Genomic DNA, 121896 nt, shown 5'->3' with positions numbered 1-121896 from the left:
TGACCAAGGAAACTTTGTGGGTTAAGGAATAATCATGAGCAGCAGTTTAATTGTTTTTCAACTTGTCTCCATCAAGGTGGGTCTTCACAGTTCTTTAACTCTTCAACTAATATCAGTTGTCTTAGGCTATTGTTGTCTTGACAAACTTTCTTGGCTGAGCACCACCTATAAAATAACTCATAACCTTTCAAGATACATTCCTTAACCAGATAATAATCAGCCCATTGCTGTACTGACGGTAGTGTAGATATCTCTGGCTTTGTCAACAAGTGCACTTTGCAATAACAGAGTCCAGTGCTCTCTTGCTTATTACAAATATTTTTCAGCATCTTTTTCAAAATGTACTTCTTTTTTCCTTAAAAAGGGGTACAAACCTAATATTTTTGGAAATATCAAAACCTGACTTTTTTGTGTGCAAAGTGTGTGAGTGCTTTTCAGTTGCTAGCTAGAATTCTTTTAATCTTAATTGAAATTACCTTTCATCATTTTCTCTTTCACTCTGTATTTATCTCCTTTTTCTCTATGCACTTGCAATAACATTTCTTTCTCTCTTTCCTCTATGTGTAACTGCATTTGTCTTTCTTCTTTCTGTCACTGCATTTTCTTCTGTTTTTATTTCTCCAACTGCATTAGTTTTATCTTCTTTCTATAGCTATATTTGTCTCACTCACTCCTTTTTCTCTAACTGAATTTGTCTGTCTTCTTTCTCTTTCTCCAATTACATTTGTCTCTCTCTTTCTGAAGCTCAAGCTTTCTTAACTCAAATTCAACCCTGTATTTAATTTAAATTCTATAACTTACAAGTTCGAGCCAGAGAGAGACTTATTCATTAAACCCAAAACATTTTATGCACAAAATTCTTTTCTACCACATACTGAACCAAAGTATTTTTTATTTCTTACTTTGATAAAGAAGCTGTTGCCTCAGAAAGATCATAATGTCTGGCAAGATGGAGTAATTTATCATTTTTCAAGGAATCCAACCATTTCTGGGTAGGATTTAAAATGAAGTTCTCAACTGCAGATGACATTGTGAAAGCTTGTTGGCTTCACTATTGATTTCTCAAATATGTATGGGACTTCTAGTTCTTTTAATCTAAATTTAAATTCTCCTTCTTCCCTTTCTCATGCTCTCTTCATTACTCTTTCTTCCCATTCTCTTTGCTTCTGCATCTGCAATTGCATTTTCCTCTCTCTTTCCACTTTAACTGCGTTTACTTCTTTTATTTCAAAAGCTCTAGCTTTTTTAACTCTTTCATTTTTGTATTATAATTTCAATTCCATAACTTGCAAGTTAGAGTCATATGGATACTTACTAATCAAACCCAAAGCACTTTTATCCAAAGCATTCTTTTTCACCAAATAGTGGACCAAAATATTTTCTGATTTTTGGCTTCACATCAGAGAGATCATAGTTTCTGGCAAGCTTGGGCAATATTTTCTGAGTAGGATTTAAAATAAAGTTCTCCACTTGAGATGACATTGTAAAAGATTTGTGGTCTCACTAACAATTTCTAAAACGTGAAATAATACATGGGACTTATAAGGTTCCAAAATTAGGTGAATTTAAATTAAAAAAATAAAGTTGTCTGAAATATGTTAAAGAAATTCATAGCCAAGACAAACAAGCAATTTTCTATTATGACTCTATGGTTCTAAAGTAAATAATATAATGTATACCAATTAGTTTGGTAAAATTTAACAAATAATTAATTTCCTCAGAAAACAAACTGAAAATTTTAAAAGAACTTCCAGTTATGCAAATAAAATCCCAAATAGACCAAAAAGTTTTATCACCAAACCTAATGAATAAATTTCTAATTAAATTTCAGTAGTATTCTAAATGAGATCCAATTCTAAAAGTGTTGACATGCCAGTAATCTCGAATGTGCTAATGTAATAATGGCCTGAAGTGTGATGATGTGCCAACAGTCTTTTGATGAATCACAGTAATATAATCCATGATATCCTTGCTTGAATTCACTTTAATTCCATAATTAATGTTTCTGTCCAAGAAAAGTATTGAGCACTTTGTAACTACAGAGAATAATACTTAAAATAAATAACTGCAGCCCAAAAAAGTACTGAACAGAACAATAAGACCAATTTCTGTTTCAGATGTTATTGCTGGAATGAGTAATTTCTCAGGAAAGTAGATTATTAAGCTCTCTTCTTGACCTAGGTTACAATTAGCATTTTCTAAAACAATTTCATGTAATGGAATCTTCCATTCTAGAAGATTCTCTTACTAAAATTGTAATACAGAACATAGTAAACATCAGGGAGGCAATATATTTTTGGGAAGGGGGGCAGACTCCAATAACTATGACTCAGACCTTAATAAATATGTTTACTTCTCTTGATCGTAATATGTAACCTACACTCATAGAGAAAATATTAGATATGTATTAAATATTAAACATGTATCATTTGTTTACAAAAATAAAAAATATCAGTCTCTAGTCAAGAACAACATGAACTTGACTTTGACCAAGGTTAAGTCCAAAATAACATTTAACCATAGCATAAAATGAATTTGAAAATAACTATTAAATAATGCAATATATATATATATATAAATTTGTAGCACCAACATGTTTTATGTTTAATATGCATGATATATTTGTATATTCCATAGATGTTTTTTTATAAAACATGGGAATAAAGAAGCAGATGTAAAGAGGAAATGAGTGCCCAGATTTGACATGTACAGTTGTTGCCTTCTTTTTATAACTCATGTTCTGAAAGTATTCTGAAGTTAAGAGAAAGTATCATGACATAAAGAGACATAATTATCAGCTGAGATTAGCAGTGATATTTGCTGAATGAAGAGTGGGATGAAAGAAGTCACACTAAAAATGGTAACAGTACAATACTTTGCTGAAACTCATTTTCCGCACAGAGCAGTCAATCACTATTGAAAATCATAATTCAAGTACTTGAGTTTACTGTTGATATACCAAGTCACCAACTGGATGTCATTAACATGATAGTTTTAATGGTACTTTATTGTAAACCTTACTTCCTACAATTTGAAAAGCCGAAACTTTATTACCCCGATATTGCTGCATCTTTAATTTGATCATCCATTTTAAAGTCTGATTTTCCCATTTCTTCTCAATTAACTATCATCAAGTGTGATTTGATGATGAGCAGTTTGCTTACCTACATAGTGCTTATTCACTTTTTCCTTCCTTCCTTCCATCATTATTTTGTCTTAGTGGTTGATCATTATTGTCACATTTTTTAACCAAATGAAATTAGTATGAGTATTTATGTTTATATAATTATTACTATAAGCTTTTAAAGAAATATCTACCAATATCCTACTTAATTTGATTACTAATAATAGTGTACTTTAATCTACTGCAATTTAATTGAATATAATTTTTGTGACATAGCTGAATATATTTTTGACATAATTCCAAAAAAAATTTCATCACTAATTCTTTCTTACATTATATAATTTAAGAAAATATTTCCTAGGTAGTTTTGCTGAGAAGCAACTGATTGTTGTTGTAATGACTGTACACCTGATATTCCCAAAAAGATAACATCCTTTAAGTTTAATACCCTTCTTATATTAATCTTTGATGTCTGGAGGAATAAATATGTAAAACCGTCATTCTTTTCAACATTGCTCTAGTCAGAGCTTGTGCAAGCTTACACACGTAGCCATTTTCAAAGAGGTGCAAAATTGAGAATAATTAAACAAGGGAGCTAAACTGAAACAAAACCTTTGTTTTTTATTCATAGGAAAATCTTTGTATTTGTTCACAACTTGCACCAATTTTTTACAAGCTTTTTTTCAGCATATGTTTTAATGATTATGGATTTGTCAAAAGTCTGTTTCACACACATACTGTTTGCCTCACAATGGCTCTGCTTTGGTAGAAACTTTACTAAATTTTCAGCTTTCATCTTCGACTCAATATTTGGTAGTAACTTCTGAAGTGTTATTTAACTTACTTTTACCACATTAACACTGAGTTTCAATTCAAAATTTTAAAATTCTTTTAAATAATCCGTATATGTCTACTCAAGATGCATGTTTAAGACCTATCAACATCCAATCAAGACAGAACAAAACATAAATATTCTTTTGGTACAGAACATTAAGACAATGCCAGAGAAATCAAATAATAGCATGGCATTGTAAAAACTTTTATATAATAGATAAAAAATGAAATAGCAAAGAGAAAACAATGGTAAATAGAGGGAAATAGCATCATGAAAGTACAAATCTGAACTATCTATCTGATTTGTAACATATCCCATTTGTATTGTTTGTTGCTCTTTTCTCAATGAGTACCATATATACTCTGGTATAAGCCGCATAATTTAGGAACGAGGTTACCAGGGAGACCAGCTGTACTATAATGTACAGTACTTACACACTGCAAATCTTGCCTAGCATCACTTTAGTCCTTGTTTATTCCAAACAGAGATGTAGATTTTGCTTTATTCATTTTTTTTACCAATTGCATTTTTCTATATAAGACTTCAGCTAGTCAGTAATAGCTGTTTCATTTATGTTGATCCACACACTCATGAGTAATTCTTTTTCAGTGCTATAAGCAATGCTACAACCTGAGGTAATATTTATGAAAAGGTACACACCTTCATTTGTGCAAGGAACAACCAGCATAACTGTTACATGTTCATGAAAGAATGGCAAAATTAAATGTTAAATTCTGAAAACAGATCAACTAAGATCATCATCAATCTATTTTACTTTTGTGTTTTTGGCTGAGCAAAATCATCGTTTTTCACACAATGGAAAGCTGGAAGTTTCGGCATCTCCTTTGTTTGTTTATAATTGGCAGATTCGTCTTTTGTTTTACAACAGCAATACAGGCCAGCTAATCATTAAAATCCTGAAACTGGCTTGGGTTAAGAGGTAATTCTGACTGGCAACTATACTAGTATATTGATGTGTAATTGCCTTTCACTCTAATATTAGCATGATTACCATAGTTTTGTAAAAATCGGGATCAAGGTTGCTTACAACGATGCAAGCTACAACTCAGTTTTTACGGTATTAGCGTACTTTTTGAAGCATTATTTCTGAAACTTCATTGTTGTATTTTGGATTTATCATTAAAGTTTAGTGCAGTGGTGCCCATGAATCTAATCCAAGGGATGTACTTCAATCAGTGCTTGTTCAAACCTACAATGTACATGTGGTGGTGCCATTATGTAAATATGATCACTAGCCTAATTGCGACCGTTCAATCAAACCTTGATGTTGTTCATTGTTGTCATAATGGCTTAATATTTTAATAAAATAGGTATCTGCAATTTCAAGGTAAAATAAAAATGTAATTACTGGTGCACTGATATAAACAGTCTAATAAAATAATGCATAAACAAACAATAATCAAGTTGAAATGGAGAGGTAGTGTTAAAGCAACCCGTCAAGTTTTGTCATCATTAATTCAAGTAATACACAAATTTGAATTAGGCCAAACAAATAGGAACACTGAAAATTAAATAAATTTCTTGACTTTTCAAACAAATTTATACTATTCCTATGTAATAATCATACATGCCAAACCTGAGAGAATTAAATGGGCAGTTTTTGCTAAGGTAAGTTTCCCTAAATAAATGCATTTAAAACTTGCCTCATGCATCTTATGATGTTCTCTCTGACTTTTGGGTCAGCTTATATGAGGGTCATGCATTATTTACTGTTCATACCTATTCAGTATGGGGTGTCGGCTTATATGCAAACTGGTTTATACTCAAATATATATGGCATGTTATCTATATCTGTATTTTCTACTTGACCTTTCTCCAAAATCAAGTTAATAGTGTACCTGACCAGAGACATTCATTTTGTAAATAATAGAATAGATCGCTAATATTTCTCTGTGAGTATAGATTCAATATCCAGAGCAGTATGAATCAAAGAAAAACATAATAAATTCTTTATACATGTAAGATATTAGTTTTTCACCTGGAAATTCCTAAACCTGTTGACAAGTTTTAATGTTTTAGGAAGAAAACTGACCTACACCTTGGCTCTATTATTATGTCTCAGCTTTTCATATAATGTTGCTTACTTAAATTATTACTCATTCTTGCCTTACTATCCAAAGCAGAATCATTCTTATTGTTGTGTTCAGTTTTTAATTTGGTTGGATTTATTTCTTTATTCAATTATTATTTATTGGAATTGCAAAGTGCTCAATAATATTTTTGGACTAAAACTTTAATTTATAGTGAATTCAGACAAGGAGAGTTTGGACGATATTGTTGTGATACATTAAAAGCCTCTTAACACATCACCACATTCCAGGCCATTAGTACATTAGCACATTCAAGACTACAAGTAAATCAACGCATTAAATATTGGAATTTATTTGGGTCACCTCCGGAATTCAATTGGAACTTTATAATTTTGAACTTGTGATAAAACTTTTAGGACTATTTGGGATTTAATTCACAATTCTGTAAGCACTTTTACAATTTTCACTTTGTACTGTAGGGAAATTAATTATTTATCATATTTTACAAAACTTGTTGGTTTCTGCTCTTTTCTGTTACTTAGTTTAAGACCAGAAATCGAACAATATTTAGAATTGCTTGTGTCCAGATGTGTATAATCAGTACCCATTGCATCAATATCATCGTCATTTAATATGTTGATTTATAAGTGTTCCAAAGAAACTGATATCTCACCTATAAACAGTGCTGATATAGATTCACAGGTATGAAATAGAAAAGATCATATGTACAAATTATTAGAAACCAATCATATAACTTCTCTGGTTACCATATATACTCATATATAAGTCATGTCCAACTACAAAATAACACAGACACTGTTCTGGTACTGCATAAAATGCTGGCATATCAGGGTCTATGTTGTTTGTACTACTGATTCATCCCAACAAACTGCATAGACACACATCTGCTGGACAGTATGTTATACAACTGCAGATTTGGGTTTATGCAACATACAGTTGGATCTGAACAATAGAAGTAAAAATTCATAAGAAATTATCATTAAAGAAACAATATGACAAATTAAAAATGTATTGATTACTTCTGGAATAGTTAAATTAATACATAGATATGTGGAAAATGACTTTATTACAATAAATTAAAATGAACGTATCATTTCATTTCATTGTTTGAAAAGGATTTTTTCTATCACACTGATTAAATAAACAAAAATGTGATTGCAACAAGTATATATTTACAAGTAATGGAGGAAAAGACAGGAATTTGTTTTAAAAACAATTAACATTTATATATTAATAACAATCAAACTGACTGCAAAATACACATATCAACTTAAAGATAATTAATAAATATAAAACATTTCTTTCCAAAATAAGGTATTATCAAAAAAAAGAAAGAAACAAAAGTATAAGGATTAGGTTTTGATAAAAAAACATAAAAACAACAATAAAACCTATGAAGAGAAATAGGAAATTGATAACATATATTAAACAACTGTATGAACTTGTGACGCTAGAATGACTTGATTTCTGAGGTACTTTACTATTTATAGAAGCATAACAAAATTATCAGCATCTCTTTGGATGTATGTGTTACTAATTATCTGACTGTCACTATTTTACAATTTGCAAAAAAGGGAAACTATTTTAAATGTTTAATTATTTTCTAGAAAATTTCACAAAAGGTTAACATTATTCTCATAAGAATGTTAAAATCTCTATCATTGCCAATTATAACTTCAACCAACAATGTCAAGTGGCTAGAAATGTTATTACTGTATGCATTCGCTTATAAGTTGGTCCAACTGGAAACAACATAAACCCTGATCTGCCATTGTATAGAGAGCAGGATCTAAACTGTTTGTTCATATGATTACTCCCAGCAAACTGCATAGACCCAGATCAGATACTGCATTATGTGACAATAGATCTGTGCAGTTTCCAGATGGGATCAACTTATAAGCAGGTATGGATGGTACTTAAATTAAGTGCTGTTAACTACTTTAAATTCAAGGGCATCGCATTTCATAGTTTAGTTAGAAAAAGCATATTTGTGAATACATGATTTCATGGATTTGTCTTTTATAAAAAAACAATGAAACATGCAATATAATGAGCAATGATGTATATATCTCTATCAAAGACAATAGTCTGACATTCACTGCTGTGAAGTTTCAAATGAACAGGCCTAATGCCTACTGAAGTGATTAGGTTGATTGGGTAAATTATTCAGTGCTAATACTTAGAATGCATTCTGAATCAAATTAGATTCTTAAACCTTGTTTGCCTGCAAAAACTGCAATCAGAACATTAACTCTTGACAATTAGGAAATAGGTTGTAAGAGAAAGAAAATAACGGCAAACCCTGTCTGTTGGACACAAAGCTTCTGTCTTTCCCATGTATAAAATGTTCCACTTAAGTTGAGTTTTAGTTTCTTAACTTTGTGGTCAGAAAATGTGAAACCTGAATGGCAGCAGTGTGTTTTGATGTTTCAAAGCGCACAACTTGAATGAAACCGTAGTCTCATTAAAGGGAAAATGGCATCATGCCTCTATTTGTGCCAGAATTATATAAACCATGGATGTATGTGTCACAACCCCAGTTATGACTAAGCTGAATAAATAAGAGGGCAGAGGAGATGTCATGGCTCCAATTATAACTAAGATGAATGAATGGGAGGGCTGAGGAGACATACTGTCAAAAAAAGTTCTCTGTCAACCTGAAGACATATACCATCAGGGCAGTTAACACAAAGTTTATTATATCCACATATTATGAAGTGTTACCTCCAACGGACATTAATAAAATGAGCTTTGAACTGATTTGCTGATTATTTTTTTCTGCTATGTGCATCAACCAAGACAAAGATAATTCCTGAACACATGCACTTAAAAATGGCAAAAACTCATATATTTCATTTTCTTGAACTTTAAAATTATCACATTCCTTGGATGTTTGCTAATTTTACTGAACTGAAATGAAGTTTTAGTCAGCATTATTTAACACAAATGATATAATATGTTCACTGGTATATAAATAATGTCACACACTTTAATGTATTACTATAGCATCCAATTAGTAAACATCTGTAAAGTTGACACAAATTTGCATGTAATAAAAAAATTTCAGTTTATCATCTTTCAGCAATGTGTCATGGTACATATTCATCAGCATTATTACCATAATGTAGTTAGTATTAAAACAAGCATATAAACTAGTGATGGCATACCATCAAATACAGCTAGGGTGGGTAGGGTGTTTTAGATACCAATTTAGAAAATATTTTGCCATTGACTTTAAATTAGTGGTCTAAAGTGACTCACTGTACTCTCAAAGCATCAGTTTTTTCATCTTATGTATGCATTCTTCCACACAAGATTTGGGTTATTTCATTTTATGTAACTATGCAGTCTTCCAACTGACATCTGGGCTATTTGACTTTATGTATACATCTTCCAGATAGCAGCTGGGCTATTTCAATTAAAATATGCACTTTTTCAGATAACATTGGGCTATTTCATTTTTAACATGCAGTCTTCCAGATAATATTGAGATATTTCATTTTAAATATGCAGTCTTCCAGGGCTATTTCATTTTAAAGATGTAGTCGTCCATATCACACTGGGATATTTCATTTTTAACATGCAGTCTTCCAGATAACATTGGGATATTTCATTTTAAATATGCAGTCTTCCAGATAACATTGGGCTATTTCATTTTAAATATGCACTCTTCCAGATAACATTCTGGGCTATTTCATTTAAACATGCAGTCTTCAAGAACATTAAAAAAAAAACTACGATTGAATTTTTGCACAGTCTTAAATGTCTGCATTCCATACAACTTCAGATATGTACAATGATATATTTTTGTTTTCCAGAAACAAAGAAAAGATAAATGACCAATTACATGACCTGGACAAAATACATAAGTAATAAATGCATACACAAACTTCAGCTTAAATTTGGAACTTGTACACTTTAACAATAATTGAATGCATGATGTAAACATCAGCAATTTTGAGCGGGTTTTCATAGTGCCACCTTCAGGGAAACTCCCTATTAGATACTACATTCATTGGTGTGAATGACCATTACATCAGATCACGTGGTGATCTGTTTATGCTCTAGTCGAAATCTGCTATTTACAGTAACTGGGTTGCATTCTCCACTCTCCAAAATGGAGGCCATGGATTTCATTCAGTACATTCTTACGTTTTCATGATTAGAATCATAACTATGAAAGTTTCAATAACTTAAGTAAAGGCTCTGATATTAATGTAGGCAGTGATTAGTTTTTATAAATTATCAAACTGAAATGATTCAGTGATGTAGGTGCAGACAAAGAACTTGTAAATTTTGAGTATGAGAAATGGCAGTTATGGTTGGTCATGCGGCTTCACTAGCTTGATGGTGAATGAGTTCTCTCAGGATTTTAAACCACATAAAAAAGTCTTCCATGAAAAATAATTATACAGCTATATCGACTGGATTTTATTCTTAAATCTTTCCACACATAATATATCTGTTCCAACAATGTAAAACGGTTAAAATTGCTTTTAAATGTAACATACACTACACTGTTTAACAGTTAACAGGCAGGCCTATGTGTATTTAGTAAAATAGGTAACAATTGTTCTATTTATAGTGCACTACACTCATTAACTTTGCTACATGTATATCAAAGGGCTAAAAAGCCATACACTCTATGAAGTAAAGGATTGAGAGCCTATTGTTTTAAAAGAATGGAACTTGAGATAACAAAGTCATATAAAAATTAATTTCTCCACCTAAAATTTACTTTGCTGGATGCCAAATTATTCCTTATTCATTCTGGTTTAAAGAAATAGTGAACACTTCCTAACTGTTCTGGACCCGCTTTTAACTTTTCTTTCACATCTTGTCATGGTACTTTTTTAGCATTAAAGTTCATTAGCTGGTAGATCATAACTTAATTATTCTCAAATGAAACCTCTGTCCCAACACTATCATATGTCACAACTATATCATCCCCAACCAACCTAGACTTTTTTTTCTTATACCATCTGGCAACAAAAATGAAAATCAGCAAATTCAATATCATCAATCCTCCAACGAAGAACAACAAGTATTCCATATGGCCATCATTTGGCTCCTTGGGGAACCAGTCTGAAATAGAACACAAAAAAAATATTTGCTGATAAGGATATCTCCAATATCAAAATATTATAAAGAAAATATATATCAAATTTCCTTCTTCGATTTGGACAGTATTATAGGGACACTGTGATGTCATCATCAGAGCTGAGATGAAATTTAAGAAAATGATAATTCAAAATACAGGCTTTTTTATTAATAATGATTTGAAGGTTTTATGACCATTAGAAAGACCTGACAGCATGAAATTTAATAAGATCCTGTACCATTCAAAATATCAGAAGGTGATGATATTAAAAAGTTCCCAATTAACACTGGAGAAATGTGTATCTTGTATGCCACCACATAAAAAGTACCGAGATGATAATCATTGTAGCAGTAGAGAGAAATGATAGTAATACATGTACTAATTATGCATGCACTAATTAATTACAAGATGCTGCTACTGCATGTATGTGCTAATTAGATACTAGACATTGCTACTACATGTATATACTAATTAGGTACAAGACCTTGCTACTACATGTATATACTAATTAAGTACAAGACCTTGCTACTACATGTATATACTAATTATGTACAAGACCTTGCTACAACATGTATATACTAATTTAGGTACCAGACCTTGCTACTGTAAGTATGTATTAATTAAGTATGAGACCTTGCCAGTACATTAATATACTTATCAGGTACAATACCTTGCTAATACATTAATATACTAATGAGGTGACAGAGTTTGCAATTACATGTGTGTACTAATTAGGTACAAGGCCTTGCAACTAAAGGTACATTCATGAAATAAGTTGAGGAACAGTTTGACTATTTACAGAATCATTGCAATTAAATAATATAAGTCTCTTTTATTTAAGGGTACTAATTTTCAGATGCTTTGTTTGTTACTAAAAAAAAGAGACTGTAATGACTTTTTCCAATTATGGTGTTACTCACTTATAAGTTGAGGCCAACAACTAAACTAGTAAACCCTGTTCTAATGTCACATAAAACACCAGCAGTTCAGTATCTATGTTGATTACTCTACTGATTACTCTGAAGAAACCACAGAGACCCAGATCTGCCAGCAGATTATACAATGGCAGATCTGGGACTATTCAGATTGCAGTTGGACATGTCTTATCAGCAAGTATATAAAGTATTTATATAGTTTCTATCAGAGACAGATACACAAAATGAAGTACCAACAAAGTATAACTAATGTAAAATTGTCAAAATAAACAAATATACTTATTTTTGAATCTACTGAACAGCTGATGGGTATGTGTGCTTACTTTTATGATTGTTGGTGAATGTATTTGGCTGGAAATATTGGGACAGTCTTTGTATATAAATTTAATAGAATATTATTAAAGGATGGCTGATTTAAAAAAAAATGACTGACAGCATGTAGGCAGAATCAGACAAATCAATTTTGTACAAATTGTTATATATTTCTATAGTTTTGTAACTCCTGGTACATGACTTTATCTAATTTTGTAATTTTTATTCATGGTTAGAAATTGTAGTTATTGTCTACAGCTGGATCTTGTACTTCTAAGAAAATAAATAATGTAAAATTGAATAGGATCTATAAATTAATGCTTACATACATGTTGACATTTACCAATAATAAAATTATTATTAAACATGTTTATGAGATTTGGCTTTTTTTCAATTGGACAGATTGGTCAGGTGGTATCATAGAAGAATAAAGTAAATTCCTATTGGATGAGTTAGGTCACATGAATAGGTAATTTGTTATATTAGATTGAGTAGTATGATCTGTCACATAGGGGTTATTGCAACAAATAGTCGTAATAGCCTGTTGAAGGTGTATACAAGGAGAAAACTGAGTTATCAGATTTCATTTTGGAGTTAATCTTGATTCTTGTGTTCCAGTTATAACATCAAGTCTGTAGACACATTTTATGTTGTACTTAGATATTATTTGCAAGGAAAAACATTATTTAGGATTATTTAATGGAAAGTGCTCACTGACCACGATATTATTCTGTAACTAGTGTAAATTATTCAAAGGAGTTCTGGACAACACCATGTTGACCTCATCATGATTTTGTCAGACCAGTGCACTTCCTGTTCTGAAATTTGTGTGGTACTTTTCAATCCTTTGGACTTTAACTGAATGCTTTCAGGATTACTTTAGATTTACTTCATAATACTCAAAGTTCCTATCACATTTTCATGTATAACACTAATAATTAAATTATTTATTAAGATTTACATTACTTCTTTCTGTTACTTAGTTTATAACCAAAGATTTTTAACAATATGCCAGGCATCTTAAATGTTTTGTATTAGAAAGTTAGAACATTTTAACATATCCCAAGTGCACTGTCTGCAATGAAAATATATGTAAACAGAAACACAAATTATTATTATTTTAGATAAAGGGCTTGATTTAAATTTCATTTCAATGTCCATAAAGGACATATTCTTCATTATTGTTTGTACACTATAACAAACTGTTATAATTGATGAAATTATATTCAAAAGATCTTTATACCGGCTTGTATTTCCATGTTTTGTTTGTCACTCAAAATCAAGTATGCATGACAGTGTACTTCAAACAAATTATATGACTTGTTTACTAATAAATTTTTTGCCATTGTATTTTACAGCCACATTTTTTCCTCATGTCAACCTGTACTTAGTACGAAAGTAGTTTAAGTTTAAGCTTTGCAACAATTATCTGACTCTGTTTTTACAAAATCTGATTCAATTTCAATTAAAGCAATGTTTTTATATTTACTTTGGTAATCAGTGTGATTTTCAAGTTTAGAAAGCAAAACTTTACATTTAGTAATTATTTATGTCAAACGTTTTACCATAACATCTCATTGGTAGTTTTACAAAATGGCTTTATTTGAGAATTTTTCAAAATTTCCATAGGTCATTGACAGGGTTGATCCAATATTCCCATATCTGTTTTTATTATGTGCAGAAATATTGTCAATACTATTAAAGAATAATAAGAATATAAAAGCTAAAGGTAACATAAATATTTTACTGTCACATTTTGCAGTTGACACTACTTTAAGTTGTGATGGCTTAAAGTTTCGATGATGATTGAATAAACATCATTGGCCATAAATGTTTTCAATGGATTTGGATAAAATGATAAAGTGAATTTCGAAAAGAAAACAGAAATGATTAAAACTTGTTTAAAACATAGGGAAAATCCATCCTTAACACCAATTGATTAAAAAAGCAGTTTTGAAACCCTATTTAATACAAAGCTTAATCACTTTTTCATCTCATTGCCAAATCCTCTGCAAAATTTTCTCAGGAAAATGAACAAATTATTTTTCACCTTTATATGGAAATCAAAAGTGGATAATGTTAAAAGAGAAGTTATGATTCAAACTTTTTCTAAAAGTGGCTTGGTGATGATATATATCAATACAGTTATATTAGATTTGAAAATAACTTTGATTCATTGAGTTTTTCTGCCATTACAGAAAATACGTCAATTTATTTAATATGAAATATGTGAGATTAAGTACTTATTCTTACTAGGAGATGGAAATATGATAACCTTATCTAAAAAGACAAAAATGCTTTTAGGTGTTATGTTTTTACGGCTTAGAAACTGTTAATAAAGAAAAATATTAAAATATTTATTTATGAAAACAAATTTATGGATGAACAAGGTGCCCATTTTCTATAAGAAATGGTATAAAGATATCAGTATTGGTGATATGATCAGGGAACTATTATTGACTTTGATAGCTTTGAAGCTAGATAATTGGTCTCAATATGAATTTCCTTGCCTTTCAAGGTATGACTCAATGTCTAAAGTCATAATGTAAAATTTTACAGTTAGATATAAGGACACTGGTCAGACCATTTCAATTTAGATATTGTATTTTATAACAGTAAAGGGTGTAAAGACTATTACAACACACTTTTAAGAAAGGATGTTAAACTAACTAGTTAAAATAAATGGAATTAAATTTTCAATCTGAATATGGATATATGGCCTGACTAAACTTTCTAAAATAACAAAATACTAAAATAAAAAGGTTTCTATTTTGTGTTACTCTTAAAATTCTACCAATAAATTCATTTCATGAAACAAAATTGTACTAAATTGATAAATTTACATTTTATAAAAATGCATCAGAAACAATACTGCATTTGTTTTGGGAATGTAATGTGATTGTCAGGCTTTGGAATGATGCGTCCCACTGGATTCAGAATAAAGTCAATATAGATACTGTGCCCAGCACAAAAACTGTTATATTGAGAGATACAAGTAGAGATGGAATATATAAACAACCTTTTTTTTCCCTTCTAGCCAAACACTACATATATACATGCAAACTGAAAGGGCATATGCCTAGATTAGATGGGTTGAAAGTTTTTCTTAAAGACAACTATAATCTGGAAATATATACAGCAATCAAATCTGAAATGACCCAATGGTCAACATATTAAAGAGACAATAAAATAATTAAAAAACAATTATTTATGTAACAGTACACTGAATGCATACCAATTAAGAATATAACCTTGCCATATTTCAGTAGAATCAATTACTGTGAACTAATGGATTAAATCAAATGTAACATTGAGATGGTTGCCTTGATACATCACTGATCCCTCTCCTTAGCTTAATTGCCAATAAACTGCTTCGATACTGGTTAATAATATTACCCATGATGCAGTGCTCTGTAAGCAATAACAAGGGACATAAAACTCCAGTGCAGCTATTCAGTATTTATTTAGTCAGATAATTATATCTAACCAATGAAATGTGGAGAATATAAATACACTGTTGCCTGTCCTTGTAATGTCCTTCAATTTTAACACAAAGTTTATACCTTTAAATATAAATAAGATGATCTTCTAAGGAGTGATAGACATATGAATCAACTCCAACAGGAAGCTGAATAATTATCATGTACCAGTCTTTTAATAAGTCCATAAAAGACATTGTACATTTTGTTGTTCTGAAGGGCAAATTTAATCAACGTGGTAGTGTTTTTATTTGTTTTGTTCTGACAAGCCCAAAAGACAGCTCTCTCAGAAAATGGGAGAGGACAAATCTAAAACTGGAGAGGCCCTGGGCATTGGGCTAACTGATTTCTTGAACACTCTCAATAGCTGTACTATTGGTATTCACCTAATTAGGAACAAAATCAGAAAACCAAGTTTAGGGTCTTAAAATCTTAAAGCCTGTTTTTCTTGTGCTCACATATGTGTAATTGTTTGGTACATATTTAGGGGAAGGCCTATGTGTTTTTTTTCCCCTGCATATGCTTTTTTATGTGTGTGTGCACTTATTATCAAGCTTTTGTAGCATTTACAAAACCAAAGAAGCCATATTCAGACAACTGTGACACATTCATTGTAGTGAATGTATGGAATATCTGTACATCTTCCCATGATACATCAAGCCAATGGGAAACTCAAACCAAACATTGCAGTTAAGGGTGAAGTTTCTAAACTTTTGGGAATGACAGAACTACTGCACAAATGATATTAATGACTAATTAATTAGATGACACAGATTTTTCTTAGTCTAGTTAGCAGTATATGATATTGGCTTGCCAATTTAGGCCTGGTAAAAGCAAACATAACTGATGCCCACCAAAAATGAGGAAAATGTGCAGTACCTTACACATAAATTTAACCAAGCTGGGTACTAATGCTGAATCCAATGTCTCAATAATTCCTACTGTAACTGTGAATTGACTGATTTTTCTAAAATGTGATTGGATATAAATGTCCATGTGCTAATGATTTGGAATTTTTTACATGTCAGTAAATTCTATTGACTACTTTCAGTTTCCAATCAATTCCAAGTCATTTTAGATAGAGCTTTGTCTGTCTGAAATCCTAGCATCATAAAAACAAGCTCCTGACCACCATGACTTCTAATCAAAATTTGTAGCCCCAGATTAAAATTGCTGATTATAAGCTCAAATAATGTAACTGCACAGTACTGTTTTCCAAAATTCACTTATTTAGCCAAACAAAGCACAAGGCATTGCATTCCTTATGAGCCGCTCTATATTCATATATTATGCCATTTTTGCTTCAAGAGTGTTCCACCAGATGTTATTAAAAATCACAGTCGTACGACAAGCATGGGCTCTCACTAAAAATGGATACAGTTTTAGTTTTCAAAGATCAAAATAGTGTGCAGCCAGAAAGCTAACACAATGGCAGCAATACCGGTACTGATTTTATTTAGATCCTTTCAACTCTTTGTAATTTTAATTTACTTGACTCATATCATTCACATTTTGAAGTTGAAGTTCAATAACACAAAACTCAGTAATATTTATTTCTTCACATTTGGATAACTATTTTTTTCCATTTGGACAAATACATTTTGACATTTTTTTCTGGGAACAAGTGATAATTTTTGGGACTAGGGTATGGTTAAAAGACTTATGTGGTCAAGGAATTATAGAGCTTTACTTTCTTACTGTAAAGTTATATTATATACTAACAAATTCATATAAGTATAAACCTCTATACAAATATTGTAAATTTTACTAACTTAAAATTGCAGTAACACAGTATTGCAACTTGATGTGACCCCAAACTGCATCAAGAAATGTTAACTTTATAAAAGTGACTACTTTCGTCATTATAAATGAACTTGTTTCAAGTAATATTTCGCAAATGAAGCACAAGGTTAAAAGTCTACATACCAACATACATTAAAATAAGATCTGAACAGCCAATGGTTGCCTTTATGGTGAAACAATAAAAAGGAAACGTGTAACCTAATGATGTTAGAATCAACACCATCACAATGAACATATGTCCATTTAGTTGAATTTCAATTTTGAAACCTTAAAGACCATATGGTGACACAAATATTTTTCACTGTGAAAATGATACAGAAATATGACAGTTACATACCATCATGTGTTGCTTGTTGGATGATAAACACAATAAGAGAGGTTAAATAGCTTCCAAGTCCTGAAGTCATCAGAAACAACCCCATCATCAGTCCCTGCATAAATGTTGGAGCCTGGGAATATGCAAACTCTAGTCCTGTAAAAATGATAATGAGTTCCCATAACTTGAAAAGGTTTCAAATGGTTAACAGAACACATTATGCATGTAATAATCAGAAGACAAATTGACCCTTAACATTTCAAATTGTTGTGAACCTAAGTAACATGCAAAATACTATTCACTTTTACTTGAGAAAGCACAGCTGATGGTGTTTAGTGGCAAATCGACACCTGAGAATTTATGTCATGCCTAGCTAATCAGAGTAAATCATCATGCCCCAAAATATAGCCAGCCTGGTTTAGACAGGTCTTGAACCCACACCATTTCAACAAAAAGTAAATACCAGGCCTATGTAATTCTTATACTGCCACACTGTAATGCAATTCATGAAAATGGAATTATTTGTTTCTCAAATGAAAGATGTATTTATAAACATGGCTACATGGAAAAAATGTCTGCAAAGGATAATTTTGAAGAGTACAACATTCAGCAAGAAGTTATAAAAAATGGACATCATGTCAATGAAAGCAAAAATACTGATTTGACACTGATGCAAAAGGATTCATAAGAGTACTGTTAATAACATAAAGATTACTGTAAACAGCACATGCATGGAGTACTGTAAATAGCACATGCATGGGGTACTGTAAACAGCACATACATGGAGTACTGTAAATAGCACAATGCATGGAGTACTGTAAATAACATAACATATGGAGGGCTGTAAAAAGCACAATGTAATGAGTACTGTAAATTACATAATGTATGGAGTATTGTAAATATCACAATGTATGGCATATTGTAAATTACACAATGCATGGAGTACTGTAAACAGCAGAATGTATGGAGGACTGTAAATATCATAATGTGGGGAGTACTGTAAATTGCACACTGTATGGAGTAATGCAAATAGCACAATGTATGGCATACTGTAAACAGCACAATGTATGGAGTGCTATATATAGCAAATGCATGGATTACTATAAATAGCACAATGCATGGAATACGGTTAAATGAACAATGTATGGAGTACTTTAAATATCACTACTTACAGAGTACTGTAAATATCACAATATATGGAATATTGTAAATAGCACAATGCATGGAGTACTGTGAATAACACAATGTATGGAATACTGTGAACAGTGCAATGTATGGAGTACTGTAAATATCACAATGTATGGATGACTGTAAATAGCATAATATATGGAGCAATGGAAATAGCACCATGTATGAAGTACAGTAAATAGCAAAATGTATGGAGTACTATAAATTGCACAATTTATTGAGGACTGTAAATAGCACAATGTATGGTGTTTTGTAAAACAGATAATGTTGGAGTACTGTAAATTGCACAATGTATGGAGAACTGTAAATATCACAATGTATGGAGTACTGTAAATTGTACAGTGTATGGAGTACTGTAAATAGCACAATGAATGCAGTACTGTAAATAACACAATGTATGGCATACTGTAAATAGTGCAATGTATGGAGTAATGGAAATAACACAATGTATGCCCACCCATGAGTACTGGCCTTCCTCTATGTAGGCACCAGTAGGGCATGAATGTCTCTGGAGATTAATCACCTGTGTTTCTCAATCACCTCAAACTCTCATTAAGGTTTGCAGTCACCAACAAAACTTACTGTGTAGAAACCAGAATTTTCCGACTGGACTTACAATGACTAAGACTAAAGACATTTTGATTCCAGAATATATAGGTTTCTTTATTATTCTTAGTATAAGACATACAAATGGTTCTGGCAAGGAAGTAACTCTAGAATAAAGTTTACTCTGTAAAATAATTTTTCAATTAAAATGACCTCAGCCTTGGACCTATTTACCCCCAAATCATTTGTTCTCTCCCTTAACTATTTATGGGGCATACACTTATGTGCAAGCCCCTCCACAAACTTTGGTCAAAATATCAAGTTCAAATCAAATGTTATTATGCAAAAACCATTTTTCATTTGCAGTGACCTTAACATTTGGGCTTTTTATACCAAAAATCATCAGGCTTCTTTTCATACCCAACACATCATCCAGAAACTTTCCACATGTTTTGTGCGGAAACAGTGATCAATTTACAATTTCATACCTAAGAGTCCCAGGACTCATATGTTCAAACAATGAGTCCCGCTCAAATGTAATGAGTACAATGATTCTGCTAATAAATGGCACACATTGAGATACATCAATTTTCTTTATTTACAATACAGAATTATTGCAACAAGGTCATTATTAACTACAAGATCAACTCCTTCTTCACTTTACTTTAGTTCATAAATTTGCCTGTGTTTCTTAGATCTCCAGGCCTGTAATACTGACTTGTAATCATGTGGCACAGTACACAGTTTTGCAGCCATCAGTTTATGCCGAGGCTCAATATTCAGCCTGTTTCTAGCTTTAACCAGGATTCTGTTCTGGGCAGAAAACCCACACTCACATCTAGCAGTATGTACTGCTGAAGTTAGTGCAAGTGCTGTTAGCTTGAGCAAGTTTGGAAAATCCTCCGTGGTGGTAGTCAGTTAAATGATACAGTTAACACATCACGTCTTGTGAGTACTTCTCAGCCAGAACTACTTTCTTAAGGAAAGTCCACTCTATTTTTACCTTAACGGAGTCAATGACATGTTCTGATGTTTTTTTCTCTCAATACTTCTGGTAGTATCCCACTGTACAGTTTTTGCTTCTCCATATGTACATAGTCTGTCAATTTCTTCATCTCTGTATGTATCCACTTCTATTTTTGACATCATGCTGACCAGTCACATAACAAGAATACCAAAGCTTGTAAGTAGGTCATGTGCTGGAAATCTAGACTGAATGTTCTCATCTAATGAGTTAATGAGTCAATGAAGAGTTTAGTGATTTTCTCCAGGCTGAAGTTGTTCTTTGTGATCTAATGATGCTCCTTAAATGTAATGCCCTTCAGATCTTCCATGTATGGAGTTTCAAAGCTATATACCTTCTGCAAATCAGCAATACACAATACACTCATCAGTTTTCACCTTCACAAGGGCCATGTTTACATTTTCTTCTTTCTGGAAGAACTGACTGAGAATGGTTACAGGTGCCATTGCATCCATCATCATGTATGTTGCAGAAAAAAAACTTTCAGTAGCTATTTTTTTCTTTATCCCTCCAGCTTTGTGATGCTTGTGACTGGCTTGAGCCAGGTAGGTAAGGAAGCTATCAAGAGTTCTCCATATAGCAGTCAGGGAACTAAAGCAAGACAACCACCTCACTGAATGGAGCTCCTTATATATGAGACATGGAGACATCTAAAACCTCCCCTATGACATGCAGTAGAGCCTCTTGTTGACTACTTCCCTTAAAATAGTAGAAAAGATCAGTCAATATTTGCTGATGCTTTTTTAACAGTTCTATTTTCTCTGCTGCCTGGGAGGTACACAGTGCCAACATGTGGGCAACACAGTGAACATTATGCATATGAGGATTTTCCCTTCTCAATATTGCAGCTGGTCCTTTTTCCTTACCCAAAATAGCAGATGCTCCATCTGACCCCAAACTCAATATTTATGCTATTGGAGCACCCTTTTCTGACATTTTTTCACAATGGATAAAGCGATTCCTTTCCCAGTGGCATCTAAGCATTCAATATTGCACACATAATGACTATCTGGAGTAAAGTCTTCATTCAATGTCTGAGCATACATGACCAGCCTTTTCCTGTTGGAAATGTCATTGCTCTCATATGCAAGTAATGTTACCACAGGAGATTTCTTAATTTTACCAGTTACAGCATTGTTAGCAAACTCTGCTAATGACTCCAGCAGCTCACTGGCAGTCATTGAAGATTCATAATTGATATTACTCTTTCTGAGAATGTCAAGCTCTTGAATTCCCAATTCATGTAAAAGATTCATAAAAGACTTTAATTTGTTCAATGGGATGTCTTCATCTGCCATCCATTTAATAACCTTCAGTAAGGCAGTTATAGTTTTATCTTGATTTGATATGAGCTTTGAACTACATTTTTCAAAATTATTTCATAACTCTGGGGCTATTAGGCATAATTTGTAGTCAGCAAGATCTGTATGTCTGGTTAATGTTGAATTTTGAAAATTTCTGTTCTTTGCAATTTTGTTCATACCATTTACCTTTTTATTGTCTTTGCATATCTCACAATACATAAAGTCCTCATTCTTATTTGCACAGCCATTGTCATATCACAGCCACGAGTGCGTTTTTAGCCAATAAGGCTGAAACTGTCGAACATTTGTGCATTATGCTGGAAGCTGAGCATACGTTTGCATCCTGAACATCAGATGAGAAACCAAATACTGCTGATCAGTGGAATTTCAATCATGAAACAAAATATCCAATGTCCTTTGCTCAGGGTCAATTTTCATCATCTTTTTTGGCAGAATTTTAACCGGAAACATGAGGAGAACTGATGACATCTCATAATAGTTTACTGTTAAGGAGTGGTACCACATGACAGGTGCAAAGATAATATTTGCCAAGTGAAAACAAAGTCTTGTTAAACAAAAATCACAGTAAGTACGTTGCTGTTCCTTTAAGATTTCTTATATCCAAAGGAATGCACATATGAACAACTAACGAGTCCCTGTCATTTTTTGTGTTATGCAGGACGCAGGACACAGGGGTAGATTAATTATTGTGGAAACCATTTTTCTTCTTTCAGTCAGTAACCTTGACCTTTGAAGTTTTGTTTAACCCAAAAATAAATAGGTTTCTTCCCTATCCCAATCACAAAATGTCAGTCCAGACCTGTGATGTAAAACTAATGCTACCGTGCAGAAACCATTCTTTTCCTTTCAGTCATTTACCTTGACCTTTGACTTTTAAACTCCAGAATTTAAAAACTATTTTCCTACCCCAAAATACAAGTCAGGAATAAAGATTGGTCCAATTAACTGAAACAGAATCATGTTACTATGTAAAACCATTTCTTTTCCTTTAGTGACCTACATTTTGACCCTTTGACCTCAAAATTGATACATTTATGTCTTACCCCATGTGCATGCTAACCACAAAGTTTGTAACTGCAGGTGATGAAGAACTCAAGATGTTGTTCAGAAACTATATTGGTAAATAGGACAGATGAAATGACTTTTGGACAATATCACATTAATTTGCTCTGTCTAACATTCTGTGTATAAAACAATGCTTGGTCTTTCTAAATGTCCAAGATGAGGGAAAAATTACTAGTAAAGATGCCAACAGGTACCCAGTTACTTAGGTACCTGTCCATTGATAAAAACCCAGGTAATACATTGGAGAACTAGGTGCCCCTTACCATATATGTATCAGACCAGTCTAAATTGAAAATAAAGGGCACCGGTTATCATAATAAATGGACTTTATCAAATGTGACTGATGGATGTTATATGACTGAAAATGTTAGATTCGAGTGATTTGGTTATACTAAGAATATGTTGCCAGCAGAAAAGGATAAATCAATAGCACTTTAAAAATTTTGAAATAAGAATGTAACAGTAACTGTCATCATCTGTGGACTTTATGACTATTTGCAAAAGTTACTGTAGACATGTAGACTAGTTAAAGTGAGTGCTATGCCTAAATAATTTATCATATCATTTGTGTCTATACTCTTGTATTAACCATTAATCCACATGGATTTAGCCAATTTGTGAGAAAAAAAATTAACTGCAGATCCAGGTAAGTAGCACAATAAACTGTACACTTTTCATACAGTTTTCGATAATTATGGCATGGAATATATAGATTGTTTTTTTTTACCATTTATATTAAATTAATACACTTATACCTATCTTGGGGGCTTGGCATGTGTAAACCCACAAAGCAGTTCAGGTTGACATTTAAAACAATTTCCCCTTGATCAGGTACCTGGATAAATTATTGTTAGGATCAACAGGTAACTGGTAGAAGTTTCCTAAAATTGTGGCATCTCTAATTACTAGTAGCATTATCCACATCAGATTTCGCTAATTCAAGACCACTTAAATTAAATCTTGTAGAAACATCATTTGTAAGAACAAAATAAAAAGCACACACCAGGAATATATGTAACTTTAGCAAAATGAATCATGTGAAACAATATATTCAAAGTTTTTGTAAATATAACACACATGTATTTAACTTGGAACGTAAAATATGAGTTACCTGATATACTTGTAAAGACTTCACTGGATCCAATCAATACAAATTCTGGAATCTGGGCAAACATGGAAATGTGGGAAGCATTGAATTTATCATCTGCTATTGTCTGTAGAAAGTAGCCATCTTTTTTGCGGATGATCTCTATGACCGCTGCATACACCATGGCTAGGGCTGCCAAAATCATTCCAATTCCTATGATAAAAAAGATTAACAAATTCATATGCCAAAGAAAATCAGTTTGTCGCATATCACATCTCCCTAAAATGAAATTGTTAAAGGGCTTTACCTGACTTGACAGCTTTAGATGTGAATTCTGTCTTGTACTGAATAGGAGGATGCCCAGCAAGTATTTATTAAGCAATACAATTTATCACATAAAATAATCAAGTCTTAAGATATTTGTATCAAATAAACATAATATCATGAAAGCTTTGTCTTGGTGTTGATCTTGTTTTACAAGTTCAAATTTTTGCATCCAAAAATATATTTATATAGCTCAAATATTTATGGAAAATAAATTTAATACTAAGTCAGCTAACTTTATCAAGAATGTTCTTAATGGTCAACCTTGTCTACAAGTCAGTCTCATATGCATCTTTGTCCTGATGACAAAGTAGTATGGCTAGATAAGTCTTGCAATATAAATAACTAAATTTGGTTAACTGCAACACTTAATAATTAGCTGGTACCTTAAATTGTCATTTATCTGGTCCAAGCAAGGATGACGGATGAATGTGTGGAGTAAAGATTGAATATAAAAAAAGGAACGTTGCTGCTTGGAGTCGAGGTATTTCCATGAATGACACTTTCCTAGCATCACTGTAACATATGCTCTTTCATCCAAAGTAAAGATATGTGTCATAAAACACTGTTCTAATATTTATTTAGTACCAAGTTTTGAAAAAGAAATAAGATTCAAATGTATAGATTATTTTATCCATATGGTTAGTACCTACACACAAATTCTCCCATGGTTTAAACAAAGAATTCCATGGAATGATGTCTAACATGCTGGCCTACCGAATACAGATATCTTTTCGTTTATTTTGAAATGACCCATAATTTGCCTGATAGGCAGAATGAAAACAGCAGTGTATGAAACTCCAAGGACAAAGCTTTCAGATTCATAAAGGCAACATATAATAGCTATCCTAGGACATAGCTTATAGATTCAAACAAGCCACATAAAACAGCTATCCAAGGACAGAGTGTACAGATTCATAAAGGCCACATATAACAGCTATAATCCAAGGACATGGATTACAGATTCATAAAGGCCATACATAAAAGCTATCCGAGGACAGAGCTTAAAGAAACATAAAGGCCACATATAACAGCTATCCAAGAAAAGAGTGTACAGATTCATAAAGACCACAATTAATAGCTATCCAAAGACAGAGCCTACAGATTCATAAAGGCCACAAATGACAGCAATCCAAGGACAGAGTGTACAGATTCATAAAGGCCACATAAAACAGCTACAATCCAAGGACAGAGCTTACGGATTCATAAAACCCACAAATAATAGCAATCAAAGGACATAGCTTACAGAGTCATAAAGGCCACATAAAACAGATATTAAGGACAGAGCTTAGAGATTCAAACAAGCCATATAAAACAGCTATGGATTCATAAAGGCCACATATAATAGCTATCATAGGACAGAGCTTACTGATTCAAAAAGGCCACATACAATAGCTATCCAAGGACAGAGCTTACAGATTCATAAAACTCACATATAACAGCTATCCAAGGACATAGCTTACAGATTCATAAAGGCCACATATAACAGCTATCCAAAGACAGAGATTACAGATTCATAAATGCCACATATAATAGCTATCCAAGGACATAGCTTACAGATTCATAAAGGCCACATATAATAGCTATCCAAGGACAGAGCTTACAGATTCATAAAGGCCACATATAATAGCCATCCAAGGACAGAGCTTACAGATTCAAAAATGCCACATATAACAGCTATCCAAGGATAGAGCTTACATATTCATAAAGGCCACATATAATAGCTATCATAGAACAGAGCTTACAGATTCAAAAAGGCCACATATAATAGCTATCCATGGACAGAGCTTACAGACTCAAAAAGGTCAAATAACATAGCTATCCAAGGACAAGGTCTATAATTTCATAAAGGCCAAATACAATAGCTATCCAAGGACTGGGCATACAGATTCATAAAGACCAAATGCTATCCAAAGACAAAGCTAACAGATTCATAAAGGGAAATTTAGCAGCTATCCAAGGATAAAGCTTATAGATTCATAAAGGCCAAATATAACAGCTATCCAAGAATAAAGCTTACAGATTCATAACAACAAAATATAACAGCTATCCATGGACAGAGCAGGCAAATTCAAATGGAAAAAGATTATAGCTGCTATCCAAGGTTTGGAACTTATAACCTTACTTAAAATCACAGCCCAAGTCTTGATGAAGACCTTTTAAAAAATTGACCCTGACCTTGGATGATAATCAGATGGAGGGTAGGGGTCCATGGATATGAAATATTAAATATTACTGAATCTACATTGCATGTATAATAGTTCCTCTCCCAGGATTTGAGACTTACAACACTGAAACTTTAGCCAAATGTTATTGATGTCACTGCCCACTGCCCCACTTTGTGCGGGATGGTACTTTTGGCTGCTAGGGACCCCACGTAGCCCAGTGGTCTAAGGCGCTTGCTTTTAAAAGATCATTGACATCTCACATCTGTCCATGTGAGTTTAACTCTCGGGTTTGGCCAATGTGGGTATACGTGAAAGCTTGCTAGTAACTTCCCATGAGTCAGTGGTTCTTCCTGCGACTTTCCCCGATTCTTCCTCCACTAAATATATGGGCCAACAAATATAGCCTATCAAGTGCAAAAAAATGACGTTAAACCCATAGCAACAATTGCAACATTTTTTTCTTTTTCTATTTGCTAAAGCTGGAAAGAAAATAAATCTTGGTCTCCATGCAGAACGTTTTCTTATTACTAGACATCATTCATTGCTCAATGAATGTTTAACACCTTAAATCTAAACAAGCCTGTTTAATGAGAATGGTTTGATATTGCTGATGAAGTTTTATTTTAGTAATCTAGTATATTTACCCATCCTTTGCAGATGAGTTGGATTTTTGCCTAATTTTGCCAACAAGGGGTAGACAATTCTGTCCATGATGGGAATAAGGATTAGAATAATGATGGTGTTGAAGAAGTTTAGCAAAGCTACTGGCATTTGCTTTCCGCCGATGCTGATATCCATACGTTCACTCTGCAGAAAAAGGGATGTACTCATCTGAAAGACAGTTAAGACAGATGATTATTACCAGTAATATAATTTGAGAAGAAAGGAAACAAAATTCATGGCGTTCTCTATAATTAAAATACTTTCCACCAAGCCAACTGATTTTCCAATTTATTATAAAGGAAAAAACTTAAACATAGCAGACCTGTTGCAAAGTATCTGGTTCAATAATGTAGAGCAGAAATTTTTGTTTTCAAATACAAAATAAATCCTATTATGGATTTGCAATATACTGTATTTCAGTCATTACCCACCACCAAAAAAAAAAACCAAAGGTTTTCCACTACAACCAATAAATTTCACTTTTTCATTCCCAAAGAGCTGAATATCACATAAGTTTAAAATGTAAACAAGCACTAACAACCAGCTGATCTACACAGGTGACACTTTTTGTCTGTATACAGCACAACTAATTATAAAAGATGACCTAAATGGGATAAGCAAACATAAACATAATAATTACCTAGGTGGGATTTATTATTCAAAATGGACAAAACATGATTTCCACATGGAATTTATATTGCAATAGGGATGTGACTAAGATGAACTGGAGCTCAAACAAACAAGCCCTGTATGACAGCTACCCATGGGTCATCAATTTACTTCATTTCACTACATTAATGTGGAATGGTACTGACATATGATGTATGACCCATGACATATGGCCCCCACGCTTTACCCATGGGTCATCAATCTAATTCATTCCACTACCATGATGTGAACTGGCACTGACATGTGACCTCTGGCTCTACCCCTGGGTTGTCAATCTACTTCATTCCACTACCATGATATGGATTGGTACTGACATGTGACCCCTGGCTCTACCCATGGATCATCAATCTACTTCATTCTACTACATTAATGTGGAATGGTACTGACATGTGATCCTTGGATCTACCCATGGGTCATCAGTCTACTTCATTCCACTTAATTAATTTAAAATGGCACTGACATGCAACCCTGTCTCTACACCTGGGTTGTCAATCTAATTCATTCCAATACATTAATGTGGAATGGCACTGATGTGTGACCCCTGGCTCTACCCATGGGTCATCAATGTACTAAATTCCATGACATTAATGTGCAATGGTACTGACATATGACCCCTGGCTCTACCCATGGGTCGTCATTGTACTAAATTCCACTACATTAATGTGGATTGGTACTTACATATGACCCTTGGCTCTACCCATGGGTCATTAATGTACTAAATTCCACTACATTAATGTGGATTGGTACTGACATATGACCCTTGACTCTACCCATGGGTCATTAATGTACTAAATTCCACTACATTAATGTGGATTGGTACTGACATATGACCCTTGGCTCTACCCATGGGTCATTAATGTACTAAATTCCACTACATTAGTGTAGATTGGTACTGACATATGACCCTTGGCTCTACCCATGGGTCATTAATGTACTAAATTCCACTACATTAATGTGGATTGGTACTTACATATGACCCTTGGCTCTACCCATGGGTCGTTAATGTACTAAATTCCACTACATTAGTGTGGATTGGTACTGACATATGACCCTTGGCTCTACCCATGGGTCATTAATGTACTAAATTCCACTACATTAGTGTGGATTGGTACTGACATATGACCCCTGGCTCTACCCATGGGTCATTAATGTACTAAATTCCACTACATTTGTGTGGATTGGTACTGACATATGACCCTTGGCTCTACCCATGGGTCATTAATGTACTAAATTCCACTACATTAATGTGGAATGATACTGACCCCTCGCTAGCAATGATGTTTTGACTATATTCATATAAATTATTATGTGGGATTGAATTGACAGTCTGATACAGATGATGTCCTAAAGTTTATTCACTGTTATGCGCTATTATTAAATTCTAACTTTCATGAAGGATTAGTATTTTATAAATAAATTCATACCAAGTAAAACACTGTGTCTTGATAAAGTTCAGTGATATTAACACTGTTTCATTTATGCTAGAAGTACTCGGTAATATAATTCTGAGAGAAATTTACATGTCATGATGATTTACAAGTGATTAACAAGATGCTTATTTTATACTAAAATAATCATTCAATTACCTCTTCGCTAATTGCTTACCAGCTGATTTAGAACTGATGAAATATATGTGTCTTTCAAGTTGTTTGTCTAACTCCAAAAGGAACTAGTAAGGCTGTCCATCACAGTTTGTTTTCTTTCCTTTATAAAATGTTACATGCTGGTCTGAACAAATCACATAGCCCAAACATCCTGGTCTATTTATTTTCAATGCTGGGCAAGTACACTTTTTTAGGATGATAGTTTGGAGTAAGTGCTTTTTACCTATTTAAAAAAAAATGTAGGGCAAATGCTTATTTTCATTCTTAAGTCACTATGTCTGCATTTAAATAGCAATTTATGCCCTCTGGACATAATGAATGATTGATTTTACCCCTCTGCATGTATTTATTTACATCCAGCATCACACCCATCCAAAGTCATTAATAGGTTTTGTACGTGTGCACATTCTATTACCACTTGACTGTACACAGGGCTAACTGACCAAATGAATGGCCAATTAAAACACATGAAGCAAAGAGAAGCTAATTTGATTCATTAGCAGTGCTTAAAATGGCTATGTTGTTTACCCTAACCAAATCCACATAAATCTTGCACCATTTGATTTTAATCTAGTCAGTCAATCCAATTAAATTAATATTTATTTTATGAGGGTAACTCAGTTGTTGTATATTATTCTTTCCTGAGGACGTCAGGAAGAACAAACTGTTGTAAATACAAGAGAAACAATAGCAAAGCAATGCCTAAATACATCAATAATAAGAGAAAAAAGTGATTATGAACTGCATTAAACAAATACATTGGAGTGCATGTATTTATTTCAATGAAAACCGCTTCTGGAGATAATAGTTGAATTATTTTTGGACATATTAAAAGGCACGTTACCAACATTTAAAATGTTGGTTCCCTTTATAAACTAATTAAATGAGTGGTTATTCTTTCAGTTTTAATTGATTATACAGAGGATTAACTTCCATGTCTGACATTGTGTTTCAAACAAAACCATGAATCATGCTAATTAAAGAGCTGTCTCTATTCAAACTTAGAGGGCAAAATGTATGATGTTATCACTTTAGAAGTGGTTGTCAAGCAAGGTGATATTTACTACAGAGTATGTGGTTAAACTAAGTCTGCTAAATTATTTTCACAAGAAAGTGAATGAGAATACCTAGCCTGTTATGAAAACCACTTTCTCATGGAAATACATTGTGCACTCCAAGAGCAGAACTGTGTTGAACTTGGTGCTAATTATAAGAAGGGATTTAAGGCAAGAAACTTTGTTCTATCTATTGACAAAGTCTTGAGAGAAGTTAGGAAAAGTCTGAATTCCAGCAAATTCTCTTCCATTCCTGTAGACCAAAGTGCTTAAGGTACCATACAGGGGCAAAAATAGTACATATAAGAAACCAGTACAATTAAAAACTGAAAACATGTGATGTAAATAAATGCACATTTAATAAATAAATGTTGTACCATATATATTCACTTATAAGTTGGGTCAAATTGCAAACAAGAAAGATCCTGATTGGCCAAAGCATAATGCTCCTGTAGATCAGGGTCTATGTTGTTTGTTCTAAAGATTACTCTTAATGAACTGTACAGACCCAGATCTTCCAGCACATTATGCAGTGACAGATCTGGGTCTGTGCAAGAACATATGGTACCACTTTCTTTAGGTTCTTTCTATGCCTTAGAGTGCAAACATCTCAGGAAATCCTGACCAGTGATTTAAATTTTGGGACAAGTGACAAGGAACATGGGACCAGTGAATTCTGAAACCACTTGTCCAGGACAAGTTTATGACAAAAACTTTGCTCAGTACTGACATGGATAAATATATTCTGTATTTTATACACCTGATCATTTCTACTAACATGGCATCTATTGTCCTCTTCCATTAATAAAGTCCGTGTTACTTACAACATAATCAAAAAATGTAGTTTTATTTTGTAACAAAAGTTTTGGTACTATTAATTGCTATCTAAATCATGTTCTTCTTCAGTTTATAATAGTGTACGTAAGATATTGTTTTCAACCCTAGTGTAATGCAAGTCACATGCAAAATAAAATGCTGAATAATAAAGAACCTGGAACTAATTTTAATGGAAACTTGAGCCAACCAGATGGCATTGTTAGGCAATCAGGCTTTTGAAAAATTTCCCAAACAATGGTAACTAACTAAATACAAAAACATAATATTATAATTTTAATTTGTTATCCATCGAGTGAAACTGAATAGGTTACTGGTCAATATTTTACATGTATTGCCTGCATACATAAGTTAAGAAGGTGTACCTGTGTATTCACAGCCCAATATACAATGATAAGTATAAACACAGGAAGCACATGAGTGAGAGCAGCAACTCCATCCACCATTTCTTTGTCAAAAGAGCCACCCCTCTCTATTCGCGCACTCTCAAATGAGCAATCCTTGCGACATGCCTGGAAACATACTCTAACAGACTTAGATAAAACACTATCTGAAAGGAAAGAGAAGATGAAGCTACTGGGTAACTGGAGTATGGTCTACAATTGATAATTCTCAAGTATTTTGCAGGGATAGTCTTACTGTACACAGTGAAATATGCATATGCATGACTTAGGTTTTCTGAATGAAACTGTACTAAAGCCACAGTAAGTGGTATTTGTTTCATAAATAAATGAGTCAAAGAAGTAACTTTACTTTTGGTTTGTGTTAAAATTAAGAATGTATATATTGATTTTCATCAAGTCATGTAATATTGGTTCTAATTAGAGGTGATTCAATATCATTGCATGGATGAAGCAAAATATTTGCTCTGGCAATTGTGTATCATGACACATACTCAAGCAACATTTATATATACTGTTTCCTTGTACCTACTACATTAACACAATTACATTCTACTAATACTCTGTTTATACACAGTCTCCTTGTACCTACTACACTGATCCAATTAATACCTGCTACACTGATCCAGTTACATCTGCAATCACTTTTTATACACTGTCTCCTTGTACCTACTATTCTGACCCAATTACATTCTGCAATCACTTTTTATACACTGTCTCCTTGTACCTACTACTCTGACCCAATTACATGCTGCACTCTTTTTATACACTGTCTCCTTGTACCTACTATATAAACCCAATTACGTGCTGCAATAACTTTTTATACACTTTCTCTTTGTACAAACTACATCAACCCAATTATATGCTGTACTGTTTTTATACACTGTCTCCTTGTACCTACTACATCAACCCAATTACATGCTGCAATCACTCTTTTTATACACATGCTCCTTTTACCTACTACACCAACCCAATTACAAGCTACAATCGCTCTTTTTATACACTGTCTCCTTGTACCTACTACTCTGACCCAATTACATGCTGCACTCTTTTTATACACTGTCTCCTTGTACATGTACCTACTACATCAACCCAATTACATGCTGCAGTCACTCTTTTTATACACTGTCTCCTTGTACCTACTACATCAACCCAATTACATGCTGCAATCACTCTTTTTATAGTCTCCTTGTACCTACTACTCTGACCCAATTACATGATGCAATCACACTTTATATACACAGTCTCCTTGTACCTACAACACTGACCAAATTAGTACCTACTACACTGACCCAATTACATGCTGCTATCACTCCTTTTATACACTGTCTCCTTGTACCTACTACATCAACCCAATTATATGCTGCACTGTTTTTATACACTGTCTCCTTGTACCTACTACATCAACCCAATTACATGCTGTAATCACTCTTTTTGTACAATGTCTCCTTGTACCTACATCAACCCAATTACATACTGCAATCACTCATTTTATACAATGTCTCCTTTTACCTACTACACCAACCCAATTACAAGCTACAATCACTCTTTTTATACACTGTCTCTTTGTACCTACTATGTCAACCCCATTACAAGCTGCAATCACTCTTTTTATACACTGTCTCCTTGTACCTACTACTCTGACCCAATTACATGCAGCACTCTTTTTATACACTGTCTCCTTGTACATGTACCTACTACATCAACCCAATTACATGCTGTAGTCACTCTTTTTATACACTGTCTCCTTGTACCTACTACATCAACCCAATTACATGCTGCAATCACCTTTTTATACACTGTCTCCTTGTACCTACTATATCAGCCCAATTACATGCTATAATCACTCTTTTTATAGACTGTCTCCTTGTACCAACTACACGGACCCAATTACATGCTGCAATCACTCTTTTTATACACAGTCTCCTTGTACCTACTACACAGACCCAATTACATGCTGCAATCACTCTTTTTATACACTGTCTCCTTGTACCTACTACACTGACCCAATTACATGCTACAAATAATCTTTTTAAACTCAGAGAATTTTATTAGAATAACAATTAGCAATCCTTGAATGTAAATTGAAATAATCTCATTTCTGACGAATATATTTTCTACCTGAGTACCGTTTACATTTGTACTCTTGCCCCACAACATACATAAATTGATTCTTATGCCACATCCCCTAAAAGTGCATATCATATCCCACTTAAAAAATGTCCACCACTGCCTCCCTTTTAAGCATAATTGCCTACCTTTGACTTAGATTATTCAATAAGGGAACTCAGTCATGAAAGCACATATGACATCCTATAACTGTCCAATAGTACATACAAGATATCCAAGGATAGACAACTAAAAAATAAGTAAACCATTATGATGCTATGACTACAAATTGGTTCAGAAAAATACACCAGCATGTGCTGTGTTCAACACCCAAAACCTTAGTGATATTTCTATTATTATCTTGAGTGGACTACATCAACAACTGAGAACTCTAAAATATATTTACAGTGGCAGGTTAAGAGTTAGTTACTGCCTGAGTATGAAAAGTCAATATCTTTAGCGAAATGATTTCAAATGATCACTGAATGAATAAGAATTATTCTGGAAGCTTGATTTTATATGCATGCACTAATGAACATATTGACTGTAGTCTGAAGCTTCAAAATTGTAACAAGTGCTGTATTTATACTTTGTGTATGTAAACAAAACATGGCAGGTCATGGTAAGGAACTGGATGCAGATGACAGTTCATTGATAACAAACCTGTATTAATGGATGCATGAATTCATGGCAGATGGACAAATAGATGACCAACAAAGCTGAAAACAGATAACCTCAAGGTCCCAAATATGCACAGACACAGATCTGCCAGCACATTATAAACCAGCATATGGATGCGACTTATAGTAAGTACATATGGCCACAAACGATCATTATAATCATAATCTCAAACCAAATTATAAAATTATTAAAGATCATCAAATAAGTACCTTAAGAAAATCAAGAAATTTATCTGCATTCTGCCATAGTGACATTGAAACTAATATGATGTAATGTTTTAATGGAATCGACCTATTGGCAAATTTAAATTAACTGTGGCTTAACAATAATATCAGTGACCAGTTAACAATCTGGCTTAACAATAATTCCCGTGACAAGTGAACAATCTGGCTTAACAATAATTCCAGTGACAAGTGAACAATCTGGCTTAACAATAATCCCATTAACCAGTGAACAATCTGTCTTAAGAATAATTTCAGTGACTAGTGCTTAACAAAATTTTCAGTGACCAGTGAACAATCTGTCTTGGAGATCATAAACATCTGAGCGTGAGTTTGAGATTAAGTTTGGTATCAGCCATTAGAAGCAACCATTCTAATGTAACAACATCTGTGATTGGTCAGGTCAAAATCTCCAGTTTAAACTTATGCTCAGGTGTATTGTGATTTCCAGGTCAGACCATCTACAGATCCTTGTAGAATTGCCTATACCCAGATTGTCAACCACCACAAGATCCTTGTAGAATTGCCGACACTGAGATTGTCAACCACCACAAGATCCTTGTAGAATTGCCTATACCCATATGTCAATCACCTACAGATCTTTTTACCTAGAAGTTCATCGTATCTGAGACAAAAACCCTGAGACCTTTGAAGTCTTTACTCCAAAACATGTCCTAATGCACAACAAGGAAGGAAATTACTTAATAACATGTCATAATGCACAGCTTGGAAGTCTTTACTCAATAACATGTCCTAATACACAGCTTGGAGGTCTTTACTGAGTAACATGTCCTAATACACAGCTTGGAAGTCTTTACTCAATAACATGTCATAATGCACAGCTTGGAAGTCTTTACTCAATAACATGTCCTAATACACAGCTTGGAAGTCTTTACTGAGTAACATGTCCTAATACACAGCTTGGAAGTCTTTACTCAATAACATGTCATAATGCACAGCTTGGAAGTCTTTACTCAATAACATGTCCTAATACACAGCTTGGAAGTCTTTACTCAATAACATGTCATAATGCACAGCTTGGAAGTCTTTACTCAATAACATGTCTTAATGCACAGCTTGGAAGTCTTTACTCAATAACATGTCTTATTGCACAGCTTCATCATAACATTTTTCACATGTCTTGAAATTTGTAAGATATATACAAAAGTGTTAGTAAAGTATATCCTCAAATTTTAAAATGAAAACCTTTAAACTCCCTAATAACTGACTCAATCAGCTCCTGGAAGATTATAGCTGTGTTTGTTTTTGGTTATCACAAATGGAGTGCAACAAATATGCTGATTGGTGGGATGACAAATCCATAAGCAAAGAAAATGTTCTGCTCTATGGCCACTGTGTGTGTGTGTGTTGCTCCCAAAAAACTGACTCATGACTCACCTCCTGGAGGGGAATTCCTATATTTGTTTTTGGCCATCACAAATATGATCATTGCAATAAACATGCTGATAAGTGGGACAAGAAATCCATAATCAAAGCCAATGTTCTGCTGTATGGCTGCCACACCAGAGTAGGCTATCATAGCACCTACATTGATGAACCAGTAAAACCTGAAATAATACAGGAATGTCTGTAACACTGGTCATTTAAGTCATTACCCAGTATGACTTTTGTATAATGTGAAGAATTTTTTTGTGGCAATGTTCTCGATAATGGAATTCACCTGACAGAGTTATTTATCAATTTAGTGTTATAGCATACTCTGAGGTGGATTTGTAGAATAATATTTTATATCTTGACTATTTTTGTTATTAGCAAAACATGAAATCCAGCGTGTATACCATTCCATGAGGCTCATATTACATACATCCAGTCTGCAGATTTTGTGATCAGTTTAACATTTTAACTGATCTATGGTCTGTCTGACAGACCCACATATTTGACTTTTCAACTCAAGAAAATCACTCAACAGAATGACATTCATTTACAGTAGTATAAATAACTGCTCAATGCAAGTTGTCTTCAACAGAATCCATATGTCACTTGGTCCTCACTGTTATGGATATCTGTATCATCTATTAAATTTATAATATAGTCTTTATTTAAGTCATTTGGGTTTATGATAGTTAAACTTTAAATTCTTAAATTCAGTGTCTGACTTGTGATATGGCAAAGTACATGTACACTACAAAGAAATCTCATTTGTAACAAGGCCGATTGCCGAGGTCAGGTCATTAGCTGTTTGGGACAAGTATGCCATGCATTAATTCGAATGGAAGTCACAAAATGTCATTGAAATTAGGAGCCTATGGTCTATACCAGTTATGTAAGAGTCCTTGAGAACAAATAGTGATTGATTCATAATATTTGTTCACTGGATTTAGCAGAGTGGAATAATTTAAACAGTCAGTACCTACTGGATTATGTGAATTTATTCAATTAATTGAATACTTAAAGAATTTTATTGGATAATATAAGCTTTCAAGAACTTCAGTAATATTCTGTGTTCACAGGATTACATTGAAGAAAAATAATTTGGATTTAGAACTATGACTCTTCAGTGATGTTGGCATGGTAGCAGATAAAGACATTACAAACTTGATTCAGAATACCTTTGTTCAGTTTCTGGATTAGTGTGAAATTGAAAGAACAATTTAGGATAACATTCTAGGAACTCAAAGCCTGAATTTTTAATTATTTCACTTTGTTTGATTTTATATTTCATTTAAATAAATTTGTATTTTGGAAAATTGACTGCTTGCTGGGTTTACCTTGTCTTGTTACTTAAGTTTAAGCCCCATATGTAACACTCACAAATACAATAATTTTTTCATATGAACAGTTAGTTGCATAATGTAAATCTCTAATTCTTGTGAGCAAGAGGACAATAGTGGTTTGATTACTTTAGAGACCAAAACAGACAACAATATCAATATTATTGAACCATAGGCAATACAAGTGTTGTATCCAAATTTAAAAACAAAGTATTGAAACTACTAAAGGTTTGAAGGGCTGAACTGATATTAACATAGAAAAGATCAGATGGAAGAATGTAAATCAAGTGTTATTGCTATTCATGGTCCTTTGTATGTAACTCCAGTGGTATTGTGGTATCAAGAGTGCTCTTAAAACTCACTTATTTTGACTGCAAGAACAAACTTAAAGACCTAATAATGTTCCCTACCTTAAATATTTTCAGCATGTTTTTTTAAGTTTTCTAATTTCATTGTGTTTGTTTTTTGTAATAATATCATTATATATGTAGTTTTTATATATTATAGGTGTTGCCTAATGTTGTAAAGTGCTTAGAGCTCCTAAAGATTAGGCACTATACAATGTCCTCATTATTATTGTATTATTATTATTATTATTATTGCTATTCATGGTCCTTTGTATCGAAATCCAGTGTTACTGATATTCATGGTTTTTTGTATTTAACTCCATTGTTACTGATATTCATGGTCCTTTGTATGTAAATCCAGTGTTACTGATATTCATGGTTCTTTGTATTTAACTCCAGTGTTACTGATATTCATGGCCCTTTGTATGTAACTCCAGTGTTACTGATATTCATGGTCCTTTGTAGGTAACTCCACTGTTACTGATATTCATGGTTCTTTGTATGTAACTCAAGTGTTACTGATATTCATGCTCCTTTGTATGTAAATCCAGTGTTATTGATATTTATGGTCCTTTGTAGGTAACTCCACTGTTATTGCTACTATTCATGGTCCTTTGTATGTAACTCTAATGTTATTGCTTATCATGGTCCTTTGTATATAACTCCAGTGTTACTGTTGTTCATGGTCCTTTGTATGTAACTCCAGTGTTACTGATATTCATGGTCATTTGTAGGTAACTCCAATGTTATTGCTACTATGCATGGTCCTTTGTATGTAACTCTAATGTTATTGCTATTTGTCATCCTTTGTATGTAACTCCAGTGTTACTGCTATTCATGGTCTTTCATATGTAACTCCAGTGTTACTGGTATTCATGGTTGTTTTTTACTATCATACAGATAGTACGCTGATTAATTTTTATTTTCTTTATGAATCACAAGACAATTTGTATTACCTTCTGAAACACTATTAATGGAACAATATCTAAAGGAGATAACTATCTAGTCTAATCAGTTACTAAATTTGAGTTGCCTCCCCTGATATACAAAACTGATTTTTGTTTTAAAAGGTTTTTTATTACAAATTATTGGTTATATCATGCCCAGGAAATAGGAGCTAACTGCCTTTTCCCATGATAGAGGCAGCCAAACCTGGCTAACCTGGGTGAATACTGACCCCAATACTTTGGAGCATGAGTCAAACATTGATCTGAGCTACCATGGCTCCCTAATAAAAATGCACCTGAAAGTCCAATGTATCTATTCTTTGCAACTAATTTAAATAAGATCACAAAGTTTCTTACTATTATTAATAATACAAAACTATATTTGGTAAGAGAGAATGGATACAAAAAAAGTAAATTCAATAATGGTGTATGTTAAACATCAAAGGTACAATTAACACAGAAGTATTAAAATGGTTTTGGATTACAAGTACCAAAAATGAACTCTGGAGATTTCCAGAATTCCATCCAAAGATACCTACTAATTAGCACAGTATTTTCCATAACTTTAGATTTTATCTTTAAAAAATATTTCCACATAATTAAAACAAGTTTAGGATTTAAGAAATTATGAAATGAAACTAGCACACTTGTCCATGTATGACATGCACAAATGCCAACAGCACTGACTGGGGTTTGCCTTTCCAAAAGGTGCAGGCAGATCAAAATCAATGCATTTCATTCTAGATCTGGTTTCAAGAAATCAGGGAAGACCGTGGATTTGACAAGCTGAAGACAAATCACATTAATGTTTATGTACAACCAGATCCACAAATAAAATGACATCATTCTTCATTATACCATAATATCCAGTACCTTTTGTGAATTTGTGAGCAAATGTCAGGAGTTCATGAGGACCTACCATGAACAGCAAGATGCCAAGTTTTCATATTTTTATCAAAAAGTGTAAAATAAAAACTTAAATAAATATTTCAATAGATAAAAGGCAATTCATTATTTAGTTTGGAATTTGTGCAATAGATAAATGAACAGCTGATTTGAAAACTGAAAATGGGCATGAGAATCAACATTGTGACAAAAACAATGGCTGCAAATGCTTTCAGTGATACACAGAAATATCATCAGGTGAAATAAGCTGCAAACTGAAACAACAGCCCACAAAACCCTTTCTTATACTAATGAACAACTTTATAAAATTACTTGACCAAAATAGTGGAAGAGTGAACAATTTGATCACAAAAACATACATGTTTCCCTACAACCCACTCCTACACAATAATGGAGCATGTTATTAAAATATTTTCCAAGTATGAGTGAGTTGAAAAAGATATTTGTCCCTGTCATATTTTACTCAGTGCAGCACACTTCTTGACTGCACTACACACTGCATTTCTAGGCTACACTTTGCTCATATGAAGAAAACAGCTTGGCAATACCATGAAGATCCTCTGATAGACATTAAACTCTTCTAATGTACATGAACCGTTTGATAAATGCTGAGTTTTTAATGGTATCTGCATTTACAATAACAATTACACATATATATTTTAATGTGGAGAAACTGACCGCTTCAAAAAGCTATCACAAATCTTTATAAGTTACACCTGTCATAAGTAAAGAGAAAATGAATATCGAAATTCTGGTATTTATCATTGAGTCAAAGCATTATATTGACCTGAGGTCATCAGAATTTTCATGACTGTTATTATCAATAAAGATGCAAAATTAAGAAAATTCTAGTGATACCAAAGCAAACAGTCCACTAAATATTTCCACTACTATATAATTATTTTCCAACAAAAAGAATGCAACTAATTACCATTTGAAAGAAGATTTCCAAGTGTCTCCACAATTTCTATGACCTTTTGTAATATGTGATCCATTTTGGTCAAACACTACTTTTCTAGAGAATTACCTAAGTGCACCTTTGAAAGGAAAGACTGATGCTGATTGGCCAAGATAACTTGAAGGTTATTATGTCATGACTCCAATAAAATTACAACCAATCAGATATTGTATTAACATTTCTGGTATGTGCTTTATAATAAATTACAATGGCATACATTGTGTGAAAGTTCTTGGGAATCATTCTTGATACTTACTTAAAATACTTATTTCAAATGCAAATAGCAAATCTGTTTTGTAAAATGTAGTAATATACTGTTGTGTCCTTCCTATCATGTGACAAAATATCAATAAATCTGCAGTCTTTAAAATACCAATGACCTTGGGCAAGTGTAACTCTTGAAAAATCACTAAATTCTCACATTCTCTTGTTTATATCATCTCACAGGTGTAACGTATTATATAGATGTTTGATGACTTGCTGAACATGAAAATCCCTCTACATTAAATACCCAGATTTGTTTTATTAAGTGTAAATAACATAAAGAAACTGATGGATAGTGTGTAACTGCACATTTGTTTTACATTTATTGCCCTTTGTGTCTTGTAGCTGCATTTACAGAATTTTGTTTGACCATAATATTTACTTAATTTCATGGCAATACAACAGAACCTGTGGGCCAAGTTGCATCAAGAAAACTGTATCATGTACTTCATTAAGCTACAATACAAAAAGGGAAATAGCTCTAACAAAAAAAGTTGCAGGAACAAAGTTTTTTGCTAATATTTGTATCTTCAGATCATAACCATAATAATTGCCAAGTTCAATGGTAAGCCATGAAAAACTACAGAATTACTTGTACTAATGAAGTGATGCCACACACTGCATTAAGCAATAACCCTAAAGGGCAATAACTCAAAGAAAACTGCTGGAGCAATTGATGCATCTATCTAATGCATTTTTGTATACACCTCCACTGTTACAAATAATAAAAAAGTTGCAGGAGGAAGAATTAGCAACATTACCATCTACAACCCCCCCACCCCCGACCGAAACATGCACATTACCCAGGAAAACACTGTCTGTGAGAACACAAGTTTACTCAGATTTTCACTTCCTTTATCTATTACTCTATAAAATGTCTATTGACTAATCACAGATAGCATCAATGTATCTTAAAAAGGAGATGCATAATGGGTAAATAATTTCTCTGCTTTTAATAAGCCATTTGCATACAACTCCAATCCAAACTATCAGCAAAAGTTCTGGTTCCAGATCTTAATAGTGTGATAAACCCTTAGTGGTTGCTCGTCCATGCTGGTTGTTTCCTCTGGATTCTCCATTTCAGCAAACTCCAGGAACACACTGTAATAGCATGTAAGCCATCAAGAGAAAGTTACATTAGTTGTTAGGACTAGTTGTTTACAAAATTCTTATTTGTTAAGAAATTATTGCAGGACATCTTTTCCACAGTGACTAATGTCAGTTGTTTATTATGGTTTTTCCATTTCGAGCACCACCAAAAAGAACTTGCACTGATATCTGAGTTATCCAAAGTATGTTGCATTTATTTTTATTATATGAACCTTTCTTACACAAATCTTACCAGTTAAAAAATGACCGCACTGCATCTTTTCCCAAGTCATCCACCTGTAGCGCTCCAAATGGCCCCACATTGGCTTTGATACCACCAGTTCCTATGGCAACCAATACTAAACCAAGGAAAAAAAAGATTTTTCTTGCTTCCTGTAAATACAAAAATTTAAGATATCTTGATCAATGGCAGAGTAAATACAAAACTTCTTTTCATGCTATCTGGAACTTCAAAGATTTTTTTATTATGAAGTTTAATAAAAGTGGTGAACCTTCGCTAAATCACTGTTTATGCAATAAAATCAAATCTATCAACTGTACTAATAGTCTGGTGCCAACAGAGCCATTCTAATGCTAATCAAACCTTTAATTGTTTGGTATGATCTCAACACTGTAGCTCCAGATGATGATGTCCAATCATATTCTGTCACATATGCATACCAAAGTCCTGTAACACCGCCGTCATAACACATTCCAACTTTATTTATCAATAAGTTATGTATAAATTGAGCCATGTGTAACAACTATAACAAACAACCTAAAAGAAAAAAATGTCACCACAAAGCATTCATCTTCTCTTGCTTTCTTCAGTCATTTGTGAATATTTATGAAGAATTCTTATACTGAAAATAGCCAAGTAAATAATTTTCTTAATGTAATCATAAAATATTGTTCAAATTATTTCAATTTGTTTTCCTCATCTGAGGTGTCAACAAACTCAATAGAAGGTGATCATCATCAATTCATATTTTGGGGTACTGTTATATTTTAGTATATTCAAAGAATTTCATTAAAAATGTGGACTTTTCCTCAGTAACTTATTCTTTTCATGATAATTTGCTGTCAGTCATACAAATCCAAGGGCATATAGCCAAATATTATATGCAGAACTCATGCCATGGTCCTAAATATGGAAGTGATCAATTTTACTGAAGTTATCATTTTTCCCATTGAGTAAAGTTAGTCAGAAATTATTTATTCCTTTTCACCTCCATTTACTAAGTAAAAATAAAATAGGTAAAACATTAAATACAATCAAAGTTATTAATGAAGCCACAACGGCAGCATAATGCAGACTGAAATAAAATGTTAGCACAAAACTTTACCTATTGACAACATCAGATTCAGAGCCAGAATCACTGGGATTTATAGGTCACTGCATTTGTATTGGAAAATATGAACGAGTTTTGGGATGGAATACTGCATGAAGTTGTGAGTGCAGTATATCCTTCCGACAAAACGAGTTCATATTTTCCCATACAAACGCAGTAACCTTTTTATTATATGCTCATTTTTTATATTCTACCTAAGGTTTAATTATATAAACAAAACACTACAAGAAACAATGTAAATGAATGAATGCCGTATTCCAAACTAAATACACAAGTGCAGATTTGTCTTTACACAATGACATCATTATTAATGCGCACATAACTCCGCCCAGATAAATCTGAACTCAGTCGTGCGCTCGACATAAATTTCGAAAGAAAATGGCGTGTCTAGTTAAAATTGAAATCTGCAGTCATATTGTGAATGAATGCGCATTGCAACAACTTTTCCATTTGATCTGGAATGAATATATTTTGGTATTTTGTTTCGATTCGACAAAAGTTTGTGATTTTGGACTGGATTCATCTGTGGCGCGGAAGAAGTGTGTTTACGTCTGGAAATGTGTTTCTGTTTCTGTCATTGAATGTTTGAAATCATAATGTGGGAAAAATATAAAGTCTTTCAATTGCAATTATCAAAAAGACACTATGGAGTTTAATGCTTATTTCATTTTGAGTGCAGTAAGGAGGATGCAACTGCACTTATCATCGAAATTACAGCACAATTTCAAAATGTGTAATCCAGATTGAAAACCGATGACATGGGCTCATGTAATTCGGCTTTGCAGAATTAAGAAAATACATTTTGAGGAAATTCAGTATGTAAAACTGTAAGTATATTTTATTTTGTCATTCTTATCACCAGCTAAAGAAAACAGTATATGCCTTGTCACTTGTATGTTATTTGTAAGGACCTAATCTTCCGTCTTTTATATAATGTAGCTAGCTGAAATCCGTAACATTGTACCAACGCAGAATGTGCCAAAACAGCTGGTTTTTTTTGCAGTCCACATGTTTTAGTTCATTCAGAAACAAATTTAAACAACCATAACGTAAAGAGCCTCTTCTGCGAGTGTATATGATTTGTTTACAAATCAAAAGTGCTGGAGTCTGCATCATTGTTTACAATAGAAAGTAGTTCCTTTATTCACGTGAATGTTATATGTGTATTGTTGCATGCATTCAGTATTGGGGAATATTGAACGATTTTGACAATGTAAAGTTAACGGGGAAAAAAATGAGCATATAATAATATACCTTATTCCACATTATAAGTGTAGTTTAATCTTCAATTTTAGTCTATTAACATGGTTTCAGCAAAACATTTGTATTGATTACTTACTGAAGGACAATGATGGTATCATCAGCCAGATCATAACATGCAGAAACAGAATTTATTAAAAGTGACCTTTATTCCCCAAGTGATGGAAGATACCTGTCTTCAATCATGAACACATATCAACCTTAACTCGACTGAAAGGTGATCAATGTCTCAGGAAGGACAGCCTTGAATATTTACCTCCCTGAGCCTCGTTCCAAGGCAATCAATGTGTCAGGTAGGTTAGCCATACAAATTTACCTCCTTTAACCTGACTGCAATGTGATCAATGATTCAGGTAGGACAGCCTTGAAAATGGATCTCCCTGAACCTGACTGCAAGGTGATCAATGATTCAGATAGGACAGCCTTGAAAATGGATCTCCCTGAACCTGACTGCAAGGTGATCAATTATTTAGGTAGGACAGCCTTGAAAATGATCTCCCTGAGCCTGATTCTATGGTGATTAATGTTGCAGGTAGGACAGCCAGGAAAATGTATCTCACTTAAACTGATTCCAAGGTGATCAAAGTCTCAGGGAGGACAGTTGGTAATTATTTGCATGCATATTTGCTGGCATTACTGATTTGCTTATGATTTCTATATGTGTTTTATGTGCTTGATCTGAGTTTTATGTGCTTGATATGTGTTTTATGTGCTGGATTGATGTTTTATGTGCTTGATATGTGTTTTATGTGCTGGATATGTGTCTTATGTGCTGGATATGTGTTTTATGTGCTGGATATGTGTTTTATGTGCTTGATATGTGTTGTATGTGCTTGATATGTGTCTTATGTGCTGGATATGTGTTTTATGTGCTGGATATGTGTTTTATGTACTTGATATGTATTTTATGTGCTGGATTGGTGTTTTATGTGCTTGATATGTGTTTTATGTGCTTGATATGTGTTTTTTGTCCTTGATATGTGTTTTATCTGCTTGATATGTGTTTTATGTGCTTGATATGTGTTTTATGTGCTTGATATGTGTTTTATGTGCTTGATATGTGTTTTATGTGCTTGATATGTGTTTTTTGTCCTTGATATGTGTTTTATCTGCTTGATATGTGTTTTATGTGCTGGATATGTGTTTTATGTGCTTGATATGTGTTTTATGTGCTTGATATGTGTTTTTTGTCCTTGATATGTGTTTTATCTGCTTGATATGTGTTTTATGTGCTTGATATGTGTTTTATGTGCTGGATTGGTGTTTTATGTGCTTGATATGTGTTTTATGTGCTTGATATGTGTTTTTTGTCCTTGATATGTGTTTTATCTGCTTGATATGTGTTTTATGTCCTTGATATGTGTTTTATGTGCTTGATATATGTTTTATGGCACAGCAATACCAGAAGGTTATATCACGCTGGAGTAAGTAGAGGAAAGTGTTTTCCTCAAAGACACACTACAGTTGCTGATCTGAACAATGTAAATGGTTTACCTTATTTCATTTAATTTTTCCTACTTGAATAAATAATTATTAATTTTGGTGTATGAAACATTTGATGTAAAATAAATAATTATTATTTGGTGGTACTGACCGTGTATGAAAAATAAAGGGATCGTACCTGAACAAGTTCTATGGAACACATGCTACTCGACAACCTAATGGTACAAACATACAAAGTAAATGTATATTTTCTGTCTCGTTCTGCTCTCAAATCAAGATTCTAGTTACAATAAAAGTAAAAGTATTCAAAAAGACTTTTGTCGTTAATAGTGAACGAGAGAGAGAGAGGGAGAGAGAGAGAGGCTTATATCTCAGTGTGCAAGCTTGTCTGCATTTAGAGCATATGTAGCTGGTATGTGTAATGTTGGCAAAATGATTAAGATGGTTTGAGCACAAGAAAGTGAGCACAACTTGTATTTTTACAGTAACAATAATCTCATTATCAAATTGCAATAAAAAAAAGAACTTGAAATCACATATTGGTTAATGTGCATGAGTGCACTTGCATGTGTGTGTGTGAGAGAGAGTTGAAACAAAATTTTGTCACTGTACAAGACCGTATTTATTCAGGGTGTAGCTTTTGTAAAAAAGAAAAAGGCTATTTTCAGTTCACTGATGATTGTGATAATCCTCATATATTACGTCCTTACTAGATATCAATAAACACTGCTAAATCAACAATTCATTCTTGTATTAATTATGATGTACATTGTCTATGGCTATGCAGTGTTATTTACATGGTAACTAAACATTTCGGTTATCTAGTTGAAACCAGAATGAGGGCAAGAATGGACAGAAGAGGTTAAATCAGCGAGGCTGCCAGTAGGGAAACGAGGCTCTCTTTAGGGAAATGAAAATCTTTCAATGTGCTATTGAAGCTGTTGTCCATACAGCATATGTTGTAAGGATAAACATCATATGCATTAGTATTACTTGTTATTCCAACTCTCTTGCTCTTGGCATCCATCCGTCTACGGGAGACGATGGCATAGCTCCAAAGTAAGCTTTTGTCTATCCTCCTTTCTAGCTCTCTTTCCAACTCACCAATACAAATAATAGTGGGGTACATCACAGAATAGATTTGCAATAAAATGTTAATTATATCCATGTCAAAACAGAACAAGCACTTAAAAGATAGTATATGTATATATATGAATCGATTAACAGATTAACTTTCAAATTTACAAAGGAAAATGACAAGGATTTTATATTTTATGTTTGTATGACTATAAAGAAACAATAAGACTAGTTGACCAATGGTCTGTAGTCTTCACTTTAGCATGTACTGTGATGTATTTTTTGTTGGATAAGAAAACATCAAAGGGCTTCCAAACTTATTTTAAAATGCAAGTGGTGTTTTGTTACAGTGGCGGACGTAATAAGGAGAACTAATTAACGATAATACTTAGAGGTATTGTCTGTGAAGTTCTTTGTCCATTTGTTAATATACACCTGTAGATATTGTAACGCCAATAAGAGAGCTTATACAAATGGGTGCCCACAGGATTTTCTGCAGGGATGAGGCAGCCAATCATGGCCAGGAGAGAAGGTTAGTATAGTAAGCAGTCTGAAACTAAAGCTGATATTTACTAAATGTTTTGAGCTGAATCTTGTGACATATTTTCAGCTTCACTTGCATGATTAAATTTGTCAGATTTAATTGGGCTCCCATGTTTATGCATCAATCAATGTATTTTCTCACCAACATTTATTTATTAATTTTTCTAAAAGCAAAATGGCAATATAGTATTTTCGATCTTTTTTGCAAACATAAATCTTCTAGGTAGAAATTTTATGTCTGATAATTTAATGGATTTTTTCAAAAAATACAAACATATGTACAAAAAACTAAGATACATTTAAATAATTATTATTTTGATAACTGGATTGTGTATGAAAAATTAAAGAGTATGAAAAAATACATAAAATACAGTAATCAAACCCACACTCTTTTGGTTACAAGTTTAACACATTAATCACTAAACGACAACAGTTCCCATTTGGAAAAAATGCTTATCAATGTGATCCTTTATTAACATGATTCTTTGTACAGTGGGCTGAAAGGCAAGGTTTGCTACACATTCAATTCTTGTTGAGAAGTCAAAAATAATTTACATACAAGACTGAGATCTCCATCTGCATTGAACCAACTTCTGTAGTCCACTGCAGAGGCTGGTAACAAGAACAATCCTGCAAATAAGAAACAGTTATAGTAACATTGACAATGATAATAATAGTGTAATAACAACATAGCAATAATAATAATAATAATAGCAATAATAATAATAATAATAATAATAATAATAATAATAATATCAACAACAACAACAACTTCAGTAATGCAAAATCTCCCAATGAAAACCACCAATGGGACTGAAGAGTAGCCTTCATTGGGAGATGGTCTAATTTCAGAAATAAATTTACTCTTTTGCTATGTAAATATGAATAATCAGACATGGTTGCTGTTGAAGAGTTGCCTTATTTTAAGGGTATTTGCAAATGTAGGTTTACAAAGCCTACTGAATTCATTGCTTCTTCTTAATTTTTATTATATAAACATTCAGGTGGATTATGAGCAATGCTATGATCATTTGATGATGCTACTGTATTGGGACATCTGGCAGCAATATTCTCCATGTGTAACCGTTTGGCAAGGATTTATTATGATCATCATCATTACACAAAAATGCACTGGATACTCAACTCTCTAAAAATATTTTCAAGGCACAGTGGTAAAAATATGAGCAGCCTGGTTTTGCAAGTGATCTTTATCATTCAAGTACTTATTACACCTTAAAGAAAGGCTGAACATTTTTATATCATATCAATTGTTTAAATAATGCTCACATTAAAATGTAAGCTTCATTGTGTGGTTGGGTAGTAAATGGTGTAAATAAAGTACTTAAGGTGTGGTGGCAACATTAATTTAAATATGGTAAGATAAATAAGACGTTGTGGCAACATAAATTTAAATATGGCACGGTAAATAAGAGGTTGTGGCAACAATAATTTTTTTGGCATTATGAAAGATAAGTAATGGCAATATGAATTTAAATATGGTGGTAAGTAAGTGGTAATCAACTTAATATGAAGTAATCAATAGAAGGTAGTGGCAACATTAACTTAAATATGGTGTGGTAAAAAGAAAGAAGTAGCAAAATCTATTTTAATATGGTTGGTAAATAAAATATAGCAGCGATATCAATTTAAATATAGTGTGGTAAAAAAGGGGCTGGAAGAAATATTAATTTCTATATGGTGCGGTATGTAAGAGGCAGTATCAATATCAACTGCAGTATGGTGAGGTACATTTGGTGTAATGGTAACATTAATTTAAATATGGCACACTAAACATGATGTAGTTTTAATTATGGGGCGGTAAATATAGAGGCAACATCAGATCACATTATTACAAGAAGTTAACAACAGATAACACTAACCATGGTGAACTATGTGACTATAAATCAATAGTTATACTGTTATATGCAGCAGCCAGATTCACCCTCCCATGACACATTTTTCAGTCAAACCTGCCTTAAAGGTCATTTTTAAATTTGTAACATGCTATCATCTGCCTTTAAAAAAAATTTGAGACCCTTTCAACCAAATTATGAAAAAATCAACCTCTGTAAAATAGTCATCATTTAATAAGTCCTTTTTAAATTCATTTTTCATAGGTGTGAATTAAAGGCAGATTTGACAATTTTGAAGATGTAAAAGTCATCCAAATACATTCCATCTAACATGCAAGGTAAATGGAAGAAATAATGTAACTTATTTAAGTTTTTCCAGAAGTTTACAAGGGCAAGAAGCAGATTGACATATGTAATAGGAAAAAGGAAGCCAATTTTATCATTTAACACTCACCTTTATTAGTGTCAAGACATCATATTATAACAAGAGTCTCAACTGTGCTTTAATAAATTCATGTGACTGACATCTGCCTAACAGCCACAGAAAGAGTAGTTGGTTAAGAAATTTTAACCAATAGCATGCTTGCTATAAAAATTTCTTTCAATGACACTCTTTAAGAAAATATTTTTCATCGTTTTCTCTGTATTTTGTATTTTCATCCGCATCTGATGACACTTCATGATCGTACAATGTTCAAAGTCTTCGAAGTCAAGATACTGTCAAATCTGATCATTTTCTGCTTAGGAGTTTGTTAGCATGTTTTAACATTTTTTCCAACTTTAGTAATGGTGGACTGGAGTGATCTGTAACACTTCAGAGCTCTTTAATCCAGGACACTTCTGCTGAATATAGTCACATTCTGTTCAACAACTTGACAAGTTTTCATTTTTAGTAGTGCTACATCTGAAGGTGGGTTAGCATCATTTGTATAAATATGAAATCCCTTTGTGGTAAAATACTATCTGTAAAATCCTATGAAATTATGTTATGTAGCTTTTCAAAATCAGTCTTTTAAAAGTTTTTCTATTTTTAGCAATGGTGGCCATATTTGATCACAGAATGGCAACAACAATGAATAAGATGACCATATTTGATCACAGACTGGCATCATTTGTAAACATCTGAATGGCATTCATCCTATGATGCTTTCTGTCCAATGCTCTTCACTGATTTTTAGAAGTCATTTAATGTTCAGATTTAGTGATCTGATTTAATGTTCTGATCTTTTAGTAATGGCAATAATATTTCATAGTAGATCATATTATGTTTAGTGGTTTTTGAGAATTGATGCCTTTTATTTAAATTTGTTTCTAAAATTAGCCACATTTGATGGGACACTGGCATAAGTTGAATAATTTTCAAAGGCTTTCATCGGATGTGTTTTATCAAATTTGGTTGAGTCTGGATCAGTGTTTCTTAAGAAGCTATATCAGGGCTTTTCAACGTTTTGAAATGGTAACCATTCTGCATCACAGTCAGCATTCAAATGAATATATCTGAAAGATTCTGATGGCAGAATGCTTTCTGATGTGCGATAGATGACAGATTGCGGGTGACATACAATATGCAGGCACAGTATGTACACTGTAGATCTGAATTAAATCCATTTTCATATGGGTGTATTTTGTATGCTGGCAAGTATGATCAGCATAATGTAGCCATCAAAGGTTCTGACTATTGGCATGCTGCATCTCAGTTTAAAGGGTCCCTTAATAGCCCAAATCCTGCTTCAACTGGTTACTGGGGGAATGGCTGAAGTATGTATTTGTCCTCACCTAAGAGGTAAATAAGTCCAGCTCCAAGAATGGTGTTGTATTTTCCTGCCATTGCATCTGCCACAAAGCCACCAAACACTGGAATCATGTACACAGTACCTGTAGGAAGAAAAATGAACAACATAATTTCTACAAACAAATTTCAAAGATGTAACAAATGAGAGGGTATAATAAAACATCTTAAATCAAATGAGTTCAAGGTCATTTACCCATATATACTTACTTATAAGTTTAGTTCAGCTGAAAATAAACAGACCTTGATCTACTATCACATAGTGCACTGGCAGATCAGGGTACTTGTTGTTTGTTCTGCTGAATGTTCTTAAAAATCTTCATAGATCCAGATCTGCCTGTGTATTATGTGATGGTAAATCTTAGTCTATGTAGACTGCTGTTGGGCTTGACTTATAAGCAAGCACATACAGTAACTGTATTGGTGTCAACTACTTTGTTTCCTTGCTATTAATTGCCTGCCCTCAGAACAGCATGTTCCCCTTATTACAATAAGGGTATAGCCATGGATCCAATAAAAATGGACAAATTTTAAATCTGAAGATGCTATTTAACATCAGAGAGTTCTTAGCTTATCAAAGTACATGTATGTACAATCCATATTAATGTGGTAAATTGTATTTCAACCATATTTTCCTTACATATTAGAATAGAAACAGAAAGTGCAGCAAATAAAGTTATAATTTGGATACAAGTGCTCAAAGAACTATATAAATCTATATCCTACAATGTTTCCATATAAGATATATCCTATAATAGTGTCATAATGATTCAGTATAAAATATATCCTATAATACAGTCATAATGATTCCATATAAAATATATCCTATAATACAGTGTCATAATGATTCCATATAAAACATATCCTACAAGTGTCATAATGATTCCATATAAAACATATCCTATACTACAGTGTCATAATGATTCCATATAAAACATATCCTTCAATACAGTGTTATACTGATTCTATATAAAACATATTATTCTATAAATAGTACCTATCATTCTATAAGCAGATCATATTATTCTATATACAGTACCTACAATTCTAAAAACAATACATATTATTCTACAAAGAGTACCTTTTATTCTATGAACAGTACTTATTATTCTATAAACAGTACCTATTATTCTATATACAGTATCTATTATTCTATAAACACTACCTGAAACTCTATAAACATTGCCTATTATTCAATAAACAGTACCTATTATTCTATAAACATTGCCTATTATTCTATGAACAGTACTTATTATTCTATAAACATTGCCTATTATTCTATGAAGAGTACTTATTATTCTATATACAGTATCTTTTATTCTATAAACACTACCTATTATTCTATGAACAGTGCTTAAATTTTTTTATAAACATTGCCTATTATTCTATAAACAGTATCTATTAATCTATAAACATTGCCTATTATTCTATAAACAGTACCTATTATTCTATAAACAGTACCTATTAATTTATTAAAATGTAACTTTTATTGCATAATATGTACCATTACTGCATCAACAAGTATCCACCTCAGATGCAGGAGGTCATGGGTTCAAACCCCAGCCGAGTCATACAAAAGACTTACAAAAATGGTACTAACAACTGCCACACTGCAGACATCATAGCCGTATGACTGAAAAATTGATGAGGCTACCTTAAAAACCCAAACCTCACACACACACACACACACTGCTTCAATATTATTCCACATTGCATACAAATTACCCATTTATCATTAACTGAACTTATTATGCCATAAAAAAAAATATTATTGCATAGCAAGTATGCATTATTGCATCAACACTATTCATGATTGCATAAAAATTAATCATTATTTCATAAACAGTACACTATTCCATAACAAGTACCTATAATTGCATAACATCTATCAATTATTGTACAAAATGATCCTTTACATGTATTGCATAAATGCCCAATACTACATCAACATTACCTATTATTGTATAAAATAAACACTACCCATTATTGTATAAACAGTACCCATTATTGTACAAACAGTACCCATTATTGCACAAACATTACCTATTACTGCATAAACAGCATCCATTATTGTAAAAAAATTACCCATTATTGTATAAACAGTACCCATTACTATATAAACGGTACCAGGGATCGTCCTGGGCTTCGCCAATGTCGCAAATTGCGATTTTTTTTCCTTATTGGCGACAAAAATATCCCACCTGGCGATTTTTTTGGCGACATACTTTTTGGTTATTTAATTTGTACATACAATCATGGATTTGGACTGAATAAATTTAAAGCCAGAACGAAAGGAAGCCACAAACTTGACTAAGCAATGCATTGGAATCAATCTGTTACACAAACGATCCTTTGTTCTTATTGACAACCCTATCTTTACAGTGCATTGTTACGTCATAATCTGCTTATGCTGACATCTGGGCTGAGTACTACTGTATGCTGCGATACAGTCAATCATGCTACCGCACTATACCTACAACTGACCGACTTCTGAAGACGCGAATAGAACAGATACAATTAATTGTATGGCTAATCCTTCTGTTTTTTTTTTTTTTTTTTTTTTTTTTTTTTTATACATATACCAATACAGTAGTTTTGCTGAACCTTCATAGAAAACTGATAACCTTTGAAGTACCGACTACTGTGTATAAATACAAAGCAAATGGAAAAAATCTCAAATCACAATTACATCTGTCGCCAGTGCAGCATTTTACTCATTGATCTTTTCCTTTTGCCATCAGTCCCGTGTTACGGCTACAGAGACTTAAACTCCGCAACAAGAAATAGCAAAAAAAAAAAAAAAAAAAAAAAACCAGTTTTGCATAATTAATAATAATTATTTATTTCTCAAAATACAGGAGTGAAAGAATCCCTAAATTGGGTGTGAATTTACGCTTATATATACGGTCCAATATTGCCAGGAGTTGACTCGTGTAAGTTTCATTCGTGGGAATGGAGATCCTATTTTTCTTGTCGAGAAAATTTATACAGCATTCAGTGATCATTCTTGGGATTTAGGAAGCAATTCCCTACAAGCTTTGTGAAGCTAGCCATAAAAAGGGGGGGGGGGGGGGCTGCTGAGAGACTACTGGTGTCACCTGCCAGCACTGAGGACTGTGAACGTGGATTCAGTAAGATGAACCTCATAAAAAGTGACATCAGAAATAAGCTCTGCATCTCATCTCTCGAGAATTTAATGAGAATCAGCATGTACAGATGTGAAAAATTAGACTTTGAAACTGCATTCAACAAGTGGGCAGCCCTAAAATGGCGACGGATCTTCATGTAACACTTTGTAACATTTTGTTAATGCTTGTTGTAATTAAAGTAGTAACTAATCCATCTTTTGTAATTTTCATTGCCTGTTACATTAATAGACTAAATTAACACTTGGAAAAATGTACACTACTTTTTTTGGCGACACTTTTTGAAAATTGGTGACAAAATATTGAGGTTGGCGATATTTTTTTGCGACAGCTTTTTAAAAGCCAGGACCATCCCTGCGGTACCCATTATTGTATAAACATTACCTATTATTGCGTAAACAGCATCAATTATTATTTTAAAAAATCCCATTATTGTAAAAACATTACCCATTATTGTACAAACAGTACCCATTATTGCATATTAAATGGCACCAATTATTGCAAAAACATTACCCTTTATTGCAAAAACACTACCCATGACTGCATAAACAGTATTCATTATTTATAAACAGTACCCATTATTGTATAAACATTACCCATTATTGTATAAATAGTACCAATTATTGTACAAACAGTACCCATTATTGTAAAAACATTACTCATTATTGTATAAACAGTAACCATTACTGTACAAGCAGTACCCAATATTGCATAAACAGTATCCATTATTGCATAAACATTACCCATTATTGTATAAACAGTACCCATTATTGTATAAACAGTATCCAATATTGTATAAACAGTACCCATTATTGTAAAAACATTACCCATTATTGTGTTGTTGTTGTTGTTGTTGTTGTTCTAGGGTTTAACGCCATTTGTCAGCACAAGATAGGCTATACATGGTGGCCAGTATAACCGGTGGAGGAAGAACCCTGGAAAAACCAGGGAAGAACCACCAACCCACGAGAAGCTACTGGCAGGCTTTCCCACATGCCCACACTAGCCAAGCCTTGGACTCGAACCCACACAGACAGAGGTGAGACGGCAGTATCCGGAACAGTGAGCACTTTAGACCACTCAGCCACTCGGGGCCCCACCCATTATTGTGTAAACAGTACCCAATATTGTATAAACAGTACCCATTATTGTAAAAAAAATTACACAATATTATAAAAACACTACCCATTATTGTATAAACAGTACCCATTATTGTATAAACATTACCTGTTATTGTATAAACTGTACCCATTATTGTATGAACAGTACCCATTACTGTATAAACAGTACCCATTTCTGTACAAACAGTACCCTTTATTGCACAAACATTACCTTTATTGCATAAACACTATCTATTATTGCATAAACATTACCTATTGTATAAACAGTACCCATTATTGTTAAAACATTACTCATTATTGTATAAACAGTATCCATTATTGTATAAACAATACCCATTATTGTAAAAACATTAAAAATTATTGTATAAATTGTACCCATCATTGTATAAAAAGTACCCATTATTGTATAAACAGTACCCATTATTGTTAAAACATTACTCATTATTGTATAAACAGTACCCATTATTGTATAAACAGTACCCATTATTGTAAAAACATTACACATTATTGTATAAACAGTACTCATTATTGTAGAAACATTACCCATAATTGTAAAAAAATTACCCTTTATTGTATAAACAGTACCCATTATTGTATAAACAGTACCCATGATTGCATAAACATTATCCATTATTGCATGTAACAGTATCCATTATTGTATTAACAGTACCCATTACTATACAAACCGTACCCATTATTGTATAAACAGTACCCATTATTGTATTAACAGTACACATTACTGTACAAACCATACCCATTATTGTATAAACAGTACCCATTATTGTATAAACTGTATCCATTATTGTATGAACAGTACCCAATATTGTATAAACAGTACCCATTATTGTATAAATGGTAGCCATTATTGTAAAAACATTGCCCATTATTGTAAAAACAGTACCCATTATTGCATAAACATTACCCATTATTATATACACAGTACCCATTATTTAAAAAAAATTACACATTATTATAAAAACATTACCCATTATTGTATAAACAGTACCCACTATTGTATAAACATTACCTGTTATTGTATAAACTGTACCCATTATTGTATGAACAGTACCCATTATTGTATAAACAGTACCCATTTCTGTACAAACAGTACCCATTATTGCACAAACACTACCCTTTACTGCATAAACGCTATCCATTATTGCATAAACATTACCCATTATTGTTAAAACATAACCCATTATTGTATAAACAGTATCCATTAATGTAAAAACATTACAAATTATTGTATAAATTGTACCCATTATCGTATAAAAAGTACCCATTATTGTATAAACAATACCCATTATTGTATAAACAGTACCCATTATTGTAAAAACATTACACATTATTGTAAAAACAGTACCCATTATTGTACAAACAGTACCCATTATTGTATAAACAGTACTCATTCTTGTAAAAGCATTACCCATAATTGTAAAAAAATTACCCTTTATTGTATAAACAGTACCCATTATTGTATAAATATTACCCATAATTGCATAAACATTATCCACTACTGCATATAACAGTATCCGTTATTGTATTAACAGTACCCATTACTGTACAAACCATACCCATTATTGTATAAACAGTACCCATTATTGTACAACTGTACCCATTGTTGTACAAACCGTACCCATTATTGTATAAACAGTACCCATAATTGTATAAACAAAACAGTACACATCATTGTATAAACAGTACCCATTACTGTAAAAACATTACCCATTATTGTATAAACAGTATCCATTATTGTATAAACAGTACCCATTGCTGTACAGTGTACATTATTGCACAAACATTACCATTATTGGATAAACATTACTCAGTGCTGCATAAAATAGTACTCATTATTGCATAAACAGTACCCAATGATGCATAGAAAGCATTCATTATTGCACAAATAGTACCCCGTAATGCACAAACAGTACCGAATGATGTATAAATAGTACCCAATGATGCATAAACAATGCTCAATGATGCATAAACACCCAATGATGTATAAATATCACCCAGTGATGCATAAAAAGTAGCCATTATTACATAAACATTACCCAATGATGCATTAAAAAATAGTCATTACTGCATATATGTTATCCAGTGCTGCTTTAAAAAGAAATCATTCTTGCATAAACAGTACCCAATGATGCATATAAAAGTATGCATAATTGCACACACAGTACCTAATGATGCATAAAAGCACCCATTATTGCATAAACAGTACTCAGTGATGCATAAAAAGGTACCCATTATTAACACTAATAAAATTGGTCTCACCTTTAGCATGTTGCAATTGCATGACTCCCTTTAACAGTTTGTGATGACATACCACCACTTAATGAAGTCCGCCATTATTTCCAGTTAGGCCTACGGGTTGACTTACTGTTTCAAACTAATTTTATGACGAAATAGAGTACAAGAGGCAGTTAATATATATCCAGATCACCGATTCTGATCTTAAAACATGTTTGTATGTTTTATCATCAAAGGATATCATGCAGGAAATTGATAGTTGCTACTTTACTCGGAAAAGGGTTAATGGTCAATCAGCTATCAAAACATATGCTTGTGAATGGGCAAGAGTTTGTTTGTCAACGTAATTGAAATGAAAACTAGGCCTAGTTACTGATGTCTTGATGAATACATTTCGCTACAACAACAGAACTAACCAGGCTAAGGCGAGGGGCATTTTAAAAAAAGTATGGTCAGTCAATGTACCTCTTAAATAGCTCTTCTTTGTCCATCAGAATGATACTGAATTTTGTCAATCCAAGTAAGGACTTATTCCAAACCCTAAGCTTAGGCATCACACACTTTCTTACACTTAGCTACTGTCCTATCCGAACTATCAATTCTAGCAGTTTCAACACTCTTCTGAATCTCATTACAATCTTCGTAAGTTTGCCGTTTAACCCCAAAATACTTATCCAAATTTATGAATGGCATTTTGTCTAAGTCTCAACATGTTTTGATCCTGAGGTCATGTGCACTACTTATTCCGATACATTCAGAAATGAACAAAACAATGAAAGCTAAAGTTGTTTATTTGATGGACTTTTATAAATGACCGCATGTACATCTCTGGGTCTTTCTGACTCTGAATTCAATCACTGTAAATATAAGTACATTTTCTCACCCAGCCACCAGTCAAAGCCTTTGAACTCGCCACCCAGCTATTGCATCATGTTCTTTTTTATGTACTCTTATAATGGCAACATGTATGTACATGAAGGGGTCTTTCAGTCACTGAATTTTGTCATTGTAAATATAGCACAATTAATTGATCAACACATTTTCACACAAAGCATGTGGCTGAAGCAGGACTGGCAAGTCTTTGAATTTACCGAACACCTATTACATGCATATGGAGGACTCCCACCTCAGGTGATTTTCTGCGTCTCAGATCAAAAATTCCAAATACGTGTAATTAAGCGTTTCCGAGATCTCTGATGTACTATACATTATTTACCTATGCATAACAACAACTGCAAGTAGCATGGCTCCAGATCAGTCATCACAAAATGCACCAACAGATTACGATCAATACTTTTAATTTAAAATCAAATGTAGAACAAATGGACCAGACGCTGATCTACTAGACATATATAAATATGGTAAAACTGCTAGTATATACATCACAAAAAGTCTCATCCTAATAAGTTTTATAAAATACCTATAATGCATACAAAAGGTCCACTCCTTCTCCAGGCTGCCACCATATAGCTAAAAAAAATATAAAGATTGGGGCTAATGTAAGGTGTGCATTGAGAGACAGACAGATGGATGTACATGCACTCTGTTCTCAAAGTGAATTGCTTTGTTCAACTTTTACCAAGATGGGCTCAACAATAAAATAAAAGTTGATCAATCCTGATGCATAATAGATTAAATTCTGACTTGTTACTCAGAACAGCCCAGGTAGTACGTATGTTAATGTAGTCTTTGAAGACATAACAACTGAGAATTAAAACCAAATGAAAAACAAATGACATTTATTGTAAGCACAACATACCTGTGAAAACCCAGTTCACATTAGATGCTTCATCACTGGTTAATTTTAGCTTAGATGTGCAGAACAGCACCATGTTGGCTACAACACTGTAATAGGTCAACCTTTCACACAACTCTGTTGCTAGTATACATGCGACTACAGCAATTCTGTCCCTAAGTCTTCCTTGTCTGTCTGGTACCAATTCAGTCTCATCATCACTATCTGCATGGTCAGTCTTTTCCTTGGAAATGCTGGCTGACTGATCTGTCCTGTGCCAACTAGCATTGTTAATGTCTGATTCTGTATCCAGAAGCAAAGGTTTAGTCTCTTCTCCATCCTTCTCTGCCATTTTGTGTTATCCTGTTATGAACAAAGAGAAGGTAGAATATTGCAATTATGGAGGGTCAAACTTGTGTGCAATTATAGTATATATTCACTTATAAGTTGAGTCCAACTGCAAACTGCACAGACCTAGAACTGCCATCACATAATGCACTGGTAGATCTTGGTCTGTGTAGTTTGTTAGGAGTAATCACTAGAACAAACTGCATAGACCATTATGCTAAGACAGATCTTGATCTTTGTTCTTTGTAGTTTGATTCAACAGTAATTCATGCCTGCCATATTTAAGAAATCAATGGAGGAAATTTGTTATCTATCAAATGTTGACTATACATCTATGCAAGTAAGATATCATCCTTCACCATTTAATCTAAATGATAAAATGTTATTTCATAATAAACATCATGAATATAATTGTATTTGTGAAGCAGTCTAGTGATGTATATGTGTACTATTCAGTCCCTCTGTGTACATTATGTGGGTTGAGGTCCAAGTCAAGATTTGTGGATATATTAATATATTTATACAGTAATAGTACCATCTGTTCCCATTTATAAGTCAAGTCAACCTTAAAACAACAAAGATCCTGATCTGCCAAGACAAAATGCATCTGCAGATTAAGGTCTATGTTGTTTGTTATAATGGTTACTCCTAACAAACAGCACAGACCCCAACCTTTTGGTGCATTATGCAATGACAGATCTGGGTCTGTACAGTTTGCAGCTGGACTCTTCTTATAAGCAAGTATATAGAGTAAATTATGTAATGCATTAGTAGACAATGATTGAATCCCTAAAATTGCTTCTTTAATGAATTAGATAATAAATTTTGGGGAGTCTTAATGAGTGAAACTGAAAGCTCCATACATCTGTCAGCCAGATAATCGGTGTTCGGCTGTAAAACTGGTCATTAAGTAGTACAATATATGAGTGCCATAGTTTCAAGTCTGTTGTACTGGAGTCTGTACAGCTTGCATCCTAAAACCCTGAATCATACAAGATAAATAAAGTTTGTTTTTTTTGTGTGTCTGTGTGTGTGTGTGTGTGTGTGTGTAGTTTTGTGTGTGTGTGTGTCATATAGTTTGCAGTGACATATAAGATCAGACCTGACTCAAATTAAACCCTAATGCAGTCAATCAGTGATATTTCTCCCTCCATATCTTATTTTTGGTCATCTCCATTGTGCACAAAATATTGCCTGGAAATTACCATGCTTGGCTCAGCAAGCTGACAGTTCATACAGCTATTATGTCATCTGGTGCAACTAACTGTAAATAAGAGAACTACTAAGATTCAGTATCATAAAGCAAAATAGAGACAAATAATATACAACATGGGCTTTTTTATCTCAATATACAAAATATTTTCCATAATCTTTTACATTAAAATTTATTGATTCTCTAAAGTAACTAAATTGAGAATATGTCCATATTTTATCAATAGAAATTGCCTTTCCTGTTGTATTTATTATCTTAAGTTTTTTAAACCTAAAATTTTACCAACTTTAAAAATTTAATTTTGTAATTGTTTAAATGTCAAGAACAACAATAATCCTATATTTTCTACTAGTCAATTTGACTGTCATTTCAGATAAGTTTCTTTCTCTTTTGTTTTGTTTTTTTATCAGTCAGCAATATTTTGGCCAATTAATTTGTATCCTACTTCTCTCTTTACATGACCTGATTCACATCGTTGAATAGACAAGAAAGTTTTTTTCTGACCCACCTATCTATATTCTGTCTCCTTTCATCAATGTAATTTATATTTTGGAATATAACATTCTGTAATGAGAAATATCTTGGTTTCCACTCTGCCATTGTTAGGACAATTAATAATATTTTCTCAAGTAAAACACATCTACATTTTAATAGCTGGTCTCCAAGAAACTGATCTGCATCATAAGATACTGTTTCCATTCCTGTTCAGTCCCACCCCCATTATCAGGACCAGCCATACTGTCCAGGACAAAATAAATGGTCAAAGTATCACCTCAGTATAATGAAAGACTTCTAGGAAAAAAGAATAAAATAGTGACCAGTCTCATCACAGAACTCATCTTCAGACGGTCATTTCTATTTTCTGAAAATTGTGTATACTTGATGATAAGATGAAACCAAATACAAACTGCATAGACACAGATCTTGATCTTTATTACTCGCGCTAATACTATTTGCACAAACCTCTTAATGGTGATTGCCTAGCAAAGCAGCTGTTAGAACCATTTCTGTAAGTCTTTGGTATGACTTGGTTAGGGATTGAGCCCACAAACTCCTGCATTCAAGGTGGTTGCTCTAACAGCTTAGACCACCAGACAAGCAAACATAAGATACAATGATACACAGACATATTGCAATCAGAAGGAAACCAGTATTTACAATGTTACTGACTTGCACAAACACTGTACATTACATGCTGAGGAAAACATTAATAAAACAAAAAAAAAAAAGGAAGATAGCGAGATAGTATTTTGCAAAGGTAACAAATAAATTCTCAAGGAATGCCTGCAGGATCATAAGTCACATATTTATATATATATATATATATATATATATATATATATATATATATATATATATATATATATAATTATATTTCTTTTGCTATAAATCTGAGGAAGAATACTCTTTTCATGCTAAAGTAAAGCCGGAACTTTTCAGCAAAACCACACATACACACACCATCGTCCCTAAAGCAATGATAGACGATAACCTCCACATTTTTATCGCTTGCAAAATCAGAATACGGTTAAATACAAACAAATGAATACATTTTCAATGTATGACACCCTGCTCGTGCGAAGCTAGGAACCGGAAGAAAATGAAAACAATTAATAATAAAATGTTCTGGTATGTATTCGAATCAGTGAATCAAACTAAAGTGCCTAGACCACTAACGGATGATTATCATGTTTTTAGCTACATTTCTTGCCGAGTATTACATTTTCCATGATAATTAGTTTGAAGTCGTTTACCGTAATCAATTTGCGTAATGATACAATCCTAGATGTAAAGCGAAAGTACGTTTTTTAAATGAACATTCGGCTATTTGTGCGATAGTCTGGTTCCCTGACTATCTCCACTCTGTTACTCTTAGTCTGGTTTACTGACCTTTCTCTACTCCGTTACTCTTCGTTAGGTCTCACTGGATAGTTTCGTATTTTGACACCCCCCCCCCCAATTTTTAAGGTAGAAGGCATGAACCTAATTATCACAAGCCTAGCACTTATAAATTCACACATAAGCTAAATCTATAATGTGATTCAGATTTACCTTGAGTTAGGCTTGGAAATAGGTTGGCTTGTTGGTGACTGCCTGTCACAGTTGATTTGCATTGGAGATCAAATGCGTAACTTAGGCTGCAAATGAGCAGTCGACTTGGCTTACGTATTTACGTGTGTCTGCTACAGAGGTAAATATCTAAAAATCTAGATGGTTGAGGGGTGATGAAAAGTATGCTAATTTGTTATAGTACTAGTTAACTTTATTCATGCATAAGGCACATACTGATTCTTTTAGCTGCCTTGTCACAGAAAAATATTCAAAATAGCTATTTCTTGTCAAAAATGAATGTAAAATTTAGGGGTTGGTGGCAGTGTTGGTTCAGTATAAAAACCACCAGATGCATCAGGAATTAACCTGATTACTGCAGTCAAAATCTCATATGTATGATTTCTACAAAAATCATTAGTTTGTTTTTATTTGTATCTTCAGTGTAAAATTATTCTCATTTTTCTGTAATTGGTCATCGTCGGATGAAAATTCACCAGATAAACTGTCCAGTGAGACCTTATGGACACACGGTATGGAAAAATGGGAACCAGCCTGTAAATGAGTAACCTAAAATAGAGTATTTATGGGTTTGGCTGACCTGGATTGGTTAATAATGTAAGTTATGTTATAGGAAAAAGAACTTTTTGAGAGCTTAGCCTAGTTGTAAGTAAGAAAACATATATACATTGTTTTATTGATGGAATTTCAGTCCTTTAACAGTCTTGAGTTTGGAACACTCATTACTAAAATTAGTACCTGACTCTTTGGTGCGGAATTGAAAGCACATGTTACAAACACGTGCAGGTCCAGAAAATGCCGCAGTTCATATCCTTTCCTCTACACAGAAGCTGACGTCCAGGTTTCATCTATACTTATAAATATAGGTTTGATCATAAGCACTAAAATTTTTTAAGTCATTGAATTTTTAATATCATGGAGTTTGCATAGATTTACTATGGGAACTGAATTAGTACCGTGAGTCCTAATGAGGGTAAGGTAACGGCCTCCACCATGTTGAAATTGCGCAATGTACATGGAAGGTAAGCACGCATTTTGATCAGCATGGCTCGATATAGCATGAAATATTCTCGTATAGAAGTGTTAAAAAGTGTGTCCTGTGTGGGGAAATAATGCACTACGATGAGTTCTACTTGTTAGTTTTCTTTAAAATCTGTGTCAATTCGTTGTAGAACTTTGTGCAGCGTTTTAATTTACGAATCACGTTTGTGGGGTGGTTGTAGTCAAACAACGTAAGACACATCACCCGATATTTTTTATTCTGGTGGGTGATAGCACTAAAACAAAACCAACATGTGCTATGTCTTACATTGTAGGACTAGGGTGGGGTGTCAATACCATTTTACTCAACCCTGTATATAACTAGGCGCGGCTTAGTCTTGTTATACTGAGTTTTTTTTTTGTTTTGTTTTTTTGCAATCGTAAAGTTCGATAGTTTGAAATGGGTCCAGGCGTTAAGACATCCGTGATTCTTCAATTATGACCAAGGTTTTGATAAACAACATCAACACATCCAGGACCATTTTTGACAAATGCATGATTAATATGTTGTGTTGTTATGCAGAATGAGGTTGAGAGCTTTAAGTTCTATAAGTAGAATATGTGATAAAATATATTGTTGACCTCTTCCTTAATATTTACAGCATATTTCCTGCAAATTGCATTTTCTTGAGTTTTGATTTCACTCACCGACCCATGTGCACACACTTTCCTAGCACAAATTTCATTCAAAGATGGGTGGAACTGTGACATGTCAGCAGTTGTATGTTCATTTAGTATGTATGTCTGCAGACAGCATGCTGGATCTCCCCTCCCCATTTTCCTCCAAAGCTGCCAGTTATGGGATCGAATTGTGATATGTCAGCCATTACATGTTCTTTCAATGTGGCTGTCTATGTCTGATCATTAAAATTATGTGGATCAGCATTCATAGCCTACATGTTGATGTCATGATATAAGCAACTGTATAAAATGTATGGGTATCTATACTGTCTTATGTGGTAGAGGCTATATAAAGGTACAGTACTGTACTCTTTTTGTTCATTTTACACCTTTTTTTATAAAATATTAGCTTTTCATGTATTACATATAGGCTATTTGCACACTTAACAGTAACAGATCATTTGTAATTATTGAAAATCAGAGATGAAGGTATAACTTGTTCCCAAACGTCAATGAAACATATATTAAGGAAACAAATTACCATTTTCCATGTGTTCAATAGACATGAAGGAATTGTGCAGTTTTGTCTTTCATTTATTATTGTATTAGATATCATATTGAGCCTGTATTTAAACCAAATGTGATAATATAGCTTGAATCTTCCCCCCACTTATTCTTATTTGTAAGTCCTTTGATGATGAAAGTTATGTACCTAAATTTAAAATTATTTTGATATATTTGAGAGAGAAGCTTATGATGAAAATCTGCAGGGTCAAGACTCATTCACTATATTTAACTAGAGAACATTCTTACACAAGATATCAACCAGTGTTATAAAGGGGTTCCCCAGTATTATCTACCTGGCCACATTCCCTTTTAAGTAAAAACTCAGCTCAAATTTTGCTTGCTGACAAGTTTTATTGAATGTGAATTTTATTGCTGAAAAATCCATCAACTTAATGTTGAATATTTAGGTTTACTTTACCTTGAAAGATTTATTCTTTCAGATAATACAGTAAAATGCTACGAAGTTGCACACATCATAAAATGGCGCTAGCAATGCTTAACAAGGCATATTGCACAGAAATTCAGATTTTAAGGCCTCAGCAGCTGAATTGTCTCAAGTCACTAGAAAAACAGGACACACTTGCTATACTACCAACATGATATGGGAAGTCGCTTATATTTGAAATACTGCCCTATTACTCACAATATGTACATGCCAAAACATACATTGCCATTATAGTTGTGCCATTAAACTCAATTCTGCAATAGGAAATCCAGAAGTTGAAGGATCAAATTTTGTATCTTAAAACCGGTATTGACTCTGAACAAACTAGTCATATCTCCTATTTTATTGGTCATCCTGAAGACATCCTATATCATGCTGAAAAGCTGGGGACAATATCCAAAAAATATGACATCATTTATCTTGTAGTTGATGTGGCCCATTCCATTTTAGAATGGGGGGAGGAGTTTGGTCTTTAGACCAGAATTTAAGAGACTTTAAAATATAAGGCCTATTATACAAAACTGCCTAAGAGTCCTTGCAGTTACTGCAACAGCAAGTCAGCGCAGAGGGACATACACATAGGCCTAGGAATGAAAAGGTTTACTATGTTAAGCACCACACCAGTTCTGAATTCAGGGGGAAGGCACACTACAAGGTGATTATGACTATGTGTACAAGCCTTTACTTTTGGAGTTGCACAAAAATAAGCATGAGTTTCCATTGACAGTTATATACTGCAAGTTGCATTGGCACTCATATGGCATTGAAATTGCCAAAAGACTCGATGAATCATTATCCTGGGTGGATTGTAAAGACCGGAGGAGACTGCATGTGTGGTACAGTTTCATTCCCAGCAACCTGAACATGTAATTACTTATCCCATGTTTAAAACCCACAAAATGATTTATGATTCAACCAAAGAGATATATGCTGTATTTTGTGTGTATCACATTTAACTGTCTGTGAACTCTGTGGCAATTATAGCCAAGCATATTACAGACTACTCTGTAAAATAGGCATTACAATAGTAGTTATAAAGAGTACTACCAACGAATTCTAAATATGGTACTAACAGGTATGTTTCAAGCTAACAAGAGTATAAGTATATAAGTCATATATATTAAGCATATCTGAATATACAAGTTTAATTGTTTATATTCAAAGTTACCTTTCATTAAGCATTTTTCTTGTATCAATATTTAAAGCCAAAAAGAGGTTCATTACTCTAATATACTGGATCATGTGTTTTAAATCATAGGTATTTCCAAACAGGTTTAACATGACATTTTTTTCATTACAAACACAACTCTAACTCTGGTGTGAGCATGTGCAGAAAATGTGTAATCACATCACTTATTAATACTGGCATCCCTTCTTTGATATTTGTTTAGAAGCCTACACACAGGGGATTGGCCATACAGGTAAAGATGGTTCCAGAGCCCAAGCCATTTTGTACTATAATGCTACTGACTTAGTACAGAGACATATTGACAAGGCCATCATAGATTATTGCAAGTCAAATAAGTGCATAAGATTGTTTTTATCAGGGTACTTCAAGGTGAATTTCCAGCAGACTACTATTCAGTAATGTTGTGACATATGTGCCAATTACCAACAGCTTGTGAGATCCACTATCATCCAATTTCCATCCCTGGAGCAAAGAAACCAAGTGATGCATGCAATTCAAGATTATGTGACAGCAGATGGTACAGGATGTTTGGATGAACAAAACCACATGTTTAGTTTCAGGAATGTTTGAGGTCTGCAATACTGTTCATGAATTTGAATTTAACTTTCACCTACCACCATTAGTGGCTTCAGCAATCCAAAGTATCATCACACATCTACTCCAGTAAGATGTATGTCATTTATCTCTGTCAACTGACAGTTATTGTATCTATGCTCTAAACCTTTCATAGTGTATAATCATTGGTTATTCAAAAGAAAAGCAATTTTTTTTATTAATAACAATTTTTACAATAATAACTTCCAAATATTTAACATATTTATCCACCCGATTTCTCCTGTTAAGTACCCAGTTGCATCCATTTACAGAATGGGTTTTAATCTTTAATGCTACTCATTTGCATGATTAGAATCAATCAATCCATAAAAAGAATTAATTGTGCATGCCATAAAGTAATTTAAAACAAGTGTGCACACCAATTATATTCAGACCTAACTAACTGAATAAATGTTAAGGTATACAGATCTATAATGCACAGAACCTAGTGATTATTGTATCAGTTTATGACCTTTTGACCTAATCTTTATGGAGTCACTACCCCCCTGAATTTAATCTGGTTATTGATGATGATTTTCAAAGACCTGAGAGATATTCGTCCATTTAAGACACAAAGAGGGAGAGTCTTTCATAAATTTGAAAATACACTTGCTTCTACAGATGGATCTTTATCCAGACAAGATTTTGAAGCATGGATTCAGCACCATAAATTTATTTTTGAATATGAGACAGAAAAATAAATTGTTATTGTTCTTCACACAGTGATGAAGTATATGTGTAAGTTTATTTGTGAGTCACATGGATAAAACTGCTTTGCATTACATTGTGAGGAACAATGATAAAAGTGCATTACATTAGTTTGTGAGGAACAATGATAAAAGTGCTTTACATTACATTGTGAGGAACAATGATAAAACTGCATTACATTACAGTGTGAGGAACATGGATAAAACCCTGCTTTACATTATATAGTGAAGAACAACGATCAAACCATGAATTACATTACACTGTGAGGAATAGGTATGAAAGTGTACATTACATTACATTGTACAGAGCAATGATAAAACTGCATTACATTATATTGCTCACAAGTTGAAATGAGTTTAAATGGTGTTTGAACAGTAAAGCATTGTATGATGGACCAAGTGGCTATACCTTTAACCCTTATGAATATTAAAACTTAGTCATTTTGATAGCCCATATAAGTGTGTACCCCACTCCTCTTCTGATTCAAATTTTAGTTTCCTTTTCTGTAAAAGATGACAGTCGGTCAGAACAAATCTTCCTATTAAGTTTGAATAACCAGAGTCATCCGCAGTCAAAATCTCGCATGCATGCTTTCAACACAGATCATTAGTTTGTTTTTATTTGTATCTTCAGTGTAAAATTATTCTCATTTTTCTGCATTAGGTTGGATGAAAATTCACCAGTTAAAGTGTCCTGTGAGACCGTAGAATCAAAGAACCAGCCTACCATCAACAAATGAGGTATTAGCTTGACCTCAAAAAAATTGCAAATACTGAACAAAGCATTCATCTGAACTTCCAAGAATAGCTGAAAAGCGAAACAATTCCTTTGGTAAAACACATAAATAGGTGTTATTTTCAAAATCATATAATAAAAAGTTTATATAAAAAGCTTTGATAATAGACTAGAAACTGGCATATGACTGTGACAATAATAGATCAGTCCTACTGCAGCCGATGAATGAAGTGAAATGAAAATATTTTTCTGTTAAAGACCTTTAACAAATGTTAACTTAGGTTATTTAGTGAACAGTTTTGCACCAGATTGTAAGACAGCTCATTTTCACTCCAGTCATGTATAGTGATAATACCATTTATACAAAATATAATCCATTCTGTTACCATCGCACACACTGTTACAACACTCAACAGTTAAAACTGATGAGCTGCACAGTTAATTTTCGGATCGAGAGGTTCAAGATTTGTATTCATACCTTACTTCGTGGGTGGAGCCTAAAGTTATCCAAATGTCACTCGAGCTTATGGTATTGTACTTATAAAAGTGGCATACAAAATGATACAACTTAATAATTGCCCCTGCACGCACAGTAACTTAAATGTGCCTGATATCAAATAAGGGGAAGTAAGTTATAATTGGTCAAAGGAAATCCTAACTGCACGTGTGAAAAATAAGAAATGATGTCATCAGTGTGTGATTATGAATCATCATTGCAAGCCAAGGGCAATCTGCCGCATTCCTATTATCACCTAGTTTGTCCAAGTTTTGTCCGATATTTCCCACCCCAATTAAATTATGTTGACATTTATTTATTTCCTCATTATTCATGACTACGCGTGATCAACCATACGTCATCGACACCATAAGTAACACTCCATGATACGTTGTTATCTATATTTAATTTGTAATAATTGCAATGCCAGCTGCTGGTAAAGGAAAGTAACATTTTCATTGGTCACAATGTTACCACGTGATCAAAATGTTTATTTCTGTATGAACGGTAAGTAGAACTATTTTTCTAAAAATACCCACTTCTATAAATAGAGTCACGTGCACAGCATAAGATAAACACTGACAGTGAAGGCAATTTGCCTTCCATTGGTTGAAGGACTGGTATAATGATCTTAAGCAGAACCAGCCCAAGTGCTATAAATAGCTACGTAATAGAAAACCCCAAACATGTATTACTACGCTCAATTAAGATTTCTGTTTTTTCAATGATGCAAACAAAATAACATAACGAATAATTGAAATTTCAATTATAAGAGTTTAACGTTGTTTTTTTTTCTGAGTTTATCGTGGTATAAACTGTCAGTTACCGACTCACACAGCAAATTACGCCCGAAGCTGTGTGAGTCGGCAACTGACAGTTTAAACCACGATAAACTCAGAAAAAACAACGTTAAACTGTTAAATGTTTGTTAGTTTGTTCTCGATGATTCAGTAATAGGTATAATTGTATTTTGCACTTGACCCTGTCCAAAAACAAGTTCATGTTGTTCCTGACTTGATACACTGATGTTTTTATTTTGTAAAGAAATAATACTTAGATAATATTTCTCTTGGAGACTGGGTTAATAATAATAATGAGGACTTTGTATCGCGCCAAATCTTTAGAAGCTCTAAGCGCTTTACAACATTAGACAAGACCTATAACATAAAAAAAAAACATATAAAAAGATATGATTACAAAAAAGCAAACATCATGAAATTAAAAAACATTTTTAAAAAATACACAAAAAGCAGCTGTGTTTTGAAGTTTCTGGAGTAAATTTTGAGATGAACCAGAAATAATTGAGTTACAATTGTCCAGTCTTGAAAGTACTAATGAACACACAAGTATTTTAGTGGTATCAACTGAAAGATATTTGCGAATGGAGCTGATGCGTCTCGGCTCAAGATATGCAGCCTTGCATATGTTCATGACATGTTGGTGCAATGTGAGAGTACTGTCCAGAGTAACTCTAGGTTTCGTACTGACTGTGTGAATTTAATGTTGGTGTTGCTGATATTTATTGTTTGAGGTAAACGATGTGAATGCGAAAGTCTTTGTGTTTTGATCAGAATGGCCTCAGTTTTATCATCATTCATCTGCAGCTTGTTACATGTCGTCCATGATTTCACATCAGAAATGCACCTCTCTACACCACGGATGGTATCATCAAGTTCAGTTGGGTGGCTAGATTTATATATTTGCGTGTCATCAGCGTACAATTGGTGAGACACTGGATGATGTCCTATGACACTTGAGAGCGGCTGAGTGTATAGAATGAAGAGAACATGCCCAGGAACTGACCCCTGTGGAACACCACAACACAGACTAACTGGGCTGGAGTGTATTCCATTTGCAGACACAATTTGTGTCCTATTGACTAAGTAGGACTTGAACCACAGTAAGGTTTATCATGAATGCCCAATACATGCTGGAGACGGTGTGGGGAGCTGACCAACAAACTATTCTCATGCTCTACAAATCATTAATCAGGGATAAACTACGGTTGCCAGGTGTATGCCTCGGCAAATAAGGACCTGGTTAAGAAACTGGACAGCATACAATATAAAGCACTTCGACTATGTACGGTGACTACCAAACATCTCACTCGAGGAACTACTAATACTGATGGGAGATCTACCGCTGCACCTCAGACGAGAAGAGCACATATTGAGATATGCTACCAGAAACTCTATACATCAAGACACCAACCCAAACAAAATGATTATTAAAAAGTGCAACATTCAGTTCAGGCAAAAACGAGCTCTAAACCACCCAGCAGGTAAGAAAATACACACACTCTGTGATGAAATTCAACTATCCGGAATTCAAGCAGAACAATACAAAATCAAAGATCCTACCCCTTCTAAAAACTGCTCGCCCAAAATAAACCTGTCTGCCCAGAGCTAATGATCCAAACTACAAAACCCACCAAAAATACTAACAGAAATCCAGAAAATCTTCGAAAAAAACTTACCCTGGATTTCTTAAAATCTACACAGACGGATCTAAATCAAAAGAACTAAACAGAACTGCTGCTGAAATAGTGGTGCCCCAGCAACAAGTTGAATTTGGTGCAAGACTCCTGGATGGCTGCTCCATCTACATAGCAGAATTCTGGGCAATAAATGAAGCCCTCAAATGGATTAAGACCCCAAACCACAGCCAGTGCGTCATTATAACAGATTCTAGAAGCGTACTCAAATCCTTAGAGACTGGCACGTCAAAAAGTAGAGCAAATATGCTAGAGGACACTATGTTATCCATCATGGAGATCGAAGATAAACAACAAACCATCGAACTCCTATGGGTACCTTCTCACATCAATCTGATTGGCAACGATAAAGCTGACCGAAGGGCGAAATACGGTCTCCTGAACAATGCAACAGAAACATTTTAACTACAGTGTGTATGAGATATATAGCCAGATAAGAAGCAAAATGAACAAGAAATGGCAGCAGCTCTGGGACAACACCAACAAAGGCAGGCATGATGCAGATTTTGAACTCTTCCGTATATCGCAAAATGGGACGGGTCGTAATAAATGCTGACGAGCACCTTGTCAATCTGTTTGTAAGTAACAAACTCTTCGCTGATGCTACTATTGATAAGGCTAAATGGTGGTTTGGAAACGGCTTTACGTGTCCGATGTGGGAATACAAATCGAGGGTAGTGATGGTTGTGGTGGTGGTGGTGGTGGTGGGGAATGGGATGGCTTTCGGTTTCTATTCTTTTTTCACTTCTGGTTTCCCTTCTTTCTTTTTAACTTGTGTCGAAGGAGGAGTGGACATCATCTGTTTACCCCAAGCTTTAAGTTCTTCTCGTTGGAGAGTTTGGGAAGGAGTCAACAAGGACGCTGCAATCTTACTAGGAATGGGAGCTGCTGACGGTGTGTGAAAGACTTCCCGTACCTCTTATTCCTCAGGCATTCATAGGGCTGCATTTGTCTTGACTTCTGGGGGGTGTTGGTGGTGGTGATCAACTTTGTAACAGGGTCTTAAAATCTTTCAGGGTTGGCAGAGCTGTTTCGTCTAAAGCTTTCTGGTGAAAGAATTGCAGTCGTTGCAATAATTGACCGCACTTTTGCGATTTTCTCTTCCGATCCATCACCGATTGCAATTCGTGTTGTAACTGGGACATCTCGGTCAAGTGAGGTTTGGGAGGCAAATGTGGGGTTCGTTGTTCTTGGTAATTGTGGTATTCCATCCATCGTTTGTAAGGCACTAAAGCCAGGTTTCGTCCTTTCATTCGACTTTAATGGTCACGCCTAGGATCTTTGACTCCAGAGGTCCCTTTTTTATTCCTGGAGTCATGAGAAAAACACTACCCAGGAGTACCAACGTGGGTCCTACTATTCCTTTGAAATGACTTCCTAACAGGGGTAAAAATACTCCGTTTTGGACGAACATCTTTTTCATTTGACGTATGAGTATTTTCTTTTGAACCATTTGGAAACACGTGACATTGTCCAGGTAAGCATTTATTTTTGGTGTTTAGACAAAGGTATCGTGCCTTTCAAGACGTTCAAACAGCATTCGCACAGTGTCGATGACGTCTTTGGAGTCTGGTTGAATGAGTTTGTTCGCATTGGTAGAGAGTCTTTGGAGTGGACGAACAACATGTCCCAATGTTTGACTAAACAAGGAGCCAGTCATTTCCTTTTCGTTACTTTTTGTAGTGAAGAAATATTTTTTCTAGGGCTCGATATCTTTGTTTGTCGGTTCCGGGGCACACAACAAACAAACACCGACGTCGATGACTTGGTACACTCCCTTTGATAATTTTTTTACTATCGCTTTGTCACAAAGGTAACGATGTTTTTTTTTCCAAAATTGCAAAAAGAATCCTCTTTGGTTGCACCTTTTTTTTCTTTGGCATCTGTGTCTTTTTTATGGTTACGTTGATGCGTGGCTAAGCGTTTTGTTCGGATGACGAAACTGTCCCTGTCTTTTTCCTTTCTTTTTCTTGACAGGAGAACGACGATAGTGACGGAGTGTACTTGTTTGAGGGTACATCTTTGTGCGTTCATGGGCACACATAAAATAAACTGACGTCCATGGTTTCACACGCCCCCCTTCATTTTTTTTATAAAAGTTATTGTTCAAGGTTTTGTTTAAATTGATTGACTATGTGTTCTATGGCTTCTCTTTTTCTTTGGACAATAGGGTCTTTTCTTGGGTTGACTTCGATGCTGGCTAAGCGTTTCTAAGGATGAACGTTTGCCTGAATACTGCGACTTTAAAAGTCGATTCCAAACGTTGAAAGGAAAATGACCTAAGTATATGGGAGGACCTAGCCCAAAAAAATTAGTCAGAGCTGAATTTTTCTACCTAGGCGAAAGGGTTACATTCAGGTGCTTCAGTTGCGATGTGTCTCTTCACGAATGTGAGCAGAAAGATTCGGATTACCTGGAATCTGCTAGGTTGTCTCCTGATTGTCACTACCTACCTTTAGTGTGACGACCTCAGTAATCTCTGGATGTATACTTTACAAGAAAACATTCTTGGCTTGCCTGTGGAGTTGCGAAAACGCACTTACCGATAGTTTGTCAAAATACAAGTGAAACGCAAAGTACAATTGTATCCGCAACGTCACCGATGTTAAAACCACTTTTACCTAAATGCTATTAGTGGACTGATTCAGATGAAAGTGTTACAGTATTCAGACATTGTTAAATTAGACGTGGGAGGAAAGCATTGGTTTGTTGTGACTCATTTTGTTTTTGTTGTTGCTACAAGGTATACTTACTGCAACTAATTCCAAAAGAAGAGTTAGGTTACCAAAATCTGTTACACAGTGTAAACTTAGTTCAAGAGGAAACTTCTGAACGGTGTGTTGTGATGTGCAAGTTAGTGACTAAACCATTTAGATTCACCAGTGGAGTACGATCATGTCGTTGCAGAAAGTATAATTATTACCTCCGATAAAAACGACCAACCATGCTACGGCATTTATCAGCGGTGATACGACAGATTCCGTGGGACGACATCAATGAAAGTATTCAAACGCTGAAGGACTACCAACACTTACTATGAGAAATGTCTCTCATGAATTGTGGTTGACGTGTAGTGTGTGTCGTAGTGTCCTGCTTTCTGGGATTTCGTTTACCAGTCGATTCCTTGTAGGCTCAGTACGATCTGTACTGTAGTAAACAACAAAATTGATGGCGTTTCCTTTAAATAAGCACGAGAAACTCGTTCCATCGCGTTCGCGGAAGGCATTCCTGTCGAAGACGACGGGATCGTGTCTCATCCCAGTCAAATTTTATGGTCATTTTTGACGTCATGTTAGGGGAAGACGAAGAAGAAATTAAACTGTGTTTTACACGCAAAGGACATCATAGTAATGGCAGTGTCATTTACATTACGCAAAATTTGTTTCAGCAAAGTAAAGCCCATCGCACCGTCCGTCTCAATGTTCATTAGGTGGTCTCGTTTAAAAGCCCTAGAGATACATTGCAAGTGCAAGTCTTACCAAAACAGTAAGAAACGCCTTGTCTAATTCTTGCGTATTACGATGCCACTCAAACCTCACACGCCTATTTTCTCGTGGAATTAAACCTATCATCCCCGATAATTCACAATTTTCGTATTTATCTGCTTCACCACTGGTGCCAACACCGAGCGCCTGTCCTGTACACGTCCGCGTCATCGTCTTAACAGCAACATCAACAAAAAACTCGGACACTTTGGATCTGTCTCACCCAGCGTCAACATGCTGTCCCATTCAGTCTCATCTTCCCGTCAAATTGATTCGTGTCATGTACTCTATCAGTCACGAAAAAAAAAAATCCGCAAATACGTGTTCGTATCTTAGAAGCCAGTCTCAAAGAAGTCTTACGATGGTTTACGGTGACAGAACGTCAATTACTGCAAGGCATCATTCACATATCTCATCAAACGAAACGCCTTCTTTTACAGAAACAAAGAAGCCTTGATGCAACTGGCCGATCGCCGCATCGACACTCAAACCAAAAAGCAAATCGTTTTGAAACCTGGAGGTAGAGGTTCTCTAGGAGGTGTGATCATTCGCACCCTATTAAAATGGGATCTCAATGCGCGCAAACTTTTCCCAAGAATAAAGCCACTCTCAAAAAAGCCCAACGGACCCAGAATAAGAAACGGACCAGTGTTGCAAAGATCAGTTCAAAACCAAAAACAAAAACAAACAAAAAAATACCACAGGAAAAGAAAAAAGGCCCCAGAAAACGAAAAGCCGCAGGACATAGTTTCTTATCAAAAGAGGTCATGACCTACAGAAAAAGTGACTGTGTGTGCAATAGCCTCAGGTTCTTCCACTTCTCCGTTGCCTTAATGCCTGCCAAACCCAATTGAACATCCGTTCTTCCTCATTTTATGAAACAATGGAAACCCGTGTCTCCAAGAACTCCTCTTCCATCGGTAACACCCTCCTTATCTTTAGCAGTAGTGGCAGCTGCTCAGAAAATGTCTCCCCAAAAATCAAAGTCCAAGAGAGATCGTGCATGCTACAGAGGTTACTGGATTTGTATAAGCAAGAACTTTCCCGATTAGGTCCATTACAAACGCCTCAACGACGTGTGATGCCGGTCATCAAGTTGATGCGACGTAAATACAATCAGTGGCTACGCATTCCAGTATAAAAAGGACTATCAGTAAAGAATTGGAATCAGTGTTTTTGTTCTCCTAAACGCCCAAAGATGTCACCTCAAAGAAGCACACACCGTTACTTTAGTCGTTTTCCTGTCCGAAAAGGAAAAGGAAAAAGACAAGGACAGGCACTACATAAATTTCCATGGTAGGTATAGTGAAAGTAGTAGTCACAGCAAGTTCCTATGATGTCCTGCTGAAGTAGTCATAACAAAGTTCCCATGATGTCCTGCTGATGTAGTCATAGCAAAGTTCCCATGATGTAATACTGATTCGCTGAGGACACAGCGTACGCCATCGCTCTCATCGCAAGGCACGGCATCCCACTCCACTTGAGAATCACCGAACTTGAATGATGTCTGTTTTAAAGTATTCATCTTTCTCGCTTGATCTTTGTAGTTACAATGAACTATCGGTCTTGGACGTAGTCCCGTTTTATGTGCTGACCAATATTGACGTGTCCGTACGGCAAAGTGAAGTGGTTGACAAGCCGCACTTGCTTCTGGTAAAACGTTCGTCATCCGTACAAACTGCCCATCGGGTTTACTACGTCCATCAGCTTGTAACTTTCTACGATGCGTTTAAGGTCGGGATCGATCTTCAAATGGTGATCGTACTCGTGTTCCCACATTTCCGCCACTTGGTATACTTGCTTTTTTAACTTCAAACGCCGCTGACAAGGGGCCTCGTACAAACGTTCCATGGTACGTTGTAAAAGCTTATGATTAGTGTCACGTTGAGAGTAGGAGAGGTGACATCCGTGAATTAAGCAACCCTTAAACTCGTACACGATCTTGGGGTTTTCTAAGTCCCAGTCATCCACCAAATTCGTTGCCATAGTCTTTTCGCCTCCTTCGTCTAGGGCGTGTAGGATCAATTTGTCTTCCTTGTCACACATGTAATGTAGCCAGGGTAGGGCTTTGACCTAGTATTGACGTTTGACAAAGTTAATCATTTGAGGGCTTATGACAGCCATTGTGTTTTCGAGCATGAATCGTTGGCGGAAAACTAAGCAATACGCTTTGGTAATGGTGCAGGCTCCTTTCACAGGATCGGTCCCTCCGTGCTCGATGATTAATTCTTGAAATTTTCGACAGCAACGCCGTAAAATGTTTACGTTGAAACCACAATACTTTAACATTTCTTCCCGAAAGTCGAAGGGATCTGAGGCGTGAGTCTGGTACCAAGCGTAGAAAGCTTCTCGTTGTTCGGTGCGCATAATGTCGGGATAGTAGTAGCGAGTCTCATGCGAATGATTTAGAAGGGCACTTTGATTGGCTTCGGTAATGATAAAGTGCGGGAAAATAGCCTTTGGTCATTTCTGTTATTCCAAACGTTTTAGACATTCGGCTCAAAGGCATGGCAAAGTAACTCATCGAATCTTTAAGCTGCACTTGTCCCATTTGCATGGAAATGATTTTGGCTGTGTTCAAAGTATGTTTTGGACGTTCGGTACTTTGCTCCATATAGTATCTGAAACGAAATTGTCCATCATATGTCGAGAAATTGTGAACCATTACCGTGGCCTAGCGTTGAAAATATTCGTAATGTTCGATGTCCTCTTGACTCCAAGTCTCGCCGATGGGGTCTAAGATCCACTGGGCAAAATCGGCCAACGTGTCAGGTCCGCGAAAGAGTTTTTCACGTCATCCAGGAATCTTGCTGCAGTTACTGCAATGACTAAAGATAGGCTCTTGGATGTACTTCTCACATGCTTGGTGAGCTACGCGGAAATTAGGAATGTGAATGTCAGTCTCTTTCATGCATTCAAAATAGATGAAATTCCGTTTCTTCTGGTCATTTTCCTCTTCTTGTTTAGAATGTTTGAATGTAGCATTCGTATTTCAAGTCCACTGTTTGGTAACAAATATGACATCATTTCTTTCCTGAACATACATATGCCTTGGCATTGTTAGCATGTATGCCTTGTCCACAAGTAGGGCACAATCTCAGGACTTGACGAGCACGTTTCTGTTTTTGTACCTTGTGTCTTTTGAGTTGGACTGACAAAAGTGCGCTGACAAAGCAATGCACTCGTGGTTGTCCTTCGTCAAGACAGGGTTGAGAGTCCAAACATCCTGACCATGTTGATCCACAATGCTTGTGTTGCTCTCGATTGTTATATCCATAATTAAATTTCTCAAAATAATATCTGCATCCCAGGAATCGGGCAATACTGGTAATTGAATCGAAATGTTCATCGTGATGATAGACGTAATGTATTTTCCCTCTTTGAAATCATTACTTCAAACAACAAAGGTCCATGCGCTTCTTGAGGGTCCACGTTCAAGGTGTAGGGTGGAGACAAGATGTCTTGCAACTTTTGCATTGCTAGAATTCCACAGGGTGTGCTTTTGGATATCCCCGCTTGCTGTAACAAGTGTTCTGCTTCACTTAGTTTTATGACTCGGTCTGATTGTCGAATCTGAAACCTGAATAAATTCTATGTATGACCTAATACTTTCTACGGAAAAAAATTCAGGCAAACCGATCTAAATATTCGGTATTAGTGCCAAAATCTCGGAATCGAAGGAAGCAATTATCATATACCCTAGGGCAGGACTCCTCAAACATAGTGAGATGCTCCTTCAACAAACAAATAACTAGACTGACCCCTGGTGTACCTTTTATACCCCTCCAGTGCAGTAGGACTGCCACACTTATTGCAAAAGCCAATCAGAGCGGCTTACAGAACATTGACTGTATGTACCAGCAGGTTTTTTAACATAGAATTTGTTACATAATTGTAAAGATGAATACATGGAACACCACTGCAAAAGACAGTGTTCGTTTCATAATCTGCTTAACGAGTTCGGTGGCGTTTAATTTGGGTACCCTAGTTATGATACTCGATAAATGGGTTATTCCCATTACAATACGGTATCTGCTGTGTGAAGCACTGACTTACTTTCCTTGCCAGATGTCCATATGCTATGCAACTACATTTGTTTGTCAGTACTGAACATTCCAGTGTGTCCACATTATAATAATTCATATATTTATCTAACGTATCTTCAAAGATGAACACATGGTGAAGTTCTTTTCATAAGTTAAGCAGTATTTTCTGAGCGACTGGACCGTAAACAGAACAACGTGCAAGTAAGTAAATGACTTGACTTGTGCAATATTTAAAGACACCAAATTAGATTCAATTGTCGTGTTAGATAACGTTGCGTAACAATTTTACCTCCTCAGTATAGTGTTGGATTCGTGTCCTTTATTCAGATGTGAAAGCCCTCTCTACCATGTTGTTTTCAGTCAGATTTTATCAAATTCGTTTTTTGAGCGACGTTTCTTTAGAAGTTGTTTAAATGTTGTTTATTCTACCTTAGGTAACTCCGAGCCTTATATAATGACCAATTGACATGATTTGTATGCTTGCTAAAAGAATCACATTAATGCTTAAAATCTAGGAGAAATCATTGAAAGTTTTTTTTTTTATTAACAGGAAGCACATTTGAAGATGGATCGACATATCTTCAGAATTAAATGCTTTTCATGCAACGTTTTGTCAAATTATATGCTGGAGAAGACGTCGTTTCAAGACGTTTATAGTTTTAGTAACGGAATTTATATTTGATGGCGTCTCATGACCAGTTGTAAAACTTGAAATGCCATTAGCCAGAATGAGATATGCCCGATCGGGTCAGAATATGTTCAGTGTGTTTTAAAATGCAATCATATAAAGGTTTTTGCCAATTTTATTAAATCGAGATTTTCGACATAATAAATAAAGCGAAGTAATTTATGTTGATCTTTCGATCCACCAAACAGATGATAGCTTTAACATTTGTGAACGCGATAAATGTCAATCGGATTAAAACATTTCGAAAGATAACGATCCTTAACAGGAAATGCAATGATTTTTTATCTGATAGGTTACATAAATATTTGGACAGGGCATTCCACTGATCAAGAAAACACAAATATTAAGTTGTGCTTGTCAGGACGACTTATTATAAGTAGATCTTAGTTTTAATTTGATTCTTCAGCTAAAATGTATTTTTTTTCCTTGCTTAGTGATGGTGGCTACATTATGGCAGATCGGTATCTTATCTGTAAATTTGAAAGGTATTTTTGATAGAATGTGTTTTCTTAAGCTTGATGAGTTTCTATAGAACTCTTGATGAGAGGTCACTGAAACTTTGCTTTCTTATTTATAGCAAAGAATGGCATTTTTAAGGGCAGATCGTGATTCTCTTTGTAAATGTGAAAGGTCTTTATGCCAAAATGCCTTCTATAATGTTCAACAAAGTCTTTTTAGCGGTTTTGGAGAAGTCGTCATGTAACTTTCGTTTATAATTTTAGTGACTGCGGCCTTCTTTGATTTCACATCAGAATGCATTGTAAACATGAAATAATACGTTTTCTCAAAGATTTTCTATTTGTGCTGAGCTGCTTGCATCAATTTATAGCTTGAACATTTTCTGTGCCAGGAGACTTTCTATGAAATTTTGTGAATTTATGTTGAGCTGTTTTTGAAAAGAATTCATTTATTTGTTAATTTATTTGCCACGACGGCCATATTTAATTGTAACCGACATCTCTTGGACAAATTTAAGAAGTATTTTTAGTATAAAGCTTTTTGTACGGTTTCATCTATTCCATAGAGTTGAGGAAAATGTCATTCAAGATGTTTCTATATTTCGTGACGGTTGCCAGATTTGATATCTTAAGGACAATAGATGTATAACTTAGAGAGGGTTTTAGCTCAGAATATTTTCTGCCAAATATTTTCAAAATCTGCTCAGTACGGGGCTTAGACAAGAATTGAATCAAGTTATTTCCCTTTTAAATAACCGTGGTCAAATTGGAAGGTCTATCAGTATCAAATTTTTCAATTTTAAATCTTTTTAAGTTATGATCCTTCTTCATATAAGATCAACGTATGCCAAGCGGCTTTTCAAATAATTTTATATGTTGATCGTTTCTATAATTTGGAAACGTCATCAAACCAAGTTTCTTTCTTTCAAGCATGGTCGAGTTCTGTTTAGCAGTTTTGAAACAGAAGTAGTTGACACAATTATCTATTTTTAGTAACAGTGGTGTTGTAAATTTAAGTATCAGCCGCCATACTTATAGGCAGATCATTTGGCATTATTTTCACCAGCTTGAAATATATTCCTTTTGTATTTGATCAGAATGGATTCAGCGTTTTTTTTGAGCAACAATATTTAAAGGGGGATTTGAATAGTTTGTGTAAATTTCAAAACCCTTCATGCTCCGATCTGGTTCAGTAATTCATTAGATAAAGTTTAAAATAATTTTTTTTTACTGGACTAAGAATCACAACACACAATTCAAGATACTTGCAATGCCATACCATAAACCAGCATAGACAGCTGTCATACTTTAAAATGGTACCGTATGAATGTCAGAATTTCAGATAAATTGCTTCTGGTTTTCAAAATATTACACACACACACACACACACACACACACACACACACACACAGACACACACACTTAAAGAAAATATAGTGTATGGGATGGTAACATGTTCAAAACTGATATTACTCATGACTATGTTAAATAATAAAAAACATACATTTGATATTTCTGTATTCTTTGGGGGAAATGTCTCTTCATTACTGGGAGAATTCCCTAATAATCTACATTACATTAATAATGATTTTGTGTATTACTTCAATTATCACGACTAAATAGTTTCCCACAGTTTGGGGGGTAGCGTTGGGAGAAGATGTTATCATTAGATTCTGAATCGTGTAGTCACTCGGAATATACTGGAGCACATTTTTAATGGGAAAATAAGGTGATACTGTATAATTCATTTTATTTTAGTAAGACCAATTAGTTTTTTATCCACTATAATTTTATGTCATCCAGACCGAGCAGACTAGACTTAATCTGTTGAAATGATTAAAAAGATTAAGCAAAGTTTTAATATAGTTTTTATACCAAATAAACGTTTTAATTTTTTATATATTTTACTATGAATTTCAATAATACGTTTGTACTCCCAATATAAATAGAACATAAAAATGTGGCACCTCAGCCGTAGATCTGTCAAACATATTAGGTGCTATCAACCTTTGAAGGATTTCATTGAAACAAATATAATTATTTGCCTTCATCTGCTAGTATCATTGACCAAACTCTGCTTGTTTTATTACCCAGCATTTCGCAAACATACACAGGATTTCATTTTCTATTAAGTTATTCTATCAGCTGGCTTATTCATTTATTTATTTTAATTATTTTTATTTCTCAGTAAATAATTATGATTTTTTATTACATATTAGTATTAGATTCTGTCATTTTGGTCGTAACATACCAGAACAGCATGCACACATGTTTTAATGGTTTTCGTCCGCATAGAGAGAAAGATAATCAAAGATCCAATATATTTGAAAAGATTGTTTTTTTGCTCTATAATTTGTAATTTGTGTTATTGACTCTCCACCCATGGATGGTAAAATAAGTAAAATATGTTCTGGAAGGACAAAATCTATTTGGCAAGCACTCGTAAGCAACAGACTTACAAAACTGTCAAGAATGTCAGATAATAGTACTACTGCTTTTCGGTTAACTCTTACAAACATTTACCAATAGTTATTTGCCTTGATAATATTGTAAATGAGAACATTATTGTAGCCTTCTGAATAAGCACTAATGTCATTTGTCCATTCATATCTTAACCATTTAACAAAATTTACTATAGGCATATCAACATTTGATTTTCTGCTAAATATCGCAAAGACCTGTAGCAAGCATTGAAACACCCTTTTTTATACATTTATTTCAGAATTTTCCTGAAGATATCTTTTAGTTTTAATTAATCCTGAAAATATTTTCTACGAATAAATTTTATAAGTTTCAGAAGTCAACGTAATCGCACGTAATTTTTGCTTTCAAATGTTTCAGTTGTTCTTCCTATGCATTTGTTGATTCCTTAGGTTATATATGTATATATATGTATGGAAGATTGGGCAAACAACCATTACCTAATGCTTTTCTTCCCCAGGCCAAAATTTGAATGACACACCCCTGATTGCCGAACCCCAAAATCATACCTATAACCTTTAAACAAAAGAGCAAAGAACGTTTACTGGATTGAAGTACGGCTAGTAAAAAGAAGAATAAAACCGTTTGCGATTTTTAACCTTGTTTCTGCTGACACATTTCTTTCCTTTGAAACTGTTCAAAACTGTTACCGCTGTGGGAATGTTGTAAAATAATAGTCTTCTTGCGCGACCGGAAGACCTGATTTCTCTCAATTTAAATATTCAATAAACTGTTATTAACCCTTTTTACGGATATATTAATATTAGATTCTTTGTCGTTGGTTTCGTAAGAAAAAACAGTGTGGACATATGTAGTTTGTGTCTGTGTTTGTAATAGTTCTTTGTTTGTGCCATAAGACTTGAAAAATAGATCCCTAGATCATGAAATAGCTTCCCTGGTATATATTACTTACTGCACCTGGCTTTGCGATGTCTTTTTTCCGGCATATATTGCATACCACATATCTTAACAAAGTCAGCACTTTGTCAAGGGTAAATAAGCATATATTACATACCACATATCTTAACAAAGTCAGCACTTTGTCATAGGTAAATAAGCAAATACTGCATAACCTAACAAAGTCAGTGCTTTGTCATATCTGTTTCTATCATATATCGCATACAGCCTAACTTAACAAAGTTATTTGTTATATCTGATTCTAGGATATATCGCATACAACGTAACTTAACAAAGTTATTTGTTATATCTGATTCTAGGATATATCGCATACAGCGTAAATTGACAAAGTTATTGCTACTTTATAAGCATATTGTCTATAAGAAAAAGGTCACATAATTTAATATCGTTTTGATTTATACCTTTATAAATAGTAGCAAAATGTCTTAGAGTTGATTATCGAAATCATCAACATAAATGTTATGTACATTCTCATTGTATTTTAACTTATAAATATGCATCAACATATTCATAGAAAATATTTTCAAAGTCGTTCAATGCATAAACTTAAGCACTCATCGATTTTTCGGTTATTTAAAAAGCAAAGAGTAAACAAAATTAAATTAGAAAAGAATTATGATCCATTGAAGAGAAAACTGAAGGCCTGCAAAAATAGATTGAAACAGATATCACTGCAAAAATGCTTAAATGCATCTTAGAAAGCTGTGTTGGTTTTTGCTGTTTATTTATCTGTTCGGTTTAACACAGTTGTTATGGTATTTATTACATAAGGATCGTTGTAGTATGCAGTAAAGTCTCGCAGGAAAAATGATTTATACCATACTGTCATGCATTCAAAATCGCAACCGTTTCATATTTTTTGGCTTTTACATCTTCATAATACATTTTATTGTGTTTTGTAGTGATTACTTTCGATATCATACATCTTGTGTTTTCCAAGTTAAACGTTACATTTTTATTAAGAATCAGACAAATCTAAAGAGGCACATATATAGGAATGATTAACATGACGGTCATCTTCAGTGTTACCGTCAGGTTTCATCAAATTTGACCATCTTGGATGAAATATTTAATAGATGGAATACTAAGTACATTCAAGATCGGCCTGGGTTTATGTTGCCTATTAAGGCATGCAAACATCTTCCTGTTATACTATATGGATTGATCTTCATGCGAAATATTTATTTTGAGCTTTCTATTTTATTTGTTATAAGGGGGTAAAGTATTCAGTCATTTGTGTATCACATTCACTCCAAGCAGTCATTACACTTAAACAAACCTTGCTTATAATAATTGCATAGCTAGATGCAAATATCATGCATGCGTCAGGACATTTGGTGTTGTAATTATTAGTTAAGAAAGATAATGCTTATGCAGTGGTAAAAACATATAATGCTTTTGATAGACATCGCGTACACGAAACCGATAAAATTTTGTTAACTTAAATGACAACAACGTCTTAATGGCATACGTGATTTGTGATTGTCTACATTGGTTGGCAACGATACAATCGAGCAAAGCATGGTGACTGATTAATTGAACAATCTACGATCAGGGATAGCTAATGCACAAAATAAAACGGTTTTACAGTTTTCGCGTGTGAAAGGAAGTTTAGATTACAACTTGAATTTAAAATATTAACCGTATCTAATATATCTCTGCACTCTTCCACGGGAGTTCAGCATTATCATATCTCATGCGAAAGCATCGGAAGTCACTGAAGGCTGTAACAAAGAAGTAGAACTAGAACACATTTATATTCGGTGCGATACTTTAAATTAAATTGTGCAATTGGTAAATGGCACATGCAGATATGTGATTGCTTTCGTTTACTGACACAGTAGTTTAGAAATATCGACGTGACTGCCACTAGAACATTGACAAATCTCGCAGTTTATTCTTCCTGAATAAGACTGAAGCGTGCTTTATATTGTAAAATGGAAGGTTGAGAAAGTGGTATTGAGACGCTTTACAGTTCTGGAATAGACAAATTATCTGAGCCTATAGAAAGTCTCTAAGATATGATTGGTTTCCAGGATCTGCAATTATTACAAACGTTTACAAAAAACACAACATTTGACGAACAGAAAAAGCACACATAAATTAGTAACGTAAGTAGTACTAATTTGGACACAAAGTAGCTTTTATTGGTAGGCTGTTTGTAATTATTAATTTGGGTGATTTACAAAAGTACAAAACAGTAATAAAATACCTTTACGTCAATGTTCGCTTTTGATTGTGGTTTTCTAAATCAACAGCAAAAAACTGGCAAACTTGTTTCTTTAAATCAGCGTTTAGTATCCAGACGCAATAAAATGAAAGATGGTAGAAACTCTTAAACAAAGAAATATAAACTTTCCATGAGACTTGGATATCAATTATGTCCTAGATTTAGTGCATGGTATAAATGAAAGACATTGATTTGACCTAAATAATTTAAAGCTGTCAACCAATAAACTTTTTCTTTCATACGCTTATCCTACTTCCCAAGCATTCTGATTTTTTTCATCTCATGATTGTGCGATACAACAAATTAATTTCCCGGTCAGTTTCCTTTTGGTTAAATAAATTCTTTATTTCCAATTTTAGTTTGTTTTGATCACGCATTTATTGACTGATTCAATAAGTTTATTTTTATTTTAGTCCATTTTAAATGAATAAAGTTCTGGCATCGGAGCACACACTTCTCTAATCAGATCATTGTTTGAATCATATTTAAAATCACCAGGAAGTTGATTTTTTATTATTTTATGGTAAATTAAATCTGTTGTTCTTTGGATATTATCCAGGGTCATAGAACTTGCTATTACCTAAGGTATCATAGCGCAAGTTTCTTCTCAAAATTTCCAAAAATAAGATTCGCTATTTTCGTATTACGGGGTGGTTGTGATCATTATCGTTATATCGACCTCGGTTTTATTGCCGCATCGAGTAAATAATAAACATATGAAACTAATGAATATAGTTAATGTAGATCTGACAAACATAAAGAATATAACAACACCAGCCATCGTATATAAAATATATCATTTCGATCAATGAGCTGAATAAAATAAACTTGCACATGAAACTTGAATTATACACATATTATAAAACATAACTACCAAAAGTTGCTAAAAATGCAATTATCAGTTCCATTAACCTAGGGTTGACAAATGTCATGTTATAATCGAGTGAGAGTTAGAACCTAATTGTCCAGCATGACTGCATAATCCGATAGTTGGTTGCGGGTCACTCCAGGTTCAACACTTGTGGTAGGTTGGGGTAGACCTTTTCTTTCTAGCTTCTCATCTGATGCTGCCTACAATCACCTCTATCTTGCATCCATCCTCTTAAGGTTCCTCAACCGCAATATGGATTGTACTTCTACGTCCTTGTGTCGTGGAAATGTCAATTATTGTTACACAAATTAATATGCAACCTAAATAGCTTGTTGGGTCTTTACTTCTTGGATAAAACATCATGTCCTTTCTCGTTACATCTGATATCGTCATACCATAGTTCAACCACACATTAACTGCTTAAAAAGTTTCAGGTCACAATGTTTTACCTGGAGTCATTTGTGTACATACAACTTCATTAAATGGTAAATGAATTTAATGTATTCTTTAATGCATCCAGCAACCATATTAATTCTAGCTGAGTTCTTTCCATAAAAGGAACATAGTACAGGAAGATTCTCTAACAGGCTTTTGAACATTACTAATCGATCCATAACAAAGTCTTCTCTAACAGACTACTGAAGATTACTAATCAATCTATAGCAAAGTTTTCTCTAACAGGCTATTGAATATTATTAATCGAACTATAGCAAAGTCTTCTCTAACAGGCTATTGAATATTACTAATCGATCCATAGCAACGTCTTCTCTAACAGGCTATTGAATTTTACTAATCGATCTATAGCAAAGTCTTTTCTAACAGGCTATTGAATATTACTAATCGATCTATAGCAAATTCTTCTCTAACAGGCTATTGTATATTGCTAATCGATCTATATCAGTCTTCTCTAACAAGCTATTGAATATTATTAATCGAACTATAGCAAAGTCTTCTCTAACAGGCTATTGAATATTACTAATCGATCCATAGCAACGTCTTCTCTAACAGGCTATTGAATTTTACTAATCGATCTATAGCAAAGTCTTTTCTAACAGGCTATTGAATATTACTAATCGATCTATAGCAAATTCTTCTCTAACAGGCTATTGTATATTGCTAATCGATCTATATCAGTCTTCTCTAACAAGCTATTGAATATTATTAACCGATCTATAGCAAAGTCTTTTCAAACAGGCTATTTAATATTACTAATCGATCTATAGCAAAGTGTTCTCTAACAGGCTACTGAATATTACTAATCGATCTATAGCAAAGTCTTTTCTAACAGGCTATTTAATGTCACTAATCGATCTATAGCAAAGTTTTCTCTAACAGGCTATTGAAATATTACTAATCGATATATAGTAAAGTCTAGCCTCTCATAATAAACATTTAAGCCCAGCAGTTGAGCTATTAACCTCTATCTTGACTAATGTCGGAAACGTGTGCACATACGGTTGACAATAAACCGTATGGTTCCTACGTGATACCAATGTTAATACACTGATTCATAGGTTAAGATAATTCAAAACTTAGTTATACTAATCACTTAAATAAAAATTCATTTATTGTCACAAGTACAACATTTTCTAAATAACATTTATTTGACATTGAGTCCTACCAAAGTATGAGAATTATCAGTTCCTAGAATACATGATTCGTATGACATATAAATGAATAAATTCAAATAATTATCGCAAGACTCCTATAAAGAAAATAATGTATGATACTTTTATAATAAACGAGTCATATAACATTTAAGACAACTTAATTCAAACAATTATCTTCAGACTCCTAGCAAAGAAACACTTTGAAACTAAGATACTTAAATTCAAACAATTTTCAACTGATTCTTATCAAAGAAAATTTTAATGAAACTAAGATATGGTACCTTGTTCTCTTTTCATACTTTACTAAATCTTCTCTCAAGACTGTCTTGGATCTCAGGTAGACTGACTAATTTGTATTCGTACAACGATTACAAGCACTAAACCCCGCATGGAAACACACACCTAAGTGTTAGATAACCAATCAAGAGTATATGTTTACTTAACAGCCGAAATTAACACACACCTCTCGAGGTTTGGAAACGTTACATATTTTGCCCTTCCCTAAAGTTTCAACTAATAAGAAATATTTCGTCAAGTGCAAATGCTGTTTCTCCAACATTTTTGGTTTATACCTAGAATCAATTCAACCCGTCTTGACCAATTTGCCGGATTGTTGTCAAACGGAAGGTCATTAAAATTAATCATGTCCACAACACACACTTTAAAGATATGTCCTTACCCCTTGTAATGGATTTGACACGGTCCATAATTACATACATCAAATTTTTATGCGTCCCACTGACCCTGCACATTACAAACATCTGAAAAAATCATGCTGTTTTATCTTGATTACCAGCTCATGCTGTGGCCGTATTTCATTTCCAATGTCTTGAAGTCAAATTCGTACGTCAACAGTTTTGTTAACTATTATAACTACAATTCCAAGGCAACATGGTTTCCATAATTTGATTTCCTTGTTTTCACAGAATGAACGTTATTAAGTTGTCGTTATTTGGTCTCCTGGCATGGCAATGATGGCTTTTCTTCCCTGTTTGTGCACTTGAGTTTGGAAAAATATATTTCTGTATCTCTGCAAAGTTATTTGTTTCATACATATGTCCATTTGTTGACCCATTACGCCCATATTTGACTATTTGTAAACATCTTTCTCAGAATTCTTTCTTGCATTTTCATTGACATTTGTAATCTGTTCTACTGTTTCCATTCACTGTTGATGTTCGAACAGAGACAGTTCTCTATATCTTCTTTTGTTCTTGTTTTTAATCCAGTTGTACGTAAATGTTCAAGTTTCAGTAGTGACTAAATTTCCTGTATTTCACATTAAATTTCAAAGTAAATGACAGTTCTGGTATTGTTTGTTTTGAATCAGTGTAATTATGAATCAGCTTCTACTTGAGTTCAGAAAAATCATTATTATAGAAAAGTTATGTCTCGGATAGTCCTTGAAATGGTCGGACAAGAGTAACGAAATGTCCAAATGAATGTCTATAACGCAAACTAAATAAATGGCATCTCACATTTCGAACACATTTTTTTTCTACGAATCTCATCGAATCATCAGTTACCCATCTAAAATTATTCTTCGGCATGTACTGACTCAAGGCATATCGACTGAAAGTATCTTGGTACATAATGAATAACATAATCATTTCGTACTTTATCCAAATGTTCCTCTTAGGGTAGTATTTATGATTATTGTTTGGTATATCAATACTTTATAATGCTAATATGACTTCCTGTTTTACACACAGCCATCATGCTAATGTTTAGTACAGACTAGTACGTTAAACTTTCATTATGTGCGAACCATGGCGCACCGTAGAATTGAGCAGCATCGGGTTATACATTTTAATACACATTTCTACATTGCCAACCTGTCACGTTTTATCAGTGTATCAGTCTTCAAATAAGATTCATTTACATCTTTAAGAGTTTTCAGGCTGGTATATTCCATAGCACCTTTAACGTGCTTGTAATCGTTATTTGATATATTTATAATGTTAAGTGATACGTATATAATTTTAAATGTTGGTATCAGTCTCTAAATAATCCCTTTCAAAGATACCCATACAGTTAACTGCGAACTGTCTTTCCTCTGGATATCTGTAAATTTTCCAATGTTTATGTAAATGTTGCATCGTTTCTATATTTATCCAGCTGTTTCCCTTAATCTAAAGTTATATACAGCCTCGGTGGCCCTTTCGAGTATTATTTCCTTTAGCAGGCGTGTTCTATTTAAAAGAAAAAATCTTTCTCGCCAGGCAAACATCGAACAAATGACAATTTACTTTGACATCTTAAATACTGTACCAGGGATCTTAGTTTCTAACACTGTAAAGACAATGTTTATACCTGCAGACTTCAAAGCTTGACCAGAAAGGAAAACAACATTCATGCAAAAATACATTAGGAGTCTCTTATTCATATTCTCTTAAAATAATTAAGCTGTTTGTTTTATAACCATAGTATTCTGACTTGTCTGAGGAAGATTCAATTGCTGTACGATTGTTTCATATTATTCTATCTGCATATATTTTTAAATGGTAGAGAGAAGATTTAACAAGTGTTCAAAATTTATATTATCTGCAGCTAGATCAGAAACTAAATTACTTTCGCAGTCTTGCTTATAGTTCAGTCCATCGTCTATAGTAAACTGTTGATTCCAAAAATATCAATTTTAATATGGTAGATCATTAAAATCTTAATGGTTTCATAATGGTTCAGACCCGAATCTCTGGTACAGCATATTCAAAGTTTTAATTTTCTATTTCGTTATACTTGCTGTTATCTAAAATCGTTTATCTTTTCCACCTGTAAAATTAATATAACCTTGAAACCAATTACTGGCATGTATCTAAAGTGTACACCGGTGTTTTTACATAAAGGGTTTTATAAGGAAAATTGCACATTTTAATGAACAAGTGACATCACACCCATGTATCGTCCATCATTATCAACACAGATTTAGGGGTTATGTTACAAGTTTTAACGGCATAAATCATTGAATCTAATAGTGGCAGACTTGACAGAAGTTAAATGATCACAAGTCTTAAAGGAATCTAAGTGACGACCGGATCCTCGATTTAAAAATTCAAATCAGACTTAAAGTCTGTTGGCGAAATCCAGTACATGTATTTACATGTCTCTGACGTAATAGTTTTTGACTTATTTTATAGCTATTGATAACGATTATAATCTGTCTGGTTTTTAATTCAATTCATGAAATGAGGCCTTTATATTGCCACCATCATATCATTTGTTTATATTTTTCTTTTTTTAATACAAATATCATCATCATGATCATTATCATCATCATCATCATCATCATCATCATCATCTGTCCCATAGTCTGGTAGACCGTTGGGGCATTGCACAATACCGAACAACCAGATTCCTCCATTCCTCTCTATTTTCCTTCTTTATCAGTGAGTCGTTCCATGTCAAGCCTGTCCACATCTTTCTTTGCCTGTCTCTCTTTCTTCTTCCTTGTACAGTGCCTTGTAGGATTGTCTTGGCAATTCCTGATGTTCGTGAGACATACCCATACCACTGCAGTTTACATTTTTGTCACTGTGAAAAGGAAGTCATAGTGAGGCCAAATGGTTTGTCTAATCCTTTAAGTATTTCTTCGTTGGTGACATGGTCTTTGTATGTGATACCGAGGACCTTTCGGACACATCTCATATCTGTGGTCTTTATCCTTTTCTCTAAGTCAGATGGTATGGTCCATGATTCGCAGGCATAGAAAAATATGGAGATCACCAGTGAGTGCATCAGACTGACCTTTGAACTGAGTGCGATGTTCTTGTCGTTCCAGAAGGGCTTTAGTTTTGTCAGCGCTGCTTTTGTCTGTGCAATCCTGGAGAGTACTTCAGGATTCAATCCTTCATCGGTTACAGTTGCCCCCAAATACTTGAAGCTGTTGACTGTTTCTAGCTTCGTACCTTGGACCCTGATGTCAGTTATGATGCCCTTGGTGTTGTTGGTCATCATTTTGGTCTTCTCTGCACTGATTTCCAGGCCGTAGGCTGCAGGGGTTTTGTCGAGGCTCTCTACTAAGCTAGCTAATTCTTGCTTATTTCCTGCTAGTCCATCAATGTTGTCGGCAAAGCGTAAGTTGGTGATTATATTGCCTTCATGCTTTTCAAGCGCGTCTGCCATGATTGTATCCAGAAAGATGTTGAATAGTGTGGAGAAACGCGAAACGTGACAACCATTACCCTTCCAATACCGGCTCAGTCGTCGCCCAGTTCAACAAGTGCCGCTCCTTCCGTCATGCACCAGGGCAGAGGTGGAAAGTTTATGACTGGTGCTCAGAGCAGCAAGATTCGTGTCAGTAACAACATCATCATTGACACCTGGAATGTGAGAATACTGAGAACAACAGGAAAGCTTGAGGAGCTTACTTATGAAATGAACAGATACCGCTGACACATCGTAGGACACTGGGATACGATGGAAGAACATTGGAGAAAATACTACTTTGGAAGGCCTCAGACTGTTCTTTTGTGGGAGAGAAGACAAACATGAGCAGGGAGTTGGGCTCTTTGTACACAAGAACAGCGTGAATACTGTTATGGGATGTCGACCTGTATCCAGCCGGCTCATCACCATCCGCCTTTGGGCAACTCCATTCAACAGCACAATATTACAGGCATACGCCCGAACATAAGACTATGATGACGCGGATGTGGAAGACTTCTACGAGAAGATGTCCATAAAACACCGATGAAATACATTCTGGTTATGCAAGGCAATTGGAATGCATTGATAGGCGAGGGAGCTTGCATGAACTTGAAAGTAACATGTGGGCGTTGCTGAAATGCACAGAGGAACAAGAGAAGACTGGGACTCCTGGAATTCGCTAGTTACAACGACCTTATACTGGCACACACCTTCGGCCAATATAAGAATGCAGAAGATGGACACGGCACAGCCCCAGCAGAGACCATCACTGTCAGATCGACATGATGAAGAGGCGCTAACAGTCAAGTGTAAACATCGCCAATACTAGAAGCTTTTCCGGAGCAGACATTGGAAGTGACCATGATCTGGTGATGATGTCATTCACGCTACATTTAAAAAAGGCCAAGAAAGAGAGCCACACAAGACTAAAATTTGATCCCGATAAATTGAAGGATCCCAGAGTAGCAAAAGCCTTGCAGACAATGATTAGTGGGAAATTTGCACCCCTTACCATCCTCGATGCTGACAATACCGACATGGACACGTTGATCGCCACCTTCAATATAGCAACGACTGAAACAACCAGCGATATCCTTGGTAGACATCGCCCAGTCAGTAAATATAAAATGCAGCTAGAAACCATCATTCACGCATTGTATGAAGTAACTGTGATTTATTACACGTTTCATTAGAAGTTTCAATATTTCCACACAACATTACAATGACCAAATTCATAGTATATTCAGCTTGATTGATTTATATACTTTTGTGTCTAATTTAGTTAGTATGGTACTAAAGAATCCATAAGTACGAAAGATTAAAACATATTACTGAACGATATTGCTTGCACACTAAGGTCCAGACTCGATGCCAAATATTATTTGTTCTTGATCCATTCAATAATTTCATTACAGGATTGCTTCTATTTTCATAACCCCATCTCAGAATTTCGTCGTTTGATACACCTTAGAAGGCAACAATTGCAGCAAAGTGGAAAAGTTAATACAACCAGAATATATTTTGTGGCAAAATTTAGATTTCATACAAAGGTCCTTTTCTAATTTCCAGATGATGAATTTGAAAATTTGAACATGTTCTTTAGGTTAAAAGAACTCGTGGCACTGATATAATCGCAAAATAAAGTGACCGTTATTTTCTCAAAAATCAATGATTAAATAATTTAAAATAATTATATACCTTTCATACCTATAATGAATTGCAGAAAATGGTGCCAATATACGGGGAGCGGGTTGAAGATGCACATGTCTTCTGTTCCGCACTTCCGAATCAGGTTTTACATTCTTTATCTGGTAAAGGTTATTGAATAGCGCTAATGAATTACGGTCAATAACGTTTTGTTTTACCTTGATATTTTTTAGAAACTGATTAGCATTATGCCTAACATATTGACTTACATTTTGAATAATGTATTGTAATGTCTTTAACAACAATGAATGCAAAATGAGGTAAAATTAGGTTATTACCTTTATTTCACCAGCATATCTTAGCTTTAGTCTGTAATCCAACAACTCGATCAGCTAAAATTTAACTCTACCTTAAAACTGACTTATCAAAAAGACTTAAGTCTGGATCTAACTTGAAGACCTGTGCTGGTGAATCTTGTCAGTTTCCTCCGAAAGAAAATTTAAAATACGATGGCAAAAAGAATTAAAAAACAAAAACAAATACAGACGATACGAATATAGAATTAATCTTATATATGGTTCAAAATGTAGTAAATATAAAAATATATAAAACTAATAGACACGCATGTTCTTATGATATACTGATAGTCTTGAAGTGTTTAGTCTTTGGACTTGAACACAAAATCCATGTTATAAACGGCAATTGTTTCTAAAATATCGATGCTTTTGATGTGAGAATTCTTTGAGCTTAAAGTTCGGGAATATAATTAATAACAGAGAAATGTGACAAGGTTGTTATTAAATAATGTAATTGCTCTATTTCTTCATATCGTTTTCCATTATGTTTGAAAACTAAAGAGGAGTGGCAAAAGTTAAGTCTAATCCTAAAGAATAACGAAACAGAGTTAATCGAGAACACATGTGGCTGAACAGATTGTGTTCAGTTCTGATCTCTCTCTCTCTCTCTCTCTCTCTCTCTCTCTCTCTCTCTCTCTCTCTCTCTCTTGCATCGGAGTCGTCCCTGTTGTTGTTGCTCTCGTGGTCTGTATTTACACATCTTATTTTATATGATGTTTATGTATGTCGCAGTCACAAGCCTATAATGTTCTAATGAATTTACTATATACTCTCTTGGACAAAAGAGCGAATTATCAGATTGATTTTGTTCGTCATACGCTTACGTTGTGCACACTACACTACAAACCAGTTAGTAATGCATCTGTATTCTGGATGTATATACTGCACACAAAACCCGAGCCCTTCAGTCCTATTTTTTAAGTTTGTTTAAACAAATTGTTAACAAATACGTGTTCATACTCCATATTAATATCATCTCTCCTATTACTATTAAATGAGACCGCTCCGGTGATCTAGTGGTTAGAGGGCCCGCCTCGGATGCGGGAGGTCGTGGGTTCGATCCCCGGCTGAGTCACGCCAAAGACTTACAAAAATCGTACTAACAGATGCATCGTTTGGCGCTCAGCATTAAGAGGTTAGTGTTGTGACTGTTCGGCCTACATGATGCCCCTGTACTAGACATCACTATAAACTGCCACACTGCAGGCATCGTAGCGATATGACTGAAATTTTTTTAAAGCTACGTTAAAAATCCAAATCACACACACACACTATTAAACGAATATTAAGGCTGCATCTTGACATTAATGTGTTACGCGACAAACCTTGGTCACCGGGGACGCTCAAGGTATTCCTTCATGCATAAACATCTGCACTAATACCCACTGTTAGTGACACAATTATGAAACGATCGCTCAAATTTAACCAATGAACGAGGTTATACTCATTTACAAGAGCAGCAGGGAGGGCGAACCATACAAACTTTAGAAGGTTCCAAATGCCGAAATAAGCCCTCCACAAGGAGGGGTTTCAACTAGAAATAACGTCGACTACGTTTCAAGAGGAACCCTCGGAGAGATAAGCCTCTTTGGGAGGTCCTCCTGAGTTAGTCCAAATGTGGTTTCTGGTTGAAAAACCCATTAATGGCGCTTTGCTTACAAAAAATGAACCAACTCGTTGTCGTCGCTCTCCCTGCTGCTATGAATTAAAATTTGTTATCTAACCCGATTCGATACCGTGCCCGAGGATCATGTAAGTTTATTGTTACAAATCCGTACGGAGTAACTTGCGCTCGTAAAAAGAAATTTTTTAATTTATTCATGTCCATATCACCGCTGCACCAGGTCTGATGAATATTTCGTAACGTGTAAGTATCAACTCCGTTAAACACAGCAAGAATATTACAGTTATCCCTGATCACTTTAGAAATTTGTGTATACCGCTGGGTTACATAAATCACATCTGTGTTTTTGTGTCTACCTGTGGAAAATATCCTAGCTGGATTTGATTGTTTATCCAGCATTACATCATCGTAAACAACTAAATTATTAATAAATCCATCAATATCATCAATACTTGGCGCTTCATTAATGTCAGTTATAAATTCAACAACATCATCTCCGCTGTCATTTAACGATTTTGCACTTTCATTAAAATCTTTTAACACTTCGTAACATCGTTGATCATCAACTGACGAGGCTACCAAATACAACTTATCCCACTTCATCCACTTCATTATTAAATTCAACAGTAATTGTATTTTACCACTCCCCGATGGACCTATAATAATCATACGAACATAATTTGGTAGCGCTGAGTGATGCTTAACTGGTTCTCGTTTCCTTGTAGCAGAAAAGTCAGTGATTTCCATTAGAATAATATAAAATAAATATGGATTTATATTGTGTGAAATGCAGGGCGCGCACACCAACAAGTCATCTAACAACCATTACAGCAAACAATAACAGATCTGCGGTTACGGGCAAGTGTGAACGATGCGGTACAAAGAAATTTAAATTTATCTCCACGCAGTCAGGTGAAAAACCAAAGCAAAAGCCAAAACCAAAGCAAAAGTCAAAGCCAAAGCCAAAGTCAAAGCCAAAGTCAAGTTTAAAAAAAAGCAACACGGGGGTGATATTGCAGAAAAATTGACAAAGTTGCCAGGGACTCCGTGGGCTAAATACCCAGGAGAAAAACACCTCCCAGGATATAATTACTGTGGCCCTGGAACCAGACTTGATATCAGACTTGATGACCAAGATCAACCAAAACCAGGTGAGTATCCGACAAACGCTATTGATAAGGCGTGTCATGCTCATGATGTAGCTTATAAAAGTAAAAATCTACAAGATAGGCATCTCGCATATGTGAAATTAATTCAGGCGTTAAATTCCATCACTGATAAATCTTTCAAGGAGAGGTTAGCTAGTTGGTTGGTTAGATCCGCAATGAGAGGTAAATTAGCGCTAGGTGCTGTTAATTAATTATAAATGTAATCGATTTATTATTCCCCAAGAGGATACTGGATGGGTAGCGCAGCAATTAGTAAACTCGCTGAAGCTGCAAAAGTTACGCGTGTTACTGCTAAAAAGTGGTTATCCAAACAGGCAATATGGCAAATTTACCAACCACCGCCTAAACAAATTCACTTTGCGCATTTCAATTTCAGTGTTCCTAATGAAGTTCACCAGGCTGATATTTTATGTTTACCTCATGATACCGTTAAAATCCAAAGACGTCAGATAACATACAAATATGCGCAAACTGTAGTTGATGTTGCAAGTAGATACAAAGATGCAGAACCGTTGTCAACAAAGACAGCAACTGAAGTATCCGATGCGTTGAAACGAATTTATCAACGAGGACCTCTACAATGGCCACAGTTGTTACAAGTTGATCCATGGCAAAGAATTTCAGGGTGCATTATCATCGCTGATGAAGCAACATAATGTCAACATCAGACGAGGACATACTGAAATTCACCGTGATCAGGCAATTGTTGAGCGATTTAATTGCACACTTGCTGAGCGGTTATTTGGATATCAATACGCGAAGGAATTCATTCAGGACAAGAGATCTCGTGAATGGGTTGCAAGAGTACCAGGTGTTATAGCTGCATTAAATAATGAAATAACTCGAACAACCAACAAGAAACCTATTAACGCAATTACCAAAAAAAATATACCCGTACAGCGACATGATTTTTCAACACAACCAATACTGGGCAATGTCACTGTGAGATATTTATATGAACCAGGTGAACATGAAGGTGGTAAAAAAGAGCGACTGATCCTATCTGGAGCATCACTACACACAAGATATCTGGTATAAATAGGTCTACTGGTAGACCAGCAATCTACAGACTGGATTCAACTGCTCCTCAACGTGGGTTTACACGTGAACAACTACAAGTAATTCCAGAAGACACACAATTACCTCCCAGATCACTTAACTAGCGCCAAGGGTGCCAGCACCCCGACGTCGATTACATTCAAGACAGGTCAGCATCACATGCTCGCATGTATGACCAAAACGATTATCTTTTCTATCTACGGTGAATTGTCTTGGGTGTTTACTCGAGTATTGCCACAACATTATACAATTACAACTCGCACAGTGATTAGGGTGACACTGAAACAACAACAGGGTGTTGTTGTTTCAGTGTCATGATAATTCAACATCAAGGTCAAAATCGCGATTATTTTTTTTGTCACTGTTTGTAACCAGCTAATTTTTTTCTTATTATATCATTGCTGTTTTCATTATTAATTTCATCAGCCATTGACTCATCCAAAACAATCCTTCGCAGTTGAGATATTCTTCTGACTCTGGACACAGCCAAGAAAACTAAGTTTGACCACTCGATACGATCATCAATGATCCAAATAACTGTATCAGAGATAGTCAGTCCTTGAGATGAATGAATCGTCATTGTGTATCCTAGCATCCACGGGGATTTATCAGCGCGCAGTGCATCTTCAACAACATTGACATCAACTGTGACAATATCATTTAATACGAGATTTTGTTTCTCGGTCTGTCCTGGTATATCAACGTCAATATTTTGCCTTCGCGTATCAGCTGGTCGATAACACAACGGCACTGGCAGCGTCGGAAAATTCTCCTGTTGTAATTGAAACAACCGCTGTTGAAGTGTGTCTCTAACTATATTTCTACTTGCAACTATCAAGTCGTTTGGTCTCCACGTTTGCAGAAAGTCGCTCATTGAAGTCTCTGAAATCATTTTACGCATTATTTCACATTGAATTTTATTCGGTTGTAGTGTGATTAATTTCTTAAACTCGTTTAATCTGCATCAAGCGCTCTATAATCATCAGTTATCTCTTCATAATAATCAACAAAATCTTTTAACCACAAATGTGGAGATGGACCAACAAGAGGTGGTGGCTGACCATGATCGCCACACATTATCACAGCTGTATTTTTTTTAAATAATCAATCGAGAAATATTTTTAATGTTTCTAACGGTACCGTACATATTTGATCCCAAATTATAATCCTTGGAATATATTTCTCTCCCATTCGATCCGGAGTCCATGCGTCACCCTTGTATCTGAAAAAGCTGTGATAAGTGCATGAGTTAACCCCACGTTGTTTCATCTCTCGCGCGAGTCTGCGTGTGGGTGTTAACACGATATCTGAATTCCGAAATAATTCAATCGCTAGAGTCGTCTTACCAGACACTCCCGGCCCATTGAGATAAAGTCTTGTGTCTGGATACTGAATCGTACACAGATGGTGCACTCCACATTTCTGATAATTCTGATTTATAATAACTATCGTTGCTCTCAGCATCTGCGGACTCACAATAATCATATACCATTTCTTCTTTTGTTCTCCATGAACCCCATGATGCATCATCAGTTGTAAAACGAGTTACCGAATTTAGGTATTTCTTGTTGATGTAAAACGAATTCGTTGCAACTCTAACTGCTTTGTGAGGGAATCTATTTATCATCGATAGCAAATTGATGGAAACATAAGCTAGCATTGAAGATCTTAAATGAGTATACTGGGGCGACTAGCCATTAGTATAACTAACAATTGTGCCTAACTTTTTTCCGTTGCATAAGAAAACGTCTTGCCGATCACAAATTATACCTTTTTCTATTGCATCAGCGACCACAAATTTATACTCGGCGGGATCCATAATCAGTCTTGCGTGATGTCGTTTATGTTCATATGCACCGCCTTGAGTAAACTTGCCAATTATTCTTCTACCAAGATCCTTCGCGTTTCTTTTCTCTTCGAGGTTGGCGATTAATGTATCGTAATCATCACTTTCGCAATCAACCAGTTCAGGTGTTGGTAACCAAACTTCAGTCTGTGCCCGATATGATATAATTGCCTCACTGACTGTCAGCGATATCAGTATTTTACAATGAAGCATATATCGTAACAACACTATTGGTGCCCAGCGCTTTTCACTAAAGTGCCGACCAAACCAAACCTAACAAATTACATGAAGACCCTTAGCGAATTCAAATGACGCTACACGAGCGAATCCTGTCAGGTCAAAATCGGGTAATGGTCCATTAATGGCCACTCGCGTCTTCGAGGTCGTGGGGTGTCCAAATCTTTTAAAATACTCGCTACAGTCTCCCATCCCGAGAAAGCTTCCTGGATAACACGCAACCATATCAAATGACATCATTTCCTTGTAATTATACTTGGTATTCCACAATATGCCGTGTCCGTATTCACAACAACTTAATTGTACATCTTCAAGAAACTCACTTCGGGTTGGCTTCCAGGAATTTTTTTCTCTGGCAGCGTGGGCTGCAACTGATGGAACAGTGAAACAATTAGTTAGTAATCGGTCAGTATCTTTTGAGTATCTCTGTGCAAGTTTTTTCATTGTTTCATGAAGAGATTCTTTGCGGTATATTTCACCGTTAACGCGTACAAATTGATCATATTTTTCATTCTCTGAACTCCAAAATAACCACACTGACACAGGATCGTTTTTACCTATCTCATTAATAAAATCAAACATGTTTCTCCCAGAGTTCTCCCCCTCGGAATTTTCCGAGGATGGGTAAAATCTTACAGTTCGATCTCGTGGGAATATCGTGACTGCACTGGCCCAAGCCTGAGCCTTATGATCAATGATATTTATTGGAGCTCCTTGCGATTTATATTTCGATTCGTATGATACTTCCCCTGTTATCGTTGCTACGGTTATTGAGAATCTTAGTGTTTTTTCTAACTTGGCAACATCGTTTATTGTAGCTCCGGTATCCTTGACCCATTTGTCAAGCCCATTTGTTTATTTTTTTCACATCGTAACGCCGTTAGACCGTTTCCGCGCATCGCATTTGTAAAATGTTCTGTTACTCGTTCAGCTACACAATTCAGTGATGAAAATATCATTGGGGCAAGATCATTAATGTTGGTTTTTTTATCGGATAGATTCCATAAATGACTGCTGTTACAGGATACGCTCGCTCATAATATGGTTTATCAATCCCAGTCAGTGCTCCTGGTTTGGAATTTTTACTCAGTATGACAGTTTTTCGTTAGCAAGGACAGGGTCACGTTTGTCGCGGATAATCCAATTATCTGTTTCTGCTAGCACGATAAATTTTACTATGAAAAGATATTTTTGATCTATGGGGAGGTAATCGATAATTGTTTTCGCTCGTGTATAGCTCATTGTAGCGTCCTTGACAGAGTCAACGCTGACTTCGTCAGTGTCGCGTGTAATTTTGAATGTAGACCACACGTGAGGTGCTCCATCATCACGAAATTCTTTTTTGGCATCTCTGATAATATCAATCAGATCAACCAGAGCTCGTCTTCGCGAGTCAGGGGTTAGTCTGTCAAGATCGAATCTAGATGCTTTCCAGGGCTTGATTGCAGATAATCTCTCAAACTCATCCATATTATATTGAAGACAAACATTTAAATAAAATATATTATATATATAATGCCTCAAACTAATCAGTGCAAGTGGTTTAAAGTGGGATCTGTAACTCCTTGCAACAAATCCTGCAGAAAAGAATTCTGCGGGGAACATTCACAAAGTATTCGAAGGTGGAGTTTAGGACCAATACCATGCCTGCGATGTGGTGTTGGAGTCAGGGGTAAAACACAGCTGTGTGCAAGTTGTTGCGAAACAAGATATCGTGAACTTAAAAGATATTATGATAAAAAAATAACAATGATGCGCTGAAATCTGAGCGCGATTATATAACTAAGTTTTCAGACAAATTATAAATTAGACAAATGACATTATTATTGTATAATGAATCAAGTATTTATCCTACATCCTATAATCAAGGATTATGAAGCGTCTCGTAATGGTGAAGTCTGGCATTGCAGGTTGAAAAAACCAGTTGGTTTTGTTGATAATGCTGGTTATCTTAGATTTTTTGCTGCGAATAAAAATTATCTCTGTCATCGTTTCGTGTTCGAGGTTTGTCATGGGGTGATCAAGGAGGGTCTTGTGATCGATCACATCAACCGTATAAAAACCGATAATTCTTTATCCAATATGAGAGCTGTCACGCAGAGCGAGAATTGTAAACTTGGAGAAACTGGCTGAAACAAAAAGAGAGCCAAGGCAGTTGTATTCATAAATCTAAAGACAAACCAAAAAAACATTTCATTCGATAAACGCAGCTGGCAAATATTTTGATATTAACAGATACACTCCGTGGCGAAAAATATAACCAAATCCACACTCTCTAAAAATATAATCAAATGATTACTTTTCATTATTATTAGATGTTGATTGCTGTGTTTTATTTAACTTTTTTGTTTGCACTTCGCTAAACATCCGAGGTGTTTTATGTAAATAGCATTATTTAAGGGAGATATCATCAAGGAGATTGCGCAACACATGTCATTACCTTTTACAGGTAATATATTATAAAGCGCGGCAGAACTGTATACAGTTATTTTTTTTTACAACCAATACAGTTCGTGGCGTAACCGTCTTATTGTATACACACTGCGCCACAGCCTATTTCAACGCGTTAACACTTCCGCGTTGATAAAATAAAAAATTGTCAGTACAGGTAGGTTTTTATTTCATAAGCAATATGAATTCTGTGTTAAAATTTAGATCCAACTGGATTTCAGAACTTAAATTCAGCTGCAAATTGTTAACTCTCTGTCAACAGTTACCTATGTGATAATTTTTAAATCCTATATCATTAGATTAGACAATGATGCAGTGGTGGATCGGCTGACTCTCGTCCCCGACTCTGTCAGTGCCAGTGGTTCGAGTCTCGTAACGGGCATATTGTCGACGGTGCCAATAAATAGGTTTTATAATTGGGAGCGGCAGCCGAAGCCGTTCATGTGCATGTCTCTCCCACGTCAAATCGTGGGGGGTGTTTTTCACCCCAGGGATTTGATCTTGGGTGTTATGTACATGAATGCAATGCAGGTATGTTTGTGACGCACCCCCAAAATAAACAGTAGCCGTGGATGCCTAAAGCTCTAAGTCACATGGGCCTCACAAAAAAAAAACATTCAGAAAGAATTTGGTCCTTGACAACGTCAAGGAAGAAACGATCACGGGGATGCCTAGAAGGCCATAAGAAAGGTCTCTGTAAGACAAAATTCTCAAGACAAAAGAAAAAAGTCTGAAAGGACCTCGTGGAGACACGTAGGCCAATGTAGAGGGCCCATGACTGATAACCGCTCATCATGGCTACTGTTTATTTTTGGTCTAAAATATTTTTCTTTTAAATATATAATATCGGTGTATATATAATAATATGAATTAGGAAAATATCAATGATGTAATTGTTGCTATTAAAAAATTAGAACATGATGAATTAATATACCTGATGAATTAAATCCTGAAAAAATTATTACTGATTTTGAAACACTACAACAAAGAAAAGAATACGGAGCATACACATTGCCGGATCAGTATAGATTTATAAAGAAAATCCAGACGGAGTTATATAAATCACTGGCTGCAGTAGAAGAACAGCTACTGAATGAATTTGTCTCTCTCTGCCGTGTAATCGAAAAAATTAGATCAGCATTGTCTCAAGAATACGAAGCCAGGAAGGTAATTAATACTCGTGTAAGACAATTGAGAAAAATTATGTCAGATTGTGAAACGATCGAAAACGAAAGTTAGACCCGTTGATAAAATCAAGGATTTCATCAAGGTGATTTTATCAAGGCAATTTCATCAAGGATACATGGAAATGAAGTCAAGTACGTGGAAATGAAATCGAAAGTAAACAAAAATATTTTTTTACGCGCATCAATCTGATGAGTTAAATAATATTTTTTTTTACTTGTATCAATCTGATGAGTTATTTTTTTACTTGTATCAATCTGACCTGCATCAATCTGATGAGTTAGATAATATTTCCCTTAGTCGATCAGATTTAATGCAAGAATGCGCGTAATTTAGAATCTGATATTTATCACACGTGATCATAGAAATACGTTCTCACTGTAGTTTATCCAGCTGCGATTGTGTCAATAAAAAATCCTCGTTACCGTACACATCAATAGCCAAATGAACTGGGCCGACGAGAAACTGTGGAAATATTTTTTTGATGTAGTTTTCAAGTACTTGCTTGTCGTGTATGAAAATCATCACGTGTTGGTACATTATATAATACTCGCTCGATTGATTAGAAATCAGGGTCTGTCGGTAAAAAATAAATTTCTTGCAGATTTCAATAATTTTTTTTGTTGCTTTTTACTGAAAAACGTTGAATTTGCATGATTGTGACTAGTAATTACCCCTTTAAGAATTAACAAATCTGACGATTTTCATGACTTTGACTAGTTAATTACCTTTCCGAATTAACAAATCGGACGATTTTCATGATTTTGACTAGTAAACTCTCTATCAGAATTAGCAAATCAGTCGATATGCAGTAAAAAATAAATTTCTTATAATATTTTATGCACTTGCAGATTTCAATAAATTTTTTTTTGTTCTTTTACTGAAAAACGTTGAATTCGCATGGTTTTGACTAGTAAACACCCTATGAGAATTAGCAAAACAGTCGATGTGCATGATTTTGACTAGTTAATTACCTTTCCTAATTAACAAATCAGTCGATTCGCATGATTTTGACGACCTTATTACTTTCCGAATTGTGCAAAATGTAACATCCGCCTGAGAAAATCTAATCGTAGATCCTTAGGATAAAAGTCTTAAGACAAAATCCTTTGGATTTCACAAGTAAATTAATATTAACTATTTCATTCCTCAAATCCATAAGGTGGCCAGATTGGTCTGTTAGTTTGAAATTTATTCTTGATAACAGTGGATTATGACATCGTAGATAGACTGGAATGATCGGCTCTTGCACAATCAGATGTCCAGGTGGTATATCTTTTGGTGTGAATGAATAAAGAACAAATCCTTGCTGGGCTTGATTTGATACTGTCGTGTCTGTGCTGTAGCTGCCATCAATGACATCACACACAAGACTGACCGCGACCACAGGGGTTATATTTACGATTTCCGGGGATACATGTCGTCCTGTCCCTTCGAGGTCATTATTGTGCCGGAGAATAGTTGCCGGTGGTAGTGTTTTTTGTGCTGTGCTAGTATATCAGGGAAGAACTCATCAATGATGTCATTAACAGATTTCCTTCGTTCGTCTGCGTTATACCCGGGAAATTTAAAATCTGTCAGCGTAGCTTCTGTCAGCGAGTATGCTTCCAAAATTCGTTGTTTAGAATTTTTTTCAATTTGATCCATTACCGCCAGGATTGCTCACCGGTGAAAAATTTTCATGTCGGATACGAGCTGATTTAATATTTCTATTCGCGTGATGATTTCGCTGCGTGAACTTGAAAAGATGTTCTTGGAAACTTTGCCGTAGTCGTTGTAGTTGTGTTTTATGTTTTTGATTAATGATTTTAACGTAGTCAATCATTTCACTCATATCTAAAAAAGTTGCATATCTTTCTCTGGAGATTGGTACAGGATTAAAAGACCAAAACAACTGGCCCTTACCAATAAATTCAAAACGACCGGCCAAAGTTGAATTTTTTATTCTAAGTAAAATATCTTTGTACGATGGTTCAATTTCGTGGTATGATTGTTCGTCCGTGACATAATCAGACTTTTTCGGTTCTGGTGGTATCGGTGGTGCTTCAGGTGGAATTTCAGGCCATCCTAACACTGTTCTGATCGAACTCTGATATATATATATATATATATATATATATATATATATATATATATATATATATATATATATATATATATATATATATATATGCACGGCGTAGTCTGGAGAGTTTATCTAAATTGCAGAAGACAGGGTTGGTTCATGAACGGTTATTGTTATTTTGGATTCTTTTCCTGTGATATTTTTTATTCGACGTTATAATTCCTCATTGATTTCTTCGATTTGATAAGACCCGGTTGGTAACGGGTGTATCGTCGGGTTGGTTTTTATTTGCAAACACAAACGAATTATTTACTGGTAATCCACCAAATGATTTTGATCTGATATTGGGCCAGCTGTAATATACTCGTAATTGTGCTAGTGCGATTTCTTTCAAGGGAATCGCAGTTGGAAAATTAATACTGAATTTTGGTTTAGTCGAGCTTACTGTTATCATCGAAGTTCTCTTTGGGCTTGTATTTTCGGCTATCTGTTGAAGTAATTCTGTCATTATTCATTTTCGTTGTTTTCAATTGGTGAGACTCGGACTGCTTACAGTCTTCGTATATCTTTGCCATGCTCGTGAATTTGGAATCTGATATTGTTTTGTCGTTGAAGTTTGATGATATCATCTACGATAATTTTGAGTATGCTGCTGTTGCTGTGTTTAGCCGCGTGACATAATCGTGCAATTATGTACTCGTGCATGAGGATATTTTTTTGCGATTATATTAAAAGCGCCTGCGATTGCCGCTGATGAAGAGACGCATATTGTTACTGCGATTGCAGTTGTTACTGGCGTTAGCGCTGATAATACTACTCCGGTGGATGCAACTAACGCGGATACTGAGTACACTGCAACGTCTACAATGACTGCTCGTCGCTTATATTTCTCTACTTTTGTTGTGTATTTGTCGATGAGGGTTTTTAACTCTGACTGCCATTCGCGTACTTGATCGTATCTATAATGTTGTGTAATATCATGTTGGACATTTAACTTTGCTGTCGTTGACATTATTATTTTACGCCGTAACCAATTGAGGTGTTTCAGCTACGAATTCCAACACCACCAGTAAGATGTTCCGGTTAATTTCTCATCGGCTGCTTCCAGTATAAATTCTTCTTCTGTTCCCTTGTTTAATATGATAGTAACAAACCCGGAAAACTTGTCGGTGGAATGTTGCCAGGGATATGTTGTGAAAATCTCAAATTTTTCAGCACTGAACACAGACAGCTTGTACGCTCCAGTGACTGTTACGGTATATTTGATAGTATTATTTTGTTTAGACTATGTTGCAAATCCAGATTATACCGAGTATACTATGTTGGTAATATGCCCGGGAGTTACTCCAGGCGGGATTTTAATCAAACTGGTTTTATTAACGATCTCAGGAATCCCACTTACGATATCTTGCTGTGTTTGTTTGATCCTGTCAATATTGGTTTTGATATCAGAAAGTTTTATGTCAACAGTGAGCGGAGTGCTGAAGAATTTATCTATGATCCTATCGGTTTTTTGATAATTTCTGCGAAATCTTGCAAAAGCACCCAAGTGAACGTCATACTCGGCCCGCAGCGTGGATAATTTACTGTCTACGTTGTCGACATATAGTTTGTTTGCGACGTCGTTGTCGAATTTTGGAGTTGTTACAGTTACTATTTTGTTCCCGTTGATGTTGAGTTCACCTGTCATTGTGTCACCAGTATATTTTAAGCGGTTAGTCACACTTGCTGCGATTTGATCTCTGATGGTTGTAAACGATATACTTGAATCCCTGATTTTTCCGCTGTCAGTAAACACAGGGATATTATCCGCGGTAGCTCCAAGAACCCTGCGAACTATGTCATTCCATTTGATATTGCTGGTTTTTAGTTTTCCGTATCGGTCTTGAAAAATAACAACCTCATCTGGGTCTATCTAGGATGACGTTAAAAGAATGTCGATTTCATCTTTGGTCGCATATTTTGATAAATCTACGTCTCCGCGATTTTTGTCTTTGTTCCGATGAGAGATCTTCCGTAAATATCAACCATTATTCTTTAGGGATTGTTTAAAATGTTAAATCGGCCCGCGGTATATTCGTGCACGACTTTGTGAGGCGGTTTGGTTGATTTTGATAACGCGTCAAGTACATTAATTACTTCACGGCCACGTATTGGCGGATCGGTTAATGTTTGTGTTGGTAGCGTTGAATACCAAACTGGAATGGGAGCGGGGGTACTTTGCACTGGAATACTTCGTACTCTATGCGCGTATTTTAGAAATTCAACTGGCGGTGCTAACCCATACGAATCGAAATAGATAATTCCACGTGGATCGATTGCGTAAGCAACCCAGTGAGTTCCTGGGCCATCGCTGTTATCGAGATTAATAATTCCAGTTTCTGGATTATTCGGTTGTTGTGGTAATTGATCTCGCATAAAAAAACTCTGAAATTTTTTATATTTAATTGTTTAGCAGCATCGAGCAAATAAAAATTTGACATCGGTGTCAACGGCGTTTGGGGTACCATGAGGGCGGAGTTCCTGGGAGTCTTAGACCCTTTCCGTACCATGAGGGCGGAGTTCCTGGAAGTCTTAGACCCCGTCCTTTTTTATATCCCTTCCCAGTTGCTTTCTTTAATGCCATTCCAGCAGCTGTTCCAACAGCACCTAAAGTGGGTGCTTTTGCGACAGCTGGGGAAGCAGCAGCTATTAACGCTGGTATTGCTGCGAGGAGTGGAAATATACGACCGGTTTTAATCATGTTGCTGATGGCTTTTGGAACGAAATCAAGTTGAACTCCGGCTTTTGCTTGCTTCGCTTTATTGAGATGTTTTAGTTGGGTTTTAGTTAGCGATAACTTGTTTGGGCCACCATTAGTAATTTGATCTTGTTTTAGTGTTATCGTTGCCCCACATGCGCTCGCGTCTTTTGATTGTAATTTCCTTGCCTGACCAGGAGTCAGAGTGACATTAACGTGACTGTATGACATTTTTATAATAATGCGATTGATCTAATTGTCTACATGTTTTTGAAAACTACATGTTTTCTATTGGTGCATCAACAACTCTCATTCGACCACTAATGCCTTCAAGTAACATTGCCTTGTCACTGAGTATGACCGCGATTGCTCTGTAACTGGCGCCACCACCTGGCGGGTCATTAACATGAGCTCGGAAGTGTATATCAACGAAGTTTGTTTGGATAAATCAAGATGCTCCAGCGAAAAGTAATAAATCGGGTACAGATTTTGTGAAATCAAACTGTGATATTAACGTCCCAGTATCTATATTTAGATTACGCGCCAGGAACGTCAGCCAGCGATTGCATGCGCGCTACATGATTATTTGTAAAATTTAATGATATATCTTCGGATGGTTGTCCGTTTATTCTAAACGAAACATCGGTAACGTTAAATTTGTCAAATATCATATGGGAGCGTTTTTGGTTATTCACCCGGCCATTATCTTGCAGCACAATAAAAAATATGTCGTGGCGCAGAAACACCCTGCTGTGATGCTATATGCCAAGTAAATAAACCTCTGACGGTACTTTGGATGGCATCTGTGGTTACTGTTAACCCTGATAGCAATGATTTACCACCTTGATTCATAAAAGAGAGTAATCGCGGTTCTTCTGTGACTGATGGAGTTAATACCGGCATCCACAGTGAAAGTTTTGTTATATTTACTCTACCAACATTAGCAGCATCAGCATCACCATCAGCAACAACACCAGCTCCTCGCCAGATTGCATCATTATCGTCGGTTTTTCTTACGAGCACAACTGTGTGTTTAGCTCCAAAGATGACCTTTCTAACATCTCTGCAAAATCCAAAGATGTGAGTTAGTGGAATCGTGCATGAAAAACTTTTTTTTTATCTCCTAACAACATGTCTTTGCGTGATGCAAATCCTAAGTTGTGAGTCTGGTTACGGCCTATAACTACCGGCTCCACATCTGAGCATCAGCAGAGGATTTTTTTTTGGTTTTCTTATAACATATGGAATATGATCGGCGTTGTCGGCAATGTCTTTAGCAAACACCATGATGGCCCAGATGATCTTGTAAAGTCATCAGAATATCTTGCTAGACCAATTATTGTTGTAGCAACATCGACATCATTCTGAATCGATTCGATATTTTTTCCATCAATCATATTTGTGGCGCTACTAAACAATGCCATGATCCCGTTGTTGACAACACCAACTCGGTCATTGGCGCCGTAGTTATTACCATCCGCCTTTACAAGTTCGCCTTCCACTTCAATAAACGCCTCACAGGGTAGGAAATATCTACTTGTATCATGAACTTGAAGTTCGATACGCCCCCGTTGGTTTGGTTGTCGCGCGTCATAGGAATAAATTTGATAATCACGCACTGAGTTATCTCGCTCGACCGATGCATCTATGTCAAATGCTGTGTCGGATATGCGTTTAAGCATTTTATACAATTACCTATTTTTCAAATGGTGATTATCATCGTCGCACACGAAGTCCACTTCCTGCTATCAAATTCGCTGTTATATTTCTTTGTACTTGTTCAGATTCTTGATCCATCAACGTTGCTAGTTTCTGATTTGCAGCTTGATTTATTACCTTACTGACTTCCGCGGGCATAATTTCGGTGCTTGGTAATTTCACCGGTGGTGATTTTCGTCTTATTAACCGTGCTAATATTTCTTTGATTGCCGAGAGCTCCTTACCAGCAACGTTGGCAATAGCACCAGGAGCTTTTTCACCAACAACATTAATAGCTTTCATTGATAATTGTTTTGCAAGAGGGCCAAATTTTGGTGCTAACCCCGCAAAATAACCCCTGAACCACGTCGCCGAGTCCGTCTCCGTAGGTTGTTCTATAAACTGGTAATCGTGAGTTTACTGCTCTGACCTGCATGGGCGTATATTGTCTATTGTATATGACCATATTATGCTATTTACTACTGTTTAATCGCTGTAATCATCAAGGAGTTCATCAAGAAGCTCTCGGTAAATACTAGTGTCCACGACACCGCCTTGAAATAATCGCCGACAAATAGCTGCTTCATTAATTATTTCTGGCGAGTTATTTCCAGCTCGTTTTCCTCCTACGAGAACTTCAAGCTGTTGCACATCTTGTACTTTGTTTTCAGAACATAGTGTTACCATTCCTGATCCGGTTTTTTTTGTGCTAGTCGGCTGTGTTGTTATCGGTGTTGTTTTTAATGGTGTTTTTAACGGCGCTGACAGATCTGCGGTCACAACAGGGCTTGCAAAGACCCTTGCTTTAAAATCTTTCTTAAATTGTGCAAACTCATTTTCGTATTTTGCCGTGACCCGCTGAATACCTTTATGTATAGTAAACACCAACCATCGCCATTGATCATAATTTAACGATGGCGGACCCGGCTCCAGGTAGTGTTCATGATCATTAAATTCACCGACAAGATCAACCACGTTATCATAATTTTTCATCTTAATATTTTTTTTCACATCCTCGCTGATTTTTGCTTTACCAGGTTTGTAGTCCGGCGGAGCTTCGGCTCCAGGTAGCGTTTCTGACGCATCTATAAAAACTTCTCCGGGCGGTCTTGCGTCAACTTCCCTGTTAGCAGTGGCCGCCTTAGCAGCCGCTTCAGCGGATCGTTCAGCTGCGGCTGCCAGCCCTCTTGTCGCAATATTTTGTTGTTGCGCAGTACGCGATAATGATGTGGTAACAGGCTTAAACAATTGTTCAGTTGATTCTGTAAAACCTTCCTTAGCTTCTTGTTGTAATTGTAAATTTTTTTTTAACTCATCTTTTACAGGGATATATTTCTTTAGTGCTTCTTCTCACTCTCTGGCTAGTCTTGCTGTGTAAGATTCCGAATGTGCCATTATTTGGTATAACAATTTTTTAATTCATAGCAGCAGGGAGGGCGACGACAACGAGTTGGTTCATTTTTTGTAATCGAAGCGCCATTAATAGGTTTTCAACCAGAAACCACATTTGGACTAACTCAGAAGGACCTCCCAAAGAGGCTTATCTCTCCGAGGGTTCCTCTTGAAACGTAGTCGACGTTATTTCTAGTTGAAACCCCTCCTTGTGGAGGACTTATTTCGGCATTTGGAACCTTCTAAAGTTTGTATGGTTCGCCCTCCCTGCTGCTATAAGGGTGACTTTTTCATGGCAGAATTCGCGGTTCTAGCTAACATTCAGTAACTTGAGGGTTCCGATACTGCCATGACTAATCCTGGTTGCCCTCAGTGTCGCGTGTCTCTGTGCAAGACACTTTACTGTAATTCACTTGGCATTAAATGGTGTTGTTGTTGTTGTTGTTGTAGGGTTTAACGCCATTTTTCAGCACACGATAGGCTATACATGGCGGCCAGCATTAATGGTGGAGGAAGAACCCGGGAAAACCCCCGGAAAGAACCACCGACCCACGAGTGGCATTAAATAGTCCGTAATATGTTGGTTAACTCTTCTTAATTGATCAATGATATTATGGCCCGACTCTTTTGAAACATTCTTGAAAACATGCTTTGATTGCCTCTGAGTAACCTAAAAGTTCTCAGGCACTGAAAGGGTGGAGGTTTGGGCCTGATATTTTACAGCACATCTAAAGTTATTTAGTGCCGGGGTCAAGTGCTTTTCCCATCGACACACCACTGTAGCTGACTTTAACTGACTTGATATGAGGATTCAAAATCGGAACGTTTTAATTTTGAGTCTGGCAAGCTAACCCAATGGTAAAGTGGTCCTTTCATTTTGAAAGAATACTTTCTTTGTTACAAATATTCCAGAAACAGCTCTATCTATAAGTTATATATTTAATCAGACTGACACAATGTATGGTTTCTTTCCGGAAGGTTTGTAACCGTTGAAGGTAAAATTTGTCATTGTGTCGCTCCTAGTAATATATATTTTCTTCCTGGAAGAAGAGCAAAACATTCTGCACGACTGCGAGCACACGCCGTTTTAATCATTAAATGATAAACTGTTTTAAAATCATTGAGACTGGTACAGAAAATTCAGCATGCGTGTGTGACAACAGAGCGCGAATTAGATCAACGTTATACTGAAGCACTACATTTGGATTTTAAAATATATTTTTGTATACATCTATACAGCCTTCCACACTTATCTTTCGGTTTCATAGAGATGCGTGTAAACGAATATATCATCTCTTTTTCATCAGCTGGAATAAACTTTAGCCGAATATGACTTGACAGAGTTTTGTTCGGACTAATCATGGATTGACCAGTTACATTTGCACCCTGAAGGGTGTGCAACTGAAAAAAGTGGAAAAGGAAGATTTTTGTTATCCAATGAGAACGTGAACTATCCAATAGCATAATAATTAATCATTTTAACGCAAATAAATGGGTTTGCATCTATGTCTAACAGCATTCCAGCTGGAGGTTGAGACAGAACCGACATATCAATGTGTTTATATGTTTGATCAATAATAATCGACAAGAAAACTAGGATAGGTATTGTCTAATAGGCGAACATATCGCATGTGTTAATCTAAACTGCCTTAGGATTCTTGTTCGCTAACGCACATTTGAAATTTAATACTTTTATGCTCAATTATCTAATTCAATATGTGAAGTTCCCCTGAAAGGTTCATATTCGTCAATGTCCATAGACATACTTTTAATTAGATCAAAAAGACCATTTAGTGTTGTCTAATATTTTCTGAATGTAGTGATGCATCAATTGAATAGAGCATTGAACACAATGACGATCTCTATGTGGGTGATAGATTCTGTCGCACAAACTTCCTTAATGTTTTCCGTGCATTTCTCTGATAGTTTTGATTGTATAAGCTCGAACAAGAGAGAGAAGGATAGCGAGATATAGAGAGAGCTTAATAGTGATTTCACACACAGACACACACACAACTACATTTATTGATTGATTTATTTATTTATACTGAACGTTATCCTCAGAAAATTAGTTTCAGTTGAATATTTTGTTAGGTGATGATGTAGTTTTAATCTCTATTCGTTAATGTCGTTGTTTGATACATGCTTGCTTCATAGCCAAATCTATTGCTATATTACCAACTGTTTCAGTTCCTTTAGTTACCTTGCAAGTTTTTAATTGCTGTTTTTATAAAATTCTGGTGCTGCACTCTGTTCACCAATCTATTATTATATCCATTTCTTTCGCTAGATCTTTATGAAGGGTAATTCAGATTCGCTTTAATAACTGATTTATTTTATCCTCGACGTATTCCATCGTTTTCTCACCATCTCTTTTTATAAATTATTAATACTTGTTTTCATCGCGAAAAAATTAATATTTTGAATTAGTAAACAAGTCTGTAATTGTTTCCCCATATTTTCGTGAATGAGTGTGTGGGCCGGAGGGCATTTTTCTTCATTGGTAAGAAAAACGTATTTGACTTTACCTGAAATATTTGTCCCTATCTTCGGAGCTAAATTTTCAGATGATATCTTGCTATGTATGAACCTATTGACCAACTTTTCAGAACTTTTCCAAAATTGTTCATTGTAATTTTCTAATTTCAGTCGCTTTATATTTTTATCCCCTGCGCTACTTTTTTTCTTGAATATTATGTGCATCACATCAAATTTGTATATTCAGCATTAAAAGGTTAGTGTCAGGACAGGTAGGTTTTACGTATAATTGATTTAATTTACCTTTGATCTGATTTGTGGGTTTTTTAATCTTTTTTTTCTTTGCATGTCAATGTAATGTAATTTTGTTTACTAGGAATTTGATATTTTCCAGAAACTTCAGTTTGACCTGAATCTTTCCTTAAATACCTAATAATATAAAAACTGTTTCTATTTTTGACTTACTTCCTTGCCTTGATTGAGGGTCAAGTCAGTAACATTATCTCGGAGTAAAATGATTGGTTCTTATCAAGGACATACATAGGCTACGTGATTTTTATATGTAAGCATTATCACGTAATCCTCTATTTTGCAATTAGACATTTCCAAAATTGCGAAAAACGTAGTATTAATAGTGATGTTTAGAGAGAGATCTCAGAGTTTTGGGGCTTTTAAACAGTTGATGTAAAGTTGTTTTCTTCTGTTGTGACCAGTATTGAATTTTTGAGTTATTGAGTTTTATTTTATTTGTTCAGATTCTAAAAGATTAATTCGTTTCTGTGGAAATATGTTGTGCTCCTACAGAGTCTTTGAACAAAGGCATTTCTTAAAAAATTTATTTCGATTTCCAAGACCGGTAGAAGATTAATTGTTGTGTTTCTACAAGGAACTGTAGACTTCAACACAGTACAAGTTACAGCATATTTCATCGCTTTCCATCTTGGATTCTTCGTCGAGACTCGAACTTGAAGTCATTAGGATATTTCATTATTAGGACTTCTAAAATTTTATTCGTGGATTATTCTTGGATTACTTTTGGGTTTGATTCTTGAAACCGAAAGTTGTTATTTTATTTTTTCAGTATATTTTTCCAGGGAAATAAATTATTATATTTTTCAAAACTTGTTGTTTTCACTCTTTCTTGTGTTACTGTTTATTCGAGCCTAAACAAGTATCATCAAACCGGTGTCAGGATAATGACACTGGGTGGGGCATCATGCTACATATCTGCGGCAACATGTCCCAGCGCTAAACGTCACTTTAATCTGTCACACTGCAGAAATCGTAGCGATATGATTGAAACATTGTTATAGCTATGTTAAAAATCTAAATCACACACACATGCACACACAAACACACACTCAAATTTGTATTAATTTTCTCGTATGTACTGATTTCACCGTATACCGTATTCACTACGCTAGAAACTGCTTAAGTGCCCAAAACCCTTTATTGAATTGATAACATTTGACACATGGTTTATAATGATATATAACTTCTGCATTATTTAATTGGGTAGAAAATGTTTCAATAGTTGACTTTCAACCCAATGATCGATGAGATTATATGAAAATTTATTTCTTTATCTTGTAACTGACTGTTATATTCAACAGGGCTTAGTTGTGCCATTTTGCTATAAAACGTAGTAGTGAATAATACTTAACGCTGTCACTATTAGTGGTTTTTCAGTGACACTTAGTGTCTACTGTAACTTTTCGTACTTAATTTTACTTTTTGCAAACGTTAATAATTAGTAATCCCTATAAAAGTCCATGTTGTCTACATATAAGTACTTGCTGAATGTGACAAGTAACCTGGAACACAAACTTCGTAATGAGTAGAGGGATTCAATGCTGTGTTATAACCTTGACCCGATATTAATGCAACAGAATAAAGGAAACAATACTAAGCGGATTAACACTTAGAATTACAAAACGTTCTTGAGGAAAGTTACCTAAGTCGATGAAAATATAATTTTATTGAGGAATGGTACAATTTTGCTTTCAAACGATTTTAACGTTCTTGAGAGAAAATAATATAGTCTAAGAAGCATAAGAAAACTTCGACAGGTTGATTACAAAACAAGAATCGAAGATGCAAAGATGAAGTCAATTAAACAATACACAAAAAAAATGCTACAAAAATCATAATTTTACCGAGAGATTGCTAAAACATATCATAAGAAAGACAAAACATCCAAATGGTCCATGATAATAATAGATTTCTTATTGTGAAGGCATTTAAAAGCTAGAGACACTGCCAAGTAGCAGAAAATCTTGTCCGGAAGTAACTACGACATCACCAAAACATTAAAAGTGAGCTTATAACATCCAGACCAAGCGATATAATTTCAATCACTATTGTTACTGCATCGCGCACATGCTTCTTTATTTGTAAAACAAATATTTTGCTCGGATAATATGTCCACCAGTCTTTCAACGTTCTTATCACAGTATGTTACAGTCGAGGTTGTTGCTTGTTTAATTTTTCCAAATCTACTTGCCTTAATGGTAAGTCAGTGAACTAAAACTCTCGTTCAAAAGGTCCATGAAATGCGTCTGCTCATCTATATGGAAGTCACACCTTATACTTCTTCACTGTTTAATGTTAGGAAAAGCAATTAGGTATCTTAATCACCACGTTTCGTGTTACATTCAAGGAACGTTTCTTCCTAAATCACTTTCTGAAAAATTGCAATAGTTGATGTCTTTCAAGAATCTAAAAATAGACTGCATTTTCTCTATGTGGGATTTTGATATTTTTACTGGTTTGATTGTTTAGGATGTTGTAACGCTGGAAACACTAATTAGATTTTTTAAAATTCTATATGACAGTTTAAGGTTTACTTTGTATTAATCTGCTTTAGATAATAGGTTTATTGTTTTGCACACTATGTTGTCGTACCTTTTACTTGGATTTTGAGAGCACCATAAATTAAGTTAACATTTAGTGAATGCTTCAAAATTGGGTGTACTGTATATGTTTGAGATTTAACTAAAGATTGACAAGTTCAGGGTTGCAGCGAGATAACATTATTGTCTTACTTATGCTTTGTCAACACACCCTCCTGGAAAAGCGAAGCGTCAGAGAATCAGCCTTAACTCATCGACTTAAGGTGCAATCAATGTTCAGGCCATTCTGTATAACTAATTTAATATCAATATGCAGATCTATATATTTTAGTTTAAGATTTGTTTGTGTAAGAGAAGAGCAATAGAAGATCTACTTTTTCATACGACGTTGCGTAGGATAGTGATATGTGTTGTATTACACCTTTGTATCATTATGGAGTTCTAAATGAACTTATTATCTAAGGCAGTAATTATAAATTGAATACGTGAGTAACAAGTCAACAAATCGACACTACAGTTATTAATCGTAAATGTCCATAGTAAATATGAAGTTGCTTTGACGTCGGTCCCAGTTGAAATTAAGTTCTGGTGATTAAAGACATATAGGAATTGAGATGTCGTAAGCCTAAAAAGTACATTATGTGACATACAAGGCGCCATCTCCTTACCACTTCATAGCCAATAACTTTGCAATGAAAAATTAACAATCAAAATTAAATTTCATTAGTCTGAATTAATGAACTGAAATGCGTTTGCAAAACGGATCAAAGAAAGTGCAGTCAGTACGAAGGGAAAATATGTTTTTACAATGAATCGTGACACGCATGTACCTTACTACCAATCATATGCGTGACAGTAACCATTATAAAATATCTAATATACAGTGACCTAAATAAACTACGATTTTCGGTGCTATTTAAACTTCAGGATGCCACTGAATATATTTGCAACAGTGAAACAGTCAAGTAATACGAGCATTATTTTAATATGACTTGATATGACAGTGAAATAAACGGTTATATACGATCCTTAATGTCTGGGGTATCATAAATGGGGACGAAGCTAATTACAATGTAATATTCTCTCCCGAACCGGACGTTTCAATTATTAATGCACTAATTAGGTTTTATGTAGTCACTGATAATGCCAATTCATAGATCGTATATTTAGTCTGACACTAGTTATTCCAAGATGTTGAATGAAGACGATGTTAAAGAGAATGCTATTAGTATTATCATACAAAGGGAAGGGGGAACTAATGTCATTGACAATGATACACTGAAGCAAATTAACCGGATAGACTGTATGGGTCATCAAAGCCAGGACAATTGAATTCTTAGCCATAAGCTATACGAACTGAGTTACCGCCAATAGAAACTTCATGATAATGAATTTTTAAGGTGTATTGTTCACCAACCTGCAGGAGTGGTTTCTCAACATTAAACGGAGTATCGAGCTTTGTCGTGTGCAAGTTAATGACAGTACATACATGGTCATGTACGATCATTCGCGGCATAGTTTAGAGACTTGGTATGCACAGAAGGTTTGAAAAGCAAACGAGTTTATAGTTACTGCATTCTTCTCATTATTACATGAGTGACAGTGGTCCTAACTTTTGTGCGACAATACTCTTAACACCTAACAATTACAAAACATTTCTGGCGATGAGAAATCAGAACAACAGTAAGTTAACTCGAATTCCGTCATTATAATCATAACAACGGCAACTGTGGTTTCAGCATAAACTACCACTAATAGCATTACTATTGTTGACCCTACTGCTGGTGGCACTGCTTCCTCTTCTAATTCTTGTTCTTATTCTTGTTCTTCTTCTTCAGCACCGCTCCGGTGGCCTAGTGGTTAGAGCGTCTGTCTCGGATGCCGGAGATCGTGGGTTCGATCCCCGGCCGAGTCATACCAAAGACTTACACAAATGGTACTAGCAGCTGCCTCGCTTGGCGCTCAGCATTAAGAGGTTAGTTTTAGGACTGGACGGCCTGGTGTCAGAATAATGTGACTGGGTGGGACATCATGCTACATGTCTGCGGCATGATGCACCAGTGCTAGACATTACTATAAACTGCCACACTGCAGATATCGTAGCGATATGACTGCAAAATTGTTAAAGCTACGTTAAAAATCCAAATCATGCACTCGCACACTCTTCTTCAGCAAATGGTTCTTTAGCAGTCAGTAAGATCAAAAGGGAGACAAAGTCAAATCAGCTTCATTTCTAGCAAATTAATTTTCTTATTTTATGAATCAATCCAACATTTACATCTGTAGCTTTGCGCATTAAAAACGTATTTATTAATGTATTTCGCTTGAGAAAAAAAAATAGTATTAAGCCAGAACATGCTGAAACAAAGTCTTTAAATTCTGGTAAGATTTGAAACCGGCATATGCATTATTAAGTTGAAACCAATATGAAAATAATAATGAATACGCAAAATACTAGGTTTAGTAAAATATCATCTAAGCTCCACAGAGGCACGAATATTGCCATTACTCTTTTTGTTGGAGTTAATTGACTTTATCAAAGCAAATATAGATCGTTGTGCGGTCCGCGGTCTAATATTAATAACTACCTTTGGTAAACGATTATTGCTGTATATAAAATCATTCAACACTTAACTCTGTGAGATTCCGAATAATACAGTATTTATAACTTGTTGATAATATTGACTCAGCACTTTGGTCCAATTGTAATGCACCAAAAGCGGCATCGTATGCAGAGAAAAATGAAAGCAATACTGACACAAGGTCATATTATAACTAAGCGTGATAAACTATCCCGATTATAATTAAGTTTTTAGTTTGAGCTGAAGCTAGTTGAATTTTGGTATATTTTCATACTTTAATACGGGACTCACACTAATACAGTTGCAAAGGAGTCTCATGATCCATCTATAAAATTTACACATTTTCATTTCGATACTCAATCCAATTTGTCGACATGTAAAACATTCTAAGTTTCTGTTGACAGCTGGCTATCGAAATGGTGGAAGGAAACGAATCAGGCAAATATATAAAAAAGGCAAGAGTCGGCAATATTTGTCTGACAAAATGCCTATTTATTTTTAAATGAAGGTAGAGAAGGGGTTATTTGTCTGACACTCTGTCTATTGTGTTTTTCATGAAATGTTCCACTTTGATATAAATGTATTAAACGTCTTTGAACTGATAATTTAATAAACTGGGTTGACTTGAAGTATAGATGTATAGATGTTTGTGGGGTTTACTCAGACATTTTCCTCGCTATCTAATGTACGCATATTTGGAAGAGAATCGGAAACACACACACACACACACACACACACACACACACACACACATATATATATATATATATATATATATATATATATATATATATATATATATATATATATATATATATATATATATATATATATATATATATATATATATGTGTGTGTGTGTGTCTAATCTTTACGGCAAAGCCTACACCGTGCTGCCTAGGTTCATCCGAGGGCTTCCCTTGCGAAACGACTTCTCTGATGGTGCCACTGTCAGCCAGTCGGATGCCCTCGAGGCAGGCAACGTCGATGTTCAGTCTGGATAGTCCTCTGTCAATGACGGGAGTCTTCCTGCATCGTCGATTTGCTTTAGGTCAGCGGTCAGTTCAGGACACATGGTTCTGATGTTCCAGCTTGCCAAACGAAGAGCTGGAGTCTTCTTATTTTTTATTTTCGTCTTTCCTGGTGCGGAGTTGTGGCCCACTTGTATAGATGCTTCTCTAATCTCCACGCGCCCAGTGAAGCAGGCAGGCCATGGCGGGCAGGACCTTACTGACTCGGGACTGCCCAGCCTGAGGCGGGCGGTAGCTGTACAGTGAGACATAGTGATCCCTCCCACCGTCAGAA

General features: G+C 34.8%; 1 protein-coding gene across 3 annotated transcripts; it reads right to left on the bottom strand.

Annotated features, from left to right (window-relative positions):
* Window positions 1-2335: 2335 nt before the first annotated feature.
* Window positions 2336-70099, bottom strand: LOC149802747 (solute carrier family 15 member 4-like). Of its 3 annotated transcripts, XM_089952162.1 has the most exons (12): window positions 63072-63137; window positions 61207-61368; window positions 59781-60119; window positions 51489-51587; window positions 48419-48489; window positions 42438-42577; window positions 36340-36509; window positions 31895-32079; window positions 27349-27535; window positions 24237-24425; window positions 17999-18133; window positions 2336-11116 (listed from the first exon to the last, which is right to left on the bottom strand). In XM_089952162.1, exons 3-12 carry the CDS (start codon window positions 60106-60108, stop codon window positions 10920-10922), a joined length of 1701 nt encoding a protein of 566 aa, XP_089808288.1. In that variant the 5' UTR covers window positions 60109-60119; window positions 61207-61368; window positions 63072-63137; the 3' UTR covers window positions 2336-10919. The 3 variants fall into 3 exon arrangements, with proteins under 3 accessions (XP_089808288.1, XP_089808286.1, XP_089808287.1); XM_089952160.1 differs by lacking the exons at window positions 61207-61368; window positions 63072-63137 and adding an exon at window positions 69766-70099; XM_089952161.1 differs by lacking the exon at window positions 61207-61368 and having other exon boundaries at window positions 63072-63135.
* Window positions 70100-121896: the final 51797 nt, after the last annotated feature.

This window comes from Sinohyriopsis cumingii, chromosome 3 (assembly GCF_028554795.1).
Source record: "Sinohyriopsis cumingii isolate HCF-2022 chromosome 3, ASM2855479v2, whole genome shotgun sequence".
Classification (NCBI taxonomy): Eukaryota; Metazoa; Mollusca; class Bivalvia; order Unionida; family Unionidae; genus Sinohyriopsis; species Sinohyriopsis cumingii.
The sequence above is the reverse complement of the archived record's forward strand: the minus strand, read 5'-3'. Positions and strand labels throughout refer to the sequence as shown.

Excerpts from the sequence above, each read along its gene's own strand:
- LOC149802747 (XM_089952160.1), bottom strand. The coding sequence starts at position 60,108 with ATGGCAGAGAAGGATGGAGAAGAGACTAAACCTTTGCTTCTGGATACA. Across the intron at positions 48,490-51,488 it reads TGGACTTATTTACCTCTTAG|GATTGTTCTTGTTACCAGCC; the intron begins GTGAGGACAAAT and ends TCTTATTTGCAG. Across the intron at positions 18,134-24,236 it reads AGTCTTTACAAGTATATCAG|GACTAGAGTTTGCATATTCC; the intron begins GTAACTCATATT and ends TCATTTTTACAG.